Source organism: Rattus norvegicus, chromosome 20, assembly GCF_036323735.1.
Source record: "Rattus norvegicus strain BN/NHsdMcwi chromosome 20, GRCr8, whole genome shotgun sequence".
NCBI lineage: Eukaryota > Metazoa > Chordata > Mammalia > Rodentia > Muridae > Rattus > Rattus norvegicus.
In genome coordinates this window covers 29109146-29231041 of record NC_086038.1, presented here as the reverse complement: position 1 = coordinate 29231041, position 121896 = coordinate 29109146, and the positions used below count along the sequence as shown (strand labels likewise).

The following is a 121896-nucleotide window of genomic DNA, read 5'->3' as shown; positions in this document are numbered from 1 at the left end:
TCCAAGTTTGCTTTGGTCACAGTGTTTCACCACAGCAACAGTGACCCTTACGAAGACACATGTTAGGAAAAGCTGTCCTTTGGTAGGAGAACTTTCTATCTATAAGGAAGGAACTTTCTATCTTTGTGGAAGGTTGGCCCTCCATTCCAAGTGTGCCGGTCAGTTTTTGTGAACTTGGTACAAAACCAAACAGATCTGTAGAGGAACTCTTTTTTATTTTTTTAAGATTTATTTATTTATTCTATATAAGTACACTGTAGCTGTCTTCAGACACACCAGAAGAGGGCATCAGAACACATTACAGATGATTGTGAGCCACCATGTGGTTGCTGGGATTTGAAATCAGGACCTCTGGAGGAGTAGTCAGTGCTCTTTTTTTTTTTTTTTTTCGGAGCTGGGGACTGAACCCAGGGCCTTGTGCTTGCTAGGCAAGCGCTCTACCACTGAGCTAAATCCCCAACCCTGCAGTCAGTTGTCTTAACCACCGAGCTCCTGTAGAAGAACTCTTAGTTGAAAAATAACCACCATTAAATTGGCTCGTGGAGCATTTTCTTGATTAATGATTGATGTGGAGGGTCCAGTCCACTCTGGATGGTACCACCTCTGGGCAGATGGTTTTCAATTGTTTAAGAAATAAGGCTGGGCATCAGGTGAGGTGGCACACACCTTTAATCCCAGCACTTGTAGGAAGCAGAGGTAGATGGATCTCTGAGTTTGAGGCTAGCCTGGCCTACAGAGGGAGTTTCAGGATAGCCAGGATTACACAGAGAAACTCTCTCTCTCTCTCTCTCTCTCTCTCTCTCTCTCTCTCTCTCTCTCTTACACATACACACACACACACACACACACACACACACACACACACACACACTGAGCAAAACACCTACAGTAAGTCCTGTAAGCCTCAGTTTCTTTCTCAGTTTCTCTGGGGTCTTTCTTGCTTCCAGCTTCCCATCTTCAGTGGAGGTCTAAATTGAAATTAACCCTTTCCTTCCCAAGTCAGTTTTACTCAGGGTTTTATCACAACGAAGGACACAGGGAGACAAGGAGAACTGCTCAGGCTACCTACTTGTTTGCTGGCTTTTTCTGATCCCGAGGTAACCCTTGCCCACTCTGTGCCCTGTAGGGGATATACCCAGGGTCTGGAGCATGCTAACTTCTGGTCTCCCAGAGAGCTACATTCTAGTTCCCACTTGTTCCCCTTGCAGTTGAGGCTGATACTTAGGCTGTATTTTGAGATATATTCGTTTCTCTGAGCCTCATCCATGTGTGTATGTGTGTATGTGTATATAGGTATGTATGTGTGTGCGTGGATGTGTATTCATATATAGGAGTGTGTATGAAAGTGTGCATGTATGTAAGTGTGCGTGTATGTGTGTGTGTTGCACATTATTAAAGGGCTGTTGTTTTTCTTCTGTGTTTGATGCTTTGCCAACTAGGAACCATGATAGGTGGAGAAAATTCTAATTTTTTTCCTCCCCTCCACACTTATAAGAAGAAGACTGTTCAGCACCAGTAAGTCCCCAGCTGGCTCCTGGGACTGGCCCACACCAGCCTTGCTTGTGTCCATGGTTTCTCTGGTCTAGCCCAGGACATCAGCCAACTCCTGCCTTGCCCCTTTCTATTCCCCTACTGTCTCTACCTCCTCACCTCAGGTGATCTGTAAGGAAAGCCGGGTCTGTAGCTTATGGTTATCTTTCATATTAAAAACAAGTGTGTGTGTGTGTGTGTGTGTGTGTGTGTGTGTGCGTGCGCGCGCGCGCGCGCAGTTCTTTTGCCCACAAAAGCTACAGGAGGGCATAGAATCTTCTAGAGCAGGAGTTAAAAGCAGCTGAGCTACCCTACTAGGGTGCTGGGAACTGAACTCAGGTCCTTTGAAAGAACAGGACCCCACCCCCAACGCAGCCAGGGTCTCAAGGAGCCTGGGCTGACTTCAAACTCACTGTGTAGCTGAGGTGGGCCTGAACCCCAGATCTTCCCAAATGTGGGTGAACCCCAGATCTTCCCAAATGTGGGTGGTAGGTGAGCATCTCCATGCGCATGCCCCCTGCATGTCAATGGAGGAAGAGTCTTGCTCCAGGTAGCCCTCAGTGGTAAAGGCTTGGTTAGAAAGGATCCCTAGACTTCAGTCCTCTTGGGTGTTTCTTTAGGTCCCCCCCCCCCTTTTTTTTTCTCAAAAAGAAAAGAAAACAAAGCAGGTCTGCTCCTTAATCCCCATTCTGCTCTGTCCTCCCCTCCGGAGCACGGGAGCCATCTTCAGCTCTCTCCTAAACTTAGATCTCAGAGTCTCCCAAAAGTTTCTCTTCTGCAAGTTTAGCATCTGGATTGCCCCTCCACACACATCTGCTTTGAGTGAGAGAGTTAGCCTCGCTCACTGCCACCAAATAGCTTCAAGCTCTCTCTGAGTCTCTCCACCTAGGCTGGGACGCCAAGTTCATCTTGGCGATGCATCCTGCTATGGGAGTATTGAGGGGGGTCAGGGAGTGGTGGGGCATCCTAGGGAACGGGGCGGGGGACAGGAAATTCTCCCAGGTCTCAAGCGGTGGAACTAACAGGGAGTCAGGGCAGGACCTGGCCCAGAGCCTCACTCTGCACTTTGCAATTGGACGCCAGCAATTACTGCCGTACGCCAGGCGGAGGCGCGCGTGGGGGGCGGGGCCCGGCGAGCGGAGTCAGCAAACCCGGAAGCGCGGGGCGGGGCGGGGCGAGCTGAGAAGGGGAGGGCGGGGCTGGGAGGGCAAGGGCGGAGCCCCGCCTGGCTGAACTCTGGTCGAAGTGGCCCGGCGCTTGGGACCCGGTGAAGGTAGCAGCGGCAGCGACAGTAAGTGCGGGTGCTGCGGCCCCCATGCTTGGCTGGGTCTCCCCTTCCCGAGGCTGAGCCTGGCCTCCCTGCCACACACTCTCTGGTCCTGCGTGTGGGAACAGGTCAGCCCGAAGGATCCAGAAGGCTTTGCGGGTCTGGATCGGGTGCCACAGCTGCCTAGGCAGAGAGGACTTGTTTTAAGTACTGTCAGGCTCGCTCTTGGTCCCCAGCCTGTATCCTCAGGAGCCATTGAGGCATACGGGCTGGCCAGGCATGTTCTCAGTCTCAAGACTCCCACCCTTTCCAGCTCTGACTGGCCCTTACCCTAGGACCCCAGGCAGGGGTAGGGGCAGATTGGCTGGGGGAAGTTTTCGGCCTTCCCTCCTTTCTTTGTCTTTCTCTATTCATCCAAAGCCGCAGCTACCTTTTATAAAGAGTAATAAGGCTTCACTCAGTCCACTGCACCGCCCGTGACCTGGTTAGAGAAGATCCCTGGCAACTTCAGATGCTTGGTCAAGGCTGAATGGTCCTTGATGAGTAGACACGGTAGCTGAGAAGGACTTCGGCCCTGTGTGGATCTGGGTGACCCACGCTGAGCCGCTGAGCTGCTGAGCCCTGCACCCACCCTCAGAGCCTGAACTACATCTCCTTGCCAGTTCTCTGATGTTTCATGCCAGGCCTCTGTAGCTCATGGTTATTTTTCATATTAAAAACATAAGTGTATATGTGTGTGTGGGTATGTAGCTTTGCCCACAAAAACTACAGGAGGGCATAGGAGCTCCCAGAGCAGGAGTTAAAAGCAGTTGAGCTACCTGACTAGGTAGGGTGCTGGGAACTGAACTCAGGTCCTTTGAAAGAACAAGTGCTCTTCACTCATGAGACAGACCTCCAGATTATGTCTACATTTTTTAAAAAACAATAATTTTAAGCACGTTTGCATGGGGCCCTGTCTAGTTTGATGGTCCTCTTTGGTCTCCATGTGAATTAAGGCTACAGAAGGGTCTCCTCAGCCTGACAGGACACTGTAAAACCTCTAGCCTGCCTGTGCCAGGGCACAGCTGCAGTAGTCAGGGATCTATTCATTCAGCAGTGCTGATGAGAGTCAGTCCCCTTAGGACACCTCTGCTCATAACTTCTTGCTGCAGGAAGCCTTCAGGAGGGAGGGCTGCAGGGATTTAGAACCAGCACATAGAGTCATATTGCCAGATAATCTCTGGGGGGGGGGATGGGGCTGGGGAATCCCCAGGGGGGCATCCAGACAGCATGACTGTATCATTTCATGCCACTGTGACCTTGCCAAGTGGCTTCAACTTTCTGAGGCTCGGCTGTCAAGGCTCACACACTGGGTGTCGCTGGCATTCTGAAGTCCTGCAGTTGTTTCTTTGTGAGATGGGGGTCTAACTTAGTCCAGGTTAGCCCTAAAGCTTACTATGGAGCAGGGCTGACCTTGAATCCTGATCTTCTTGCCTCCACCCCCAGAGTGCTACTGCATTGCTGATGTACATGCACTTGTGTGCCATTATTCCTGGCTAACTTGATTGAACCGGTAACACACATTGTTCAAATTCAAAAGGCACACACAGACACACACACACACACACACACACACACACACACACACACACACACACACACAAGAATTAACAGTGATGCTCCCTCCCTGTCCCAGTCTCCCTACAAAGATACCCACAGTTGGGAAAACCTCCGTGTACCTTCTAAGGTATGCTTGTTCCCATCAAGGGTTCTGATTTCTATGTAAATGCGTTTAGCCCAGGCTTGCCCTTCTGCACTGCTTGTCCTTGTCCACACTTGCAGTGATGTTCACACTGCCCTGGGTATTGTCCTTGCATAATTGGAATGGCCTCTGAAGTCACTACGGTTCTCATAGCCTGTTCTTCTAGTTTGATTTTTGTCTTTCTTCCTGATCCCAAGACTGGAAGCTCTCCAGCCAGACTTTGGGGACAGGGTAGACCCAGCATGGATGAGGACAAGAGATGTCTTCTAGGCTACATCAGTCCCCAGCCTTGCTACCTGCTCACTCACCTGGCCTATCTGTATCTCTCTTTGCTCTCACAGTGGCCTTTGCCTCTGAGGACATTGCATACCACAGCTCAAATGCTGTCTACAGAGTCCCAAGCAACCGTCATGAAGCTGACCAGGAAGCCCTACTGGGAAAACCACTAGACTACCCAGCCCCAGGCCTGCAGAGGCCAGAGGACCGCTTCAATGGTGCCTATATCATCTTCTTCTGCCTGGGAATTGGCGGCCTACTACCCTGGAACTTTTTTGTCACTGCCAAAGAGTACTGGGCATTTAAACTCCGAAACTGCTCCAGCCCAGCCTCCGGGAAGGACCCAGAGGATGCAGACATCCTGGTAAGGGCTGTTTCCCTCACAAAGGGGAGGGGAGCAGGCAGTCCAGAGCCAGGCCATCCTTAGGGGTACTGGAGGGAGGCCATTTACAGGCTGAGAATCTGAGTGTTGATGCAGAGTATGTGCACGCAGTAGGAAGAACCTACTAGGTCCTAGACACTGCATTGTGTGGTACCCAGGCCTTGTCTCATATCTCCTTAGGCTGACGGGATGGAGATGGGCAGACCCAACCCTTACTTCAGATTTCCTGCGGTTGTCCATGGTAGGAGGGTGGACATGATGGTTCTCTACACCGTGTGGTGGTGCATGTAAGAACAGTTGTGAACTTAGAGAAAATTCCCAACAGCAGTAGCTAAGACAAGGGAAGGTCATTTTTCTGTCACATTCAACTTAGGACAGGTGGGTTGCTTTGATACATGGAGCTCTTGCAATCAAGGTCACCTCATGGTCCACAATGGCTGTGGAGGCTCCAGCCATTACATCTTTAGGAAGAGAGAAAGGTGTAAGAATAATTCCTAGAAGTTGTACCTTCTTTCTCTTTACATACTATTGGGCCAAATTCAATCATGTGACTATCAACTACAGAGAAGACTGGGAAAGGTAATCTTTTTTGTGTGTCCTAGTGCTTAAAACCAAGACTTTACACAGGTTAACATGCACTACACACACACACACACACACACACACACACACCTACATACACACACATACCACACACACACACACATAGAGACACACCTATACACAAACAGACATACCCATATACAGACACACATATACAGACACACACACCTACTTACAAACACACACACACCTACATGCATACACATATACCACACACAGAAACACACATATACAGACACACACACCTACATACACACACATACCACACACACACACACACACACACCTATACACAAACAGACATACCCATATACAGACACACACACCTACATACATACACACACATACCTACATACATACACACATACCACACACAGAAACACACATATACAGACACACACACACACACACACACACAACTATACACAAACAGACATACCCATATACAGACACACATATACAGACACACACATATACAGACAGACAGACAGACAGACAGACAGACAGACACACACACACACCCGTCTAATGTAGTCACTAAGCATAGTTTCGTAACATCCTTGCTATGTGGAGGCCAGATAGCTAGGGGAGACAGAGTGAACCAGTCTGTTTACTGTGGCTGGGGTCAGAGTCCCACAGGTCAGTCAGGGTGCGATCATTCTGAAGAACAGAAGATTATTTGGGCTCTTAGTTATGGCTCCAGGTTGAGGGGCTGTGTCTGGTGATAGCTCTCTTGTTAGTAGCATCTTTCAGGTGGCACAAGGCATCTTGTGATGAGGGAAGACGAAGATGAGTGCATGTGGGCCTGGTCCCCTCTGTCTTCTCATAAAGCCACCAGGATTCACTGGGGGTGGGGGTGGGGCTCTACCCCCCATGACTAACCACAATCCCCTCTAGACGTCATAGTTGGATTCAGTTTCCATCCTCTTAATTCATCCTGGTGGGGAGTGTATTTCTGTAAAGAAAAGTTTGGGGGACACTCGGTTCATATGCCAACTATAACCCAGGGGGTGCAGAGCCCGGGGGACACTCTCAGGTCACTGTGGTCTGGAGCAGGTGGGTCTGAAGGGTAAGCAGGAATCACCCCAGGAAGGAGGTACTGACTTCAGAGTCCTTGGTTTTCTTTCCCTGCTCTGAGGATACAGATCATCCACAGGTCACCATGGCAACCTTCCCTCCCTGATGGCCATGGCCGTGGTGTGGCTATCAGCCCAAAGGAAAGCCACACCATTATAGGGGCCAAGGTAAAGGCCTAGTATGGGAGGAGGGCTCTGTTAAGAGTGGTTCAGCGGTGGCCGGGGGACAGAGCTGGCTTGTAAGCACAGGAGGCTAACACTCTTGAGCTATGCTTCCCTCCTCCACGGGAACCTCAGGGACAAGAAGGGATGTGTTAGCAGACCCTAGCAGATCCTCCAGTAGCCCCAGAGGTGGGCTCACTTTGCTTTCTTTGGAAGCCCCCCTGAGTCCTTGACCAGCTGTCCAGAATGTGGTTTGGTTTTGTGTGGGGAAATTCACACGATGACTGATACCTGTGAACGTCACTCCAGGGTCTCACCTCACACGTGCCTGAATCATTCCCTTCCAGAACTCCCCAGGACACCTAGCCCAGGGATTCTGACCGATCTAGCTAAAATCTAGGGCCGTTGGTTTCACATGACCGAGCATGTCCCTCACCCGCCCTTATCGTTCTGACGAGTGGGAGGGGGCTGCTTCTGCACGCCTATAGATTCATAGGGAGCTCCAGGGACTGCAAAGGCTGTCACTGCATATGTGCACCTGAGGAGCCCTGGGAACAGACTACTGTGACTTAGAGTACCACTGCCCCCATGTGGGACTATGGGACCGGGGCCTGCCTGAGAACACGTTGGAGAAAGGCCCTGTTCCATCCGGATCCTGGAGTCAGGGTTTGCTTATTCACATGACAATGAGGGCCATTCTTACATGTCACGGGATAAGGCCCGGCACCACTCCCACCCCCCCCCCCGCCCCCGCCCCCCAGATATTGTGTAAGCAGCCTCTCTGGCAAGCTTTGGGACTGGTCCCATTCTTTTACTAAGGACTAAGGACACAAGCCATCCAGCTCTCTGCAGGCCTCTGGGACTGACAGCACTTCCTCCAGAACCTCTCTGGCTGTCTGTCCATCTGTCTGTCTCCCTGTCCGTCCATCTGCCTGTCTCCCCAGGCCAGGGTGCTTGCAGTCCTTCCCAGCTGCAAGCACTTAGCGTTCCAGGTCCTGCTAGGATACTTTATTGCCGCTCTTAAGCACTGGCAGGTGCAGGCATATAGTACCTGCCTGCTGCCCGCAGCTCCTGGCTCTTGGCATCAGAGATGAGAGACCTGTCACCCCTCGATTCATGGGCCAGGCTGGGGGAGCAGGCATGCTGCGGGCCTTTCTGCCTTCGACGGGGCTGTTTTTCTCTGCCTCCTCATCTGTGGCCCCCGTTGCTACCCATCTCCCCCCTGCTCTCTCCCCATCTTGCTGATGGCTCCGCTCTGCCCTGTGTCCTGAGGGCCACTAGAGAGGAGGGCAGACAGCCTGTTCCTCTTCAGCCTCCCTCCATCGTGTTGCTAGGATGGAGGAATCTGGCCTGATAGGAATGTTGGCAGCCTTCCCCCATGCGCTGTCGTCACCACTGTTGTCCTCACTTTCGGGCCCATCTCCCATCCCAGGCTCATTTCCTTCTGCCTACTGCAGGTCTGGAGATGGTTTAGAAAGCGCACTGCCTTCCCTACCCTCTTCTCTTTGTTCTTGAGAGAATGAGAACCTCAGATTAAGAAAATGGGGTGGGGGTTGGGGATTTAGCTCAGTGGTAGAGCGCTTGCAAGCGCAAGGCCCTGGGTTCAGTCCCCAGCTCCGAAAAAAAAGAAAAGAAAAAAAAAGAAAGACAATGGGGTGGAGGGTGGGGTTGGGGGAGTTTGGGGCATTCACCCTGGACCAAAACCATCAGAGCACCAGTAGACCAATTGCCATGAAAGGGTAGCTCGGACTGGGGGTGTCAGGGGGGTAATGCTGTGTGGGTTCTGGTCTCCTAGACTTACCAGACAATCCAAGGTGTCACAGACTTTTTCTTACAGCCCTGAAAGATCTGCGTGACCTCTTAAGGAGACAGAAAGCCAGAAGGTCTGAGAGGTTAAGCAACCTGCCCAGGATCACACAGCAAGTCAGGGCTGGAGAGAATAGCAGTGGGAAATCTGGGTGGGTGGATGATCACAGACTGGACTGGACACACCCTGAGAGTGCTGCATATGAGTCTGCTGCCTTCTCACTTGACTTTGAAGCCCAAGGGACCTGAGTGCCAGGCTGTCAGTGTCCTTTATTAGCATCCTAACTGCTGTGTCTGAGGCTGTGTGTCCGTGTCTGTCTGTGTGTGTGTGACTGTGTCTATGTGTCTGTCTCTGTGTGTGACTGTGTGTGTATCTGTGTGTGTGTCTATGTGTCTGTGTGTGTGTCTATGTGTATGTGTCTATGTGCTGTATGTATCTGTGTGTGTCCCTGTGTATGACTGTGTCTGTATGTGCATATGTGTCTATGTGTATGTGTGTCTGTATATATGTGTATCTCATTGTATGGGTCTGTGTGTGACTATATGTGTGTCTGTGTGTGTGTGTCTGACTGTATGTATTGTGTGTCTGAGTGTGTCTATGTATGTATGTGTGTCTGCGTGTGTATGTCTGTGCATCGTGTGTGTGTGTGTGTGTGTGTGTGTGTGTGTGGTCCTTCCTGCTGGGAGGACTCCTCTGCTGCTCTAGCCCCTGCTGCAGCCTAGATGGGCTCTCCTAGGCCAAGAACAGCAAAACCAGTCCCCCTCTGCCCCAGATGGGAGAGCAACAGTTCAATTCTGTGGGTGTTCCCTGAGAACCTCCAGGCCCTCTCTAGATCACAGGTTTACCTCTGTGTCCTCAGAACCCTGGTGCTTCTCCATCAGGGTCTCCCCAGGAAATGCAGGGTGCTGAGCTAAGCTTGGGTGAGCCTGGCCCAGCCTCCCTAGACATCAAGGGATATAGGATTCAGATGACCGGCAGGGTTTTCTTCTCACTGTGCTGTCAGCCCTCAGGAATTACACTGGGAAGCATCTGGTTGGTGTTAGACATATGGCAATATGCCACAAGGATGTCTGGCATGGGTTATCGTGTGGTCTAGGAGGAAAGTTTTTCCTGATCTAAGGGAGGGAAACAGATCTGGGGTCACTGTGGCCGGCCCGCCTTTCAGACAGGTTGGTATGGATGTTAAATGAGTCTTCTCCATAGGCAAGGCCAAATTTACCTGGTTCATCAGGTGGGGGCACAGGGGCTCCCATTCCAGTATTTACAGACCACTGGTCCTGCTCCAACTGCCTAGCTACAGGGCAGTACTGCCCAGGAGCTGCCCATATAATTAAGGGCAGACACTCCACTCCAGGGTTAAAAGGAACCAGGATGAACTGACTTCAAAAAAGAGGAACTGGAGGATGGGCTAGCAGAGGGCTTGTTGGAGATCTGCTGACTGAGCCCCCGAGGTGCTGCTTGTACCCACCCACGCTGTGACTTACCACCCATAATCCATAGAATACCCTGACGGATTAGTGTTTTGTCCCCAATTTCCAGATGGGAAAACTGAGGCTCCCAGGTTTGAGATACGAGCCCAAGGTCATTTGCTAGCAAGTGACAGAACTGAGCTTTAGACCAAGCTTGAGCCCCTGTCATAATCACTGTGTCCCTAACTACCCCTGTCCCACCACAGTGGAGTCACCAAGGAGTTGCTATAAACTACCCACCCACTGGGTTCTGACTCACACATGTCCAGCTTTGTAGCCTGGGAAAAAAATCAAGATCAAAATCAAATGGCACTTAGTGGGGCAAAAAGCCATTACCACTAAATAGGCTAGGCTATAGCGCCAGAGACTGCAGGGAGCCTCCCCAAAGAATTTCCAGTGTCTGAGAACCTGGCAGTGAATGGCAAACCTCTTTTTCCTGCTTGGAGAACTAGATCAATCTACCTGGGAGTCCAAGGAATGACCTCTGTATAGCAGAATGTCTAGGAGTCCTGACGGGACCCTTCCGTAGCAAGGGGACTGGGGCTGGGTAACAGGGGCTGGAAGCTTGAAGCTGGGGGAGGCTTGGCTAATATAAGTGCATTGAGCTTAGTTGATTCTTCAGTGTATCTGTGTTGTCTCCAAGCTACATGTCAGCCAGAGATGATCTTAACCCTGTCTCAGAGATGCTTACCATGAGTGGGACTGGAGAGTCTACTAAGTGTGGCTAGGAAGACGGTTGCATAGTCCTCTTCCTCTTTCCAGGGCTTAAAGACAGAACCAGTGAGGCCTATGGAGCCTCAGGATAAGTGCTGTCTAAGGGGAACAAAAAGCAAGATCATGGGAAACCCTGAGAAAAGAAGGGGTTCCCTGGTTTCTTGCTTTCTGTGAACCTCTGTGAGGCTTGGACAGGCCCAGGGACCTCCCCTTTGTGAAGAAGTGAGAAGAGTTTGGGATCCTTTGTATCATTGGTTCACTGTACCTGGGAGAAAGCAGAGCCTGCTTCCGTAGGGCAGCTGGGAGAACCCAGTCTGCTGTGTGACAAGGATGCAGCGTGCTCTGTGGCCCTAGGTCTCTGAGGCAGTGGCATGTACTCGGTGCTCTGAAACCATGAGGAAGAAGGTCTCACATTTTTACCACTTGAGTGTGTCCTGAGGCCTTTACCGAAGCAGGCCACACAGCAGCCTCTTCTGAGCCTTTTCAGGTTCTCTGAGTCAGCCACTAGTTCTGTGGTGTTCAGCAGGCATCCTGCACCGGGCAGAGCCTTCATAAGCATGGTCTCCTGGCCCTTTGCGACTGATGTGTAGCAGTTCTGCAGGGAATATCACCCAGACTGAGCAGACACAGGAAGTTACTCCCAGGAACACATACGTGTGACAACTGGGGCTAAGCCAAGGATACTGTATGTCATCGCTGCCTTTAACTCCCCTGCCCTCCGTGTCTGCATTTCTAAATGCATCCACTTCTTTTTGACTGTAATATTCACTTCACCCGGTGAAGTCAATTTATGCACCAAAGCTGCCTCTCTGGGACGTTCTGTCTATGTGTAAAAATGTAGCAACCCATTCAACCTAGTGTGGCGGGGTGGGCCCATGTGTAATCCCAGGTACTTAGGAGGCAGAGGCAAGTTCAAGGCCCGTCTGGGTAACTTAGTGAGACCCTGCCTTAAAAGAAAAAGCAAAAAGAGGACGGGGGAGTGAACCCAGTGATAGAATATTTGCCTAGCGTGTGAGCGGTCCTAGGTCTGATCCCCAGTACATTAAGCCATTGAACAAGTAAAGCTCTTCTGTGCATACTGGTGTGAGGGGCAGGGTATAGTGGTGTATGTTAGGCAGGATGGATATAGCTGCCCTTGGATTTGATCCTGGGCCAGTGTCCTTGGAGACTTTGGGGAATGGAGATGGCACTTAGACTGGGGGTATTTACTAAGTTAGCAGGAGCAGGACTATGTAGTTGGAGCTAATGGAGAGATAGCTCAGAGGTTAAAAACACTCGATACAGGGGTTGGGGATTTAGCTCAGTGGTAGAGCGCTTGCCTAGCAAGCACAAGGCCCTGGGTTTGGTCCCCAGCTCCGAAAAAAAAACCCAAAAAACAAAACAAAACAAAAAAAAAACACTCGATACTCTTACAGAGGACCCAAGTTCAATTCCCACATGGTGGGTCACAACCATCTGTAAGTCCAGTTCTGGAGAATCCAATGCCCTCTTCTGGCCTCTCTGGATACCAGGAATGAATGCATGTGGCTCTCTCTCTCTCTCTCTCTCTCTCTCTCTCTCTCTCTCTCTCTCTCTCAGCATAAATACTTAAAAAACTTTTTTTTTTGTTAAAGGCAAAAAGAGGCAGGTCAGAGGAAAGGGCCCCAGAAAATGGTACATTGGTAAGTGTCTTAGTTCTGTTTTTACTGGTGTGAACAGACACCATGACCAAGGCAACTCTTAAAAAGGACAACATTTAATTGGGACCGGCTTACGGGTTCTGAGGTTTAAACCCATATCATCATGGTGGGAGCATGGCAGCATCCAGGCAGGCGTGGTGAGGAAGGAGCTGAGAGTTCTACATCTTATCCAAAGGCAAACAGGAGGAGACTGGCTTCCAGCCAGCTAGGTCGAGGGTCTTAAATCCCATGCCCACGGTGACACACTTCCTCCAACAAAGCCACACCTCCTAATAGTGCCACTCTCTGAGCCAAGTGTATTCAAAGCACCACAGTAAGAAAGGCAGGTGGTAGAAAGAAAATGAAGATGGAGCTCTGGCCTGGACCCATCCCATTGCTTCCTAGACTGTCACAGACTGTGGCCTACAATGTAAGACGCCTCCTGCCTTTGCGAGGTGTGAGGACCGTGTGTCCTCTGCTCACAGAGGGGTTGGAGTATGTGAGGAACCTGCTGGTGGCTGCTCAGATGAATAGGGCTGCGGCCCACATCAGGGTCAGGTAGGGTACCTGGCGTCTATTTAACTCCTAGCCCTACCTGCAGTCTCGCCTCCCAAGGTGCAGATGTGGTCAGCTGTCAGGGGGAGCAGACCTGCAGGACTGTTCCCAGTATAGGGACACTAATGTCCTATAGATAGGCAGATTTCTTGACATGGATTTCTTCCCAAATGGAAGAGGGGTAGTCTGTGTGGTTGTGAACTTTTTAAAATTCCACTCCTAAACAGTGAAGTGTGAGTGCTACCCCTCACCCTTCACACACTCCAAAGTGAACTAAGGCGCCTTCCTGAGCCCAGCTGCTGCTCAAAAGGAGATAGCGGTGGTCAGTAGGCTGCAAGGGCTTAGCTATCGGCCACAGAGTGTGGATAGGTGGCCATCAGGCATAAGGGTCAGCTGCCCCACTCCATGCTGGCTACCCACTGCTGCCTGTGTGGATGGCTGCTGTAAGCCATTTGTAAAAACCCAGAACCAAAACCGAGCCATTTTTAAGTTCCCCTGTCTACCCTCTGTTACCAACCACAGTCCAGCCAGCATGTGGTTCCCGGTGTGTAACACCTGTGCTGCCCTCTCAGTCCAGCTCCTCCCCTTCATGAGGAGCTGTCAGTCACAGCTCTGGCTCCCACTGCAGCTCTCCCTCCCTCTTATCTCTTTCCCCTGTTCACCATCCCTGCCCGGCCTGTACTGTCAACCAGGTTCTCCATCCCTTCCTGTCCCCTCCTCTGTCTGTCTGCCTGTCTGTCTGTCTTCCATGTATATCTTTAGACTCTAGAGACAATCTCCCCAGCATGACAGCCTGGGCCCTGGCGGTGGATGTCTTTTTAAGATGGTTGATTGATTGTTGTCAGTAAACTGATAGCAAGGCTGACTAGAGGTTTTGCATAAACTCAAAGTAACTTCTTTGTTTTTAAAGATTTATTTACCTATTTATTTTATTTATATGAGTACACCATAATTGTCCTCAGACACACCAGAAGAGGGCATCGGATCCCATTACAGATGGTTGTGAGCCACCGTGTGGTTGCTGGGAATTGAACTCAGGACCTCTGGAAGAGCAGTCAGTGCTCTTCACCGCTGAGCCATCTCTCCAGGCCCAGAGTACCTTTCTTAAGGGCAGTCCTTGGCTGAGAAAGTTCTGTAGGGACATTGGAGGGCCTGAGTTTCCATTAGATTGTCAGTGGTTTGTGTGTGTGTGTGTGTGTTTGTGTGTGTGTGTGTATGTGTGTGCGCTTATCTATCTGTCCATCTGTATCTGGGTGTCTATGTGTGTGTGTGTCTGTGTGTGTGTTTTATCTATCTGTCCATCTCAATCTATGTGTGTATGTATGTGTATGTGTTTCTGTGTGTCTGTGTGTCTATGTGTCTGTGTGTGAGTGAGTATGTCTTGTGTGTATCTGTGTGAGTGTATGTGTCTGTATATGGGTGTGTGTGTCTGCTGTGTATGAGTGTGTGTCTGTGTGTGAGAGTGTATCTGTGTGAATATATGGATGTGTGTGTTTGTGTCTATGTGTGAGTGTGTCTGAGTGTGTCTGTGTGTGAGTGTGTATGTGTATGTATGAATGTGTGTATATCTATGAGTATGTGTGTGTCTATGTGTGTGTGAATGTATGTGTGTCTATCTATGAGTATGTGTGTGTGTCTGTGTGTGAGTGTGTGTGAATGAGTGTGCACATGTGTATGCACACCTGAATTTGGTCACAACCTGTAGCTTTGACCCCACATGAATATTATGAGAAGCTTGTTACCACAATGGAAACACTGTGTGTGTAGGAGGAAGCACCTGGTAGGGCTAGCATAGAGGCCCTGAACAGTGATGTCTCAGGCATGGCCCTTGTCCGTCACTGATACATGGGCCCCACCTCGGATCTATAGAAGCTGCCCTGTGCAGACATGATTAGATGGGTTATAAAGGTTTTCTAAGAAAGTCACCTTCCTATGTCCTCATGGCTTAGGAGGCAGAGAGACAAGCAGACTTGGACATTCCTGGTGACTGTAGTGTGTGTGTGTCTCCTTTTTCTCTGACCCTTTCTGCCTCCTGAGTGGTGGGATTTAAGGCCTGCACCACCACTACCTGGCTTATTTCTTTACTCTTAAAAGATGGACATGAAACTCTTCTCACTTCTGTGGCCCCCCACAGAAGGCTGGCTGTTTCTGCTGTAAGAGGAATAGAAAGAGGAACAGGACAGATGCTGGCTTGTCCTTCTGGGGCCTAGAGAAAGCTTGGCAGGGGCAGGGTGGGTGGGTAGAAAGAACAGTGCTGTTTTACTCCTCCTCCTGAAGTAGGAGGACCATGGTTTGGGAGAGCCAGTTGGTTTCTGTGTTTCACCCTTATTAGTGAATAAGAGTTTCATGCCCATCTTTAAGAGTAAAGAAATAAGCCAGGTAGTGGTGGTGCAGGCCTTAAATCCCAGCACTCGGGAGGCAGAGGCAGGTGGATCTCTGAGTTTGAGGCCAGCCTGGTCTACAGTATAAGTTCCAAGACAGCCAGGGCTACACAGAGAAACCTTGTTTTGAAAAACAAAAACAAGCAAACAAGCAAAAAAGGAGTGAAGAGAAGTGGGCCGGTGAGATGAGGACCTGAGGTCAGATTCCCAGCACCCACATAACAAAGCCCACACAAGCAGTTTGTGTGTGGAACCACAGCCTTGAGGGTTAGAGATGAGAGAATCCATGGTGCTTGCTGGCCAGTCTAGCCAAAGCTGTGAGCTACAGGTTCTGTGGGAGACCCTGACTCAAAAATAAAATGGACACCTCACACTGACCGCTGACCTTCACACTCACAAATACATACATGTACAAGAACACATACCATCCATGTGTGTATATATGCATAAAATGAGATGAGACCTGGCTGCATATAAAACCATCCTGTGAGGCCCAGAGATCAAATACTTGAGGCTTCCCAGGCCCCAGGAGACTCAGTAAGGCTACTGTCTTAGGGAGGGATGACAGGAGGGACTACATCTCTGTGTTTACAGAAGGATGAGGGCCACCCTTGGCCCTGGACTGTCTCTAGCTTGCCTATATTGGTGGTACAGGCCTGGGTACAAACCAGATTGTACAGGGTTGGGAGATATGTGTGGATACCAAAAGATGGAGCAGACATTTCTCTCAACCCCACAGCCTGTCAAGCTGGGAGGCTAAAGCCAAGGCTCCAGGGAAGAGCATTCCTAATATCTTGCAGCCTCTGGGGACTTTGGACCTTGGCATCCCTGGGTCTGCCTACTCTTCCCCGGACTTGTGTGCCCAGCCTCTCTTTTTAATGTGTGTCCCATGGCTTCGAAATGGAGCTCACCCCACCCTCCTCATTCTAGCCAGATACAAGACTTCCTTTCCAAATCAGGGCTCACCCCAGGGCTGTAAGACTAACTTAGGCTCAGAGCAGGGCTCCTGGACCCACGGCGGAAGCAGATGATGCCAAAAGTATGAGGTTAGAGATGACCTGGCTGTGTGGACCCTGGGGCCCAATGCAGGAACAGTCAGTCTCCCGGGGGCGGCCTGAAAGGGAAGGCAGACAGAGCTCCCTACAGGGAGAGAAGCACCAAGACTGACTTTCTAGGAGTCCTAAGGAAAAGGAAGTAAGGACCTGGTTGGGGGAAGGGCAGCGAGATCAGAGTACCTTTTTTTTTTTTTTTTTTAAGCTCCTGACCCACAGGAAGGAAGAACCAGCCAGCCCTGAAGGAAAGAGAAATTGCTGTCCAGTCAGGCAGTCTTGTGCAATGTGCGGCATAGGGAAGAGAGCCGGTGCTTCCTTCTGGCAGGGAGGTGAAAAAGGAGTGCTCCCTTAGGGTAGGGAGGGGAGGAGGGGTGCTCCTGACTCTATGCAGTCAGGGAAAGTATCATTAGCCCAAGATAGTAGCCCAAGATAGCCCAAGGAGCCAAGGGATCCAGGGCTGAGGGGACCATTTGATGGGGGTTCCCCATCCTTGGGACCTATGGTGCCTCAGTCTAGCTGGCTGAGTCTTCCCTATCCGATTCCAACTCAAGCTTGTTCTATCCCTTGGACCCCCCACCCCTAATCCCATTCCCCCACTTGGAAGTGGCACAGCCTCCAAGCTTCGCCATGCCCCAGGCCCATGTCCCCTACATGGGACCTCAGGCACACAGGCAGCCACTGTCTTCCCTCTGTTTACCTCTCACCTCGTTCAGACGGGGAGTGGACTGTACCAGCATCCTTAACTTCCCAGGCCATGGAATCAGGCAGCTGAAGGCAGGAGCCTGCATGGCCGGCTGTTCTCGGCTGCAGCCCGCTCACTGCTGCTAATTTCATGGCCCTGTGATCCAGGTAACGCTCTGCCGCCCTGAGCTACCGTCCCCGGGCTGGAATCACTTTCTTTACCCTGCAGGAGCCCAGCTGCCTCCTCCACTGCAGACTGGAGGTGGGGGCCACACAGAACTGTTCAGTGACAGTAGCTTCAGACTCCGAGGCTCGTGACTAATGTACTCTGCTTATATCAAAGCGCCCAAATGGCATTCTGAGGAGAGAATTTTACCCAAGGCCTGCCAGAGATAAACGGTCTCATTTCAGGGCCTCCCTGCCCAGAGAAACCTTCTTACCTGGACCCTGAGCCCAGAATCAGATTCTTCCAGAAGAGCAGCTTAGCACGGGGCCTCTCAGCGAGGTGGCTGGAGGAAGTTCTCTGCTGGAAAATGGCCTCACATCTGGCAGGCTGATTCAGCTAGGCTTTCGAATTTCATTTGAAGAGTGGTCCTCTGGTTCCTAGTTTTCACACCGGAGCACAGCAGATGAAAATGGGTTTCCTTATCACACTGCTAGTGAACACGTATGCCCTGCCTGGCCAGGAGTGGCCTGTTACACTCATGGGCCATTGAGAGGTTGCTGGAACCAGCTACCCCCTCAGCCAGATTCTGCCCATAGTCTAGGGTCTATCCATACCTGCCTGGGAGGTTTTAGGGGTACTGACACCATCGGGAAGAGGCTTGGAAATCTGCCCACCGCTGCCCACCATGCTACCTTCGGTCCGGCCTGGTTTTGTAGGGCCCGGTACAGAGCGCAGGGTCTCACATATGCCAGGCATGCACTCCACCACCAAGCCACACCCCAGCCCATCTGTCCTCTTGAAAGTGATCTCTGCTTAACCACTGGCCATGTCCATCCATCCCCTGGGGCCAATCAAGGCAAGAGCTTTCTTTTTAACTCTGTGTAGAGCTATTAGCTATTAGCCTGTGTAAATGCCCAGGGTATGAGGAAAGACAATGCCCACATTCCTGGTCACGGGGCAGACAGAGAGAAGAGGATCAAACCCCAACATTTGCTGCCTTGGGGCAGAAGAATATGACAGTCCCTACAGGAGAAAGCATGGCTTGCATAGATAGGCTACAAGATCCTCTTGAAAGGCTTGTCTTGTAAGGGTTCATGATTCGCCAAAGAATGACACCCGGACTTAAATAATACATAACCACAAAGAGTGTTTTTTTTTTTTTTTTTGGTTCTTTTTTTTTTTTTTTATTCTTTTTTTCGGAGCTGGGGACCGAACCCAGGGCCTTGCGCTTCCTAGGCAAGCGCTCTACCACTGAGCTAAATCCCCAACCCCCACAAAGAGTGTTTTATTCTGCAGAAGTTCAGCATGCTAGGGTCTCCCCATTACTAAGATAGAGAGACCACCAAGTGAGCTTACAGGCCTGACTTGAAGCACAGTAGGGAATTCTGGGTTAGGTGGCCTCTATGTTAATCTGTTGGGTCCATCTCTACACACATTCCATTACCAGGGTGTGGGGTCTGGAAACTTTTGGCTGAGGAAGTCTGGAAACTGCTGCTGACCCATTATCCTTGCCTCAGGCCATGTGGCGGGGCAGCTTCTGAGGGCAGGACTTGCCTGGATTTGCCCAGTTCTTGGAAGCTTCGTCTCCTGAACTTCCCATTTGAAGCCTGTCATGGAGTCAGCCTGACCTTCTCACTCTCACTACTGTGGCCATGATAGAGTATGGGCTTATGCAACATGTGGGGATTACAGAGTAAAATGGTAGGTGTCCCTCCAGACGTCCCATGTGGGAAGGGCCTGCCACCACGATCAGATGTGCACCCCTGAACTGTAGCCACCTTGTGTGGTTAAGGGTGAACCTCAGTGGACAACTCTGGATGTGAACCTCCTTGTCCTCCATCTTGTTTGAGCCACTGTCTTTGTGTTGTCCCTGAATACTCCAGGCTAGCTGGCCCATGAGAATTCCCCTCTGCCTCTCGTCTCCCCACCTGAGCCTTAGGATGACAGACATGTGCTTCAGATCCAGTTTTACCTGGGTCCTCAGTTTTACCATGTTTTTTTTTGTTTTGTTTTGTTTTGTTTTATCAGCTCCAAACAAGCTTGAGTTATCTGAGAAGAATCTCAGTTGAGAAAATGCCTCCATCAATTTGTCTGTAGGCAAGCTTGTGGGGACATTTTTCTTAGTGATTGACGGACATGGCAGGACCCAGCCCACTGGAGTCAGTGTGAGCCCTGGGTAGGGTCGGTGGTCCTGGAGGGTCTAAGAAAGCATCCTGAGTGAACCATGAGGAGGAGTATGCCAGTAAGTGGAATTCCTCTATGGCCTCTGTCAGTACTTTCCTCTGTGGTGGAGTATGGCCTGGGCAATGAAAGATGAATTAACCCTTTCCTCCCCCACGTGATGGTGATGGTGTTTCTCATGGTAACAGTAACCCTAACTAAGACGTGGGGATTTACCCACTGGGCCGCCTCCCTCATCCCAGCCTTGGGCATCTAATTTGTAAAAATGTGGCCTATCCCAGCCCTGCCTTGCGCTGACAGATTGCTTAAGGACAGAGGGTGGTGTGGGAGCTGCAGCATCCAGATGCTCTGCATGGCTTTTGTCCGCCCACTTTAGTCACCGTGGGTGCCAAGGTAGCCTTTGGTGTCATCTCCACAGTCTGCTACCCAGCCCTTCCTGAGCCAGGCAACCCAGGGAGATGATGGCGGGCGTGGGTCTCACTTCACCCTGGCTTTGGGCACTCAGAGTGGGACTGATGCCCCCTCTGACAGACATTAGCACCCTTGAAGCATGGCTGTCTGGAATTCTGGAATTCTGGAGTGTCCAGTGCCCCACTAAGGGCAGCAAGGCCTCAGGTTGGCTCCCAGAGGGAACATGGCAAGGTAGCATCACCTCACGCCGAGTCTCCTCTGCACATCGCCCTCTTAGTCTCTGGACACACTGCCCTCCCCCTAGTCATCCCAGCTGCCACCCAGACTGGTACTGGTCCTCCTGGAAGCCCCTGGCCACCCCTCCTTCTGTGTCCACCATACAGCATCTCTTGTGCCACAGCGATATGCTTCCCACGTCCCCCAAAGTCAGTCAGGCACGGAGGCACGTCTGCTCATGAGCATGTACGCTGTGCTGCGAGCACACGGAAGTGAGACAACAGCAAAGGAAGGAGTTAAAACAGAAGGTGCTGTTGGTGTGGACAGTGGCTGCCGAGCCATGACTGAGGGCCTGAGGTCCTACGAGGTTCAGATCTTGTGCCTGGGGCCCAACCTGCTAAGGTAGAAAAGCCTGCTTGGTGAGGTCCCTACCCTTCTACTCTGTCACTGTCTTCTGTCTGCTGTCCCACAAGGCCCACTTGGCCTTCTGGCCTTCAGGAGGCTGTGTAAAGAGCACCATCATGAAGCTCTACAGGGCTTGGGCATAGCCACCTCCTCGAGGGGTTTCTACCAGGAGTCAGAGTGAAGGACAAGGATGTAAAATTGGCACAGAGAATAAACACAGGCTTCAGGACCCTAGAGCAGCCACAGCTTAGCAACAAATATGGCTGGCTAACACCCAGCTCCATGGCTGTGTCCCCAGAAGCCGTGGGAACTGTACCACATTTCAGAACTGCAGGTAGGATGGGAAGGACAAGCAACTTAATCTTCAAGCATCTTTTCGTTTCCTCCCTCACATTGGCCAGAGTTAAATCTGGGGCATTGATTCAACCTCCTGCTCTGTGATGCTTTGCATATGCTTGGCCCAGGGAGTGGCACTATTAGAAGGTGTGGCCTTCTTGGAGGAAGTGTTATCACTGTGGGGGTGGGCTTGGAGACCCTCCTCCTAGCTGCCTGAGGAGCTTCCTGGCTTCCTTCCGGTAAAGATGTAGAACGATACTGGCATGCTCCTGCTTTGATGATAATGGACTGAACCTCCGAACCTGTAAGCCAGCACCAATTAAATGTGGTCCTTTATAAAACTTGCATTGGTCATGATGTCTGTTCACAGCAATAAAACCCTAACTAAGACATGGACCTTCTGGGAGAGGTCCTTTGCACGGCAGACAGTGTGCAGGTTTGATGGACCTGGGGAGCACATATTTATCAAGTGTCATTTACTAGAATTAGGGCATTTCCACAGAGAGGTGACAAGGTGAGGCTGGGGACCAGTGTTCCCAGCAAGCAGACCTTTGTTCCCCTGAAGGCAAGTACAGCCCCGAGGTCCAGGTTTGTCTCGGCAGGGTTCTTTCTGATGAGGCTAAACCACTGGAGTTCCAAGCTCCCTTGGGTTCCTGACAGAACCTAGTATCTGGTGGCTGGACACCCAACAGCTTCTGTTCTTACAGGAGACCAGCCTCAGCAACTTGGGGTCACCTGCAGGTCCTCAATATATGGGGTTCCCAGAAGGCTATCTGTCTCCTCAAAGTCAGCAGAGGAGAAGAATCTAGCCAGATCCCATCTGGTATTTAGGGACATTCAGTCATGCATGCCTGTCACATTTGCTTACCTCCCTTGGCTAGAAGCCCATACTTGAGGAATACAGGATTCCAGACCCAGAATGCCCCTGGTGGAGGTTATGGGGCCATCTTAAGTGTCTGCCAACAGGCTGGGCAACTTGGTGAGACTGTGTCTCAAAATAAAGAGACCTAGGGCTGTAGCTCAATAATAGAGTGCTTGCCTATAGGCACGGAGCCCTAGCTTAATTTCCTAATCTCTCTCTCTCTCTCTCTCTCTCTCTCTCTCTCACACACACACACACACACACACACACACACACACACAGAGTCACAGACTCATACTTATACATGCTCATACACACACACACACACAGTCACAGACTCATACATGCTCATACACACACATTCACATACACATTCACACCCTCACACACACATTCACATTCACACAACATCACTGACACATATGCTCACAGTCACATATGTACATGCACACACTCTCCCCCCTTTCTCCCTCTCCCACCCCCACACAGTACAAACACTATATTTGCATGGGAGGCACCGGGCCCACTTTATTTCACCGTCTGCAGTTCCAGAACCTGCTTATGGACTGATGGCCCGGCCTGAGTCCATTCCCCCCACTGGCTTGTCTATCCTAAAGTACAGAAATGGGCTTAGTCAACAGCAAGGAACTCGGAGTCTCCTGCAGTTGTCAGTGCAGAAAAAGCTTCCCAACTTTAAAAGGCGCAGTCTTCAGCTTGGCCGTATGCAAACCAGAACATCCAGTTACCTGGCAAATCCTTGTCCCTAAAACACCCAGGGACTCTGAACCTGCTTGGAAAAAGCAAACCGGGTTCTCCACCCCATGTGAGTGAAGTCACAGTTCCAGGTCTGGCCAGGGGATAGAGGGAGCCTGCCAAGGACAGAGGCGTTCCACTTCTCCTCTAGCCTTTGTCTCCCGCTCTCTCCTTTCCTCCTCGGCCTGCCTGGCCTCACATGGACTCAGCCAGTGTGTCAGGAGGTAATTGACTGACTGCCCAGCTCATGGCAGGCTCTGCTGAGCCCATCGGGGCAGGGACAATGAGGGGGCACCTGAGAGGCAGAAGGCTATTTCTAAGACTCACGGGTGATGAGCTACGATTATCATTTTAATTTCAAGGCTGTCACCTTACAGTTAGGTGTCCCTTCCAAAGAGCACAAAGCCCTCAGCAGCCTTCAAGGGACCTGAGAGGGTCTGTGCCACAGCCAGGAGCCCAGGCATTTATGCCTCTCTGTTCCCTGGCATCAGACCCTCTGTCCAGGCCTGACCACAGCCCCACTGCTCCGGTACCTCTCCTTACCCCCATGCACTGTCTCCAAATCAGGTCCCACCTCCTCCCTGGAACTCCGTGAATCTCTTCTCTCTTCTGGCCAGCCAAACAACAGCAACTGTAAAAACCTGGCAGGAAATTCTCACAGCTCTCTGGGTTTGGAGCTGTGAAAAAGCCTTCACACTCCTTCTGTTACTCCCAGTGGGATGTACCGTGTTCCTGGGATGGCACGTGTGCATGTGCGCAAGCACGTGTGTGTGTGTGTGTGTGTGTGTGTGTGTGTGTGTGTGTACATCTTGGACTCCTTCATCATAGACAGGATGAGAGTTTTACACACACATGTACTTCTTTGCACTTGGCTCCTGTGATCTCTTTTCTCAGTTGTGTGTTGTATTTCTTAAGCACTCCAGAGTGCAGTACTCTCATGCTGCCTTTTCTTTGCTTAGAGTTAAGTGGCTTAATCCATTTAAATCCCCCCTGTTTGTTACACAGCGAATGCTTAACGTGTGTAAGCCTTACTGCAGCTCAAAGCTCGTCTGGGGTTCATGACCAAAGCAAGATAGTCAGCCCTTGGCTGGCTTTCCTCTTCTCTCCCTCCTTCTTCCTCTCTTTCTTCCTCCATAGCACCCCTCCGGCTCCTCGCCCCTCTCTGTAGTGCTAGGGGATAGAAGCCTGGACCTCCTCACTGAAGGCCTCTGTGTTCCCCTCGCCCACAGTTAATTTGTTGTGGTTGACTTTAAAGATGCCTAGGCCCAGAGACAATGCCCATTCAATCAAGTCTCTCCTAATGAGCGGGCAGCTGTTGGGGTTTTCAGAGATTCCTCCAGTTTGTACTAGGCTAGTCTGTACCCCTGAGTCCCAGCCTGCTGTGGTGTGTGTGTGCGTGCGTGCGTGTGCGCACGCATTCATGTCTGTCTGTCTGTCTGTCCGTGAGCCCTCTCCAGCTCCCTGAGGATTGCCCTTTCTCCTGGCTCATCATGGAGGTATTTCCTCTTCTGGCTTTGACCTGCAGTAGCTGAGTCTCCTATAAACTGGGGTGTGGTCTAAATGGTCTGAGAGGGCCAGCGAGGGTGGGGTTTTCCTTTCAGTTATATATTGAGCTCCGTTCCCATTATCCAGTCTGTGGCTTGGGTAAGTGGAGCATCGGAGTCTGGGCCTCCCAGGAGCTGAGAACAATGTCAAAGCTGACCCTGTGATCCCAGCGCTCAGCACAGCTGTTCTTGGAGGCTGTTGGTTGAGTGAAGCATCAGGTTGGAGATGCGGGCGGGACCGCATGAAGTGGGGTGAACTTAGCCATGGCTCCTAGGTGTCTGGGGACAGGGAAAGCAACCCTCCCTTAGACCCTCACTACCCTTGAGTGACAAGCAGCCTCCTTCCTTGTCTGTTTCTAGAACTACTTTGAGAGCTACCTGGCGGTTGCTTCCACTGTGCCTTCCCTGCTGTTTCTGGTGGCTAACTTCCTGCTTGTCAACAGGTAGGTCAACCGCCTCCCTCCCCTGACCTTACCCCCCACCCCACCCCCACCTCCTCCATTCTCCCTCTATCCCCAGTCTACAGCAGGAGTTTCCTGCTTAAATAGTGATTCTCCAAATTGGAGGCAGGCAGTTCAGCCTTGTCACATTTACAGATTGGAGTGGGTGCTCCAGTCAGGGGTCACTGTTCATTTATAGCCACTTACAGTGACACCCAGGTAAGGGCCATCTCCCTTGGGCCTATAGGACCTTGGGCTCTTGTAGCCAGGGCTTGCTGTGTGGCCGCAAGGCCTGAGAAAGCTGTTCTTCTATATGCTCTGAGAGCAGCCAGTCACTAACAGCACCCACTGAACTGTCCCACCTGCAGGAAGCAGTCACCATTATAATATGTTGTCCCCTGCTCATAGTGGGAGCTTATAGGTAAAGATTGCAAAAGGCTTCTGGATAACACCATGGACGATGGAAATATTTGAGAGATAAGTAAGTTGGTATGATCTATAGACTCTGCTGCCTATCTCTTCCTGTCCAGTCTCAGTTCGACTTGACAATGGCAACAGAGACAGTATTTCACCTGCATTTTCCTGAAGCTGTCTTTAGGGAATAAGCATGGCCTTAGTGTGGTCCAAAATCTTGGACTTCCCTTGAGCACAGCTCATAGAAACCTCAGATCCCTGGTGACAAACTTACTGAGCTCTGGTCACTTAGTAGTAACTCCTGGATCTCCTGCTGAAAAGCATTCTAAGGCAGATCTGGCCCAGCAAGGGTGCTGCGGTCAATTAGTAATGTCTGCTCTGGGTACAGGAGGAAAGAGCAGAAAGCACCCTGTGTGTTAAGCCTGTGCATAGAGCAGTCTTTCTAAACAGGCAAAGTTGTATAGAAGATCTCAAAGCATAGTGGCTTATAGCAGTAACAGTAATTAGTTTCTTTTACTATCTGGGATTCTGGAGTCAGCCAGGCTCAGCTGGAGCAAGCTGATGCTGTAGACAGCACTGGGGCTGGAGATGCGCATCCTTTCCCACCTCCCTGCCTGTCTCATCATTGGCTTGTTCACATGGGGTCAGACACTGTTCCCATTGTGACTGAAGAGCAAATGTTCTGTGAGAGCTGGGGACGGGCCACATAGTGTCCCTTTCGTCATACTCAACTGATTAAGCTGTCATAAAGCCTCCTCTATTTCTAGGGGACAGGGACCCTGTCTCCCCATGGAGGGAGTGCCAAAGAACCTGTATCCCTCTAAAACCAAAGTGTAGTCTGAGAGAGAACTCAGCCTCACCTCCTGGCCCCTAGGGCTACCTACAATAGTCTCCTCCCAGATGCCTAGCCTTCAGACATCCACCCTTTGGGGTGAAAGTGATATGGGGAAATTTGGAGGTGTCTTTGAGTTCAACAGAGCCTTTCTGAGCTTAGGTGACCTTAGGTGGGGGTGAGGCAGGAAGAGGTTGCAGAAAACTCAAGGGCCACCTTTTAAGCCACCCAAGCCAGTGACTTTTGGGTTCTTGTGTTGCTAAAAAGATAGAATTCACACGCCACAGAGGATAGACTTTAGGAAGGAAGTTACAGATAAGTAGACAGGAGATTTGGGGAGGGGACAGAGCTCCTGTACAGCAGGAGGGTCTTAGGAAATGGGGTGCCACAGAGCTGCTCTTGTGGTGACCTATGGAGGACTTAGGGCAGAAGTGACAATGAGTGTGTGGGACGGAATGAGATGTCAGTGAAATTGGCTCACTGGTGATGTGTTCAAATTCCCCTGCTTCTTATAGGTCACGCCTTCCAGTATAGTTTCCAGGTGAGACTAAGAGATTCAAGGGACCAGGAGCCAGAACCTCTCCTAGCTCTCCTGGCAAGGACATTCTCAGAGCAGCTCTTCTGGGGTCCCCGCCCCACTTGGCCAGGGTCTCTCCCCTGCTCTTATGAGTAAGAGCTGACACAGGGGTTCCCTCAGCACTACCAGCTACTGAAAATAGAATAGAGTTCTGGACAGTGCCCAGAGAGAGGAGAGGAAGGGCTGCTAGAAGTCAAGATACAAGAGCACCTGCAGAGCCAGGCAGGCCTACCTCACCCACCTTGTGCCCTTCCAGGCCTCGTGACTGACTTCTCGACCCACTTGCTCGGTGGCACTGGGTACTTGCTGGGACAGTTCAATCACCTGTGGACAAGAATTCCTGTCACTCTAGATGGTCCACACCACCACCTGATGAGGTGGGGTAACATATACCTACCACCCCTCACTGCACCACCCTGTATGTGCAGTGACTTTGGGGAGGTGGAGTGATGTCCTATTTTTCCTGGTCACATGTACCACAGTGGTGCCACATTCCTGAAGCTGGCCCAGTTCTGGGGTCAGCCATAACAGTGAAGAGACCCTCTTGGGACCTTGGATTACATGGCCTCCAGTCACAAGAGTCAGCCAGTGGCCTTGCATAAAGGCAAACAGCAAACAGCCCACACACTCAGGTGACCACCGCAGGTCGCTTAGCTACTGAGGCCAAAGGGCAGGATTTATTTCTTTCTTTTTTTTTTTTTTTTTTTTTTTTTTTTTGGTTCTTTTTTTCGGAGCTGGGGACTGATCCAGGGCCTTGCGCTTCCTAGGTAAGCGCTCTACCACTGAGCTAAATCCCCAGCCCCGCAGGATTTATTTCTAAAGGGATCTCTTCAGACTGTCTATGCTGGAAACCTGGGCTACCTGTGGGCGCTTAGTTCCCGACTTGGTAGGCCCCTGAGCCAGGCTTCAGGCTACTAGGCACGGGGAGGGTGGTTAGGAGGGCTGGGCAGGGTAGTTTCACAGGTTCCATAGTAGACCATTGGCTATAGGCAGTGTTTGAGGGCCTTGGGGAAACAGCTCTCCAGCCTCGCTTGTCGCCAGCTGCCAAGGACAGTTTAGGGCAAAGCTGTTTTTTATTTAATGTGGAAGATTGAAATGTCTCCTGCCCTCCCTCCCTCCTGGAGCACCCTGGCTTCTCTGACTAGCTCATCCATAATCGCCAAGTGTTTTATTATGTTAAATCTGCAGCTTTATAAATACAGATGAACCAGATTTACATTTTGGAGTCTTGGGAAGAAATCAGTCCCCTGGGGTCCTGGACTCTCACTGGCTAAGGGAGTGGAGTGTGGATGGACCAGGCCCTCCCCCAGTATCATCAGGGCCCTGTGGCCTCTGAGCCTATTTCATAACCGAGAACACCAGGCAAGCCAGCATGTGCCCAGACCTCCCTAGAGCTTCCATTCCAAGCCACCCTTCCTGCAGGAGGGGGAAGTGTGCCCCCACCCCCACCCCCTACCGTGTCCACGAGACCGGCTGCCTACTTCACAGCACTGAGACTAGATCCCCTGAGGCTTCTGAGGACCTGGGGGCTCTGCTGGAAGGTGCTTACACAGGATGGAGGAGAGCCATCGGAAGGAGTCCTGGGCAGGTGAGGGACAGCTATGAGCAGTTCAGTGTTTGCTGTTTGCTCTTCTTGCTCCTCCCCCCCATTAAGAAGCCACCAATTCCTGCCAAAGCCCCAGGCACCACACAGAACCTTATTTGGTATTTGTCCCAAGGTGTCACCAAGCAACTGTTTTCAGCAGGATTTTCTATCACCTAGGCCTGCCTCTGAGGAGGAAAAGTAGCATTTGTCTGAGGTCACACAGCAAATCCATGACAAAACCAGGCTCTAACCCGCCCTTATCTTGTGGGTGGGTAAGTGGCTCCCTGTGCCATGAAGATGAGTCTCTGTGGGACAGGTAAGTGTGTAGTGTCACCTTGACCCTTGAGCCTGAGGCTTGGCTGCAAGCCTACAGAGTATATTGGGGTTCACTTACCATATTATGGCTCCAGGGGTCCAGCCACTCCACCTGGCACCTCCCGAAGCCCTAGCTTGCCTGAAGCAGAGTCTAAGGAGCAGCTCTCCGCCCCCCAGTGTGGGGTCCCAGTAGTCATGGAGGCTAGACATTTCCCAGAAGCCCCCAACAAGGAAGTTCAAGAACATGTGTTAAACTTGGGGTAAAAGTAAAAAGAGAAGAAAATAGCTAGGAAAGGAAGCCTTGTCACCCAGCCCCACAGAGAGCCACCAGAGCCCCCAGGAATCTAAGGGAGCCTTCCCCTTCCATCCCCACCCCCGAGAGGGAGCTAAGGTGGGTATCCACCAGTGTCATCAGTGGTTGGCTGTAGGCTGCTGTTGGGAAGTCAGTAGCCTGTTGAGTCCAAATTAACCCTGGGCCATGATGTCCCGAAATCATCTCTGGAGTTTCAGGCAGAGTTGTTCCCCCAGACTGGAACTCCCATGTCTCTGTCAGTGGCCACACAAATGGCATACAAGAAGTATTATTTGTTCTCTAATGGAAGGTTAAAGTCAGATTCATTCTCAGGCATAACTGAGTCTGGGGGTCTCCTTCCCATGGTGCTAGGGCTCCGTGCATCCTTATGGGGGGTGCATTCCATATTGTAGACCTTCCACACACAGCTGGCAAGGTGGCAGCCAGCCACTGGACACAGTCATGCAGATGCTCCTGCATGGTCCATGGCACCACCACAGGGAGGACTGACTGGGCCACATGGAGCCCGTAACATGCAGTGGCCAAGATCACCAGTGCTGTTCTTTGAAGCTGGACTGGTATGGGTGGCATAGCCCACCTCCTCCACCATGCTGGAAATGAAAGATCACTTTCCCTCCCAGAGAGGACATGCTAACAGACAAACCTGCAGACCCACCCCCTTCCCCCTCTGAAGATCAAGGCCTGGCTCCTGAGGTAGATGAGCCGCTCACATGCAGACTGGTGTTTTCCCTGTCTCCAGCTCCTCTAGGCAAGGCTCAGCCAGTCTTGTCTCCTAGGACACACATGCTCTCTTTATTGTGGCCCCTCGACTATGCTCTGAGATGTCACCAGCCCTCCTGCCAAAGTACCAGAGTACCTAGTACTGGGTGCACTGAACCCCACCACTCTGGCATTTACACCTCAAGCAGTTGTTGCCCGTTGCCTGTGTGTAAGACAAGCACTTGACCAGGACACAGGGTCACAGATGAGCTTGGACTAGGGCTAAGCTCACATAGGTTCTCGTCCCAGCCTCCAGGGATTCCCTGTGTGTCCTTCCCTCCCCTTACACAGGAGAGGCATTCCCATTCTCCCTCCAGCCCAGAACTCCCTCTCAGGACCCAGAAATGCCACCAGCCAGGGGGAGGAGCTCCTTGTAATGACCCTTGCTTCCCTCCATGCAAATCGATTCACACCTAGCTGTGTCTACAGAGCTGTGGTTCTTTTTCTACCTTTTAAGTTTGACTCTGTCATCGTTGTTTTAATCCAGAAAACATCTTTGTGTCTAATCTGGCTTTTCTCTCTGTCCCTACTTTCTCTCTAGTTAGTGGGAAATGGAATTGAACATCCAATCTGGCTTAAAGCTTATTCTAATCTGATGGTTCCCACAGCCTTGGGATGGTTCTTCTCTCTATTAGGGTAGAGGTCTGCACAGACACCTCTGATGGTTCCTATCCCCACCTTCCTCCCTGGTCCATGGGGTTTGGGGGAGGCAGCTGGAGTGCTTGGCTTGGGTGCAGGGTAGTATTTTAATGGAATGCATGGGGTCCTGGCACTGGACTGTCAGGGTGTGGTCTCAGCGGCTGCCATTCCAGTTAAGACCATCTAGGAGACTTCTGAGAGCTCCTGGCCTCATGGCTGAGCAATCTTGAGCCAGTTCCTTAACCTTTCCGAGCTCAGCTTCCTTACTGACGTGTTTATAAGAAGATAGAGGGGGATATGTTCTATGGAGGCGTGGTGAGGTATGGGGAAGGGGGTGCCTCAGAGAGCCCATGCTGAGGCATCCCCTCCCCCACTCCCCAGGGACCAGCCACATGATGGTATAGTATAGAATAGAGTTTATTCAGAGCATGGGGAGGGGAGTCAAGAGGGTAGTAGAGGCAGAAAGAGAGAGAGAGAGAGAGAGAGAGGGAGAGAGAGAGAAGTAGAGGCCAGCCATGAGCATGGAAGTGGGAGGGGGATGAGAAGGGGAGGAAGGAATGGGGGGGGAGGGAAGGCAAGAGCAAGAAGTGGGGGAGGGGCAAGCAGCTCCTTTTATAGTGAGTCAGGCATACTTGGCTGTTGCCAGGTTAGTGTGGGGCGGAGCTTAGACAGAATGCTAACACTTACAGGGACCAAGAGTACGCCTACCCCACAGAGCCCGATGGAAGGTGAGCGAGGTAGAGCGTAGAGAACAAGTGAAAGAAAATTGGGCACAAACCAAGCTCTGTGACATCAACGATGGTAACGCTCTTCCCTCCCCCACTGCCAAATTTGGATCGATCAGGAATTCAGTGATATAGCAGAGTGGGATCTTGTCTGGTGTCCTGGTCTTGAGCTTCCCAGATTGGGAACAAGCGACAATGTCTACTGGCCCTGCACTGGGCTCTGGTCTTTGTGCTACATAAAGCTCCCTGGAGCCGACCCCTTTCTCCCCCCCAACCCCACCCCGTGTGTAGATGGATACCCCCTTCTACCAAAGTGGAAAGCAGGCCCCCAAGTCTCCTTCCGAACGTCACAGGGTGTGCAGAATTCAAGGGCATGCCCCACATTGAGCTCTCCACCTTCTCTCTCTGCCTTACCAGCCTTACCCCTGTAGAGATCTGAGGGGAGTCTAACCACCTCCCACTGTTCTCCCCAGGATCCGGGTGCATGTCCGAGTTCTGGCCTCACTGTCCGTCTCCCTGGCCATCTTTGTGGTTATGGCCGTGCTGGTGAGGGTGGACACTTCTTCCTGGACCCGGGGCTTCTTCAGCATCGCCATGGCGTGCATGGCCATCATCAGCAGCTCCTCCACCATCTTCAATAGCAGCGTGTATGGCCTGACGGGCTCGTTCCCCATGAGGAATGCCCAGGCACTGATATCAGGTGAGAGCCCACTGCGGGAGGAAGCCACAGCGGTCTTCCCAGAAAAACAAATGTGTCCTGGTCCACTTCATTTCCCTAGCGTCACCAAGCAAACCATCCCAGACTAGGAAGCTGAGAGCTATTCTTTCTGCTCAGCTTGCAGCTTAGAGAGTAGATGGGGGGGTGGAGGTGGGGAAACTGTCCCACCGCTGCTCCACCCAGTGTACACAGGGGTGGCATTGAGGGTGAACCTCGCCATGATTACCTTGGCTATCTTGTGGCATAGGCCCAGGCTGTACACAGAGTAAGCATCAGAGGAGACCATGGCAGCCATGGAAGCTATGTGGGAACAACCTCCAAGGTCCTTAGCTTACCTAGACTTCAGATGGGTCTCTGTGGCTCCATGGAAGGTGTAGAAGTCTTGGCAGCAGAAGAACAGGTCAGTGGGGGGTAGGATCATAGCCATAGCGGAAGCACCCTGCGCCTTCAAAGCATCTCTCTGAAAACATCCTGACTTCCTTTCCTTCTTTCCCCCCTTGCCTCCTTCCTACTTGTCCTGTTTCCTCTCTGTCCCCCCACCACCACCACCACCCTTTTCCTCCCTCCCTCTTGTCTGTCTTTCTTTCCTTTCTAGTTTTGTAGAGGCTCTACCCTGTGCCAGGGACATCCTGTCAGAGCCAATAGTCTAGTGGCTAAGCTGCTGGTTCCCCAAGACCGTGCCATGCTGTGGCCTGACTTGGGGCATCTCTCTAGCTGAAGTCTGGAAGTGGATGCTAAGCCGGTTCCCGGGGACCTTGACTGTTTTTTCCCCTTACCCAGATCCCCACAAGGTAAACAGAACTGGGTCAGTTAGCATCTGTTTTATGTGAAGACCACTGTCCCCTAAAGCAAGACTGGAGGCTGCTTTTCTCTGTGTCCCCTTGTGTCCCTGGTGCTTTTAAACACCTACCTGAGAAGAATCACACAATGCACAGGACTGTGCCTGTTAGTTAATATGCCAGACAGGATGTGGCAGGGATGACAAGTACCTTGACAAGCGCATGTCCACCCCTCCCCGTTCCATACCAGTGCCAGACATCACTAATAGATCCCTATCTTTCCTCCTGAGCCTCTAATTCCCTCTCAAGCCAGCACTTGAGGCAATTACTCTCTGTGGATCACAGGCTAGATATGAGCTCCGTCTGCCATTTTTGATATAGGATTAGGCTTCTCCTCTATCCCAGAAAACCCTTGGGCCTAAAATAAAATAGAAATGAACTTGTCATTGGGTTTTCGGAATACAGTCAACGTGCTCCTGGCATGGCATCTAGAAAAGCAGGGCCGGGCCCAGAGGAATGGCCGTCAAACGCTAATCCCACTGTCACCACTGGCCTCAGAAAGAGGCTCTTATCCCCTCATCTTCCCACCCCTACCCCATCCCGTGGAGCTCTACAATACAGCTTCAGCCCTGCTGAATGCCTACAAGGGCACAGGCCCCACTAGTTCACCTGAAGATCTCTGGAGAAGAGTGTCTCCTGGGAATTTTTTCCTGAAAGTCTAGTTTTTCAAAAGTCTGGAATATATGGCACACCCCTATAACCCAGTATTTCACAGACTGAGACAGGAGGGCTGTGGGCATCTGAGCCACACAGTGAGACTCTACCTCAAAGAATAAAAAGAATAAGTGAAATTAAAACATATGTCAGCACTGAAGTGTGTGGCTGTCCCGGCACCAGGCCAGCAAGCACCCAGGGCCAACTGAACTGCCTCAGTTTTCCAGAGGTCCCAGCCCCCTTTGCTTTTGGTCCAGAGGAGCCCATCTGTGAATCCTGTGCATGTTGGCATCTGAGGAACAATTCATTTGTTTTGTGCTGGTGTTTTCTTTTTTTTTCTTCAAAGTCCTCGTTTGCATATTTTCCAAGCCCTCATTTGCATACATTTCCATAAGTGATAAGATAGAGAGAGTCATGAAGGATGAGCTCCCGGAGGCCCGGTTTGTGGCTGCCGATAATATTGTAGGTTCAAGTTGGAAGGGAGAAGGGATCAGTCGGCAGGGCTGTTAAGATCTCTTCCTCCTGGCAGTCACTGTTCGGCTCTCTGAGCTAACCCCACTTCTTCCAGAGCGCCCAGGTGGGGATTAAGGCTTCTCAGAAGTGGGCACCCCCCCCCCCCCCCCCCCCCCCGGCAAAGGGTTTACCCCTTTGCTTCTGCTTTGATGTGGAAAAGATGGGAATAGCTAAATAGCTAGTTGGGAACCTGAAGATTTAGTTGGCGTTTGGCTCCTGTCTGCGTCAGACTCTGTTTAACAAGCAATAATCCTTTTAATCCTTACAGCAGACCTAAGGGTGGGCACTCCCACTTACACAGGAGCAAGCCGAGGCACAGAGGGGTCAAGAGACTTGTCAGGGATCACACAGCAGGAGCCCCCAGGATCACTGTGCTAATTTGTGTTTTGCCTGTCCTCAAGCCCTGGCTTCCGGCCCCTCCCGGACTGAAGAACCTATTTGGGGGAAGTTGAAAGAATTGTCTACTGGCACCAAGGGCAGCAGTTCCTGCAGTATGGGAGAGGCAGTAAGGTGGACAGAAACACTTGCCCGCTGCCCAAAGCTCTGGACCTCAGGCGGCAGGGTCTCCCCTCCCCCTCATCCCCAAACTCTTGTCTAGCATCATATGTTGTGAGCACCAGGGTGTTTTCAGTGTTAGCAGGGAGAGGGTAGAGGTGAGGGGGGGGGGGGGGGTTGGATTCTGAGGCCATGTGCCCTCCTGAGCCTGTTGAGATGTCCTCATGGTGTCCTCTTGCTCTCTCCAGGAGGAGCCATGGGAGGGACAGTCAGTGCTGTGGCCTCCCTGGTGGACCTGGCAGCATCCAGTGACGTGCGAGACAGTGCGCTGGCCTTCTTCCTCACAGCAGCAGTCTTCCTTGGGCTCTGTGTGGGGCTCTACCTACTGCTGCCCCAACTGGAGTATGCCAGGTGAGGTCCCCTTGCCCTGCCCTCTACATCTGGTCATTTGATTGGATCATAGGTCCCTGCCCCTATCGGTTGACAGGACCCTAGAACTGTGAGTTTTAAGAGGGCTGAAGCAGGGAGGAGTTTTGTTCTGTAAATTGATCTTGGGTGGGAGGAGCTGGCTTTGACCACGCCTCTAAACCAGTATTACTAAAAGCTTGTGGTCAGGAAAGACCTCACAGTGGAAGTGGGATTGAGTAAGGAAATGGTTCCTAACACTGAACACGCCCCTGCCCAGGCCCCTGCCCCATGCCCAGGTCCCTGGTGCCGCCCCATGCCCTCCCCCTCCCCTGCCCCTTCTCCCTGACAGGAGGTGCTGCCTGGCTGATTTTGTCTATCTCATTCTCCTATTTCTCTTAAGGTCATAGTAACTAGTTACTATTTCTACATACAAGGTAGGAAACCAGGGGTCAGAGCACCTGGGGAGCCAGGTGGTAGCAGGGCCAGGATGGACAACACTCCAAACCTCTGCTTTCGCTCACTGCCTGTGGGACCCCTGGTCTGTCTCAAGCTCCACCCATGTCTTTTGTGCCTTTTACTCCTCTTTGAAAACTGAGGCTGGGGCTGAGGATGTAACTAGGTCTGTAGACTGCTTGTCTTGAGTGTATGAAACCCAGGATTCGATCCCCAATGCACACACAGCAGGCATGGTGGCAGAGACTTGTATCCAGCACTTTGGAGGTGGAGGATAAAGGATCAGGCCTCCCTCCTTGTGAGGCTTAACCTTGGGGCTAGTCCCAGAGGGGTATTGTGTCCCCGAAGGTCTTTTCTTGTTTTGTTCCTTTGTCGCTGAGTGGAATGACACCTCGAGAGTCCTCACAGTCTCCTGTTTCATCACACCCCAGCAGTGCCTCCCAAGGTGATATTGCGGTGTTTCTTAGTTCACTGGGCCTCTGGGGACCCTTCATGCTGCCCATGAAGCAACTATACCTTTGCTGATTAAACTTGAGAAATCTCGTTTGCAGAAACTTATGCATGGCTGGGGCTTGTGGAGGGCTAATCTCTGTACTGACTAAATCTCACTACAAGGGGGCTCCCAGTGCATCCTCAGAAGCTTCAGATGAGCCCAGAGTCACACAGATGGCTCTTACCACCGACTCTGCTGCTCTGAGCTATGGGCTCAGGGACACTGGCCTGGCTTCTGGACCTTCTTGATGGCTAGTCTTACGTCAACCTGACATGAGCTAGAGTTGTCTGAAAGGAGGGAACCTCAGTTAAGGAAATGCCTCCATTAGATCCAGTAGTAAAGCATTTTCCTAATTAGTGATTAATGGGGGAGGGCCCAGCCCATTGTGGGTGGTGCCAACCCTGAGTTGTTGTTCCTGGGTTCTATAAGAAAGCAGGCTGAGCAAGCCAGTGGGGAGCAAGCCATTAGGCAGCACCCTCCATGGCCTCTGCATCAGCTCCTGCCTCCAGGTTCCTACCCTGTTTGAGTGTTCCTGTCCCAACTTCCTTTGGTGATGAACAGCAATGTGGAAGTGTACGCTGAATAAACCCTTTCCTCCCCAAGTTGCTTTTTGGTCATGGTGTCTCATTGCAGCAATAGAAACCCTAAGACACCTCCTACCTCTATAAAACTGCTCTCTCACACAGGAGAAACTGAGGCCCAGAGAGGGGAAGTCTAACTTGGGGGTCTAAAAAGAAGGCAGAAGTGGGGCGGAAACCAGGCCCAAGTGTCAGCAACTACTGCCAGCTAACTAACCGCCCCCATGTATGGCAAGCCTTTTGTTTAACTCATGTTAATACGGTCTGCCTGAGCCTCCTGCCTTTCAGGCAGCTGAGGCCAGAGAGCTTGAGAGGATCAGGCAAGGTCACCCATCAAGGCAAAGTACCCTGAACAGAAGGTATAAAAAGATGGATGGTATTGGAGGTTGAGAGCGTGCAGGGCAGGGATCTTGCAGAAGCAACTAATCCTTGTCTGAGGGCCTTGCTGCCTAGGAACTCCCTTAGACAACCGAGCATGCTCAACGCTGCTGGAAGCTATCTCCAATGGAAGGAGATGCATAGTAAGACAGTGTGTGATGGCCCTTCTTGGTTGTCAACTTTATATACTGAAGACTAGCTGAGGCATCCAGCCTCATGAGTTGAGCAACTGCTGGATTTTCGGACTTTCTGGTGGTAGACATTGATCATCAGACTAACAGGACCACAGCCTATAAGCCATTGTGGTGGTTTGAATAAGAATGGCCCCCATAACTCATATATTTGAATGCTTAGTCAACAGGGAGTGGCACTGTTTAAGAAGGATTGGGGGCGTGGCCTTGTTGGAGTAGGTGTGACTTTGTTGGAGGAAGTGTGTTACTGGGCAGGGGTGGGATTGGGTGGGTAATGGGCTTTGAAGTTTCAAAAGCTTAAGCCATGCCCAGTGGCTTTCTCTTCCTGCTGCTTGTGGATGGGGATATAGAACTCTTAGCTCCTTCTCCAGCACCATCTTCACCTGCATGCAGTCATGTTTCCCAACAGCGAATAAACTGAACCACTGAAACTGTAAGCCGGCCCCAATTAACCACTTTCTTTTCTTAGAGTTGCTGTGGTCATGGTTTCTCTTCATAGCAATAGAATAGCTAAGACAGCCATTGTAATAAATCTTCTCTCATTTTAAAAATATTTTTTATTATTTACTTTTATGTGCATTGGTGTTTTGCCTGCACTTATTTCTATGTGAAAATATCTGATCTTGGAGAAACAGACAGTTGTGAGCAGCCATGTGGGTGCTGGGATTTGATGGAAGAGCAGTCAGTACTTTTAACTATCTCTCCAGCTCCTTAGAATTTTTATGTAGTTTTGCCTGCATGGGTATCTATGTGAGGGTGTTAGATCCCTGAGAAGTGAAGCTATAGACATCTGTGAGGCACTAGGTAGATGCTGGGACTTGAACTCTGGCCCTTTGGAAGGGCAGCAGAGCTCTTAACTGCTGAGTCATCTCTCTAGCTTTGTCCTTCTCTCTCTCTTTCTTTCTCTCTGTCTCTCTCATCTCTCTTTCTCTCTCTCTGGGGTGTGTGTGTGTGTGTGTGTGTGTGTGTGTGTGTGTGTGTGTACATATGGAAGTCAGAAGACAAACTAGAAACGTTGTTTCTCTCCATGCACAGTGTACCCAGGTATCCAACTCATGCTATCAGATAGGACATTAAGTACCTTTACCTGTTCAGACATCTCAAAAATGTAAAAGTGCAAGACTTTGAATCTACTGATCTTTCCTTGTGCTCCCCAGGCATACATGTAAATTACACACTGCCCTGGGACAGGCAGTATGGAAGGGCCAGGCAAACTGCATGTTATCTGTAGGGGGGACAGTTGAAGAGCATGCCACTGTGATACAGTGACAGAATAGAGGACCATAGAGCCATGTGAATGATGGGGTGGCCATAGTCAGTTTGTCCAGATTGCAATAGGCATGTGATTATGGATGCTGGGATGTATGACCTAGGCTGTTGTGTACATTATTTATAAAACATATCTAGGCATTAAGGATGAGGCCTTAAGATCTGTATAGCTGGATTCCATGTTTGTTTAAGAATCTCTCTCTCTCTCTCTCTCTCTCTCTCTCTCTCTCTCTGTTTGTTTCAGAATCTCTCTCTCTTTCTCTCTCTCTCTCTCTCTCTCTCTCTCTCTCCTCTCTCTCTCTCTCTCTCTCTCTGTGTGTGTGTGTGTGTGTGTGTGTGTGTGTGTGTGTGTAATTTCATAGGATTTTGTGGGGGAGAGGCATTGATTATTTGTTAAGACAGGGTCTCACTCTGTAGCCCAGGCTACCCTGGAGTGCACAATGTAGCTCAGGCTGGCCTCAACTCACTGTGTAGCTCAGGATGACTTTGAACTTGTGACTCTTCCGCCTAAGTGCCAGGATTACAGGTGAACTTCCATGTGTGTTTTCTGTGGTGCTGGGGATCAAACCCAGGGCCTCATGCATGCTAAGCCAGCTCCCTTCTGAGCCACATCTGCACATCCCTGTTACCCACCCCCTCACACCATTTTAGTTGTTTTTGATACAGGGTCTCACTGTGAAGCTCAAGGTTCTCCCAAACTCACCTCAATCCTCCTGCCTCAGCCTCCCTGGCACCAGGACCATTGACCTGAGCCACCACACTCTAGTTACATTTTACATTCCTGAATGTTTTTGCCTAAACCTCCCTTTTCCAAGACCAAAAACCAGGCTGGGGCCTCCACTTGCAGTCATTGGGGCTGGTTTCCTGTTTCATGTGTGGCCACCACCTTTGACCCAGGGACTCAAGTCCAGCCTGACTGACTACACCAGGACAAACACAGGCCATCTCTAACAACTCACCACTCCTCCATCATGCTGTGGGATCCTGGGCCAAGAGCTTCCCAGGGCTTGGGCTTTGCCTGTTGGGTCTCTGAGGGCTGCCCTGAGTGCCCACAGTGGTTAGGCAGATTCTGCCATCTCCCTTCTGCGTCCCTGGGGTTCATGTCCACAGGGACCCACTGACCATGTCACTGTCCCTCTGCAGGTACTACATGAGGCCGGTTGTCCCAATCCACGTGTTTTCTAGTGAAGACAGCCCACCCCGGGATGCTCCCAGCACCTCCTCCGTGGCCCCTGCATCCAGAGCAGTGCACACGCCACCCCTCGGACCCATCCTGAAGAAGACAGCTGGCCTGGGGTTCTGCGCCGTTTTCCTCTACTTCATCACCGCCCTTATCTTCCCCGCTATCTCCACCAACATCCAGCCCATGCACAAGGGCACCGGCTCTCCATGGACCTCCAAGTTCTATGTGCCCCTCACCGTCTTCCTCCTTTTCAACTTTGCTGACCTCTGCGGCCGACAGGTCACAGCCTGGATCCAGGTGCCAGGTCCTAGGAGCAAGCTGCTCCCCATACTGGCAGTCTCTCGCGTCTGCCTCGTGCCTCTCTTCCTGCTCTGTAACTACCAGCCACGCTCACACCTGACTCTGGTGCTTTTCCAGTCTGACATCTACCCTATACTCTTCACCTGCCTCTTGGGGCTCAGTAATGGCTACCTCAGCACGCTGGTGCTCATGTATGGGCCCAAGATTGTGCCCCGGGAGCTGGCTGAGGCCACCAGTGTGGTGATGCTGTTCTACATGTCACTGGGTTTGATGCTGGGCTCAGCCTGTGCGGCCTTGCTTGAGCACTTTATCTAGGAGGGGTGGCAAGGATGTGGGTTCTGTGTGAGTGAGTGTGGTTTGGGTCCCTGGGACCTGGACAGGGTGAGCCGAGGTCTCATGGCGTTAAGCAAGGGGTTGGTGTTTTGCTTGATGTACAGCAGAGCCCACTCAGACTGTCTTTCTCTCAGACACATCCTTGCACATCTTGTTCAAGGAGACATTCCAGACACAGCCCAGCATGGTGGCTCACACCTGTAATCCCAGCATTCAAGAGGCTGGAGCTAGAGGACTGCTGTGAGTTCAAGGCCAGCCTGGCTCCATAGTAAAACCCTTTCTCAAAAAAAAAAAAAAAAAAAAAAAAGTAAGCTAAAAACAAAACCCCGGAGACATTCCAAACACTTCAAGCGAACACTCCAGAGCCGATGGCAGGACAAGGTTGTAGCCGGGATCTAGTCCAGTTGGGAGGATGCTTGTTTAGCATTCATGAAGCTCCAGCTCCCACACCCAGTTCGGCATAAACTGGACATATCAGTGAAAGCCCGTAATCCTAGCTCTTGAAATCCTAGCTCTTGAAAGGTGGAAGCAGGGGTGGGGGGAAGATCAGAGATTCAAGGTCATCCTCAGCTACATAAGGACTTGAGGCCAACCTGGACTACAGGAGATGCTGTCTCAAAAGAAAAAAAGAGGCACAGTTGTAGAGAGTGGGGTGTGTTCCCTTCACAGCTCATAGTCACCTGTGTTGAACTTGTGTTGTCACAAGGCCAGAGCCCAGCCTCACTCTTTCCGACTGAAGCGAGGTGGGCAAGAATCTTCAGAGGTCCCTATTCTGAAAGAGGCTCCTGGATCTGAGGTCCCCTCTGCAATGGCCAGTACTCAGACCTGGGGGCCCAAGCACATTGCTGATTCCTGAGCTCTGTGCATGAGAGTGGGTGTCCCACAAGGCAGGCCTCCTAAGCCTTCTTCCCTGAGGCCTGGGCTCCTGAAGGCTCCCTTTGTTAGGGACTGGGCCTGGAAAGCCCAGTCTCCAAATGAGGTCCATATGTCCCAGTGGCCTACCTGCAGCCTATTTAGGGTAGGGGGAAGTCTTTTAAACAGTCAGGTTTACAGCTCTTTGGGGCCCTTGGTTCAAGGGTATAATAAATACTGGGATTCTCAATGTGAGCTTTGTTGGTGTCTCCATCAATTGAGGTCTTGGCAGGAAGCAGTGTGCCAAGACTGGATGATTTGAAGGGATGACTTTGGGGCATGCTGTAACAAAATGCCTGACTAAAAACAGTTTTTAAGGAAAGAAAGGTTTCTTCTGGGCTCACAGTTTAAGAGGAGACAGTCCCCTGTCTTCAAAGTAGAAAGGCACAGCAGTGGATGTGGAAGCGGCTGATCACACTGTGTACACGTCTAGGACCTCAGTCCATGGGACGTTGCTGCACTGCCTCCGTTCAGGGCAGGTCTCCCCCAGTTACACTTGTCTGGAAACATCCCAGCAGACAAGCGTGTTTCCAGGGTGATCCTCAAGCCAGTCCCAGAGACAACGGAGATTCGCCATCACACTGTTCAGGAGCTGGCAAACGTGAGGTCCTTCCAGGCTTAGCCTGGAGAGAGACCGCAGCAAGCTCTTCTAGACTCCACACACGTGACAGGCTTGGGGCAAGTCGGGGGCAGATTCAGACAGCTGTGATGTGAGGAGAGGGGCAGAGACTTCCTCCTGTCCAACATACGTCACAGGATTATATAGATACCAGTGAGGGTGGGTAGGAAGATGGCCTGCCCAGCAGGGCTGTCACCTCCACTGTTACAGTGGCTCAGCAGAAACCGGGCTGCTTTGTTCTGGCTCATCTCCCAACAGTTGTAGCTCTGGCAGTTTCAGAAGAGGACCTCCAGACCCTCACCCCACCCAGGAGACCATGTCCCCTCACGTTGATGTGCAGGACATGGATACCAAGTTCTGGTTTCATAGGTGGCAAGGGCTCCTGAGAGGCTGTTCCGGGAGGGAGGGCTGGCTCCCAGATCAGAGAACTTTACCAGACCAAATGTCCTTTCTCGTGATTCCTGTAGACCGAGGAGAGCTCATCCCCAAGACTTGACTACCCTCTGAGCTGAAAGCTGGCAGAGGAGCCTACGCTGGGGGGCCCTGCAGATGCCGATTAAGTGGGAAGCAGTGTAATCCTCCCAGTGGCATCAGCTTACACTCCCTACCGTGGTCTGATTCACACTCCCACTCAGCTGAGGGGTGGGAGAAGACGCCCTTGAGAGGTTTTCTAAACTTGAACTTAGTTAAAAAAAAAAGAAAAGGAAAAAAAAAAACCCATCTCCACCCTCAGTGTAATGTTGTGGATGGTCTCTGGTGTGGGTCCAGGGGGTTGACCCACCCTAGTCTTGGGTATGCTAGAAGTGGGCCATGTGTCTGGTTAAATAGAAGCAGAGGTGTGTGTGTGTGTGTGTGTGTGTGTGTGTGTGTGTGTGTGTGTGTGTTAGTGCAAGTGTGTATGGGGTGGGGGTGGGGGAAATAGGCTGCTCTCACGTGCTCTGGTGGAGGGGTTGGCTCTTAGGGACCAGAGTTCATCTGAATGAACTGGAAGAAGGCAGAAGCTGTGCTTTGGTAGCATCTAGACATAGGGATGAGTCCGTGAAGTGGCTGCTTGGCCGGCAAGGTTATCTCCTTTTGACTCACCTAAGTGGGCATATTACCAAAGAGTCATCCCTCTCGGGGGAGCGGGGTGGGGAGGAGTGCAGTGCCATGCAGGGGCAGATACAGGACAGGCAGGTTGTGAGCAGCCCATGGGTTTAGCTGCCCTGCTGCTCCCGGTCCTGAGTTTTCTGACCACAGTGACTTGTGGTGTGTAATTCTTCTATGTAGATTCCTGCTTGAGCTGTGGACGAGCTTCAGTGGGCTCAGTGAGCTTTTCTGACTTTCCCAGGGTCACTCAGCTACTAAATAACATAGATGGGAACTAAACCCAGTACGTCCAAGACTCACAAGCCGTCACCCAGCTAGCCTCCTTTCTTGCTCTCCGGAAGTCTGACGTTTTCAACATGGCTCTGGTTTTATGTTGTTGAGAGAGGCTTTACCATGGAGCTCAGCTTGGCTTCTAACTCAAGATTCTCTGCCTCAGCCTCCCAAGCACTAGGCTTAACTGCCGGTTCCTCTGTACCTGGCTTTTTCTCCTTGGTTCTTTATATATATCACTTGTTTCCATTTTCTGCCATCTAGATGTATTGCTCAGAACCCTGGTCTGGTGCTGGTCCTGTTGAACTGAGAGGTAAGCTGAGTTAGACCCCTGCTAACTCGGACCCACTTCAATCCCGCCCCAGCACAGAGCACACACATCCTCTTCTCCCTGGGCAAAGGCTCTGGGATTGCTAAGGCCCTGGTTCCCCTGCACCCATGTGCCCTTCCTCTCCCATAGCATTGACTACCATGACTGTCACTCCAGCATGGGACATGGGACAGAGTGTGGGTGTCAAGAAGTCTCACTCCCACTGGAGTGCAAGCCAGCCTTCCTGTATCTTGATCCCTTGTCTCAAAAGCAAGGATAACAGTCCAGTGATTGTGACAGTGTGCCATGTCTACTTCCCACCTACACAGAGGGGACATCACAGCACACACTGTAACACTGCCTGCAGGCACCGTAGGCAGGTACACAGCTCTCCGTTCCCACTCCAGCCTCAGCTACGTGGTAGATTAAAAAAAAAATCTAACCTTGACCTCAGATTGTGACCACAACTTAGGTTGCCCTGAGCTTAACTCCAAACAATGGTGGCAAAGATAGCAAACTTGTTTGTTTGTTTGTTTGTTTGTTTTCTCCACTTCTTGCTGCTTAATCAGCTTGTTGAAATGGCCGGCAGCCTCCCAGTGTGAGGCCATACCCTGTCCAGTACTTAGTACTCACCCTTGCCCCGATCCAGACCTTGATAGCAGCTGTCTATGCCAATACTCCCATTCTGGGTCTGCCTCCCAGGCCCGCCCAGCCCAGAGTCAGGAAAGCTGGGGATGGAAAGGAAAGACTCAGCAGCTGCGTTGCTACTCACTCTGACTCTTAGACAAGCCTCCTTCCCCACTCAGTTTACCTAAGCTAGAGAAAGGGTTGCCCCCACCACAGATAAATATAAAACAAACCGAACAAAGGAAAGCCCAGGTGTCATCCTTAGGACAAGAGCTTGAGCCACCATCCAGCCCACCGGTGCAGACGTGCAGCCTCTCCTGTTCCTGGTTATGCGACGGTGGGCCAGTTTAGTGTCCTCCACCCGTTTCTCGGTTTGCCAATGTGATTGTAGCATAGCTCCTTGCACAGCCATTTTGAGATGATGGTCATGCACGGAACGTATCAGAATAGCCCCTGGTACACTAGACTGAGTGCGCCTCCACTCCTGTCCGGAGACCCTAACCCATATTCAATGGCATTAGGAGCTCAGGGCTCTCAAAGGGGACCTCACAATAACCGTCAGGTCCTCATGAGTGGGGTTAGTGACCTTACGAAAAAAGTCCAAGAGAGCTCCCATCCTTCCCAGTGAGAACTAAGTATGAAGATGGCCATCAGTGAAGTGGAGAGCAGGCGCCAGGATTAAACATCTGCAGTCTTGGTGTGGGACGGACTTCTGGTCTCGAGCTGTAAGGCGTATCTTTCTATTGTTCAGAAGCCACTAAGCCCACGACCTGTTTTTGCTATCATTTTTATATATAAGTATGGAGAGACAGAAACTGGCACTGGAAAACAGTATACTTTTATTTCGGGATCTGGGTTGCTGGGACGTAGCACAGTGGGCACAGTGCTTGCCTTGCAAGCACAAGGACCCGGGTTCAATAACCTAGTCCCACCCCCACCCCCACCCCCACCCCCGCGTGCCTTTGTAATTCCAGCATGGAGGCAGAAACAAGCAAGTCCCTAGGGTTCACAGCCAACCAGACTAACTCTGTGTAAGTCCCAGACCGGTGAGGGACTCTGTCCCTCACAAAGGACAGGGAATAGCACCTGAGAAAGTTGTGGAGGTCGCCCTCTGGTCCTTGTGTGCACATGCACACAGTACACAGACACACGAACACGCACATACACACGTATACACAAGAACTGGGCTAGGGGCAAAGGGAGTTTTGTGGGACATGTAGAAAAGTACTATATTGCCACAAACACGCCTTTAAAAGTGATTCTGGTGAGGGTTTGTGGGGAACTATGTTCTAAGAAGCCTGAATATTAGAGAATTTCTATATGATATCAATATAGTGATAGATACGGCAAAGGCCTCTGGTCGAAACCCGTAGCTGAGGTGGGAGCACCCTGCTGAACAGCGAGGATTTTAGGTTACGAAGGCTACAAGGCCCAGGGAAGAGAATACATTGGTTTGTCTGGGCAGCAGTGGCACATGCCTTTAATCCCAGCCCTTGGGAGGGAGAAGCAGGCAGATCTCTGTGAGTTCCAGGCCAGTTCCGTCTACAGAGTGAGTTCCAGGACAGCCAAGGCTACACAGAGAAACCCTGTCTCAAACAAAACAAAACAAACAAAACCCGTAGTGGCTTGTATGACAATGTCCCCCATAGGTCCAGATTCTTGGTCCCCATTTGGTGCCACTGTTTGGGAATGCTTAGGATTCTGCCCTTGCTGCAGAAAGTGTGTTGCTGGGTAGAACATTCTAGAGCTCTGGGCGTCACATGTTCTTCCTGCCTCATTCTAAGACCCATATCCAGGTCTTAATCTGGAGTTCTCGGGTGGGATGAGGAATTCACGGGATCTCTGTGGTCGTGGGCTGCAGTGTGTTTGCCTCCCTTGGGGCTAGGAGTCAGAGCTGTGACTAAATCATTAGAGTCAGAAACAGAGAATGATGTCCACGCTCCAACTTGGGCTCCAACCCCAGTGACCTATGCTGGATGGGGCTCTGCTCAAGAATGGCTTCTAAAATGGCTCAGCAGTTAAGAGCACTGGCTGTTCTTCCAGAGGTCCCAGGTTCAACTCCCAACACCCACATGGCAGCTCACAATGGTCTGGAATTTCAGATCCAGGGGATCTGACACCCTTACACAGACACACATGCAGGCAAAACACCAATGCACATGAAACGAAATAAAAACCTTACTTAAAAACAAAAGACTTTCTGAACCTGACTCCTTCTAGTTGGCCTCTGTAGCTCTGGTTCCTTGTGGGCCTGTCTCTGTGACTTCTTGTGAAGATTGAACGAACCCATATAGTCCCAGATGGTCACCCTGGCTAGAGGGTCACTTCTCCTCCAAAGGAGAGAAGGGCAAAGGACAAAGGAGACAAGATGGTGACCCAGGTCTAGAGCCTTGTCTGGCAGGTGACATCATGGGAGAGCGAGTCTGCTGTCTGCTCTCAGAGATTGGAGGGTGCCCTATAGGGAAGCCAGAGGGTGAAGCAAATCTACCCAGAGTTTCATTTCTGGTCATACACTAAGCATCAGTCACATCCCACACAATTTAGGAAGTGGCCCTGGCACAAGGCGGAAGCTATGAATCTGAAAGGGCCTCATAGGTGCCCCTGTGGCATCCTCCCATGGCCGGTTTAAAGTCACCTGCTTGATCTGATGTCTGAGGAACAGAGGAACTGTCAATCATTAAATCACACCCAGAGGAAGCATTAGCATGGACACCCCAGAAAAACCAAAGTGGAGACTGAGGCTTGCAGCTGTATGCAGCAGAGTCAGCTGAGGGTGAAGTCCTTCGGGACCAGTCCTGGCCGTTGCTAAACCGGCAGGTCTCATTAGAGCCTTCAGAAACTCTTGCTAGGTTGCAGAGGGCTTAATCCACCCCTACCCCCACTGCCCCATTTCAAAGCCCAGGTGGGACAGCAAGTTCCCAGATGTCACCAATGCTGCCTGTAGGAGGACCACCACGCTCTGAAAGATGGATGAGTGCTGTCAGGAGCTTGCCCCCGGCCGGAGAGGGAGTGAAGACTTCATCTGCTCCTGTTCTGACTGAGGGCTCGCCTGGAAGGCCCTGGAAGGAGTCGGTGCATGGCAGGCTCAGTCAGCCTTCTGCAGACACAGTCGTGGACTTGGGGGTGCCATATCCTGACTCTCCATGTGCTCTGATGCATGGCTTCCCTCCTCCTGCACTGCCTCTTTCCACCTGTTCTCCTCTCACCTGAGGCCTGAGGGAGGACGGGGTGGGGCGGAGGTTGAAGAAGGGTGAGGACTGAGGGGTGAGTCTAGATACAGAGCTGTGATCTCACTTCTGGCGGGCATTGTTGGAACCCAGGTGGGGTGCAGGGCCACCTCCTGCAGTGAGGGGGTCACACCTCCTACCTGCTCTTTATGGGAGTTCATTAGCTGCTGAGGTAAGGCGCTCTCTCTCTCTCTCTCTCTCTCTCTCTCTCTCTCTCTCTCTCTCTCTCTCTCTCTCTCTCTCTCCCTCTCCTGAGTCTTGCTGAGATTCAAAGAGGGAAACGAGCCACTGCCACTCAGCAAACACTCTTTGAAACAGAAACTGAGCCTTCTGCATTTTCTAATAATGCCCCGTGAGCTAAAAATGCAGAAGTCTGGCCTCACTTCTTCAAAAGTCCCCTTTTTGAAAAGAGATATATGGAGCTAGCCTTCTGCTTACCAAGCTCCCAGGGATGGAATGGGAAGGGTCATATTAGGCCAGTTGATGCCAGATTCATGCTGAGTGACTGGCCTCTGGGCAGTTGTGAGGAGGTGGCAAAACTCCCAACTCGTCCAGTTTTTTGTTTGTTTGTTTGTTTGTTTGTTTGTTTGTTGTTGTTGTTGTTGTATCAGGTAAAGGTCAGCCACTTCAATTCTGAAAATGTGGGGGAGAAGGGAGAATAGGGGCTGGCTTAGAACTGGGGGACTCTAGATGAGTCACTGACCTCTCTGAAGCCCAGGATCTTGAATTATTAGTCTTGCGTACGTCAAAATTCTGATCAGGTTGGGACAGAAACCTGACGAGTTTGTAAGGCTTTCCCTGGTCTATGTTGGGTGGCTCCCCTCCACCATCACTCTCGCTGGATTTGGACTCAACTAGGATGCACACCTCTAGGCATGTCTGTAGGGGAGGGGAAAACCCATTCTGGATGTGGGCGGCACCATCCCTTAAGCTGGGGACTGGAGAAAAAGGAGAAAGAGCTGGGCACCAGCAGTCACCTGTTTCCTGACTGCAGATGCAGTGTGACCAGCTACTTCACACTCCAGCTTGCCACCCTTTCCTCACCAGGATGGACTGTCTTTCATCAAGCCGAAAGTCCACCTCGATACTTCCTTAATTTGCCCCCCCCCTTGTCAAGCATTTGATAAGAGACATGACAAAACAAAACTAGCACAAGCTCTCAGAGCCTTTTACAAGTCTTGTCCCCTGGACAGAGTTATAGGACCAAAGGGACCTGATAGCCTAGAGCCTGCAACATGCTTGGACATGTTCTAGGGACCTGGGACACCTAAATCCCTTGCCAAAGTTGTAAACCTGTGATGAGGTACTGTGCAGGCCTTGCCCAACACTTATGTCCCTACAGGCAGGCTGTGCAGGGCTCTCCCGAGCAGGGGGAGGCCTGGGGATGGGTGTAGTAGGTTAGAGCATCCATGGGTATACCTAGGAGATCCTTCTAGATGCATCACTGAGCAAAACTCTGAGAAGCCAGAGAATGTTCAAATAAAAACGTTCTAGCTGTGTGTCAGGGTGGGAGGAGTTACAAGTGGGGCCCAGGGCTCCAGGGCTTCTTGTTTGCATTCTGCAAATCTTTTATTAACTAGAAGTTTAAACTCTTCTCCCTTGGAGGCAGGCACAGTTCTTGTTTCTTCTTGGCCATTTTCCTCTCCACTGTCTTTCTAGACACTCCTAGTTGGGCCTTCCTAGAGAGCATAACCAGGGTTCGCAGAGATTAGCAGAGACCTCACAGCTCCTCTCTTACTTGAATACTTCTTTTCCTTTAGCTCAGAGGTTCTCAATAACACTGCAACCCTTTGATACAGTTCTTCATGTTGCGGTGATCCTTCATAACTCTAATTTTGCTATTGTTATGAATCAAAATGTAAATATCTGATTGCAACCCCAGAAGGGGAGACCCACAGGTTGAGAAACATTACTCTAGGGCAATATAAAATCCACCATGGGCAGGGACCATAGATCTCCCTTGGCAGTGACTGGCTGCTATTTTGTCTTTCAGGCCTATCTGTGTTAACTCAGAGAGTGAGGATGGAGTTCTATTGTGTCACTTCATGAGACTGTGACATTGACAGAAGCCATAGGTGCCATCCTGGTGTCATGTGTGTAGTAGGAAGCCTGCAGTGGTACTACTTGGTCCCTCCCCACCCACATCTCCACCATGAGAGGGTTTGGTGCTCAGTTGGTGATGGGGACAGTCAGAAATCGCACAAAGTGGGGTCCTTCCTAAGTAGAACCCAGAGAACCTAAGTAGAGCTCATGGTGCCACAACCCACATCTTACCACAAGTGTAAACCCTTTCCCAAAACACTCTCTCTCTTTGGACAACCCTCTGGAAAGGCAGACTCTGCTCTGGAAGTTGTCCAGATGGGAACAGTGGCTCCCACTGTCTTCCCAGAGATGTATTGGAGTCCAGTGAACAGCTCTTGGAGCCTGCCGTATACTAGTTTACTTGTTGAGGAAGGATCTTGTTCTAGGCCAGGCTGGCCTGGAATTCCTAGAAATCGTCCTGCCTCAACCTCCTAAGTACTGAGACAATAGACATGAGGTACAACATTCAGCCAGTGCCCATCAAATTCCACCACCGACCATCTCAGCTGTACCACGGCTCTGATGCAGAGTAAGGTGGGGTGAGGTTCAGTGAGAGGGTGCATCCCATAGTTCCATGGGCCTAAGAATCACCAGAGCTGCTGGCACTCGGACATGGGAACTGGAATCTTCTGCTTAGTAGTTCTCTGCATGGAGTCAGTGCCTGGTTGTACCCAAGTGACTGCAGGCAGAGGCTTAAACCCAGAACGGAGTAATGACTGGCTCCAGTGTCTGAGTCCTAATTACCTGCAGAAGAAACGTTCTGCTTCCTGCTCTAGTTCTTCAGCCCCTCCTTCAAACATTATGTTCTTCCTCCATTTCTCTGAGGCAGAGTGAGTCTTTCATTGGCCCTGGGGATCGATGATTCTGTTAGCTAATCCCTGGGATCTGCACAAACACCATACTGGCTTTTTGTTTGTTTGATTTGGTTTGTTTTTTCTAGGTAAGGTTTCTTTGTGTAGCCCTGACTATCCTAGAACTTGCTTTATATACCAGGCTGGCCTCGAACTCCCAGAAATCTGCCTGTTTCTGCCTCTCAAATGCTGGGATTAAAGGTGAGCACAGCTCAAGTCCTCATGCTTGTCCAACAAGCAATCACTAATTGACCTATCTCTCTTTTTAAGGGAGTAAGCCCAGGTTCAAGATCTTGCCCACTGGAATGGAATGAGTGTTACTCATCTTTCTAAGGTTTCTTGCTCTCTGTTTATGACATGTAATATTGATCCTCTGTTAATGAAACACAGGGATTTTAAGATTTGTTTTATCAGGGGAGGTGTGTGATCCACCGCTGCATGCGTGTATGGATCAGAAGATAGCTTAGGTGAGTCAGTTTTCTCTTCCCACCATTTAGGCCCTGGGGATCAAACGTAGGTCTTGAGGCTCGGTGGCAAGCTCCCACTGAGCTTTCTCAACAGCCCATGTACACGGGTTGGTTTTTGGTGGTGGTAGTGTTTGTTTTGTTTTTATAAAGAGTAAATGTAGCTGGAGAGATGGCTCAGTGGTTAAGAGCACTACCTGTTCTTCCAGAGGTCCTGAGTTCAATTTCCCAGCAACCACATGGTGTCTCACGACCATCTGTAATGGGATCTGATGCCCTCTTCTGGTGTGTCTGAAGAGAGCGACAGTGAACTCACATACATAAAATAATAAAAAGTAAATGTAAGTAAAACAATGGAGTAGAAACATTCACTTATAAATGCAAGTAGTCATTTTCTATTTATTAAGGTTTACCTACAGGGTAAATTTTGTTATAGCATTTGCATGCATGTTAGATGGGGCAGATACCACTCATAGGAGACCCAGGCAGGAGTGTCCAAACCTGGCATCCAGCCATTCAGGAAGAGCATAGTGCTGTTTTTCCTGGTCACTTTAGAGTACCAAGTTAGATAGGTTCTCCATTTTGAATTCCTCCCTCCACCACCCGCTGAAAAGGGATATCAGGGCTACCCCTGGGTTCGTCAGAACTCTGCCTGAGCTGCTGCTGCTGCTGCTGCTGCTGCTGCTGCTGCTGCTGCTGCTGCTGCTGCCCAACAGGTAGGTCCTATCTCCAGGATGCCAACATCCTGCCCTTCAGGGCAGGGAAGAGATAGAAAGAGTCCCTTTGACTGTCATGAGGGTGCCCGGTTCTACACTTTGCCACAAGTTGACCCTGACGGCCTAGGTGAACAGAGGGCTTGGCAGCCATCACCTTCCCTCTGTGACACTATGCCTGCAACGGTTTGTTTGATGCTGTGCGAAGGTTTGATTTTGGTTTCTGTGGCTGTTTCTGCCGAATGGAGGACAGAACCTGGTGTATGTTGGCCAAACACTCTACCACTGAGCTACGTCCCCTGAATCTGTTTTCAATTTTACTTTATTTTTAATTTTTTTAAAGAAGGGATTTATTTATTTTGTGTATGTGAGAACACGGTTGGTGTCCTCAGACACAGCAGAAGAGGGCATCAGATCCCACTGCAGACGGCTGTGAGCCACCATGGGGTTGCTGGGAATTGAACTCAGGACCTCTGGAAGAGCAGTCAGTGCTCTTAACCACTGAGCCGTCTCTGCAGCCCCTCTATATTTTATTTTTATTTACTTTTTTGGGGTTATATTGTGTGGAACAGAGTCTCACATTATGACCCAGGCTGGCATCAGACCTAAGGGCAATCAATTTTCTTACCTCAGTTCTCTGGGTGCTGGGATCACACTTAGGTTGTGGGTTTTGTTGTTGTTTGTTTTAACATTTTAATGATTCTTTGCGAATTTCACATCAGGCACCAGAGTCCCACTCATCTCCCAGTCTCCTCATATCTGCCCTTTGCCACCTCCCCCCTAAAATCAGAAAGAGAGAGAGAGAGAGAGAGAGAGAGAGAGAGAGAGAGAGAGAGAGAGAGAGAACATCTTGTCCTGGAAGCTGCAGTGTGTCACCGTGTGTCCCACAGCGTACCCCTCTGCCCACACATCTTCACTTGCAAATGTTCATCTCAATGAGTCATTGGTCTGGTTCGAGATCTTTGGCTTCTGTAACACCATCAATATTGGATCCTCATCGGGGCTCCTCCTGGTTATCCTGGTGTTGCCCTGTGTCATGGAGAGCCTGCAGCTTTGGACGAGCAGTACTGGCCATTTCATGCATCCCAACCCTTTGCAGATGATACAGATTTGGGGGCAGGACAATTCAGAGCCCTGGATTTGGTCAGCCTGCCCGCTCTCCCGCATCAGCACCACCAGGGGGAGCTCTCTGGCACTGCTCTGGCTAGGCCACCCAATGCCGACATCAGCAGGGAGGCAGGGTCAGCTCTCCTCTCATGCCCCCAGGGTTCAGCTTACCTGCACCCAGGCTTCCAGAGCCAACTACACTGTGATGCCAGTCAAACTGCAAGGCCCATTCTCCCAAATGCTGCCGCCTGTGAGGAGCTGGGCCAGCTTTCCTACTCTCACACCCTTGGGGCTGGCTCGCCCGTGCCTTTGCCATCAGGCAGGGTTCAGGGCCTGCTTGCCCGAGTGCTACAGCCAGTGAGGGAGCAGGGATAGCCCTCCTGCTCTCATGACCCCTTAAGTCTACTGCAGGTGGTGAGGCACACACACTACCCCATGCCAACCAGCGGAGGGGCCAGCTCTCCTGTACTCTCTAGGGGAGAGGGGCTCACCTGCGCCCCTTGACTAAGAGGAGGTAGGAGTTGGGGTGGGGCATCATCTCTGTGTCCGTGCTACCCAAAGGCAGGCAAGTGGCAAGGTCAACCTTCTCACATTCATGCCCTCCCTCGGGCCAACTCACGCACATCCCTACCACCAGGGCCAGCTCCATCTTGCTGTCTGGGTGAGGTGCAGGTCCCGCTCTCCCGAGTGCGGCTGCCAGTGAGGGATGGACCAGGTCTCTGGAGCACTGCATCTAGTGAGAGTGGGGCCAGTAATGCACAATCCCTGGACATCCACATGGTCCCTGGTAGCGGTCCTGACCAGAGACATCCCCATGTTCTCTAGTGGTAATATGAACTTCGGACATTGACATCTACCCCTGTTATGCCAGACTCAGACATGGCCCTCATAGGCGTCTGGGACTGGGGCCGGATCATGGACTCAGTTGGTGGGGCTGGCCACTTACACTAGGCTACTCCGCTCCGACCCTCGAGTCTCTAGTGCAGTCTCTCTTCATAAAGTTCAAGCTGCTCTCTTTCTCTTTCTCCAGCACAAACATGCGCATTCTGGTGGTTCCTGTTACAGGCTGGTCATGTGACTTGCGGGCCCCTGGGTGACGTCCTCCATCGGCGTTACATCAGGTGTGGTAGCAGGCGGGTGTCTATGGCTTACCTGAGCCACAGGTCTCTGTTTGTCTTCCTCCTCCCGAGCAGCACTGCATGGATTGGACTGGATTGGATTTTTTTTTTTTTTTTTGAGTCCTAGGCATAAGACAGCTTTGCCCACCAAGCCAGGCATCAAGGCAGGATGAACAAAGGACTGTCATCTGCTCTGCCCCCGACTAATACAGGGTGGTTCTTTGCCCATTGCCAAGAGTTTCTGTGTATGTGAGGTGGGAGGTTGTGTGTTTTTATTTTAAACTTTTACCGGAGAAATAATGAAGCATTTACAAAAGAAAAATATGGTAATATGCCAAGTTTCATGTACCTGTGACCCAGTTTCAGCCATGCTCTGTTGTGTGTCTAGCCCTTGAACCTCCAGCCCTTGCTATAGAGGCTGCCTCTGTTTCCTTCCATAAATAATTCGCAATGTATGCCCTGTAAGAAGAATAAGGCCTCATAAAGTGTAAGCTAACATACATGCATACACGCTATGAATAGATTTGTCCAAACCCACAGGACACAAACCACCCGGAGTGCTGGAGCTGTCAGCCATGGACCGTGTATCATCATAGCATCATCAGCTGTGGCAAATGTCACTCCGATAGCAGACACTGATAGGTGGGCACTGCGTGGGCATGGGTCAGGGGTGGGTGGTGGGAGAGATTGGAAAGTCAGGACTTTCAATTTTGCCGTAACTCTGAAATGACTCGAGGATTTGTCCTTAAAAAATTGGAAAGCTCACGATACTGTCAGAAAACTTAAAAAAGAGCAACACTTTCATGATCTACGCTTAGGACGCCTATCTCCCCGCTACGCTGGGAGTGTCTCTAGAGTTTTCTGTGTTGCTCTTGGCTATATCTGGACTTAGCGGAGTGTCTGAGAACCAGTATGTCCACAGGAGTTCCAGGCTAGGAAGGTGAATGAATGAATGCATGAATGAATGAATGAATGAATGAGTGGATGAGGAGCTGAAGACCCACGCTGCTCTCTGTGACCACTGGCCTGTCATCTCTTGGCTCAACCGCTGCTCCCAGGTCCCCAGAATCTCTCATTCTGAGATGAGCAGGACCGGTCCCCTCTTCTGCCCACCTGCATCTTAAACTCACAGCGAGTGGCTAATCCTCTCCCATGGCTGCAGCCAGCTCCCCCTGCGAGGCTAATTCCACCTTCCTATTTAATCATCATACTTAGCACACTCAATGAGGGCTTTTCATCTCCGAGCCCCACGCAGGCATTAGCTGATTACTGTAATCTGTTTGACTCCCAAGGCATCCGCCAGGAAGGCGGGGAAAAGGACCTGGAGCCTCCTTTCCCTTTCGGAAGCTCAGTTTCCTCTCCTGTAAACTTGGGGTGCGATGGCTAATGGGCATATGGGGCGGTGGGGTTGAAGTCCCACGGAATCTGAAAAGGGCCAGGCATCGTTCCCTAGCAACCAACAAGACCACAGCTGGGTTTGAATCCAGCTTCCTCCACTTCAGTTTCTCTGAGCCTTGATGTTTCTATAAAAAAGGAAGACAGTGCCCATGTCTGAGGTTGCTGAAAGGGCGGTGGACACACCATATGCTTGTGATGCGCACACTCCGTGCAGGGTTCCAGAGAAGCTGTTCTTAGCGGAAGTTCCTTCTTTCCACCTTTGTTCCCCCCACCCACGTGTTAGAAAGGAGAGACACCAATTGTGTCCCTCTCGTTAGCCTGAGCAGCTAGCCCTGCCTTCCTGTCCCCAGTGTACCAGTAAGGACGGGCATTAGGCACCAGACTGGATGGGGAGGCATTGATTTCTGTATATTTGTGGGTTTGTTTTTTTTTCAGTCAGATCTCATGTAGCCCAGGCTGGCTTCAAAGTCACAATGTAGCCAAGGCTGTCCTTGATCTTGTGACTCTTCTGCCTTCACTCACCAGGGACTACAGGTAAGACAGCATCTCAGGTTTATGTGGTGCTGAGGATAAACCTTGGGGCTTTGTATGTGGTAGGAAAGCACCACATTCCAGGCCCACTATTGATGGAAGACTTTCCGGAGCTCTCTCTTACAGTGGAGAGAGAGGCCATAGGTTATACCCACATTTCACAGATGATAAAACTGAGGATCATGCAGAGAAATGAACACCTGTAAAGACCAAAGCCAGGGCTGTCTCCATGCTGGTCTGCATGTCCCTGGCAGGGAGGAGTGATGGGCCCCTGCCTCAGCTGACCCTCTAATGCTCCTGAGAGTCTGAAGTTGCTGCTTCCTCTCATTGGGCCTGGGGTGAGCTGGGGCACAGGGCATCTGTTTCCAGTCCCCCAGAATATCAACTGGGGGTGGTTACCACCAGCTGCTGGGGTGACACACTGCAGATCTGAGGAGATCTGTGCTTACTGTGCCCACAAGGCATCAGTGTGAGGGAAGAGGGGACTTTAGGAGGGGTAGGAGCCTTCCTCTAAACACTGCCTGGGCCTCACTGGGAGTATTGTCTAACTGACCAGAGCTCCTGGCTGGTACGGAGTTCACAGCCACAGTATGAGCCGCAGGGGCGTCTGGAACATTCTTAGAGCACTCCCAGGAGCTAAGCTCTTCTTTGGCTGATGGAAGAAGAGTAAGTAACTGGTTCGCCAACCCATTTTCCAGATGAACTGAGGCACACTGAGCTTAATTAACTTTAATTGCCATGGCTGCAGTTTAAAGCCAGACTTATCTGTCCTCTCTGCTACCCAGTGTAACAAGAGGAGTAGTTGAGGCCCAGAGAAGGGCAGCGACTTTCCCAGTGTCACACAGCATTCACAGCTAGTGGCTGGGTAGAGAGCCTAAGAGTCCAGACAGCCAGTCCTCAAATGAGCCACCCCAATTCCTAAGCCATGGGCGATTTTCCGTTCATATTTAGAGACAGGGCTAGGGACAGGCGGGGTGTGTTTGAAATCAGGGGACCTGGCGAGTTGGGAAGAAAGTGGGGGACAGGTGATGTTGGGGACATCAGAAGGGTGTGTTTTGGGTTCAGGTTTCTATGGGATTTCTTGCCACGTCTCCACTCAGCCTGGAGGGGGAGTGCTGTGCTGCGGTCCGCCTCCAGGTGGCGCCCTGCACTGCAGATCTGGACTTCCCCAGAGGAAGCCTTTGGGAATCTTCTGATGTGTCCTTGGTAACCCTCATGGGGTGGCAGCATCTTCGACGTTTTCCCGATGCCCCTGGAAGGAGAGCAGCTTCCCCTCTCTCTTCCAAAGCTACTTGGCTTTGGCAGCAAAGGGCTGGTGTGCTCTAGGGAGATTCTCTAGGGGAATTTAGGGCCACTAGTTACTCCTTGGTCCTTGGCCATGGCTAGCTTATACAATTAAGATCCTCCCCCTTCCCCCCACAGTTAGGGATTGAGCCCAGGGCCTACCAGCAGGCTGTAACTTCAACCCTTTTTGTTGTTTTGAGATGAGTCTCACTAAGTTGCCTAGGGCTACTTGGTGTCTTCCTGCCCCAGCCCTTGAGTGGCTGAGATTGTAAGACTGTACCACCAGGCTTTTGGTCCGCAGTCCTTTCCTTGCCTGGAGAGGGCGGGCGTTTTATTTCTAGCACGTAGGGAGACTTTGCTGGGATGCCCATAGAGCTCTTGGTCCACAGCAGATACTTCCAAGCCAGCAGCGGTCAGGGTGATCCCCATGGCAGTGGCTGGCTATTATGTCGTGTCTGCCTGGGTGCTGACTCTTCCTGTCTTTGTCCCCTCCTAACAGTGGCCCTTGTGTCCTCACTTACCCACCAGCCAGCCTCCCCTGCTCACCCCCACGGACCTCATATTGGCTCACAGAGGAGCTGTATGGGGATGACTCCTAACCTCACCACCTAGCCTCAAACTCCTACCAACCACTTCCCAGTACCCAGCTCATGCTCCACGGCGCCTGAGACCCACCCTCCTGTGGTGCTGGTTGATGCTGGAGCAGCCGTGGCCAGGTAAGTGGGAGACAGAAGAGGTGTGTGCGCTGGGCATTCTAAATAAAGCAATTGTGAGCCTCCCCTCTTGCTTCTACGTGACCGTAGGTTTCTAACTCCAAAACGAAGACACCCTAGGTCATTTACTCTTGGGAGCTGTCTTATGACCACTGGACCCCCTATGGAAGTAAAGAGCAAACATCTGGGGCTACAGAGGCCTCCACTTCATCTATCGTACCTGTAGCTCAGTTAGTCGCCAGTGGCCCTTAGTGATCTCATCAGTGAAATGGGGACAATACTCTAACCTTCTTTGAGGAGATACTGACAGTATAAAATGATTTGAGATCTCCTCTAAGCAGGAAAGATCCCCCAAACCTTCCACTCCATGCTTTTTGAGGATGCAGAGGCTTGGGTGGGTCTGTGACTTGCTCAGCGTCCTTCCGACGGAGCGTGGCAGAGTCAGACTGAATTCTGTTCCCTGAGCCACATTTGGCGCTGCACAGGCATACCTCACTCTCGGTAACTGCTTCCTGTTCTTTGCAATCCGGACAAAGTGGAAGTGGTTCTTCTCCCGGGTGGTGGGTGGGTGCAGCATGGCCCAGAGGAGGCCCAGATGTCTGCGGGAAGGTGTACTTTTTTGTTTTGTTTTGTTTTTTTTGTTAAAGATTTGTCGTTGAACTAACTCCGGCTCTCTTTTACATTTTACTTTGAGATAGGATGTTGCTAAATTACAAGTCTTGAACTCACTGGCAGCCCAAGCTGACTCTTGGACTGTGTTCCTCCTGCCTTAGTTTTCAAATAGCTGGGATTACAGGTGTGTGCTACCACACCCAGCCTGCCATTCTCTCTTCTTTTTTTTTAAGATTTATTCATTTATTATATATAAGTACACTGTAGCTGTCTTCAGATACACCAGAAGAGGGAATCAGATCTCATTACAGATGGTTGTGAGCCACCATGTGGTTGCTGGGAATTGAACTCATGATCTCTGGAAGAGCAGTCGGGTGCTCTTAACCACTGAGCCATCTCTCCAGCCCCTGCCATTCTCTTATAAAGGGCATTGGGTTTTTCCCTGTGAGCATCGAGGCTAGCGTGAGACTCTGCTCCCGACGAGAGCAGGCCTTGCCCACTGTCCCTCAGTCCCCGCCAGCTCTGCCTTCTCCCTGTCCTGTTGTTCACACCCCGGCCAGCTCCACAACTGTGACTTGCATCGCCACACAGGACCTGGCAGATTGATGTTTTATCATAGCTGTCCTCTCCTGGAACACATGCAGATGTAACGAGGGGACAGATTCTCTGTGTGACAACGGAGACAAAGCCACAAAACACAGAGCAAGTTCTAGAGTGATATGTGTGGTCTGACTGTATGTATTAATGGCCATTCTTTATCATGGGCACATGCTTGTGTGTGTGTGTGTATGTGTGTGTTTATGAGTGTATGTGAGTATGAGTGTGTGTATATGATTATGCGTGAGTATATGAGTGTGTGTGTATGAGTGTGTATGAGTGTGTGTGAGTGTATATGATTATGCATGAGCTGTATGAGTGTGTGCGTATGTGTGTGTATGTGTGTGAATGTGTATGAGTGTGAGTATTATGACTGTGCATGAGTGTATGAGTGTGTATATGTGTGTATATATGAGAGTGTGTGAGTGTATATGAGTGTGTGAGTGTGTGTGTGAGTGTATATGAGTGTGTATGAGTATGTGTGAGTCTAAGTGTGTGAGTGAGTATGAGTGTGTGAGTAGGAGTGTGTGTATGTGAGTGTGTGTGAGTGTATATGATTATGCATGAGTTGTAGGAGTGTAAGCGTGTGCGTGTGAGTGTTTAAGCATGATGCTGCTCCCCCTCTTCTGGTTACTTAGCAAGCCTTTGAATTACTGTCCCATCAGGGAGGGCAGGAGACAAGAGAGTCCTTGAGCTACTGGGGCGATCATATAGTACCTTCTTAGCAATGTCTTAGACAATGCAGAACTTTAAAACACCCCAAAGCTTGCATGCTCTTCCTGACTCACATCCCATGGTCACATGACCCTAAGTTCTTGATGTTAAACATTCGTTTTCTTGTCTTTCACATCCAACATCCTTTGTGTTTACCGGAATCTCTGTCTGCGCTGCTCCCATCTCCTTCCCTAACATTCTCGCCTCCATCTGGGACCATTTTCCTTCCGCCTGAAGCGGCCCCATTATATTCACTTTCAAGTCTGAGCCATTCGTATGGTCCAAAAGTCAAAAGGACAGACGTGTGTCATGATCGATGCCTCCCTCCCATCCCTGCTCCCAGCTAAACACTGAAATTTCCATATGCACATAGAAGACTCTCTGGGAAGGAACACGCTCATCTGACAAGAGTGGTTTGTGTATGTGCTCTCAAGTGTTGTGTGGGGACATTTCCCTCTCTCCTGAGTATAAAGAGACAAGGAGCCAGGCCTCGCAGCTCTCTTCTGACCCACAGCACCTGCCTCTGTCCACAGTGAACAGGCCTCTCCGTGTTATACCCCATGGGGACCAGAAAATGCAAAGTTCCCCAGTCCCAAGGCAGCTGGTGGCTATGGCTACAGTTTCAGGAGCACTGGCTACGTATGCTGAACCCCACTTTAGAGCCCCAGCTCCCTGCACCCTCACATGGGCTCAGCTGCCGTCACACACCATTTCACAGGTGGACAGACTGAGGCAAAAAGAGTTAAGTGGGGAAAGAGCTATGGTTGTCAACTTGGAGTGATCTAAAATCAGCACGGAAACACATCTCCATGTCTGTGGAGGTGTTTCTAGGTGAAGTGAATTGAGGTGGGAACTCCACTGTAAACACACCGTCTCACAGGCTGGGGTCCTGGGCAGGAGGAAAAGGAGGCACAGAGCTTAGCACCAGCATTAACCCCTCTGCTTCCTGACTGCAAGGCAACAGTGCCCTTCACCTCCTGTTCCCGCTTTCGTGCTTTCCTTACTACGAAGGACTCTACCTTCAACCTGTGAGCCGACATAAACCCTTCCGGTTTAGAAGTTTGCCATGACGATGAAAGAAGTCACTGAACTCTGAGCTATACAGGTGTCAGCCCCACTTTATAGAGGCAAAGCACACAAGGGTTAGGCTGTATATGCAAAGTCAGAATCAGAGGCCAGCACCAAGAGCTCACATCCGTGGCTCTGAGGGTCGGAATCCATCCTTCTCACTCACCCCAGGGGCTTTCCCACCGAGGAGCTTTCAGGAGTGGGGAAGCAGCTCGGGATGTTGGACATGAAGTTCTGTTCCTATGGCAACACTTCCATCCTACCTTCAGGAGTGTCTGAAGGCCAATGAGGGGAGAGCCTCTGCCCATAGGGGAAGAGCCTGAAGTCAGACAGACTCAGTGCTATATAATCCAGACTGTGATTCAGTAGCCTTGGGCAAGTTGGCGGTCCATCCTCCGACTGTTTCCCCATCTATTAGTATCTCTATGTGGTAAGGACTGGGAGCTGCTCTCATTCCTAGCAACATTGCTGTTACTTGCTGTGTGGCTTGGTATAGAATCTGTCCCTCTCTGGGCCTCAGGTTCTCCACCTGTGAGTATATCCTTGAGTTTGAGATGGGGTTCATGGCCTTGAGTAGGATCTTTCATTCTGATGCCCTGTCAGTAATTAGCTGGCCAGAGTTCAGACCTCCTCCATCCACCCTAGCCTCTCCCCATTGCACGGAGGTGGCTGCTGCCCTGGGCTGGCAGAACTAGACACGTCGTCATCTGTGATGATACCTCAGAGTGAGTCTGGCCTGTATTCTTGGTGTTGATGTCTCTCCCAGCATGGAATGCTGGACTAGGCACAGGCAGACGAGGTATGCTCTAGGGTACAGGGATGGGAATAAGGGTTCCAGCTACTCCTGGCAGAGGCACGGGTCTGGGTTTCCAGGCCCTCTAAGAAGAATCCTATGGGAGGCAGCCAAGATAGAGCTGGGGCCCCCAGATCCACTTCCTTCCTATGAGTGCCCCAGGGCACTTGGTGCCAATCCTAGCCACCGAGCGCCATTCCATGCCCATGAATAATTCATGGCCTCGTGTGCCAATCTGTGCCAGCTTTAATTAGCTTCTAACTTTTTGTCATTCATTTTCCTATGAACACCTTATAAATAAATGATGGGCCGGAGAACAGGAGTGGGGCAGAATGTAGGGGAAAGAGCCCATATCCAAGGCTTTGTAGGGGATGGGGAGCCTCTGGGGCTAGGCCCAGGGAAGCCCACATCTCAGGGGCCTCCTGGAGGGGGGGGCGGCGAGATGCAGCTGGGTGCCCCGCCCTCTGTGGCACCCTCCCAAACCTCCTGCTTTGAGAGCTGAGTTGCTACAGCTGCGCCCGGCTCTGTGGGCCCACAAAGCTAGTACAGGCACACACGTGTCAGTTTTATGGTGGCAGGGGCCCCGGGAGAGGGACACAGTCTGGGGACAAACAGGAAGCAGCAAATGGGGGCTTGCCAGCTGAGGGATGACAGTGAGGTGGGGTCAGTGTCTATGCTGAGGTAGAGAGGAAAGAGGTGACAGAAGAGGGTTGGCTGCGGGTGCTCACAATAATGGCAGTGGTCCCAAGCTGAGGAGAGGCCGTTGGGGGTTATATTTACAGAGTGTTGTCAAGTAGACTTTTGCTTTTTACCTGAATGACAATCTAGGGTGGTGGCCAGGACTCCTGTGCCTACTGTTCAGGAAACTAAGGCTCAGGCAAGGTGGCTAAAGCCCAGGCCAACGGGAGTTGTCTCTCCTACTTGTCTCTCTTGTCCAGTGGCAGCTGTGTAGTGGGAAAGGTCTTTGAAGACCACCATGCCAAGGTCCAGTCCATCCAGACTCAATTGACTAGACATTTGAAACAACAGATCTCGGCCCTCCTTTCTTCTCTTCCTCTTCCCAGTGTCTCTTATTTCCACCCCCCCCCCACTTCCCCCTCTTTTTCTTTCCCTCTCATCCTCACAGCATCCCTCTTCTCTTCCAGCCCCGCCCCCCTTAGCTCCGCCTCTCCAGTTTCATTCCCTCCTCCTCCCTTCCAGCCCCGCCCCTAGCTCCACCTCTTCAGTCTCATTCCTTCCTCCTCCCTTTCTGCCTTCCCCAGCTTGTTCCCATTCCCATTCATCCCTCTCTGCCTCCCCACCCCCCACTTCCCTTCCTTAAGTCATGCCAGCATCCCGAAGGAGTGCCCGCAAGCCCACTGGGTTCTTGTTGTGTCCGAGAGGCAAACACACCGAAATAGGCCGGGGATGGAGCTCCGTAGCAGTGCATGGATGTAGGATGTAGGGGCCTTGTTTTTGATCCCTGATAAAAAGAAAACACGTCTGGTTGGGATGTGTCCCTTTCTCCAGGAAGCCAGCCAGAGCCACCTGGAGCTGAGCTCATTCCCTCTTCCCTTCTCTGGCCCAGAGTCTGGCTGGAAGCTGCCGCAGATGAGAGAGTTGGTTACAGACGATGCCTGGGCAAGGGGTCCAGGTGTGAGCAACCAGCATGACCATGCCTTTATTTTTCTCCACTTGAGTTTAAGACAGAGAGGCCAGGTCACTGAGGCCACATTCGTCATGATCACTAGAAGAACACCGTCTGGGTCACACTGGGCAGGGTACTTGTGCTGAGTACTCCTCCCCAGCTCTGAGTCTCCCACAAACAGCTGGTGCTGCGGAACTTCAAAATGCCCACTGTACCCCAAGGCTGTCCGCACTTCCCCGGGGAACAGTCCACATGCTTACTTCAGGCTTTGCACACGATGTTCCTGCTTCAGCCTCCCGAGTGCTCGGATTATAGGGGCCACCACATCTAGCGAGATTCAGCTTTTCTCTTTTCCCACATCCTTACCTCTAGCTCGAGGTTTATAGTGCTTCTTAGTACCATTGAGCTTACCTCCTCAGCCCTTTGAATTCCCAGATCTTCCACTGTGGGACTGTTACATACTGAAGACTGCAGGCTGACCACACCCTGACTTTCCTGGCATAGGGTGAGCACCAGATGGCTGCTTGGGCAATCAAGGTAGGTACTGAAGAGGTCCTATGAGCAGAAGCAGGGTGCCCAGCTTCTGAAAAGGTGATGGCTTCCTGGAGCCCCATCCTGTTTCATTCCCATGTAAATTGCCCACTGTTTGGGAAGTCACCATTGAAAAAGATCCCACAAGGGGCTTGGGGTATAGCTCAGTGACAGAGCACCCACCTAGCGCATGCCTGGCCCTAAATTCAATCCCCAATGCCATAAACAGGATGGCAACTAACTAGAGAGCTCTAGTTGTGGAGGCCTGGAGAACAAGTTCATTTTATGAATGAAGAACTTGAGGCCACTGAGGTCCATTGTCCCACCTCAAAGCATCCAGCTAATCAGACATTGGAGGCCAGGTCCCCTGACTCCTGACTTACCTAGAGCTGGGACTCCAGGACACCCAAGAGCATTGTTTCAGCTTAGCTGCCCAGTGGCCTGCCTGGCTCAACTCTGTCAGTACACTGCCCCTCATGCCTGCTGTGGTACATTATGAGGGGGTTGTGGGGGGTTCCCCTGTTCTCCTCCCCATAGAGGCTGCCTCTTAAAAGCCCCCTCAGAAGCCAGCACCAGTCCCTGTTGACCATGCACCCCCTCCCCCTGGCTTGAGCTCAGAGACATCTCTGTCAACGGCCTCTGGCAGCCTTGAGATGTGTGTGAGTGTGCATACATTGGTGTGCACATACATGTGTTTTGTTCTCAGACACCTGAGCATCTCCAGACACAGAGCTTGCTCCCCCCGATCCCCCGAGGATCTAGAGAGTCAGGGGTTTGGATTTGCCAGCCATGCAGCATGTAGCACGAAGGGAGTCCCAAAACACAGAGGTTTGTCTGCAATGTCCTTGGTTGTGTTAATAAAACTTTATTTACAAAGTAAGGTGATGGAACAGATTGGGCTGGTAAGCAGCCCAATCAGCGTTTGACAGTTATTGTAATTCATGTTGATGTGTCTTTGTGCAGGTTTGTGCACATGCATCCTGGTACCCATGGATGTCAGAGGAGGGCATTTGATCTCCTGGAGCTGGAGTCACGGGATGTCATGGTGTGGGTGGCGGATGCTGGGAACAGAACACTGGCTGCTCATCTGAAAGAGCAGCAGCAAGTGTTCGTAAACCACTCAGCCCTGGTAAACATTGTCAGTAACCAGTTCTGTCCCTGCTGCCCAGCCTAGTGTCCCTTTTCCCAGCTAGATCAGATCCCGGCTCCCCACCCCTGTCCCCGGAATCGGCTTTGGAGTATTACTCTTAGGATAAAGACTAACCCCTGACTGGGGATGCAGCCTAGTGGCAGGTCATGTGCCTAGCATGTCCAAGGGCTTGATTGGATCCACAGCACCTCAGAACAAGATCTCAGATGGAGGCTGTCATGCCCAGCAAACACCCTCTACCCTCACCACGTGTGGTTCCTCACTGGCCTTTCTATATACACCGTGTCTTTCCCACCACAGAAACCAGCACATGCTGTTCCACATACCTAGCCCTCCGCCTTTTACATCGCCATGTTGTCTGGCTTTCTTCTCTTTCCCGGGTGCCATTGACCGGCAAAGCCTGAGGCCTTGCCTCTGTGTTCCTGCAACCCTGCAGGCTTGTCTAGCAAGCGCCTGGGGCTGCTTCCTGGCGCTTTCTCCTTGGCTCTTTGAGAGAGTCGTGGAGGTGTCTATTCTGGCTGTGATTTTACCTGTTTATAGGCTTCCCTGAATGGGTTCCTCTTTAGAGGCTTCCCCTGAGGCACAAAGCCTATTTCAGGAGCCAGCACATGGTAGCCAATAGGAATGAATGAATGAATGAATGAATGAATGAACGAACGAACGAACGAATAGTAAACGATTGGAGCTCTAGATTCACAGTTACTCTTGTGCAACTGTCTTCATTCCCTGGCAAGTCACTGGACTCCCTGAAGAAACCTGGGCTAACCCTAGGAATCAGCAGAAAGCTGTGTTGACGGTGAGTTGAGCCTAAACCCTGGCTCCAGGCAGCTAGTGTCAATAAGCTGGACTGCCGAGTCCAGTTAGCTGGGGAAGTAAAGTCGCCTGGTGTCCCCTGTCGATCCTGTTACCCAACAGCTTCGAAGGCTGTCTGCTAGGCTTGCAAGAAGGTGGAGGAATCTTCCTTCAATCAGGGTTGCTACAAAGGGGTATCCCATGGGTGTAGGCGCCTGGAGACTTCCAGGGTGTCTCTGACTCAGGGCCACTAGTTTCTAGAATCAGAGGCAGTGTGGGTTGCAGAGTCGGAAGGACGCAGGTGGGCCCACAGACTTGAGGCAAGTGAAGGCAAATGGTGGTAGCGGTAGCCAGTAAGTAGCACCGAAGACCGGAGGAACCTTTCAGCGACTCCGGGAGCAGAAAGGGGGCGCTTAAAGACAACAGATGGCGCGGCCTCACCTAGGCGGTGCGCCTTCCCGAGAGCGTCGCAGCCTCAGGCCTCGGCTCTGAGCAGGCGGGAGGCTGTGGTTGGGTCCCAGCCCTTTGCTAGATCAGGCATGGCTCGGGCACGCTCCCAAGGCTCGTTTTTTTTTTTTTTTTTTTTTTTTTGCGGTCTCCCTCCAGCCGCTTGGGGGGATTCTGCCATAGCAGCCAATGCCATGGCATCTGCGGCCGGCGCGGGCACCTTCTCATCTGGGCGCCCTGCTGGGGTCAGGGACGCTGTCTCGTTTGCGACGGGGCTCGGGGTCCGGGGCTCAGGGTGAGGCGCGCGGGCGCGGGCGGGCGGAGCTCGGGCGCGGCGAGGGGAGCGCGGCGCGTCAGGAGGCGGGGACTGGCGCGGGGCCGCGCGGGGCGGAGGAGCGAGGGAAAGTTGATCGCGGACTTGTGCGGCGGCTGCGGCTCGGAGCAAGACACGATGCACGGCCAGGGAACACGTCCCACAGCAGCCGAGCGCTGAGCTGCGCAACAGAGAGCGGGCCCCGGGGATGGAGCACGCTAGTCCGGACTCCCCGTGTGCCCCACACGGGGCAAGCCTTTTCTGATCTGGCTGCGCGTCTGAAGTTGCAGCCAGCGAGCAGCTCGCGGGGATCGGGCCGCCCGAGTGGCTCCCAGAGAGACCTTCGCGCCGGCGACGAGAAGCGGCGGTGGCCAAGACTGGAGTAGGTGGCCCGTGGGGGCAGAGTCGGTTGCGAGCAGATCCCGAGGCGCGGCGCAACGCTGCTCCACCTGCGCACACGGTACCGGGAGCCCCGCGCCGCCCTTCTCTCCCCGATCCCCTTGCCTTCTCCCAAGCTTATCGCCCGCTGCGTGCCACCAAAGTTAGAGCCGAGGGGCCGCGACCTCAGCTGGCAAAGCCACTTGTTCCCGGAGCGATCGTCGCGCAGCGAGCGCCCGGGTCTCCCCTCTGTCCCGCGTCCCGTTTCAGCCCGCGGCTGGACGCGCGGCAACTTTAATTCCCGGGAACTCCAGTTCCTTGTGTGTGTTGGCCTTCGCAAGACGCGCGCCACCCGGCGCCCCGTTTCGGGACCGCGACATTCGCAGGCTTCGCTCTTCGCGTAGCCGAGAGGGTCTGAGTCTAGCTAGGGTGAGAGAAGGTGTTGGGAACCATCCTGTCCCCTCTGAGGTCAGGGTCCCTATTTGGAACAGGGAGGTGGGGTGTGGCACCTCCACCGCAGGGTGGGCAGCGGCGCTGGTAGAACCTGAAGTCACGTAGTTCTCCCTCCTCACCTTCCCAGGCCCACAGACGACCCTAGGGACTTCTGCCACCTTCCCAGTAGTGGCAGCTCTGGGTAGAAGCGTCCCTAGCAGCGTTGGGAGCCGCGTGCCTCTCGCGCTTCGCTTTCCGTGCCCCGCCGCTGGCCGGCCTTCGGTAATGTCTACTCATCCCCAAAGCCAGCCCTGAGAACACTACCCCTGTTGTCCTCGCAGGTCAGGCTGGGTTGGGTGCAGATCCCGCGCATTCTAGGGTGGTGGCCAGCCATCCGCTGGGCCTTCATTCCTTCTTGCCAGGAGCGAGCACAGAGAACCACTGCCTCCGATAGGCAAGCGGAGATCCTATGCCCTTGGCCACTGCGACCCCGCACTCCCTCCCACCCCTCCTCGGCCCTGGCATGGTCACACCTTGGTTAGAAATTAGCTTTGTAGGAGTAGTAACACGCCCACGCGCCTCGGAAAGCGGACACGCCCATTCTGCACACTTGGTCCTCTCATCCAGAACAGACCTTGGCCCTTATCCCCTCATCCAGCCCCTTAGCAAACGCCTGCTGCCCCAATCTGGGTTTTGAAATAACCTGATGGGGTGTGAGGATTATTTGTGGGCCTGCATGAGCCAGATTCTTGCCCTGAGAAGAATCATGCTGTGAGTGGGGGTGGGCTTGTGGAGCATGGTTGGGGCCAGGTGCGAGGTGGTGATGAGTCAGCCCACTGTGGCAGAAGCTGCTGGAAGGAACGAACGCTTGGCTCCTGGTGCAGGGGTAGGCGCAATGCGGCCAGCACCTATGGGGGTGATAGGACCAGATGTCACTGCCAAAGAGGGGTGGGCAAGGGGCACCTTGGCCATAGGGACAGAGGCTTGTCTGGTGGAGAGCACGAGGTGTCTGCACAGGCACTACTAAGCCACTGGTGTGAACAGAGGTTTTACCCAGGCGCTGGAGGTGAGCATTTGAGGGTGGTATCCTGGCCCTAGCTGCAACCCCATAGTCACGTCCTTCCCCGCTTTTCCCCAGCTCTGTCAGTTGGGCCCCTCACAGCTGCTCAATAAATGGCCACAGAGAGTTGAGGTTCTCTCTCCGTTAGCTTCTCTTCCCCACAAGCCACCTTGCCTCTCATTCCACTGGATGCGCTTCATTTCTTCCAATTCAGTATTACAAAGGCTACTTTGCCAAAGTGTATGCAGATTCAAAACGCCTCACCTAGGAGGTGAAGGCCTAGGGGAATCTTGGAACCCAAGGGTGGCCTGTGGTGCAGAATCTGCATTGGGAGTGTGTGTGTGTGTGGGGGGGGGCCCTTTCGAAATGCAGATCCTCCACACCCCAGCCCGACCTCCAACAGATCAAGGCCTTGTATCCCCTAAGATTCCCCTTAGTTGGCAGGCCGCTAAGTTTGTGCTGTGGTACACAGAACCTTCCAGGACATGGGAATAAAATGTGGGTGAAGGGTTGGGCAGCTCCTGAGGCTGTGCCTTTCGATGCCACAAGAGTGTCTGTGTTTGGCCAGCTTTGAACAGGTGTAGAGGGCAGTCTGGCTTTCTGTGTAGCGTAATATATTGTTATGTTTTCTGTGACCAGGAGGAGGTGGGCAGATTTCTGGAAACTGAACGCAAGGGCTCCACCTCCAAGGTTCTGGGATGGGTGGATGCTGTCCTTAGGCAGGCGGATCTGAGCGACTGTCTCCAGTCTCAACTGGCCCACTGGGAAAGCTTCGCAGTGCATGGCCAGAGAGAAGGGGCTGCTTTAGAGCCTGCTGCGGGAAGCATAGGGAGGGAAGGATGCAGACTCTGGGTCCAGCAGCCTTTGACATCCCACTTCTACTGCCCCAGGGGGAGTCCCTAGCACCAAGCTGGGAGGCTGGGGGTAGGCGTAGCAGCGGACGCTTTTGAGCCTGTGACCTCAAAGCTGGCCGAAGCTGGGGTCAAAGGCCAGGCCAGGACAATGGTGTCTCAGGTGAAAGTCACCATATGCATCCCAGCCCGTCTTTGCCACACTGGTCTCTGTCAGGATGACTGCAGCTCTGCTATTGGGTAGGGAGGCTGGGAAGTCACCATCTGGCACGGTCATAGGCCTCACAGAGCAGGAGGATTCCTGGTGATGCGGTGCTGGGGAGTCCTCATCCATCTCCAGAGATTCCACGTTCTTGTGTGTAAAGGTAGTTTTATAAATGAACTCAGTTGCTTTCGAACCTTCGAACTGGTTTATTTCCTATTCCATTATAGGTGTTTTTAAGCCTTTTTTTCTTTTGGAAACAAAAAACCCTCTTGTAATCTGGGTTCCTCTTGGTGCTAGGTCAACCCTATTTGTCCTTTAGAAGCTGAGCAAGGTCAAGGTGGACCTCAGGGGATGGAACAATTCAGGAATGGGAACATTTGGTCTCCAGTAACTGAGGCCCTGCTTCAGCAGGTTACATGGGTGATTCCGACACTGTAGGGGCCTCCTACTTGGGAAGCCTTCCTGGCTTGGTGTGGTGGCTGCCTCTCCAGGCCTCCTCCTCCTCCTCCTCCTCCTCCTCCTCCTCCTCCTCCTCCTCCTCCTCCTCCTCCTCCTCCTCCATTTGTCTCCGTTCTCCCTCCCCCACCTCTCTTTCCTCTGTTTCTTCATCCTTCCCTCCTCTCTTGCCATCTTTCCCTGGGGCTTCCCACTGGTCTCCATGACTCTTGGTGACAGTCTAGGCTTTGTCTTCCCTCTGTGCCCTGCTGCCTCCCATGGTTACCGCTCAGGTGCTGAATGGCCAGTGGTGTGGTAGGCAGACACTGTGCACTGGCTTAACTGACTGTCCGTAAGCCTTCTCTCGCCTTTAGGGTTTGCTGTGCCCACAGCTGGATTTGACTGTTCATGTTAGCTATTTTTGGGATGGGTGACTAGTGTTCTCCATCTACAGGGTCTGGGCCCATGCTTTTCATGCTGAGATCACCAGTTCTCATGCTTCAAAGGTCTATGACGCAGGTAAGAGCAGTGTGGGAGGCTGGGCTTGGTGTTACAGATGCCTGCAATCCCAGTTCTTGTGAGGCTGAGGCATGAAGATTGCAAGTTTGAGGCCAGAGTGGGCTGCGGGCATAGAGAATTCCTGTTTCAAGCAAAGCAAAACAAACAAACAAAACCAGGAGGCTGGCGGGATGGCTCTGAGGATTAAAGGTGCTTGCTGTCAACTGTGCTGGAACCCACAAGGTGGAAGGAGAGACCCACACATGAAAGGTGCTGTCTGCGTGCACAAGTGTGAACACACACGCACACTAAATAAATGTATAAACATTTAAGAATACGCTTAAAAAACAAATAAAGCAAAAACAAATATGAGACAATAGGGAGAGATGGGGTCTAAGAGCACGGGGATCTTCAAAAGAGAGCAGCTAGCTGAGGATGGAGCCCACTAGGTAGAGTGCCTGCCTAGCGTGCAGGAGACTCTCGGTTTGATCCCTAGCACTGTAGAAAGTGTGGTGGTGCCTACCCGTAAGCCCAGCCCTCAGGAGGTAAAGGCAAGAGAATCAGGAGTTCAAGTTTGTCCTCCACTATGTAGCAGTTTAAAGTCAGCTGGGCTACAGGATACTTTGTCTCAAAAGAAAACGAGAAAAGAACTTCCAGACAAGAGACAACTGTATAAGGGCATCAGAGTAACGGCTTACCAGGAACATCATGACCCCAGATGCACCTTAGGAACCGGCAATTTCTAGAACTTGGCCAGAAAGTCTGCAGCAGTGATGAAGAGTGTGTGTGTGCGTGTGTGTGCGTGTGCACAAAAAGGAAAATTCAGAGACTGTGAGAATGTTGGTGGACCGTCTTCATTTGTGTTTGCTATGTGAACAGCTTTATGGGAGTCCCACTGGACAGAAAATTATGCGTACTTCTGCCCCAATACCCTCCCCCTCCCCCTCCCCCCGCCCCCAGTGTCAGCAGAGAGACTGGCGTATTTAAGAAGTAGCCACTGGGAGCCAGCTTCTAGGCTTTCACTATGGAATCTGATCTGGCTCAACCCTGTGGAGCGGGGTGGGCACTGCTGCTCCTCCTCACATGCTGCCTTATGGGTGGGCCTCAGGGTTTTGCTCCTGGACTCTGTCTTGCTCACTTGATAAGAGCTATGTGGTCTTGGGCTGTACTGCTCAGCTGGCTCGTATTTGTGTGTATTCGGAACCTCGCTCAAGTGTGGGCTGGGAAGGCAATGAGAATACTGTACCACCTGCGTGAGTTTTAGAGAGTAAGCAGAGACAACCCTGTGTCCCTGGGGTCTGAAGGGCCTGGGATGGCACTCAACTTGCTCAGGCCTTGGCTTTCTCATCTGTAAAATGGGAATAATTGCCAGCTGTCTGTAGACTTGCCGTGAGAATCAACACAGTGCAAACTATGAGAAGCCTGGCCTCTGCTGTACATGGGAAAATCAGGGTTTTTTTTTTTTTTTTTTTTAAGGCTCTTTGATGTGACTTGACCTTGGGTGAGACACCGTCATAGAGGTGAGCTGGCCCTTGACTTCTATAGCTTGATGACCTGAGGAGCTCATGAATTGAGTTGTGCCTGTGGATGTGTGTGTGTGTGTGTGTGTGTGTGTGTGTGTGTGTGTGTGTGTGTGTAGGTTTTTACTTGGACTTACCCTCCTAAAATTAGATCCGGCAGTTTCACAATACAGTCTAGACCTTTGGCCATCTGATTAGGACTGGTAACATTGTGTCTATGTGAGTAGCTGAGGATAATGGGTAGAAACTGAGAGTTGTCCCTGACCCCAGTCCCCACCTAGGCTGCTCTGAAACTATGTAGCCCAGGCTGGCCTTGAGCATCTAATCCTCCTAGTGGGTTGTTCATCACAGATCCCAAAGCTTCGCACACACCATTTTGGGAGACTGGGGGTATCTCAGTCTTTACCCCTTGCTGCTACTCCCCCCTGTTCCCTAGCTCCCGGGGCTGACTGTTAACCCGACTTCCTTCCTCCTTAAAGGCCATCTTCCATTTGGAGAGGACCTGAGATGCCATTTGCGACAAGGGCCTGCACATGCACCACCTTGATTGTCTGTTTCTGAAAGAACACTGTGATTTGGGAGCTAATGAAAGATAGACAGAGCTAGAGCGAGAGCTAGAGCAGGAGGGGGGGGGGGGAGAGAGAGAGAGAGAGAGAGAGAGAGAGAGAGACACAGAAGGAGGGAGGAGGGGAGGAGAGGGGAGGGGAGAAACAAAGGCGGGGGTGGGGTGGGTGGGTAAGCTGGGACCTGGCTCGACCTGTATTGCCAGGGATGTGGGCTTTGCCTTGCCTCTCAGAAGGCCCTGTCTTTCCCTGGGCATGGCCCAAGTCTAATGGCATTTTTTAGCTTATCTACTTTTTTCTCTTCTTTGCCTGCGGTGTGTGTGTGTGTGTGTGTGTGTGTGTGTGTGTGTGTGTGTGTGTGTATCCATCCAGCCCCAGGCCTGCCTATGTCTTCATCTGGACCCCCCCCCCCAGGGTGCCCCGATCCTGGGAACTTGGGCCTCCCCAATTTACAGTGCTCAGGAGAACTCTGAGACCATTTTCAGAGAGTCCAGTGCAAGACTCTGAGACCCCTGTGCCCTGCTGTGGAGTCTGGGCTGTGTCTTAGTGACAGACGCAGTTGGGGAGTGTATCTAGAAGGCCGCTTCCAGACTGTCCTCTGGGGTTCTGCAGGTCCCCACACCCATGGTTGGGAGGCACCCACTCAGCCCTCTCATTCCAAGCACGTACCAGCCCTTATCACATAAGAGGTCCTAACTGAGCACCCACAGCATCCTTGCCTGACAGAAAAGTAGCCCAGGACACTCTCAGGTACCACTGTCTACTAACCGCTCTGATAACAAAATTGAAAGAGGATGTGCCTCAGTGGATAGAGTGTAGGGCTCTACGCCCAGAGCCACATCAGCCAGGCATGGTGGCTCCCACCTGCAATCTCAGCACCAGGGAGGGAGAGGCAGGGAGATCCCAAGTTCAAGAACATCTTCAGCTTCTCAAAGCCAGTCTGAGATACTTAAGATCCTCCCTCTCTCTGTCTCTGTCTCTGTCTCTGTCTCTGTCTCTGTCTCTGTCTCTGTCTCTCTCTCTCACACACACACACACCAAAACCAAACCAAACCAACCAACCAAACAAACCAAAATCCCTGGCAATTTTGCTAGCCACACAATCCCCAGATGCTACCCTTTCAACATATAATCGCCGTGTCAACCTTGTGATACTCTCTTTTCATGGGACGTCTGCGAATGGCATTGACAGCACATCTCGCATGGAAGCTTGGGTGCTAGCTTTCTAGTGGCATCCTGTCCCTGGGACTCTTCAGCAAGCCAAGAAAGCAGCACTCGTCCGTGGCCTCTGGGTTTTAGTTCCTGCCCTGACTTCCCTTAAGGGTGGACTACAGGCTGCAAAATGGAATAAACCGCTCCTCCCCAAGTTGCTTTTGATCGTGGTGTTCGTCACCGCAGTAGAGAGCAAGCTAAGACGAGTTTCCCAAGCAGGGTATTGCTTGGAGCATTGGGGTCGGGGGACCTGTACCCTCAGGCAGAGGTATGGTATGTCATGGCTTGAGTACTGAGGTGACTTGGGGAGTGGGGACTTAGCAGAACAAAGGGCCCTCTCTCCTTTTTTTCCTGGACCTGGGGCTGGAGTAAGACTTGGGGTTCTAGAGAAGCCATTGTGTGCAGATGCACAGGACCTGGTAAAAGGCAACTCTCCCTGTCTGTGCTTCTTGTATGTTCAGCACTGGCCTAAGGGGATGGCCTTCAGGGGATCCAGGATGCTGGGCAGGTGTAGGGCATCTCACAAGCTCACCTTGCCCAAAAGGAGCACCACTGCTGCCCTGGCCTCTGTTGCCAAGCAGCTGGCAGAGCATCTCTTAGGCGCTGGGACTCTTACATTCTTCCAGAGGATCAAAACCAAAACCAAAACCAAAGTTTTACAAAAATAATAAAGCTTCCCCATTGCAAGTGTTGCCACATAGTTAAAGTATTCTAAACACCACAGGGCCATTTATTCACTTGGGAGATGTTTAATGAGTCCAGGCTGGGTGGCATCTGCAGTCCTAGCCCCTTGTGTTTCTGTGGTTCCTACTCTAGGGGAACAAATATCAAAGGCCTATGAGTGGCCAGTTTGTGACCTGTGACATGGACTTCTAGGGTGTTTGAGCTGGTGCTAATGAGAAGAAACATTTATTAGGCACTTACTGTGTGCCAGGCCTAAAACTTAGCCTCGCTTGCACCTTTTAACAACCCCAGGGCAGAAGACCTACGGTGCTATCTATTTTCCACGATGGGAGAAGGGATGCACAGAGAGGTTGTGCACTTTGTCCAGAGTCACACAGCTAGCAGGTACAGAGGCAGATTTGAACCAAGGCTCTGAAACTTTTTAGTCATTCACACTATTGAGGGCAGAGTGAAGGCCCTATCCAAGTAGGTGGGAGCAGATAAGAACAGAGAAAAGACCCGTCCTGGGGCCACAGAGGGCTGCACAGGGGGTGTCTGGATCACCCCTCTTTCCTGCCATCAAGCTGAGATGGGATATTTAAATGTCTAGTATCTGCTGAAAATTTAAGCGAGCCAAGAGGGGCGGTGGCTCAGACAGTCTGAGGGATGAGTCAGGTGGCCGTCTCTGCCTCTCAGAGGCCACAGGCAGGGTCACCTCCTCGTGTCACCCCAGAGCTATCTGTTTATTGAGGGTTTGAGCAGGAGCTCCTGGGGGTCAGTATCCTCACTCCAACCTGGTCCCCGCTGTGGGGCAGGCTGGCTGGGGGCTCCCTCAGTACTCAAGGCTATGCTGGTTCGTCCACAGATGTCCCCAGGCCGGTCAGGGTGCTGCAGAAGCCTGGTGGGTGGCTTGATGGTGTGGGCACATGCATAGTGACTTGGAGCCAGTGGTGGTAAGGTGAGCATGCCCCTCTCCCCCAGACATGCTGAGATATTAGTGTCGGGCCTGCTGCTGAACCCCTGGAACTTACATCTTAGGACCCCCACTTCTCATCTGTTAAGCTGGAAGAAACCAAACCAAACCCTAAAGCCTGCAAGCGGCTAACCCTCTTGATCTGGAGACCAAGACTCTCACAAGACACACAGCAGGGCATGACAGAACCAATGGTGACTTGTGCAACCCCTGCTAGGTCGATCTGTCATTTTTATTGATTCCACCAATTCAGTGACGTGAGCAATAATGCAATCAGCTGTCACAGCACGGCCACCTCCCAACCCAAAGAACAGTGTCTTCCCAATGGCTGCGACCCTTTATGTCCTCAGTCGTTTTGACAACCATTTTCCCCAAAAGGAATCTGTGGCAGCCAATATTTATTTATTAAGCACCACGTGTTTGAAGGAAACTACATGCACACTCAAAACAGGGACGGGCCAGACGTGCTGGTTTACACCTATAATCACAGCACAGAATAGCAAGTTCAGGGCCAGCCAGGGTTATAGGAAAGGGTCTGTTTCAAAAACAAACAAACAAACAAACAAACAAACAAACAACAAAAGTGACAGAAATAGACACACTACTGTCCAGGCCTTGGAACTTATTTGGAATCCTGTTTTGGGGACAGCTCTCTCTGCTTCTCTCTTTGCATGTACGTAGGACATAGTTCTTTTTTAGCGTCCTGTGTCTGACTCAGCTAAAAGTGCCCACTTTTGCCCTTCTCCCTTGGCCCCAAAGCTACCACCTCACCTGAAGTGTCCAGGAAGCTGTTATAGGAAGGGAGGGCAGGGTGTGAGGTGTGAAGGCCCGGTGCTACAAGCTAGACCAGCATGGCTGACCTGCCAAGCCAGGTCTGCATTGCCTGAGGGCTATTGGAAACTGGAGCTTGGCCGGAAGAAGGGAGCCCATGAATAATACAGCGGGAGGGAAGGTTGTTATCTAGGTGACCTGGTTGCACCTGCGTGCTTCACAGCTTCCAGGGGAGCCACCATACAGGGCCAGGGTGTCAGAGGCAAGGCAGAGATCTTGGGGAAGGCAGGACAACCCCTATTCCAAGAGTGTTAGCTTTTCCAAATTCTTCTTCTCTGGCATTGGCCCTGTGCTTGCCTGTATACCAAAGCGTGTGTGTGTGTGTGTGTGTGTGTGTGTGTGTGTGTGTGTGTGTGCACCTTGGTCTAGGTTTTCTTTTGCTGAAATGGCCTGGGTGGAGAGCATTAGACTCTCAGGCAGTGCCTGGGGTTGGACCAGGTGCTCTGGAATCCATTTTGCTTCTGTTATCAGTTCTGTCAGTAGCAGGGCCTGAACCTGGGGAAGCTCTGATACCCTCATCCCCAGATTGAGCAAGGGACCTCTCTCCACACCTCCATAGCATCTCAACCTACATCGCTAGGTTTAGGACAAAGCCCCATCGACTAGGGCCTGCCTTATGGCCTCTTATCTGGGAACCAGGCCTTTAAGGGATGGGACAGCTCCAGTGTTTTGCTTGGGGGAGACAGCCACTGCGTGGCTTGGGTGAGTATGAACAGGCATCGTGTACCCGGTTTTATCTGCATGCCCTTCTAAACAAGGTGATTGTGTCGATTTAGAAGCCAGCCTCCCTAAATTTGGTCCTTGCTTATCCACTGTGAGCTACCAGGCAAGCTTGCTAAGTGCTAATACCAGCACCCAATTCAGAGAATTACTGGGAGGATAAAATTATGTCAAAATAAAAGATGCTTAGAAAGAGTGCATGCCCCACAGAGAGCATTGAACACGTGCTACTTTTATTATCACGATACTGGGCTCTATGGTGTCACACGTTTGCCTGCTGCCTCGGGCTCCTGGGTTCTCTTACCCATGAGAAAGTCTTCACGCATTGTTCTGAAGAGGGAGGCCTCTTCCTTTTGCCCAAACCAAGGAAAGCTCAATAATTCATTTGGTGAGTGGCCAGAGGGAAGACAGGGCATGTCTGTGATTGAGTATCGGCGTTGGTACCAAGCAAACCAGGACTTGCTCAGCTTCTTAACTGATGTGTACTGTGCAGAAAAGCGGTGCTCTGAGCTCCACAAAGCAACCAATTCCTCATCAGCACCACTCAGACCGAAAATCCCCATCCCTGAAGGTCATTTCCCCACCATCCCTCCAAGGCCACACCCATTCTGACTCCTAATGCCACGTTTATTCTGACTTCGTCTTGATGGTGCTGGATTTGGACCCAGGGCAAGCTCTCCCACATAGCCACTGCCCACTGTGTCTTCAAACTTAGGTAAGCACGCAGCGTGCTGGCTCTGGTGTGCTAATGCACTCTGCTTGCCGGTGACATTGCTTTTGCTTGTCTCAGCCTACTTCTGTTTCTCTGCAATATGACCTCAGTATAATTGGACCATTCCAGTGCGGATGCCCAACGATTTGAAACTGAGTTATCACACACACGAAAAGAATCCGTGTGAGTGTGCGTGTGTGCATGTGTGTGTGTGCATGTGTGTGTATGTGTGTGTGTGTGCATGTGTGCATGTGTGTGTGTGCGTGTATACACATGCACACGTGTGTCTTCTGGCACAGACACGTGCATGTGCAGTTCTTAGTGCGTCACTGTCCTGGACCTGATGCAAACTCATGCCTTGGCTTTGACAGCTCTCTAGACACCGACTTGTACCTGAGACTCTGGTTCCTTCAGTTTCATTTCCCTTTAAGACTTTTTTAGTTTTGGCTCTGTGCGCTTCCATATAACTATTAGAAGCAGCTTTTGAACATTCCCCAAAAGCCCCGCTGAGATTCTGATTGCAACTGCATCGAGGAAAATCGACGTCTTTGCAATATTGAGTTTTCCAATCCATTAACAAGATGCACCTCGCCATTTAGCCATGTCTTAATACATTTCTTTCAGGAATGCATCTAGGAGTCTGTAGCATTTTCTTTTATAAGGCTTATTTCTATGTGTTCTCTGTCTTTAAGTAAAATTATAAGTGATATTTTCTCATATTCAACCACCTATATGCCATAGAAGAATGACTGATTACAAAATATTGGCCCATATCTTAAAAACGATGTCAATTTTCTTTACTAATTCTAACAAGTTTATCTACAGACTTTAAAAAACCATTTAGGACACACGACCGTGTTTTCTGCAGAAATAAGATTTTTATATCATGCTTTTGGAGGCTTTTCTTGTCTTATTGCGATGGCAAAGGCTTTCAGCCTTAGACTGGATGGCAGTGGTAGAGAGACTTTTTTCAATTCACATCCAACACCAAGGACAAAGCCGTAACTGTTTGCTACTGTGGTGTTTACTGTGGCTTTTTGGTTGATGCCAGTTAATATAAAATTAAGATTTTCTTCTAATTCCCTCTCCCCAGTTATGGTAAAATGCATATAACATAAAAGCTGCCACTTAGCTCTCAGCTAAGTTAAGAGCACTTGCTGCTCTTGCAGAGGACCTGAGTTTGGTTCCCAGATCAGTCAGGAGGTCACGACGCCTGTATCTTCAGTTCCAGGGGATCTGACTCCTGCTGCCAGACGCCTTGGGTACTGTATTTATGTGTGTATACACATACACAGACTCACATAATTAAAAACAAAATCTTGGAAATATTGTGACCTAAATAGTGTTAAGGGTTACAGCTCAGCGGTGGTGAGTACATTTGTGGCTGGGGAGCTCTGTGGTTCTCATCTCCACAACTGTCTCACTGTGCCAAACAGAAGCTCCGCTCCTATTCCCAACTAAGTCCCCATTTCTTCCCTCTTCTACTCCTGGTAACATCCACCTTACTTCTTGTTGCCATGAACTGGATTACTACTGCGTCTTGTGTGTTTGGTTTTCTTCACTGACTCGAGGTTTCTAAGTTCTGAACACAATTCCTCCTTATGGTCGAATAACATTCTAGTGAGGACTCACTGTGTTGTTTCCTGTTCAGTCATGGCTGGGTGTTTAGATGGTCTCCGACCTCTGCAAACGCTGCTGTGAGCATTGGTGTGTGCATATTATTTGGGTCCCCGATCTCAGTATACACGTAGGAGTGGAATTACAAATACTTTGGCAATTCTGTTGGGCTTTTTGAGGTCCCAGCATCCGTTTCCCACAGAAGTTGGACCCTTTCTTACCTCCCTCCCTCAAGCAATGCTCCTTAATAATCTTATCAACATTCACTCTGCAGTTTTTGGTGGGAGGCATATTCCACTGATGCTGCCCTGGGCTTTGATTGGCATCCCCTCATTGTGAACCATGTTGTGCCTCCCTTTGTGGGAACTGACCGTTGGTGCTTTCCGTCCAGTTTTGAGTTGAGTCATTTGCTGTAGAATCTTTTTGAATTCAGGCACTTAATCTCTTAGCAGATAGATGAGTTAAGAACATTTCCTTGTTTTGAGAGTTCCCTTTCCCTCTGTGGAGAGGTTCCTTTGATGCATAGAGATTTTTAGTCCAATAAAGTCTAAATATCTTTCTTTCTGGGCAGTGGTGGCACATGCCTTTAATCACAGTGTTTGGGAGGCAGAGGCAGGGAGATCTCTGAGTTTGAGGCCAACCTGGTCTACAGAGCAAATTTCCAGGACAGTCAGGGCTACACAGGGAAGTTTTGTTTCAAAAAAAATATCTTTCTTGCTCTATCATTGTCTGGGCTTTAGTGTCATAGCCAAGAAGTTGCTACTGTATCCAATGTCATGAGGATTTCTCACGCGTCCTTTCAGGAAGTTTAGAGATTTGGTTCTTTCGATGCCTACTCTTGGCTGGCAACTTAATTACATCTGGAGTTGACTAAAACCCAACCAGCTGGGTATACCTGTGAGAAATTATCTTCTTAACTAAATATTTTGAAGTGGGAAGGCCCACTTCTTTTTTTTTCAGATTTGATGTGAGATTTATTATTGAACATGATTTGATAGGGTATAGGAGAGCACTGTGGAAGCCTTCAGGAATGCAGGGCTCTCCACTTGTCCAGAGGACCACGACTGGGGATATATTTGACACCGCAGCCATCAGGAATGAGCCGGGAAGGCCCACTTCTAATCTAGATTTTTTTTTTTTGAGGTGGGAAGATACACCTTTCATCCAGATATTTTGAGGTAGGAAGATCCATCTTTAATCTGGGCCACACCTTCTGGTGGCAGCCTATACAAAGGACATAGAAGGAATGAGCACTGGCTCTCTGCCTGCTTGCTTTTGCCTTTGATGGCGGGTCCATTCCTTCACTGGCATGAGAACTTACTTTGGCAAATACTGAAGACCAGCTGAGACACCCAGCCTCATGGACTGAACAGCTACTGGAACTTGGACCTTTTGTTGGTAGACAGCCATTATTGGGTCACAGGCTGTAAGCCAGACAGCAGTCAGTCAGTTTGTCCATCCATCTGTCCGTCCATCCATCTATCTATCTATCTCCATTCTGTTCCTCTCAAGTACCCTAATAAGTTTGTTTCTGTTCCATTTTGGGTTCAGTTTTGCACGCAGGGTAAGGTAGGAGTTAGCTTGACTCTTCTGCGTGTGGTCAGTTTTCCCTGTCCCATCAGTCCTTTCTCCTCTCTTGGTACCTTTCATAAAACCAACTCCCCCTGTGTGATGGTTTGATTTGGGACTACATTCTATTCCATTAGTCCGTGTGTGTCTTTCCTTCTGTCAGTACCATATGCTTTGATTACCGTAGTTTTATAGTCCATTTTAAAGTTGGGAAGGATGGTTTTAACTATATTTAGGGGATGCTTTGAGATTTTGCCTAAAATCTTGTGGTGGATTTTTCAACTTCTGCGAATGGTGCCACTGGGATTTTTCTTTGCAGTACGGTCTCACTATGTAGCCAAAGCTCACCTTGCATGGTCCTCCTGCCTCAGCCTCCTGTCTATGGGGATTACAGATATAGGCTACCATGTCCACTCCCCATTGGGGTTTTGACAGCACCACATACAATCTGAGGATTGTTTTAGGGAATATTGACAGGATCCAGACAGCACTGAGCTCTTGGGATGAGCGTGGGATAGCTTTATACTTTTTATCCTCTTAGGTTAGTCTCTTCCCGAAGGTGTTTTTACAGCTGTTGGTGTCCATATTTGTCCAAGTTAGACTTCTAAGTGTCTCCTCCTTTTTGGTGCTACCGTGAATGGGATTGCCTTTTCTACTTATTATTGTCTCTCTTAGAAATGCAGCTAATTTCTCATATGCTGTTTTGTATCCTGCAACTCCACTGAATGTGTTTCTTCCTTCTGCCAGACTTTCATAAGCTCGTAGGTCACTCTGCTCAGCTCCTGTCCCGTGTATGCTATCGTCTCTTTAATTCTTTGCTTCGAATTTGGATTTTTTAAAAAATTCTCTCTGTTGCCCAGTTGCATCACCTAGAGCTTTGAAAACAATGACCTGTTTCGTATTTATGTGTGTGTGTATGTTTACATATGCCAAGCGGAGGCCTTAGAAGGTTTCAGGTCCTCTGGAGCTGGATCCAGACGGCTGTGGGCTGCCTAGTGTGAGCACTGAGAACTGAACTCCGCGTCTTCTGCAAGAGCAAAGGGAGCCCTTTCTCCTGCCTCTTAACAGGACCCTTTAATGGGTCTGTAGAATGGCAGTGTCAATAGCAGGCACCTTTACTTTGTTCCCACAGTCAGGCAAACTTCAGTCCTTCACTCTTCCCCCCCCCCCCCCCCGGAGCTGGGGACTGAACCAGGGCCTTGCGCTTGCTAGGCAAGCGCTCTACCACTGAGCTAAATCCCCAACCCTAGTCCTTCACTCTTGAATACAACATTAGTTAAAGGTATCTTCCATGTGTGGCATCTTCTGTTTCTTTTGCTAAGAATTTTTCCTTTGCTTTGTGTTTGAGACAGGGTCTCACTGGCTGGTTTAGAACTCAGAATGTAGACCAGAATGGTCTCGAACTCACAGAAATTCATCTGCCTCTGCCTCCTGTGTTCTGGGATTAGAGATGTGCACCACCACACCTGGCTTGTAGAGCATTCTATCAACCTTATTGTTGTGTATATTGACACGCTAATATACAATTTCTTCTTTCCGCTGGCAATGCAGAGAATTATAATGTTGGATACTCAGAAGTTAGCATATCTTTCATTCCTGGAATAAATGCAGACACACATACACACATGCGTGTACACAGAGACACCCAACACACAGACACACATACATACTTGCACACACATCCACATAGACATTTAATATAGACACACATACATACTTGCATACACACATACGGAGACATCTAATATACAGACAAACATACATATGTGCACACACGCACATATGCAAATTCACACATGTATGCATCTTGTGCACACATGTATGCACACGTGTGCATGCACATACACACACTTTTCTTTTTGCAGCTTCTACCACCCAACAGCTGAAACAGTTTTGTTCTTCATGACTGCAGTTCGCTGGGTTGGGTTTGATTTTATTCCCACATGTGCTCCTGGACTTCCCTTTTGTGTGATCTGACTTTCCTTATCAGATCATAGTCAAATTCTACTGTTTTTTGATCCATCGGGAACTGTTCCTGTCTTTTCCTGTTTTCCTGGGGACTCTGGGAAGGTTTGTGCTCTGTGTTCTCCTTATCTGCTGAGTGGTTCAGCTGTGGGCTCAGGCTTCTTGATGGGAAGGTTATAAACTGTAGTTTCCGATTCTTAGAGTCCTGGGGCTATGTTAGTGTTTTGTGTGTCATTTTTAGTAAATTGTATTTTGTGAGGGCTTTATCATTTGCCGCTTTTCAAGTCGGTTGACAACAAAAATACCTCCTTGGCTTCCAATTTAACTTTACTTATTTATTCAGTGTAAATACATGTGTATGTGAGTGTGTGTGGGTGTCTGTCCGTGCATGCCTCTGTGTTGCTGAAGAGGTCAAAGGGCAGCTTTTTCCCTTTACCTTGCGGATCCAGGAAATCAACTCTTGTTCATTTTTATATGTCGCTTTTTATTTATTTATCCATCTATTATTTATTTATTTTATGTGTATGAGTGTTTTGCGTGTCTGTATGTCTAGGTACTGTGTGCATGCCTGGTGTCTACAGAGGCCATAAGAGTTCCTGGAACTGTAGTTAGAGATGGTTGTTAAGCCTCTGTGTGGTACTGGGAATTGAACCCAAGACTCTTAACTGGGAGACATCTTTCTAGCCCCATGTGTCACTATATTTAAGGTAGAGATTCTGGAATTAGAATGTGATTGTTTTGCAATTCAATCTGTCTTTGTCTTTTGAGTATTTGTTCCATTTGCATTTAAGATACTTACACACACACACACACACACACACACACACACACACACACACACAAACAATCAGGTGTTCTCAACAATCTTGGAAGTTGTTTTCCGTATAGTGTTTATTTTTCTGAGGCTGGATTAGTTCACTTAATACAGAAACTTTCTAATTCAGTCAATTTCCCCCCCAAATGCTGTGACCTTGGTGTTCTTTATGACTGATAAAATTCCGTTTCTATGCATGAGTTTCTCTTATCCCTCTGTGTGTGGATGGACAGCTGGACTGGTTCCATTTTCTTGCTGTTGTGGATGGTAGATAAGCAAGGGTACCCATGTCTCTGCCGTGGGAATCAGTTTCTGCTGATGTGTACCAAGCAGTGGTGTAGACTTTATTTCACCTCAGCTTGGTATCTTTGATCAGTATCTAAGAGTTTTGGCTAGCATGTCCTCCGTATTTTGCTTTTGGCTCATTCTCTTCTTTCTTTGAACTTAGGTCACCATGCCCCATATATGTCTTAAGCTATTTTCAAAAATCAACTTTTCACCTGTGCATTTCTATGTGCGCTTCATTCTGGTTATTTCCTGCTCACCTATTTCCAATTTACTCATCTTCTCTTTGGCTCTATCTAATTCACTGTAAGCTATCTATCCAGACTTTAATTTTAAATTATATTATTCATTTTTGGATTTTTCTTTTAGATAGGAGCCTGTCTTATTCATAGATGAGGCTGGCCTTGAACTCATAGATATCTACCTGCCTCTGTCTCTGGAGCACTGGGATTAAAGGCGTTCACCACTATGCCTGGCTTTCAGCTGGGAATTTATTGTGTAGTTTTTCACTCTCTAGTAAGCTTATCCATCTTTTTGGCCAGTTGTTTTTGCAGATATACTGCACTTCCTAAGTTGTAGGCTTATATTTTTAAACTCTTGGTTCTGCAACTTATCGCTGTCTCCTGTTTCCCTTTGGCTTGAATGTAATGCGGTTGATGACTTTGTGACTGTCAAGTCCTTCTGCATGACAATATGGAGTATCGGGGGTTGTATATCCTTGCAGAGAGGACTCAGGGTATCACCTGACAGACAGTAGGGTCTACTCTAGTCCAGGTGTAAGTGACTCAAGGCCGGGTCTAGGTCTTCAGTGCTGGACTTACACCTTAGGAGCAGCAATCTCCGATCACTCAACGGGAAGTCTGGAGTCCTAGTTATAGCCAGTCCTTCTCAGAGTTCCCATACTCCAGTTTCTGTCTCGTCAGTTAGGGGAGTCAACTGGAACTCCATCCTACCGCACAGCTTCTCCTGCCTATGGTCTAGGAAGCGGCAGACACTCAGTGGGAAAGCTAACAGGAGGCGGAGTCCTTTCTTCCTGTCTCCTCATATCCCTCGGGGTTCTGGATCTTTATGAGTGGCTGCCCTGTTAAGGCCATGATCAGATTACCACGCCCCCCTCCCCCGGGCTCAGGTGGCCAAGCCTGTGCTGGTTTCTCCACTCTGTCTCTCTAAGGCCCTAAGTGGAGTAGAGACTCTTGGGCAGCCTTCCCTGGAACCTCCTTTTTCCTGCATCTGGGCCCTCCTGCCCCACACCTCACTGCCCTGATAGCACACCAGACCTTTGAGAAGATTTTTAAAAGAAATCTCTTTTCTATTCTCATGAAGGATCATCAGTCTGTCCCAGGGTGTTGACCCATAGCCAGAAGCAGGACCTCGCTGGGGTTTGCATCCCAGTCTGCTTACTGCTGGACTGTGCACATGGCCTCTCCTCTCCAAGTCTGGTCTCCTGATCTGTGGGTGGGTGTGGCCAGAATTATACCCTCCTTGTCAGGTGATCATGACAATGCTGCCATGTTGAGTATGTATTCAAGAAAGGACAGTTGCCACCAATGTTACTATCCCTACCATCCCTACCTATCTTTTCTACCACCACCATCACCATCTTCACCACTACCACCACCACCACCATCATCATCACCATCACCACCATCATCACCATCACAATTGTCACCAACATTTGCCTTTCTGGCTATAGAATAACTAAGAGTTGTTCAGGGTTTGGGGCGCTCTGGGGAAGCCTGTTAGGCTCTGGGCTCTTGTGTCCCCACCTTCTCCCTTGCCCAGCAGACACACTCACCTGTCTCATGCTCACTCCCACTATTCTCTTGGTCGCTTCCTTCTCTGAGAGGTCCCAGGGCTGCTTCTGCTTCCAGAGTGTGCATGCTGGATGACGTGGTGACCCGAAGAGAAGAGGCATCTCTGGAGGCTTCTTGCTGCACCTCTTGCTGTCACTCATGCCTGTACCCTTCCCAAGCAGGGCCACCCAGGGAATGGCTCTAGGACACCTTCCCAGCCATTTAATGTGGCTATTAGTGTTTGAGGAATATAAAGTGGACCAAGAAACGGCCATGATAAATCTGTGGGCAGACATTCGTCCCTGCAGAGAGCCCTAGTCTAGTCTCTCTAGCAAGGCGGGGCTCTTACTGTTGGAGCAGATTTTGCAGTTTAGGTGTATCCCGTTTCCTTTCGCACAGCTCACGTGTACAACTGTCACCTCCAAACATACCAGTTGTGAGTTGTGTGTCCTTAAGTTTGTCCCCACCCACCCTGCACCTGGGAGAAAATTCACACACGAACAGCTCTTGAAGGGACCCCAGATTCAGTGAACGGTTGTACCTCAAATACCTCAATTGCCACTGGTGGTGGAGGTCCCTCCCGCCCACCAGGCTACAAAAAGCCCTTCCCACCTACCAGGCCACAGGAAATCACTTCCACCCACAGGCCACAGGAAGCCCTTCCCACTCTCCAGGCCATAGAAATTCCCTCTTGCCCACCAGGCCACAGGAAGTCCCTCCCACTCACTCACCAAGCCACAGGAAGTTTCTCCTTCCCACCAGGCGGCAAGAAGTCCCTCCCACTCATCAATTCACAAGAAGTCCCTCCCACCCACTCACCAAAACACAGGAAGTCCCTCCTGTCCACCAGGCCACCGGAAGTCCCTCCCACTCATCAAGCCACAGGACCCGTATTCCTCTGGTCGTCAATCCATCTGCTTGTGACTGGGACTCAGAAAGTTTGTTAAATGATTAAGTGACCTGTTCCAAGAGGTGGGAGTTAATAGTGTGACTGTGGAGATCCTCAAGAAGTGCCTAGAAGACAGAGTAGGATTGATTAAGAGAGGAGATTGGTCATTGGTGGGGCATCCCTTTTGAGACAGCTAATTACCTATTTTAAATTTTATTTATTTAAAATTAATTAGTTAATTTATTTACAAATTACCTATTTTATTGTTCAAGCTTATTGTGTGTGCTTCACACCCTTCCATGTGGGTGGGTGCCCATGCATGTGGAAGCTCAATGTGTGCATGTTGTATGTGATTTATGTGTGTGTGTATGGTGTGGATATGTTCACATGCATGTGTGTGATGAGTATGTATATGTGTATGAAGGTGTGTGTACGTGGCATGTGTGTGTGTGATATGCATGTGGGTGCATGTGTATGCACATGTGCATGTGTGTATGTGCGTGTGTGTGTGGCGTGTATGTGTGTGTATGTGTTTGTGTCTGTGTGCATGTCCGTGTGCATATGCACAGCACTCCTGTAGATCCTAGCAGGTCGCTAGTGTTCCCCTTCTTATTCTAATGAGGCGTTGTCTCTGCCTGTACCTGGAACTTCTGTTTCACCAGAGACGGTCAGCCAGCCTGCCCCAGAAATCCCGCATCTGTGTCCCCACATAGTGCTAGGGATGAAGGTGTGCTAGGGCTGCGCCTTTTTATCCCGTGGGTGCTGGGGTCAAACCCAGGTCTCCATGTACTGCTCTTACCCTCTCCACCTTCTGTTCTGGGACAGGGTCTCTCTGTGGATTTGGTTGCTAGGTGGCCAGCGAGCTCTGGGATCCACTATTCAGCAAGCTTCTATGACAGATGCTGGGATTTGAACTTGGGTTCTCATCCCTGTGCGGGAGACACCTTACCAACTGAGCAATCTCCTCACCTCTTAAATTTATTTTGGAATACTGAGTGGGGCACATATAAAACTCAAAAGTCCTCAAAAGGTTTCTAGAGAGACCAGCCCTAGCTTCTCAGGTTCTTTCCACTAGCACGTGTGTGCATGCAAATGTGTGTGCACTCACACTCAAATGATGACATGATGATGATATTGATATGGATGATGATGATGATGGTGATAGTGATGATGATCAGAGTGATGGTTATGGATCTGGTGATGATCACGGTGATGATGATAATGATCATAGTGATGGTGGCGACGGCCATAGTGATGATGGTGGTGGATAGTGATGATGATGGTGATATCACAATGATGGTGATGATGGTGGTGATGATGATGATCATAGTGATGATGATGATCATAGTGATGGTGATGATGGTCATAGTGATGTCACTGATGGTGATGATATCACAATGATGGTGATGATCATAGTGATGGTGATGATATCACAATGATGGTGATGATCATAGTAATGGTGATGATATCACAATGATGGTGATGATGGTGGTGATGATGATGATCATAGTGATGATGATGATGATCATAGTGATGGTGATGATGGTCATAGTGATGTCACTGATGGTGATGATATCACAATGATGGTGATGATCATAGTAATGGTGATGATATCACAATGATGGTGCTGATCATAGTGATGGTGATGATATCACAATGATGGTGATGATGGTGGTGATGATGATGATCATAGTGATGATGATGATGATCATAGTGATGATGATGGTCATAGTGATGATGATGATGGTCATAGTGATGTCACTGATGGTGATGATATCACAATGATGGTGATGATCATAGTAGTGCTGATGATGGTGATGGTGATTGTGATGGTGGCAGTAATGGCCACAATCAGGACAGTGACAATGGTGACGATCATGCTGATCACGTGATGATGGCGAATGACAATAGTGATGTTGACAACGTTAGTGACAATGGTAAAGATGACAGGAAGAGGTCCAATGATGTTCACAGTAATGATGACGAGAATGATGACAATGGCCGTGATGGTTGACCACTTCTAGTGATCGATGTGAGCTTGCTCACGTGAGGCCTCATTTGGTCCCCCAACAACCCTCAGCTATTTCTGAGACGAGGGAAACTGAGGCACAGAACAATACAGCTCACACACCTGAGCAAGAAGGATGTGTACCCTGTGGGTCTGCCGTTTATATCTCAGGACTTTTTGCTCTCTGTAGTTCCTGGTAGAACACCAGGCTAGCCAGGGTGGGGCTGACCCTCATCCTGGGAGACATTCAAAGAGATGATCGCCAAGGTTCTCCCAGACTGCTCTGTTCCCGTCTATGGCTTCTGCTTCTCCCTACCTGGGGGCCATCTTTTCTTCTCTCTGTAGGAGCTTCTGGGTCCTCATCCATTCCTGCTGACCCCCAGGCAGGAGGCCTGCCAGCCTCCCTCCTCACAGGGACAGCAGTGAGCACACAGTGGGCACTGCTTTGCCACATAGTAGGTCTATCCAACCATGAACAGTCTTTGGTGTCCCTGCCTGGTCCCTGCCCCACTGCCTCTTCATATTCGTGTCTTCCTACCTCCATTCTCCCTACTCCCCAAGCCCAACTGGAGGAGCACCTCTAAGCCAGGGGACGTGGGTGGGGGGCACATGGGAAAAGGCCGAGTAAAATTCCTCACTGGGAACAAATCTCATTTTCCAGAAAGTCTTGACAAAATGAGGCATTAAATTACAATATTTTGGAGAGCGTCGTAATTCTATTGCAGACAGCCCTTCATCATGGCATCTGAAAGCTGGGAAAATACAAAACTCATTAGATTAAAATAAACCACCTACTGCTCAGGAGAAAGGCGTATTTATCAATATCAATTTACTTATGATTACGCTAGCCTGCAATTTGTTATTTTTAGGAATTATGATTTGTGTATTGCTTATACACATGTGAATTTCTTTTTAAATTGAGTATTTAAAAAAAAAGATATCCTTGTCCTTAGCAAAGGTTAGAAGGTGATTTCAGGGTGGCAGGGAGAGAGTCATAAATATAAAGAAAGAGAGAGGAGGTGGCAGAACATGGTGAGCTGCGTGGTCCCCTCAGGACCTTCAGCCACATCTTGTATACCTCTCTGGACAGGAGGCTCACTATCTACTAGGAATATATACCATCCTTTGGATGTATGAGCTAATTAAGATGACTTTCCTTTGAATGACTCAAAGGGTGCTTTTAAAATTGGCTGTTGCACACAACTCCTGGCATGCTCTGCCCACACTGGCTGATTCTCAGGCTCAAACCCATCCTGGCAGAGCTCAGTCTTTGCACCTGTGAAATGGGTTTGCCATCTGTTCACCCCACTGTGTCCTGGGGTAGCCGTATGAGAAGTGCACGTGTAAGAGATGTGTTGTTTTACATTCTTATTGCCATGACATACACATAACATAAACCTGGCCATTTTGGGTCATTTAAAGTGTATTTTGATGTGGCGCCATTGGACATGATGTGGCGCCAAAGGTACCATGACCAGCTACCTTTTGGACTTGTCGAACTGTAACCGTGCTCTATTTGGTGCTCCCCAGCATCTGGTGCCATCCTTAAACTTTCTATGAACTTGATTGGCCCAAGTAGCTCACATGAGAGGGGTCCTAAGGTCTCCCTCATTCTCCTTAGTTAATGTCTTAAACTCCCCCTGCTTTAGTGTGGGTCAGATTTCCCTACAGTTTTGATCATGGTCCTCGCCCTTCCTAATGCTGTGACCCTTTAATACAGTTCCTCAAGTTGTGGTGACCCCTAACTACAGAATTATTTGGTTGCTACTGCATAAGTGTAATTTTGCTACTGTTATGAATCCTAATGTAAATATCTAATATGCAGGACATCTGATATGCGACCCCTTTGGGGTGACCCAAAAGTTGAGAACTGCTGCTTTAGATTTAAAAATATTTGTACATGCAGCAAAGCACTCAGACATTAAATAAGTTAATGTTGGGACTGGAGGGATGGCTTAGTAGGTTAAGAACACTGTGCTTCCAGAGGACCTGGGTTCAATTCCCAGCACCCAAATGGCAGCTCACATCTGTCCATAACTCCAAGATCTGACACCCTCACACAGACATACACGCAGGCAAAAAACCAGTACAAATAGAATAAAAATAAATAAAATTTTAAAAATATTATGTGATGCATGATACATATGTGTGCATGTGTGCATGTCTGTGTGTGTGTGCATCTGTGCGTGTGTGTGTTTCTGTGTGTGTATGTATGCATGCGCGCACGAGCGCCAGTGCACCTCAGCACATGTGTGGAGGTCAGAGGACAACTTTGTGAAGTTGATTTCCCCCTTCTACCTTTACATGATGCACTGGCTGCTTTTGTGTGTCAACTTGACACAAGTTGAGGTTATCACAGAGAAAGGAGCCTCCCATGAGGAAATGCCTCCATGAGACCCAGCTGTAAGGCATTTTCTCAATTAGTGATCAAGGGTGGGAGGGCCATTGTGGGTGATGCCGTCCCTGGGCTGGTGGTCTTCGGTTCTATAAGAGAGCAGGCTGAGCAAGCCAGGGGAAGCAAGCCAGTAGGTAACATCCCTCCATGGCCTCTGCATCAGCTCCTGCTTCCTGACCAGCTTGAGTTCCAGTCCTGACTTCCTTTGGTGATGAACAGCAATGTGGAAGTGTAAGCTGAATAAACCCTTTCCTCCCCAGCTTGCTTCTTGGTCCTGACGTTTGTGCAGGAGTCGAGGCCCTGACCAAGACACTTGGGCTCCAGGGATGGAACTCTGGATGCAAGGTGTGTTCAGTAAGCACCCCTAGCATCTAGTTGGCCCCGATTTCCCTACCTTTAGGGGTGACGGTTCCCCCACTGTGTGAATGTGCTGGATTTCTCTTATCTATGTGGTCATGAGAAGTTGGTATTTGGTAGGTCCAACCTTTTGTCAATTGAGGTAATGCAGTTCTGAAAACTGATGTAAAAATGTCCTTCTATGTTTGGGACCAAGAGTCTGACCAGCCACAGTGAGAAACAGAGCCTGCTGAGTCGAAGACAGGAGTCTGATGATCCAAGGGAAGGAGGAGCATACGTCTAACTAGATGTGTGGAAGCTGGTCACTGACTGCATGGATGGAGGTACATTTTCTTAGATTAGAAAGGCCTCCGAGAAGAGATGAGATTGCTATGCTGTGTCTTCGAATGGGAGCCAGTGCTCATGGGCAGATGGCTCATGGGAGGAGGCAGATGCCGCTTGCAGGGCATGGAGGGTCTGCTGGCACAATGGCCCTGGGTCGCTCACTCATCCCGTGCTGGGACAGATGCTCATAATGATGTCAGAAGAAGGAGGGATGCTGAGGACCCCCTTCCAGAAGGATCCAGGATGGTGCCACGTGGCCCCAGGGCCGTGCCTGGAGAGTAGGCCTGGCCAGGCGAGGTGAAGCAATTGGTGCTCCGAGGAGAGGAGCCCAACCCAGCCACACCGGTGTCTGGCATGGGAGGTGTCAGCAAGGCGCCATGCTTGGCCAGACTCTGCAGCCTGCTAACCTTGCCTGAAGCATGGGAGAGGAAGAGGTTGAATCGGACTCCTCTGTTCTTGCTCTTATAACTTGATGATGGTGGTCAGAAGCCTCTGGTGTCTTTCTAGAATGGGCAGAAAGAGCAATGGCCTTGTGGTGTCCTGACTAGGGGAACATGGCAGTGGTTCTCAACCTGTGGGCCACTACCCTTTGGCTGGTGGGGGGAGGGAGAGTCTTAGGAGGTGGAGGATTTGAACAACCCTTCCACAGGTCACGTATCAGATATCCTGCATAGTAGATGTTTACATTACAATTCATAAAAGTAGCAATGTTACAGTTGTGAAGAAGCAATGAAACTAATTTTATGGCATGAGGAATTGTATTAAAGGGTCGCAGCCTCAGGAAGGTGAAGAATCACAGCCTTAGAGTGTATTGGAGAGCAGCTGCGTGATAATACAGCTCCTAAGTCCTAATCATGTGTGTGTGTGTGTGTGTGTGTGTGTGTGTGTGTGTGTGTGTGTGTGGATTTGGGAGTGAGAATCTACCATGGTTTTCTTTATCAAAATGAAATGTTCAAAAACAACCTATGGGGCTGTCATCAGAGCCCTGGTTCAGTTACATTGCTCCCTGTGCTGGCTAGTTTTATGTCAACTTCACATGAGCTAGAGTTATTTGAAAGGAGGGACCCTCAATCAATAAAATGCCTCCATAAGATTCAGCTATAAGGCATTTTCTTAATTAGTGATTGATGGGACAGGGCAAAGCCCATGGTGGTGCCATCCTTGATGGTGATCCTGAGTTCTATAAGAAAGCAGGCTGTGCAACCCAGGGGGAACAAGCCAGTAAGCAGCACCCCTCCATGGCTTCTGCATCAGCTCCTCCCTCTTGGTTCCTGTCCTGTTTGAGTGCCTGCCCTGACTTCCCTCAGTAATGGACTGTTGCCTGGAAATGTAAACTGAAAAAACCCTGTCCTTCCCAAGTTGCTTTGGTCATGGTGTCTCGTCACAGCAATAGTAACCCTAACCAGGGCACATCCTTCCACTAAGATACCCTCAACTATTGAACGGCATGGGGTAGGCAGCCTCCATGGAAACTGTACCTATCATGTCAGCTATTCTGAAGGCTGAGGTGGGAAGACTTATAGAGTCTTGGAGTTCAAAGCCAGCCTGAACATTAAAGCAAGACCCCTTCTCTAAATCTCCCTTCCACCCACCCATCCACCTACTTACCCATCCATCCATCCATCCATCCATCCATCCATCCATCCATCCATCCACCTACTTACCCATCCATCCATCCATCCATCCATCCATCCATCCATCCATCCATCCATCCATCCATCCATCCATCCATCCACCTGTCCATCCATCCATCTGTCCATCAATCTTTCCATCCACCTATCAATCTATCCATCTGTCCATCCATCTTTCCATCCACCTATCAATCTATCCATCTGTCCATCCATCTTTCCATTCACCTATCAATCTATCCATCTGTCCATCCATCTTTCCATCCACCTATCAATCTATCCATCTGTCCATCCATCTTTCCATCCATCCATCCGTCTATCCATTTATCCAGCCATCCACCTGTCTGTCCATCCATCTGTCCATCCATCTATCTACCATCACCATGTATCCATCTGTTCATCCATCCATCCATTCACCCATTTATCCATGCATCCATCCGGGAGCAGAATGTGGGCACTATGGTTTTATTTATTTGTTTTGACCAAGTGTGTAGGTATACATGTATGTAACATGTAACACCAGAGATCAAAGTCAGGTGCCATTTCTCAGATCTTGTCCACTTTGGGTTTTTGTTGTTGTTTATTTGTTTTTGAGACAAGCTCTTATTGGCCTAGAGTTCACCAATTTTACTAGATGGCTGGCCAGTGAGACCCAGAGATCCTTGTGTATTTTCTTTGCCCATGCTGAAATTACAAGTGCATGTCACCACGACTGGCCTTTTGAAAAGAGGTTCTGATAGTTGAATTTATGACCCCATGCTTGCATGGTTAATACTTTACCAAGTTATCTCCCTAGTCCCTAGGTGTTTAAAAAATGTTGTTGTGTTGCTATGGCATGCACATGAAGTTCAAAGGACAGCTTTAGGAGTGGGTTCTTTGCTCCCAACATGGGCTCTGGGGATGAACTCAGGTTGTCCATTGTTTTCACCTTCTGAGCTCACACGTCTCCTCTTTAGTTTGGTAAGAGAGGGAGCACATCTGGTCTTAGTAGTTCATGCCTTTAATCCCAGTACTCAGGAGGCAGACCTCTGAGTTTGAGGCCAGGCTGGTTAACAGATCCAGTTCCAGGACAGCCAAGATTACACAGGGAAACCCTGTGTTAGAAAACCGAAAGGGTGGAGGAGGGATGTGTATGCAGGTGATACTTCAGGGAGCACTGGAGCAGGAGGACGGCGCTAGTAGGAGTGTTAGCTTCTTGTTCCTCTTCTCTTATTCACCATGCCTGTAGAGTGCTTGCAAGAAGGATACAATGTATGTTTTGCTGGATGTCTTTACAATGAGTTTTGACAAAACGTAGGTAGAGGGTGCAAAGTCTTGATTGGAAGATGCTGGACCACTGTTACACCCTCTCTTGGGGTCTCGGGTCATTCACCCCTGCTGGCTCCCAAGCTTCTCCAATGTCACTTGATAAGAGTTTTGGGAAAGGTTCAAGGTCAGAATGGACGTGTCCCTCCTTTCTGTCCCATTGGCCTAGACACTGTGGCCTTAGAAATGTGGTCACTGGTGACAAGTATTGGCTTGTCCATGAATGGCTTTATGGGTGTCATTGGCAGGCACCACACATGCACAAGCCTCTCCGTGTGTGGTGACGTGACTGACCCCTACATTGAGTTTGATTGTGGCAGCATGTTGCCATTCATAGCTGAGTGCATCTGATTTTATGGGGATTCATAACAGTTCCGAAGAAATCGTGGCACCCTGCTGTGAAAATCTCTCCTTTCTGGGGAAGCAAACCGCTGCTCAGATGTCCCCCTCTGACCTTTTCCTCCCCCTCTTCTTCGAGCCTTTCCCCCTGCTTGCTGGGGTAAGGGAACACTGCCTCTTGCCAAAAAGTGGTCCTTCACTTTTTGTGGTGGGGGTTGGGGGGTGGTGAATGGGAGCTGCAGGTGGTAGTCACCCTGCTGAGGAATCAGGAATCATCAAAAGATGGGGGTGTGGTCAATTGTCTCTCAGAGAGGAGCCTCTAGTCTGGGAAGTCCGGCTGCTGTGGGCTTTCTCTGGTATTTAGAGTGGTCTGTGGGTGTGTGGAAAGATCCCTTCAGATTAGCAGGAATGTGGTTTCCTCCAGCCTGGACAGTGGAGTGGGGTGGGATGGGGAAGCCTTTGGGGTCAGGCTGGGGGCCCCACCTGGATAGTATGCATTTTGTGGGCAATCTTGAAAGTCACAGAGAGCCTAGCCTCTGTATGGATGTGTGTAGACACATAAGTGGCACATAAGCATGCATGTTGGTGGGCGTGTGTGTGTGTGTGTGTGTGTGTGTGTGTGTGTACACGCATGTATGCATGTATGTGGTATGTGACCAATGCCTGGACACATGCTTTTTCCTGTTAGCCTTCAGCTGGGGCCATGCTGCAGACCTGGGTCTTGTCTCTAAGCCCTGGTGTGGGCTGTCCTGGACTCAGGGATACCCCACTGTGGGAGCATGGCATGTCCTCCAGACTACTTCACCACTAAGCAGGAGGGCAGTGTGGCTCAGCTTTCCAAGATGGAGAGACAGGACTGCTGTGGCTCCCTGAAACATTTGCAGTTGGCAGCTTCCTCCTCCTCCTCCCCCCTCCTCCTCCTTCCCCCCTCCTCTTCTTCTTTTTTCTTTTTTCTTTTTTTTTTTTTTTTTGGTTCTTTTTTTTTTCGGAGCTGGGGACCGAACCCAGGGCCTTGCGCTTCCTAGGTAAGCACTCTAACCACTGAGCTAAATCCCCAGCCCCTTCTTTTTTCTTTTTGGTCGCTGTGACAAACAAATAGAACTGAAACAACTTTTAAAAGGAAGGGCAGATTTGAGCCCAGGGTCTCAGAGGTTTTGGTGTGTGATTCCTTAGCACCCATGCGCCTAGAAGAACATCCCAGCAGAGGGACAGAGCCTGTTCTTTGCTTCTTAGTGGCGAGCAAGAAAAACGTTACAGGAGAAGTCTAGATTGAGATACAAGCCCTTAGGGGAGACTCCGCCCTCCCACCCCACTCACGTGACCATCTTCCCTCTAAGCCCTGCCCCCTCCTTTTTACTATTTTACTCCATCTTCGGAGTCCATGGAAGGATGAATGCACGGATCAGGTCACAGTTTGCCGCATTGGAGTCGCCTCCACACATCTCCGTCCGGGCCTCAGGGCTCCCAGCCAGTTACCTGCTCAGCCCTGTAATGGCCATCAACAGCCGGGCGCAACTGAGCAGGCCCGTTCTGCATGCTGGCTGGTCCTTGCTCCTGGTGGCTTTGCTGCCGCCTCGCTCGCCTTGGGTCTCTACCTTCCCAGTGCTCGGGCCAGAGTTGCAGTGCCTCTTCCTGGAGGAGGCGCGTCATCTCCAGGAGGAAGCCCTCCCTGCTCTTGCCGGGCGGGACAGGCCCATAATGTGCCATAGGTCACACCTGTTCCCTGCTGGGCGCTCGAATTAGCTCTGGTCTATATCATGAATTCCCTCCACCTCACCTCAGTCGGCTTCCGTCCCACCCTGTGCCTACATCCATCTTCCACTTAGCAGTTGAGGTGCTGTTTCAGAACCCAGGCCACTCGGCCGTCAGGGCTCAAGGTGTCCATGATGGCTCTGTTACCTCCTGTCCACTCCTACACTGTTCTTTGTTGTATGCTCTAATCAGCCATGCTAACCCTTCTGCTTCCTCAGCCATGCTAAGCACATTTCAGCACAGGCCACTGCCTGGACCTTTTCCCTTCAGTTGTTCGCATGGCTCATTATCCTACCTTCTCGACTGTTCATGTCAGAGTGTTCTCACCCCAGTGACCCCCAGAGTATTCTCAGGACCCCTGGAGTGTTCTCACTCCAGTGACCCCTGGAGTGTTCTGATCCCAGTGACCCTCAGAGTCTTCTCACCCCAGTGACTCCCCAGGGTGTTTCCTTGCCCTGTTCTTTTTTGTCTCCTGCTTCTCCCTGCTCCTAACACAGCCCCCTCACCCCGCAACTCTGAGCTGATCCCTCCCATGGAGCATCAGGTCCCCCCAGGCAGGGTCTGGCCCCCGCTCTTTCCTGTATCCTGGAGTACGCAGTGGTCAGGTCAGGGCAGGCATGCACAGTGTCCCCTCTGTTAGCCCCTCTTCCTGTTCTCCCTGATGGCCCAGCCTCCAGCCTTTAGGATGCTAGAATCAAAATCTGATATACTGGCCTGTCAAGTGGACGTAGAATCTTGCCTACTACCCTTCACTTCCCCCGGGGCATGTCTGAGCTCACGACATCTGAGGTCCGAGACTTTGGAATGGAGTTTAACTCCAGATCCGACCACTTACTAGCTGGGTGACCTTAGGCCTGGTGTTTAACTTTTCTGAGCCTAGCATGTAGAAGGCCTGCCACACCATGCACATTGAATAAACATGAGCATCGTGGATCTTGGGAATCATCTGTGTAGCTCTCATGGGTACCTTGGGATCCTCTAAGTGGGTGGCCCTCGGCAGTACCAGAATGTAGCACTCATTTGACCCCTAGCTCATGTCTACAGCCATGCTCTGGTGCCCGTTCATCCATAGAGTTTGGTGTAAGATTGGCAGGAGTGTCTTAGGGCCTGACTACGTGTCTCCTTGGCAATGGGGTTATTGGAGAAGTTCCTGGAAGATTTCCTCTGTATGTGAAGGATCGCTAAGCCAGGTACCTGAAGGATCTGGGGGTAGCTGCCTGTGACCCTGCATGTAAATGGTTCTGGCAACTCGAAGGCCTAGGCAGGAAGCCCAGCATGAAGGGTATGCGTGTGTTCTGGCCTAGTGTGGAGAGGTGATGGGGTGCCCTGACCACATCTCCAGGGTAGGAACTTGCAGCCTGTGGTAGAGGCAGGCTGTGTGAAAAGGGGGAAGGCCTGGAGGTTGGGGAGCAGCAGCTGTTCAGAGCATTGTGAGGTTGGACTTTCCTGGGGTAGGGAAGAGGGGAGGGGGTTGCTGCCACTCATTGCTGCAGGCAAAGGCAGCGTCCATCAAAACAGCCGTGTGCAAACCAGGCCCCACTCTGCACACTGCCTGTGGCTGTGATGGTCTTGGGCCATTGTACTGGCTGGTTTTGTGTGTCAACTTGACACAAGCCAGAGTTATCACAGAGAAAGGAGCCTCCGTTGGGAAAAGGCCTCCATGAGACCCAGCTGTAAGGTGCTTTCTCAATTAGTGATCAAGGGATGAGGACCCAGCCTGTTGTGGGTGATGCTGTCCCTGGGCTGGTGGTCCCGGGTTCAATAAGAGGGCAAGCTGAGCAAGCCAGGGGAACAAGCCAGTAAGTAACATCCCTCCATGGCCTCTGCATCAGCTCCTGCTTCCTGACCTGCTTGAGTTCCAGTCCTGACTTCCTTTGGTGATGAACAGCAATGTGGAAGTGTAAGCTGAATTAACCCTTTCCTCCTCAACTTGCTTCTTGGTCATGATGTTTGTGCAGGAATAGAACCTTTGACTAAGACAGCCATCTCATCTGTAGAATATAAATTACCAAAGGGATGGGGCCAAAGGAGAATGAGATCTGGGCTTCAGGGACCATCAAAGACCAGTATGAACCAGTTCTAGCCAGGCCATTTGCTTTTACCCTTTGGATGCTATAAAGTTAAAGTGTGGGCCATGGTCTCACACTAGGGACAAAGACTGAGAATGTAAGTCTTCAGAGGGAGGGTTGTGTTTGGTCTCCCTGACTGACAGCTGGGACACTGAGCCAGTTTGATGGGATGAGAAGAGAAGGCTATGGACAGACACCTTCCTGGGGGAGATTGGATCCTAGAACGCTGCAGTGGCCTTGAGTGGGCCCTGTGGGGTGGGGCATGGGTCATGCAGGCCTGTGAACTGTGTCAGGTGCTCCCACTGGGCAAAAGCTCCTCCTTGCTAATCACGGGTGCTCCTGCAGGGAGGGGCCACCTTCTCATATGGAAGAAGACCAGTTTGGGGTTGTAATGAATGCATTGCTGTAAACTCAGTCCTCTGGAGGTAGAGGTAGGCTTGTGGGTTCAAGGTCAACCTTGGCTATAAAGCAAGACGACCTAGAAAGAACAGCACAGAGCAGGCCTGGGAAGATAGCCCAGAGGGTAAACTGTGAGGACCTGGGTTCGCATCCCTGGTATCCTTGTAGTAGCTGGGTGTGGCAGCATGGATCTGTAGGCTGGGTGCTGGAGGTGCCGTGGGGAAAGACAACTGCCCAGCCAGCCTATCCCAACTGGGTGCTCCAGGCTCAGTGAGAGACCTTGCCTCAAACAATACGGTGGAGAACACCAGTTGTAGGATTCTAGCTTCCATAGGCCAGGCATGTGTGAGCACATCTATGTATACTTCCCCCAACCCCCAACACACACACACACATACAAAGACATAATACGTGTAACGAAAGGGAGTCGTAGAGGATGGTGGGGTGGCATACCAGCCGAATGCTTCACCCCATAGTGACTTTTCCTAGTGACAATCTCATCACCTGTAAACGAAGACAATAATACTTGTTTTTGAGATACTCAAGAAGACTGACTAAAGAGACACTAGTAAAAAGCCCTAGCTGGCGAAATTGTCTCAGGACGACCCAGTTCTTTTCTTCCTTCCTCCCTCTTTGTGTGCACTACAAACTTCCCGAGGCTCCCAGCAGCACGGTGCGAATTCCCCAGCCATTTCCGGGTGATGTTCCTAACAGATGTTTAATTCTCCTAACATCTGGTCTGGGAAGGCAGATTCTTTTTCTTCCTAAAGACAGTCACTCACCTCGAGGTGTCAGCTCAGCGCCCAATTGCCCTGTGCCTCGGTTTCTCCAGCTGTAAATCAGGGATAATGTACGCGAGGCTGGCTGGCTTCTTTTCGGGACCCGGCGGATAATTCGAGGTAACAGATGGGAAGTGGTTGGAACATTTAGAAAGTGCTCAACCTCACCGGTAGTTAGGGATATGCAAATGCAAGAAGTCAGGAGGACAGGCCATTTGTCACAAGTCCGATTGGCGGCCATTTACAAAGAGGGATCCCTTGCACCTGGGATCCTGCTGCACACCTCCGGAGGGACTGAGAGTTGCTGCCACTCTTCCCAAAAGACAGACATACATGCTTGGGGGTTGTGTTTCATTGACCTGGCAATGCTCTGGCTGGAGGACCACAGCCCTGACACAGGCCCACAGAGGGGAAAAAAACCCCACAGTAGCCTCGCCTGTGGGGTAAGAATTCAGATGCGTGTCAGAGAGGACAGCTCTCTCTATTGTAGGAAATCAGAGGGGAGAGCTCTCTCTATTGTAGGAAATCCCTGCTCGCTTAACTATTTTTAGCACCTAAAGAAAAGGAGACAGTCACATAGGCCTGGAGGGTCATCTATGAATGTCACGGGGGAGGGGAGCGGCGACTTTTACATTTTAATTAAAATATTTTTCAGAGCTGGATATGAAGCCCAGGTCTTCATATGCTAGCGAGGTGCTCTACCACTGAGCCACATCTAGCTCTTCAGTGACGACTCTAGGCAGGTTCTACCGCTGAGTCACATCCCTTCCCCCTTACTGGCAAGGGCTGTACCACTGCGCTATAAACCCTTGCCCCGGACTGCTGGAGTCTGGGTAGACATTGTACCTCTGATCCACACCCCAGCCCTTTACAATCAGATTCTAGGCAAGCTCTCTTCCATACCCCTGGCTTGCAAGTTGCCACAGAGATCGGTAGTAGTCACAGAGATTCAAGGCAATACAGAGTGGGAACACAGTGAGAAATGGGGGTGGGAGGGTGCCAGGCCAGCATCCACTCTTGTTCGATGGTTCATGTTTGGCTTACAAAGTGCTTCTTAAGGATTGAATTACATCTACCAATATTTAGGTGTTCGATTCATATAAAAACCCAACGTCCAGACTTTTTACTAAATCGGAAGCTCTGTCCAGCCTGGACTCAGAGGCCCTAAGGTAGGCTGTTAACATGAAACTCACAGAGAAGGAAAGGCTGAGGAATGGAGGAGAAACCATCGCAGCTCGAAAACACTTCCTTCTCCACATAGCCATTTACTTAGGTGATTAGTGTGTTTTAACTGTACACGAGAGGAGAAACAAATCTGTCTGTGGACTGTCGTGCGTCGTTGGTTTGGTACATTTGTGGGAATCACCTCACTGTCTGCTCAGGACATGGGCTGAGTGAGAGAAGCCGTCCCTTCCAGACTGAGTTGGTGAACTGGCTGCCAACATTGGCAGATGTGGAAGTCTCTCCACAAAGTCCCACCCAGGGCCCGCCATCATTCCTCCTCTAGGTCATGGATGGCGGAGGTGAGCCATCTACTGTGTCCCAGTGTTGACTGCACATACTGGTGGGAATCCCTGAGGGAGGTGTTGTGTGGCTGACGGCTGTCTTCAGAGCCAGGGATGGGGGCGGCTTCTGAACAAGACACCCCGTGGGCACTTACTGAAGGGTGACGGGTGCCTACCATGGCCCCATTCCCAGACTCAGTTTGTGGAGAGCTGGATGTAGGCTTCAGGGAGGTCTGTGTTCTGAGCCCCTGCTGTGGAGGGACCATGCTGTGATGGGTGGGAAGGAGTGACTGTCCTTCAGCCTCCTTCAGGGACAGGGCCTTCCTCACTGACTTCACATCTTTCTAGAGCCCAGCTCCGGGCTTCCACACAAGTGTGTTGCGGTTTCTCTGTGAGCCTCTTTGGACGCCATGGCCTGAGTTTTTCTCTCACCCTCCTGGGTTGGAAGATAGTCCTCTGGGCCTGAGAAAGTGGAAGGCTGTTCCTTGCGGGCTGGGCGGTTTGGTGAACTTGTTAGGCTCCGTCTTCCGGGTTGATGCCGTACTTGACCTCTTTCCCAAGCTGACTGTGCTATGCTCGCTGCTCTGCGGGATGTGGGTTCTGGAGGCAGCGGCGGCAGTCTGCCCTCTCAAACACTGAACCTTAAATGTGTCCCCAATAAGCCCTCTGTGTGCCCTGAACTCTGTGTGTGTCTACCACATCAGTCCTGGCAGAGCCCGAGTCCTCCAAGACCCCTGCAATCCATCCAGACCCAGACAAGGCTGAGAGTGGTGGCCCAGACCCTCTCCTAACGGGAGCTGCTCTCTCTTCCCCTTCCCAGGCTGTGCTCTCCTGGGGCTGCTGAGGTGGGATTCTGGCAGGGGTTCCAGGAGTTTATATCTCATCTGCTTCTCCTTGTTTGTGTTCCCAGGAGCCATGAGGCACCCCCCTGTCACTTGGTGTGCCATGCTCTGGCTTCTCATGCTGGTGTCCGGATCCTGGGGTAAGTGCCATTTCTCTTTGATTATTTATACCAGCCAGTGCTTGGGAGGCCAGGCTTCAGGATACTCAGGCCAGCAGCCTGACTTCACACTCTAGGCCCCCAGAGAGTGAATGAGGACAAATTTCCCTCCGTTACCTCCTACCGCTTGTACAGGACTGAAAATACTGGCTGTCCCCAAGGCCCAGGCCCATGGGGCCATGGAGGAGTCTTGAGAAATTCTTAGGTTCCATGATCTGTAGCCGTGAACTGTCTTGGACTGAGGGGAGTGGCCACAGCTCTGTTCCACCATGTTTTGAGTACCTACTGTGTGATGCTATGTGTATAGTATGCTACCTCTAGGGAGTGAAAGCATCAACTCCCATGCCAGGGGCTTCATCCAGCAGGGAAGAATATGCAAGGTAACAGGACGCAGGGCAGGATGTACTCACAGGGACATCCCTGGCTCTAGAGAAGTCAGTCGGGCTCCGGGTGGGAGCCATCTAGCCAGGTGGGAAAGCTGTTTTGTCTTGTCTTTGAGAACCAATGTCGTTTGTCGTTTTAGAGGAGCTGGTGTGTGGGAATGGGGTGGGGGTGGGGAGTATCTGGACATGGGTGGGATGTGGGACGCATGATGGGAATGCCTGTGGATACCCAGAGCACAGGTATGTGATAGCCCAGAACTGTCCTTCTTGTAAGAATCTTCCCCCTCCCCCAGTGCTATGGTTGCCCACCAAGAAGGCCTGGGCACCTTGCCTTTGCCACTTGGGTATCAGATAGAAAGGAACATGGAGGCTGCACTAAAGGAAGGCCAGGACTGTAGGCATGCCATGCAGGGTCCCCCAGGAGCCGGGGTGTCCTCAGAGAACAGCTATAGGCACCACGTGCCTGGCGACGCAGGCAAGCACATTCCCAGAGGGGACCCTCTTTCTGCTCCTTCACTCCAGGGAGCCTTGGGGCTCTGGAAGACACTGCTGCCTTGCACTAGCACCTGTTGGAGTTTTGCTAGCATCGCGCTGTGAAGGCAGCCTCCTCTCCTGTCCCCTTCCCTACTGGAATGTCCCCAGCAATAGGGAGCTCAGTCCTATTCAAGCAGCTTGGGACACAGCTATAGGCTCTCAGAGATAGAGCAGACACAGTTTTAGAACCTTTCACAGAGGAGAGGTGGGGGCCCAGGGTTATTCAATCTGAGGGTTTTTTTTTTTTTTTAAATATCACACAACTACCTCTGGTCTGCTCTATGCAGGTCTCTGAGCTCGTTAGATGGCTTGTTAGAAGTGAGGACCCTGTCTCTGTCTCTTGTAGAACTCTGAGCTTAGACACTCACTCATGCCCTTTCCTGCCTCGTTACAACAGCTGTCTGTCCATTAAAAGCCACAGGTATAACGAACTGTTCAACGAGTTCTTCCCAGCTTGCTCAGGGGGATGGCTGCCTCCCTTGAGCTCTCAAAGACTGTTCAGGTATTCTGCACGGCACACTACACTCAGCCTGTAGGCTCCCTTGGGCAGGCTTCCGAGCGTCCCTGGACGGTGTTTTCTTTGTCTACAGTTCAGGAGCAACACAGCTCCATCCCATGAATCAATGTGAACACCAAGCCTGACTGGTACATCGGGTGCCGGATGAACGCTTGCTTGATGCTCGCCCTTTCGCTACCAGCGTTTACCTTTCTTTCTTGGGTTGGAGCAGAATGGGGCACAGAAAACAGAGGAGCCTATCAAGTCTCCCAAGGCCATCCAGCAAATTCCATGGCAAAGCGTAGGTGATCTGCCCTTGTGCTGCCTTGCTTTGCCGACTGCATCTGCGTTTGCTAAGTAGCCAGAGCGGCTCCTTTAGCACGGTGTGTGGGTGGTGCCTGACCTTGGGGGCTGAAGGGCGCGTGACTTCCCATTTCTGCTGCCATTCATCTTGTGATGTTAGCTCTTCTCTGGTTTCCAGACTAGGTCACATGGCCCTCCCCTGTTGAGGACCCTACTCCCCAGAAGGAGCTGTTACTCCATCCCAGGGAGGCAGAAGTGAGATAGGCCCTCAACGGTTGTTCCATTCCCTCAATCTGTCATTTCTGGGCCATAGCCTCCCGTCCCCTCCCCCAACCTGTTTCCCATAGACTCCATGGGCTCCCTGCTCTGTGACTGGACAGAGGCAAGACTTCTCTGACCCCCTTCCGGCCCGGTGTCCTGGGTGATGCGTTTGAGGAACCTCAGGCATAGAGGAGGCCTGACTCTTCTGCAGACACTAATGTTCCTGGCGGCCAGTGGCAGTTCCTACAGCAGTGACCCTTTGCAGCTAGACGGGCCTTTTTTTTTCCAGCCAGAGACTTCGAAGTGATGCCTGGAACATCTCTCTGTGCTCCCTGTGCTCTCAGTGCTCCTTCCTTATTCTGGGATAGGGCTAGAGGACTCTGGTATTCTCTGGGTACAGAAATCGGTGTTGAAAGTGCCCCCCTCATCACTCAGAAGTCTGGGAAGGCAGCCATCTTGGATCCAGACTGACAAATTCAAATTCAGTTCTGCCCCTGATGCGGTGTCTACCCAGTCCATGATTCTGAATAAAGCCATGCCTGACTTTGCGGCCACATGAGCCGAGGGAACGGTCCCACCTACCCATGAGGACAGCTTGCCTTTTGGGTCAGCGCCCTGCATGCTCTATGCCTCCTGCCTCTGCTTGACTTTGTGACTCCTGCAGTGTGTATGGTCCATCTGTGTTGGGCCCACCATTCAGATGCTCCTTTTACGGCCTTGCCCTCTGCCTTCTGCACACTGCCCTAGTATAGAGATTAGAATAAAAAAACTTGCCTGTAGCAGCTTGGTTTATTTCTAAATTTTCGTTCCTAGGACTTACTGGTACCCAGGGATGGGAATGCCACTCAGGCAGCCTAGCAGAGACTCAGGACCTGAGTCACTTGCACATATCACTGAGCAAGCAGGAACTGTGCTGTCACAACGGGTTTCCAGGGCTGTTGGCCTTGGAATCCTGGGGACTAGAAGGGATTAGCAGAGCAGGGGAGGGCAGAGGGCAGTCAGACGAGTTCTCTTAAAAGCCATTTTTCAAGGCTGTGTCTTCCAGGGACAAAATCACTGTGGTGGGAGCTTGGAGGCCTCCACCATCGTATAACATGAGTGGCGTGATCTTATGCCAACTCGACACAAACTAGTTATCTGGAAGGAGGAAACTCGGTTGAGAAAATGCCTCCATAAGATCCAAGTATAAGGCGTTTTCTTAATGATTGATGGGAGAGGGACCAGCCCATTGTGGGGGGTGCCCACCCTGAGCTGGTGGTCCTGGGTTCTACAAGAATGAAGGCTGAACAAGCCATGGGGAGCAAGCCAGTAAGCAGCACCCTCCATGGCCTCTGCATCAGCTCCTGCCTCCAGGTCCCTGTCCTGCTTGAGTTCCTGTCCTGACTTCCCTCATTGATGAACAGTGCTATGGAAGTGTAAGCCAAAACAAACCCTTTCCTCCCCAGGTTGTTTTGGTCATGGTATTTCATCACAGCAGTAGTGACCCTGTCTAAGACAGAGGGTGGGGGTGGGGGAACAGTAGGTGAGTTGTAGAAGGAAAGTCAATCCTGGCTTTAAGGTCCAAAGTCATGTTCTCTGTCCCAACCGGGGGCTACTCGCTTACCTTGGTCCTCAGCACTTTTAGCACCTCTCCCCTCTCCCCACTTCCCCCTGCCAGCTGATGTCCTGACCCCTCAGAAATGGGCAGGGAGTCCAGGTGTCTCTTCACAGTAAAATCCTAAGACAGAAGTTGGTACCAGGGACTGGGGTATTGCTGTGATAGGCCTGATCATGCTTTTGTTTGGAAGAATATGGATTTTGGACTTTGGATTTGGAAGGCAGTGGAATGCTTTAATGGGGCTCAGTGGGGGTGTCCTGGTAGGGATATAGAAGACTTTGTTGTTGAGGGTGATTTGAACTGTGGGGTCCTGGCTCCAGAGGTTTCAGTGGAGAAGAACTTCAGTATGTGGCCTGGAGACTGTTTTGTGGTATTTTGATGAAGAATATGACTGGTTTTTGCCCTAGTCTGAAGAGCCTATCTGAGGCTGAGATAAAGAGATTTGTATTAATTGCATCGACAAAGGGAGTCCCAAAAAGGCCCAGCAGAGACTTCGCTCTCTGGTTAAGTCTCATGAAGAGCATTTTGAACAAGCATAGCAAGCTTAGAAAGGAAAAATATAAACTGTATTGTTTCAGGATTAAAGGGGCACCAGGAAGTGAAATGGAGCTGAACTGTGTGTTCAAAGACGATAAATTGATTTAAGGAGTGGTGACCTTGGGGCAAGATCCCGCCTACCTCAGTCCAGACTTGGTGGCACACAGCTTTAGTTACGGGAGACAGAGGCAAGCAGATCTCTTGAGTTCAAGGCCAGCCTGCAACAGAGCAAGTTCCAAGTAGAGAAAAGCTTAAATCCAGGCATGGCGTTACAAGCCCTTAATCCCAGTATTTGGGAGACACATCAATGGAGATCTCTGAGTTCAAGGTTAATCTGCGGGGCAAGTTTCGGAAAGCCACGCTGGGCAATGTGAAGGCAAACAGAAAGCTGTTGGCCATGTCGTAGAACAAGGGGCTATGTTCTAGCTCCAGCGAGCAGCACAACTCTGGCAGCTTCCACCGCATGCCTCTGGCTTTATACTCAAGAGAAGAAGGAGGAAACTGGGACAATTGATGCTGGTCAGGTGGAGCTAAAAAATTAGCAGTGACTAAGAAGAGACCAGCATCACTGAAGTGAAATCTTCTGGGAAATGTTTTCTGAGAGCACAAAGAAGCTGCGTTCCAGAGATAGCCAAGGTTGTATCACAGGCTGCAGCTGGACTTGGTAATGTGTAAGAGTCACCAAGGTGGTACTGATTTTGAAGGCAAAAGGGGGTCATGGAGAGCAACTGAGGCTGGGCACTGTGAGAGGCCATTGGTGAAGGTGCAGCCTCAGTTGCAATTGACAGCCCAGGACTGAAGGGGTCATGCAAAGGAGTTGAGGTAATATGAAGAGAGCCCGCGAGAGGCTATTGAGAGCCTAGTTGCAGCAGAAGACCCCAGTGTATTTGAGATGCCAGTACCATGGGATGATCACCAAAAGAAGCAGCAGCAGTGGAGGTTAACCAAGGCCTAGAGTGCTACAGAGGCCAGAGCTGGAGAAGTGATGCCAGCAATTTGGAGGAGCCCAGAAGATCATGTGTGAATCCCAGGCATTGGAACAAGAAGCTGTGAAGTTGAAGTGGACTTGGAGACCCCAAGATGTTAAAGGTGACAGAGCTGTGGGATACCTGCTAACAGGAAGTAGAACCAGCCCAGGAGAAAGAAGTTTGTTGCAGTCAACTAAGATGAAAAAAGAGTTGGAGATCTGAAGACCGCTTTGCCATCAGACATGGAGATGCAGAGTTTGGAGTTTGCCCAGCTGGTTTCCTGTCTTGCTTTGGGGACTACAGCTAAGTGATTGGATGAATCTCAAAAAAGACCTTGAACTTTGGACTTTTAACATTGTTCAGACTGCTATAGAGTAAGGGGGCTTTGGAACCTGAACTAAATGTATTTTCTAGTATGCTGTGGCCTGTGTGTTTGAACAAGCCTATGGGGGCCAGGGAGTGGAATGGGGTGGCTTATATATGCTTGGCCCAGGGAGTGGCACTATTAGGAGGTGTGGCCTTGTTGGAGTGGGTGTGTGACTGTTGGCATGGGCTTTAAGACCCTCATCTAGCTGATTAGAAGCTAGTCTTCCACTAGCAGCCTTTGGATGAAGATGTAGAACTCTCAGCTCTGCCTGCACCGTGCCTGCCTGGATGCTCCTAATTTGATGATACTGGACTGAACCTTTGAACCTGTAAGCCAGCCCCAATTAAATGTTGTCCTTTATAAGAGTCGCGTTGGTCATGGTGTCTGTTCACAGCAGTAAAACCCTAACTAAGACACTGCCTAAGCAGAAAGAAGAGATTTCATACTCCTTTATGTCCCCAGTTCGCTCCCGGACTCCAGCTCCTTACCCTTTGGGAACCTGGCATGAGTTTAAGGGGGGCCAGATCAATAGAAAAGAGACGGGGGAAGCTATCCCCACCCCTCCCAGTGCCACCACAGCCCATTGGTGTGAGCTTGAGATTTGCAGGAGCCATATTAGAAAAGTAAAAAGAAGCAGTGAAATTCATTTTAATAGTATATTTCACTTTATCTAAGGTATTCCAGATGATATTTCAATGTGGCATCAATGTTAAAGATTAGTGAAAATGGTATCCGCAGAGTTTGGGGGGGAGGGTCAAAGCATTAAAATTCTGGTGTGCATTTCATGCTCAGAGCCTGTCTCCATGAACTGGTGCTCAGCAGGTACCTGTGGCCTGGCTGACTGTCTTGGGGCGTTGGTGTGTGCAGTACATGTTCAGTGCCGTGCAACCCACTCAGGGTCACCCTGTAGGACACATAGAGCTGGCAGAGGCCAGCAGGCTGATACCTTGACCTCTGTCTTGCAGGCCAGGTGAACCGACTACCTTTTTTCACCAATCACTTCTTTGACACGTACCTGCTCATCAGCGAAGACACTCCTGTGGGTGAGTTGGTCCCTGGACTGGGGGAGTGTGGGCGGCATGGGGGCGATGTGTGGGCGGCATGGGGGCGATGTGTGGGCGGCATGGGGGCGATGTGTGGGCGGCATGGGGGCGATGTGTGGGCGGCATGGGGGCGATGTGTGGGCGGCATGGGGGCGATGTGTGGGCGGCATGGGGTGATGTACGTTTTGTAAGTGGGAAGCCTCTTGGAGGTTGAGACCTTCAGCCTGCCCTGGAGTCTCCTTATGGAATTCATCTGCCTTTTGTTTGGATGCTTGTAGGAGCAGGACGCTCACTACCCCTCATAGCAGCTGTAGAATGCCTCGTTTCTCTTCTGCTCCAAGTCTTTGTGGAGATTTGAAGGTGGCGTCCCGTGTCTTTGTACTTTCTCAGTGACGCCATAACTCCTGTAATGAGCTCACTGAGGTTTGTCATTAGATGCAGGTGACTTTGAGTATCCATTGCTTCTCCGATGCATTTACCTCATCACAGCCGCACTACCCCGTTGTGGCTGGCTTCATGGCCCGGCTCTAATAACCATAGCTGGAGGTCTGTGCTTACATCTCTGAGGTCCCGGCTCAGCTCCAGGAACCACAATCCAGCGAATGAGCTTGGATTATGGGCACCCATCTGTAGTCGTGCCAATGGCGACCAGAGGCTCTGAATGTGTGTGTATGTGTGTGCGAGCTCGTGCACGCGTGGGGAGGGGGGCACACATGTGGGAGCGATTGTGCTTTATCTGTGAGTCCCCTGAGGGTCCTGCAGAGTTACTTGCTCTCCTCAGAGGTAGGTGGGGAAGGTTGTAGTCTTTGGATCTGCCACATGTTGTATTATTTTGAGGGTTTAATCCATGTGGCATGTCCCTCATGCAGTTCTGGAATGGGACTGTGTCTCAGTCACTGTGATGAGACACCATGACCAAAGCAACCCGGGGAGGAAACCATTTATTTGACTTACACTTCCACATGATAGATGTTCATTTAAGGAAGTCAGGACAGGAACTCAAGCAGGACAGGAACCTGGAGGCAGGAGCTGATGCAGAGGCCAGGGAGGAATACTGTTCACTGGCTTGCTCCCCATGGCTAGCTTAGCCTGCTTTCTTATAGAACCCAGAACCACCAGCTGAAGGTTGGTACCACCCACAATGGGCTGGTACCACCCCATCAATCGCTAATTGAGAAAATACCTTACAGCCAGATCTCATGGAGGGAGGCATTTTCTCAATTGAGGCTCCTTTTCCCAGATGCCTTTAGCTTGTGTCAAGTTGACATAAAACTATCCAGTGCAGGCTGGTATGAGCAAGGCAGTGTAGACCCTAGAACCTGTGTATAGTCTCGGCACGTTCAAACTTTGACATTGCCAAAGTGACCTCATCATCCACAAAGTTCATGCCTCCAGAACCTCTAGAAGCACGTGACTGAGTCATGCAAACAAAAGCAAAAGCAAGCTGTGAGGGAGGCTTTACGGTTTTGTGTTGCGTTACATCCACAACTTTTCTTGGTTGCATGTGGCCACATGGGGACCATACTTGCAGATTGGACCCACGCCTGGCAGCAAATGCATGAGTGGCCCACCATGTGAATCACCCTTAGGACTTCTGCTCCCTTCCATTCCTGTTATTCCTCCTTGTGTCAGAGATACCTGAACGGTCACCTCTGTGCCATCCCTGAATGCAGTGGCCATAGAGAGGTGTCAGGTGGATGGATGAAGAAATCGGAACCCAGGTAGACAGGGTCTGAGTGAATGTCTGGTGTATCCCAGGGTGATGGGAGGGAGTGGGACAGAAGTAGGAGGAGAGGTCCCTCTTTTGCCATATCGTTTCTGCAGCTAGCTTTTGAACCTGCTCATGACACCCCATATGGAGCAGTCCTCTGAGGTAGAGGGTATGCAGAGGCAGTGGTGTGACCAGCTACTAACTGGCTGGTGTTGGCTGGAAGGGGCAATGGGCCTCCTAAGGGAACAGGCCTGGCTGCGTCCTGCCTGTCACTCTCCAGACCCTGGCATGCCCAGGGGCCTGCTGTGTGAGAAAAGTAACAGTGGGCACAACATGGCCAGCTCTAGTTGTGAGGGGTCTGAGGCTGGAGGTCCAGCAGGAAGCACCCAGCAGGCCCAGTTTCTGTTACCTTTGGCTGCAGCCCTGGTTTGTTCTCTGCAAATGCCAGCATCGATCAGCTCCTGGGAGCCACTCCCAAGCACCGAAGCCCCTCCAAGGGTCCACTTGGCGGCCACAGCCCAGATGGCTGTCTAGTGCTGTGGGGTTGATCTTGGCTCCATCCAGGGAGCTGAGGGACACCTCTGCCTCTTTCTCTAGGGAAGGGGTCCAGCAACTTTCTGGCTTTCCCCTTTCTTTTGAAGAACAATCCAGACAGCAGGGCTTGATGTCATAAGCCAAGCTGTCCCTTACTGTGTGACCTTGGACACAGAGCCACAATGCTCTGGTTCTCTGTTTCTTATCTTGTCAGGGAGAAGAGTTTACAAAAGTGGACCTAATAGGCTGTGTGACTTGGACAGCCTGGCCGTGCTTGTTTCTAGGTCCTCTGAGGATGCTCATCTGGGGTCTCTTGTGGAGTTTTGGTACTCATATGGCCCTGTGTTGTTCACAGGGGACATGTGGCCTTCCTGTGTATGTGGCAGGGATGTGTGCAGGGGCCTGGTCCTTGCCTTCTTTGTGGAAGGGGAAGCATCCCAGGGGCTTGACTTGGAGGACTGACCACCCCTACCTACCTCCTCTCTCAATATGTATGCCAGTCTGAATATTGGCGATGGGGAATTTACTAGAAACACCACAACTCCAAAGTTTCCAGAACTGGAATACATCCCTGAGGGTAAGACTGTAGACGGCCCAGTGGTGGGTCAGTGGCTTACAACACACCACCAGGAGAAGCTGGTTCTGGTATGTCAGACAATGCCAGAGCCCAAGCCAGTCCGTTCACCCACTGCCAGAGCTCAGGATAGCTGGACTGGCGTTTCCTAGGCTACGCTGTGTGGTTTTGGCTTGGACCCCTGGCGATGGGGCTATGATGCCACAACACTCCTCCACGGGAGAATTTAGGAATGAAATTTCTCTTCTGATATTGGTATGAAGCCTGCCTCCCTAGACCCTTAGCACACTTGTCTAATTCTGTCTGCTGGAGCCTTTAAGAAACCAGGATAACGGGATGTAAGTGACATGGGTAGAATTTGTTCTTGTAACAGCCACAGTTACTGAGTCTCAAGGCAGTGCCCTGAGTGTTTCTATGTATCGATTCATTAGAAACAAACCAAAAAGCAAGAACCCTCTCCCTTCAGGGTATCAGAGGTGGGGTTTGGCAAAGGGCTCTTTGTTCCTTTAGTGTCTGGGAAGGCAAGCTCCAGGGTCAGAGACAGACCTGCTACCTGCTGGCATTTTTATTCTTTGGCCTTAATTTTCAGTGGCATGTGGTGGGGGACTGGGATGGGAGGGCAGAGTGTGGGGGAAACATGCTATTGCTATTTCTGCCGTTCTGGGCTCCCGTTCCTCTGCTTGATTGTCTTTCGAAGACCATCTCCTGGCCAGAGAAGACAGGAGTCAAATGACATCATTAAGGCCTTCCTCTGGCTTGTCCACACAGCCCCATTTTCCAAGGCAAGGCCAGTCTCTGCGTGTGCCCTGCTGTAGACGTGAACATCAGTTTCAGGTCACAGGGCCTGGTTCAGAGGGCCTGGGGGCAAGGCAGATCTATGGCTCCCGGTCTGCTTAGGCTGGTGAGCATCACACAGACGCAGACTGAGTGTGGGCCATGAACAGCCATCAGTACCTGTGGCACGAGATGGCTGCTGAGTCCAGCTTGCCTTAAAAGTCTATGACGTGGGCGGAGCTGAGTCCGGTAGCACAGGCTCGGCACCCCAGTACTTGGGAGGCTAAGGCAGGAGGATCGTGAACTCGAGGCCAGCCCGGGCTATCTATCAGGACCCTTGCTCGAAGAACAAGATAAATCAAGAGCACCAATACCCTCAATGTGGCTGAAATTTTAGCGATCTTTTGTCCTTGCGATCCTGTCCCCTCCTCACGAGCTCCTTTCTTTCATCTTACCTGGTCCCTGGGCACCAATTCCACCTCTCCCTATTGGGCAGCCGGGGACTCAGCTCCTGTGTTACTTTGCAAATCCATTTTCCCATGGTTTGCTGTCTAGTCTTGGTCGCCTTCCTGGGTCCCTCCTGGCAGAGTGGCAGGCGTTTTCTCCTGTGCCTGGTCACCCTCTTGGTGACAGGTAATGTCGTTCATTTCTTAGATTATGGATGTTTCCAGGTTGACAGGGCTAACTCCATGACCTTGGTCCCCAGCCTTGTGCCCCACATTTGCCGGGAAAGCCCGGAATCTTCTAGCCAGTGGGAGAATCTCCCAAGGCTGAGGACTGGCTCCCTCTCAGTGACACAGTGAGTGTCAGGAAGGCTGTGCTGGTGAGGTGGAGGTGGTAGTTCAGAGAGTGGGCCCAGGAGAGCTCGCCCCCAGATGGCACAGACGCTGAGCGTGCCTGTGCGTTTGAATGGCCCGACCCACGACAAGCAAGGAGGGCGATTTTATCATTCCAGATGCCTGCTGGAGCTGTGTGTAGCATATTTGTTAAAAATCCCTCTGGGACATAGAACATGGCTATTCCGGAGAGGGACCCAGCAGGGCTTGGAAAGAGCCAACCTACCCAGCTCCTGGTAGGGTCCAGAGGGAATGCAGGCGTATGTATTGGCTTTGGAGCTCAGGTCCTGGAGTCAGTGATGTCTCCATCCTATAAATGCCCTCAGCCCTCAGCTGCCCAAGGAAGGAGTAAAACTGTCTGCCACAGCCCGCTTCCCCTCTCCCCACAGACACCAGCTCTTCAGCCATATCCAACTGCTCAGAACCCAGAACAGCATGATCTGCCCTGTTTCCTGAGCTTTGATAGACACCAGTCCCTTGGCTCAAGTGCAGGTTCCATTTCCCGCCTGGCAAGTTCCTGCTTAAAGTCCGGGCCCCCAGCCCTAGAGGCCCCAGCCTGCCCTCTCTTGCTCTTGTGAGCTTTGTTATTGACTCTGCTCGGCACCCAGAGACCCGTGTCCCAGCTCGTCGTGTGCGGCTCCCCACAGGGCTATTAATTCTTTACATATTAAGTTTATTAATAGCAGCATTGAGATTAATGATCATTTTGGTGTTTTGGTGTGGTATGAGATTGTGGAGCGGTGGCATTAGCTGTGGCTTATTGACTTCTGGCCTCCCGCAGACTCTTGTTAAGCACTTTAGATTCGGGGGGCCCCCATGGATCCACCATGAGCCCCCTCGATGGATGGGCTGTTATCTCTGCTTTGCAGCTGCCTTTCCCCAAGCGCAGGGCCCAGCTCAGAGTGGGCTGGGGGATGCCTGTGCGTGGGAGAACGGATGAGTGAGTGAATGAACGGCCATTGAGCATCTCGCCAGCTCGCGTCCCTCGTCCCATCCTTTCATTTGTCACCTGGGTGGATTCACAGGGAGCCGACTTCCCCAGGCAGACCCTCAGCACCCCCAAAGTGTCTTGAGTCACAGCAAAGGTGATAATGCTCACGCTAATCACCTGCACGAGCAAATTAGTCTTGTCAGGAGCCATTAAGGTGGGAGCTCGGGAGGCATTAGGATGGAGGGGACCCAGGCGGCGCCCGGCTCTGCTGCCAGTTGGCACTGATTAATTTTTCTGCAAACTCCATCAATGCCCAGCTGTTTTGTCTGGACCCGGGGAAAGCAATTTTCAGGTGGGCAGACCCTGCTGCATCGTTCTTACACACGGAGGAGCTCAGGTCTGCTCGCCACTCTTGACGTCTCCCAGGGAGTGGTGGGAGAGGAGGGGGATGATGGGACAGCAGGAGGGAGTGGAGGGGCCAGGCTGTGAGCTGGGCTGTGGAGAATGAGGCTGCATCTTCCTGTTGGACGTTCTGAGACAGGAATGGGCCTCTGAGAGTAGGCTCAACCCCAGTAGTGGGAAGGGGCTCTTTCTCCTTACTGGGCCTCCTCCCTGAGGCTCTCTCAGGAGAGGGAGGGCAGTCACAGGGAGACCATTATTTCTTTTTCCAGCCCCAGGCAGTTTCTGAGGACTGACACGGGCCTTAGTGAGGGCTGCAAATTCTCTCAGTGAGGGCCGCTGAGCAAGCTCTTGGAGCTGCAGGGGTAGAGGGCATGGCTGTGAGGGGCTGCTGGGAGTCCTGGCAGTTTAGGAGGCCTTTGATGCCAGCCTGCCTACTGACTGTTAACAACAGTCAAGTGACTAGGGTAGGCAAGGTGGAGGGAGAGGCTAGCGTTCTTGCTGGAACAAGGTTAAATGTCACGTATGTTGCGGGAGTAAGAGCCTGGATTCTTCAAGTTCACTCCCATCCCACCTGAGGGATCTCCGAGGGCCTGTGATGAACCCAGGAGCCTCCTGAAAGAGAGTTCTGTAATCATTGCTTCAGTCCAAACAGTCCCACTTTTCAGATGGAAAAACTGGGGCCTGGATGTTATTGTATATGAGGAACTTTGTGGACAGGAAGCTGCCACAATTGTCTATGCCTCAGGAAGTCACCACATCTCACAAGATTGGCAGCAACCACAGGACTTGGTCTGGACAGATGCTGGACAATCTGTCCATCCAGGCTCAGCTGTCATAGTGAATTACCTCACCATTCATGGTCCAGGCAGCCCCGTGATGTTGGCCAAGCCAATATATCTACGGGGACATAGAGCCAAAAGGACAGTGGGGACCAGGGACAGCACCATAGAGAGACATGAAATTTTTATTTTACTTGGTTTGTTTTTTTTAAACTTACTTATTTGGGTGTTTGTATTGACATAAGAAACTCAGGCCAGTCTTGAACTCACAGCTGCTTGGATTTCCAGAACGCTGGGCTTACAGATCTCAGCCATCATGTCTGACTTCAGAGGACACTTTGTATCACTGGTGTGGTCTTGGGACAGGCTGAGGTTCTGTCATTATCACCAGGAGATCATTGTCCCAGGAATGGGAACAGCTTTAAATGTATCGATTGATTGATTGATTGATTGATTGATTGATTGCTGGCTGGGAACTCACTGTGTATGCCAGGCTGGCCTTGAACTCACAGAGCTCCGCCTGCCTCTGTCTCCCCACTGGTGGATTAAAGGCGTGTATCACTGTGCTTGGCTACTTTCTTTATCTTAGCCTTTTATTTTGTCCTTATATTGCACATAGAAGAAAGTTGCTAGAGAAGTTCAGAGAGCCCCCATCATCTAGTTTCTCCTGCCATCAACATCTTGCACAGATATGATACAATTATGGAAACTAGGAGCATAACATCGCTATGATGCTGTTAAGATAAAGAATGCTTACATTCCACCAGCTCGCCCAGAAACATTCCCTTTCACTGCAGGCAATGTGATGTCTCTTAAACTTGTGCTTTAACTTTGGTTAATATTTGGGCAAATTGAATCTTATTCCGGAGCCTTGGATATCTGTACACACACACACACACACACACACACACACACACACAAACATATACACACACATACACACATGTATACACACACATACACATAAACACACACACAGACACACACACAAACATATGCACACACATACACATACATACACACATATACACACATGTATACACACAGAGACACATAAACACACACACATACACACATATACACACTCACAGACACACACACATAAACACACACATACACATACACACACACATTCACAACACACATACACACACACACAAAGACATCTGTCCGGTCAACAGACTTTTCCTTGGGTATTCTATTTGTTGGGTGCTGTTCCAAGCTCTGGGATTTGCAACACACACACACACACATACCTATCTCAAAGGAGTGAGCTAGCCCGGGGAATAGACAGGAATGGAGAGCAAATATCTGGTCTACACATGTTAATATTAAGGGAGAACAATGGTTTTTGATGCAGGCCAGTGGCACTACCAGCCTGTACTATGTGTCTATTCTTACCCCAGCCCCAGAGGCCATGCAGAACTCCCAGCAAAGGTGCCCCACTGTCATCTACAAGGTTCGTGCTCAAGAATAGCACAATTGGGTTACAAAAAAGTAAAAAAAAAATCACAAAGATAGATCTTATAATGGTTTTAGTATGTTTGTGGTTTCATATTGGGCTGTGCTCGTAGCTGTCCATGAACCATAGATTGATAGGGCCTGCCCTTTCTAAGGCACCCTGGAGGGAAGTTTGGAAGCCATTGTCTTGGTCAAACAGTCACATTTCAACAGTGGAGAAAAAAGCCTGAGAGGACCAAGCTGCCCCAGGTCCCTGGGAGTCGCTGGGGGTCCAGGTTGCAGTCTTCTTTGCCGATTCAGAGAGAATAGGCCCCTGGAGTAGCAATGTCCTGGGCTGAAGAATCAGCTTCTTAGGACTTGTAGTTTGCAGAAAGGGCTTCAGACCCCTTGCTGCACTGCCTTGGGGATGAGTGCCTGAGCAGAGGCAGTTGGAGGTTACCCATGGGCTCTTGTGGTGAGCAGTAAGAGAGGAAGGAGGTTACATCCTATTTGTGCAAGTGACCAGATCTTGAAACCTAGGAGTCTCCAGGTCTTGGGGTCTTTTGATTCCTTGGAGGATGTTCCTCTTCCTTCTGGGAGGTATGAGTTCATGGTAGACCCTAAGGGAATGTCTGACACGCCTGTTGGCTTTCTTTTTCCCAAGATCAGCACAGACCTTCAACAGAGGCATGGGACAAGATCACTGGCCTCACAGGGACTTCAAGGGTGAAGCTACTCCTAGTGGACACAATGGCTGTGCACTGCCCTCTGCTAAATGGGGAGGGGGAGAGGAGAGGTAATAGGGAGGGAGAGGGGGAGGGAAGGGGATAGGGAAGGGGATAGGGAAGGGGAGGGAGAGAGATAGTAGGGAGGGGGCAGGAGTGCTGGATGAAGCTGTAATAACACTGATGAGAACAGTGATGGCCACCTGTCATGTGGACAGGCTGTGAACGACACACACCAAACACCTGTGCCAGGCTGTGCTGGGGAGGGGGGCAAGGGACACAGATCACAGATGACTGGGGAAATGGCAGCTATCTCTTATTACACAGGGCTTTGTCTAGAAATATACTGCTCCATCGGCTTTGTATAGCAAGCCTAGAACGCCGGCCTCATCTGTTTCGCAGGCGAAGAGGCAGAGGCTTAGAGAAGTTAACGTCCACAAGGTTGCGTGGCTTCTGCAGGGTGGAGTTGGAGTTGACGCTGGTATGGCCAGACCCCCCAGGCCTGTGCACTCAAATCGAAGCTCTTAGACTCTGCATGTGGGCTTAGCTTTGTGGGTCCTAGTTTAGAGCACAGAAGTCCCTCACCCCATCAGTGTCCGGCTCACATCATGAGCTTTGGAGTGACGGTGATGCCCTGAGAAGAGAGGAATGTATTCAGGGGCTCGGACTCAGAGAGGGCATCTCAGGAGGGGTGGCAGTGAGGGCTTGTGGCAAATATTATTTGGGTGTTTCTACCCCACCTCAGATCATTTGGTTCCCATACAAAAGACAAAACCTTTATATTCGTAATAAGCCTTAAAGCCCCAGGTCTGGTCAGTTGACTTCCTTGCATCCGTTTGTCCTTTCTGGACAGCACAGAGGAGGCCGAGCATTGAGGGACCTCCATTTGGAGATGGCTTCATTGCTGTCAGCTATTTATTTAGGGGTTTCCACCCCACCCTAGATCATTTAGTTCCCAAATAAAAGACCCCAAACCTTTATGTTGACAATAAGCCTTGAAGCACCAGAGCTGGGCAGATATCAGCCCTCTATGCTATTTTGTCCACTTCCCTGTCAGTGACCCTGAGACATCACTTGCCATGTTCCACCTGGGCCACTCCTACTCCAGCTGGCCAGCCATCATGGCCGTGCGCTCACGATCCACCCACCCCGTGGAGCCTTCTTCCTTCCTCTCTCTATCTTAGAATCTGGGACTTGAAATCTCCATTTGGGTTAAAAGGACAGGGTTGCCAGAGCCAGGTCAGCTGAAGCCACAGGAGGGGTGCTGCAGAAGCTGGGCAGACGGGCTGGTCACCAGCAGGGCCAGTTGGGTGCTGGATAGGAGAATTGGGCCATTGTGACTGTTTAGTTCTTGGGTCTCATAGCTAGGTGGCTTACATGATGTCACCAAGAGTGACAGGACCCCGTGCTATTGTGTTTCCCCCTCAGCTAACAGCAGGTGTCAGGGTCTTTCTTTTCGGCTGCCCAGCAGGATTGGTAGGGTCCTTTCTGAGCCTGTCATCCAGGAGTGAGTCACTTACTGAGTGGCTGAGTAAGTGTAGGGCTACTCCCCCAGGGAGAGCCTTGCACAGACCCCGGACTCTGGCTCTGTCCATGAGCTGTGTGAACTTAGGAACTTCCGCTTCCTGGGCCATCAGGGCTTCGGACCCCCGGGAGATGTATGTCCTTGTTAGTGATGCTCCTCAGAGCCAGCCACACTTCTGCATAGTGGCCCAGGGGGAGTAGTTCGTTAGGCTCCTGGCCTTGGGTCTCTCTTTGGGTCTGAGGGCTGGACACAAGCCTGGCTCTCAGGGTGAGAATGAGCTGAGCTTGCAGAGGGCCGGGAACACTCAGGCTCCAGGGAGCTGCCCGAGTATAATTTACAGGAGCTGAAACCGTCCAGCTGGCTGCTGAGACCAGGCTGGCAGAGCCGACTTTGAACTTGTCATCACTGTTCTCATCCCTACGATGCTTTATGAGCCTCCGGGGACATGTGCCCGACAGTCAGCCCTTGACCAGGGACAGGCCAGTGTCCAGGAAAGCTGTCTCCAAAGGTCTTTACCCAATGCCTTTGCTCTCTTCTCCTTCTGGACCTGAGCGCTGTATACTGAGTTCCAGAAGTGGAGATACGGGACCTGGATTAGAATCCCAGCTCTACTTCTTATTAGCTGTGTGACCACAAACAAGGCTCTTACCCTCTCTGAGCCTTATTTTCCCTATCTGGAAATGGGAAGGATCACACTTTCTTGGACAGGTTCACAGTGGAACTTTGGAAATACAGTTGTTACTGGAGTGGGTGCTGTTGTAACTGAGAGATTTGTTGTAACCAGAGCCCCCTCCCCCACAGTGCCTCTTCAGCAAAGATGGACTGCGCCAGCCGTAATTTAACTTCTCTCTAACTCAGTTTACTCTCTTAGAAAGTGTGGGTCCTGATGCCGCTGTGTCTCCTATTAGATACTGGAAGGTGTTGGCACACGGGAAGGACATGGATGGAATAATTATACCCATTGATACCGCCTTCCTTGTCGGTCGGTTCTTGCCCAAATGAGTCACAACTGTGGGTAGGAATGTTCGCTTGAGGCCAAAGCCCTTGGGTTTGGCTTCGGGCATGATTCTTCCAAGGGAGGTTTCTGGTTAAGAGAGGCCTGGGGCTCCTGGCAAGGCCTGCCAACTCCTGTCTGTCACAGTGAGGGGCCTCCCCCAGCAGCAAGACTCACCCCCAGACTCAGCCCTCCTCACCTTTGAGCCCTGCCTCCCCATTTGCTCTCTCCCAGCTCCCAGCTCCCCTGTGTCCCTCTTCACACAACATCTGTGTAGGCCCACAGACAGAGAGGCCCATCCTGGAATCTGCCCTGATGATCTTGGTGATGGCCCAGTCCTTGTTACCTGCCCCTCCCTAGGGACAGATGTCACCACCCTTCTCCCTCCTAGCCCTGTCTAAGCTCTGTGCTAAGAGCCTTTGCCAGGCATTGCTCACTCTGTCCTCACAGCACTCTGTGGAAGACGTGGTGACAAACCCACATTATAGATGAGGAAATGGCTTAGAGCTTTCTATGGTCTTCGGTAAAGGTTAGAGTGGGCATAGAGGACGCCTGAGTCCCCTTGGAGCAAGGTACTCACCCTGCCCCAGCTGTGGTCTCTTCCTCACCTACCTTCATACCACAGTAGACAGAAGTGACAAAGGTCTCAAGTCTTTGCTCTTGGTGGATAAGAGGCCTGCCTCGTGTCACTGTCCTGCCTGGGGTTCCTTCTCTGGGCTATTGAGCAGCTGGACCATGTACAGGGAGTGGAGTCAATCTCCTTGACAAGTGACTTCGCTCTTGAATGGATGATTCAAGATGTGTGCGTGGGTGCTGATGTTGGATGAGATGGGGGCGGGTGTTCCGTATCGGGTCTACTCTGCTATGCCTCTGTGAGCTCTTGGGAGACACTGTGCTGTGGATAACTCAGGTCTAGCAGACGGGGAATATCTGTCTCCTGTGGTCTCTGGTCATGAGAACCAATGAGACCTACTGACCCTGTGTGTATGCTCCAGGGCCGGCAAGTTGCTGCTAGCCCCTGTAAGTGTGACAGCTGCTCTACCCTGCTACTTCCAGTTCCTACTTCCCATCTGTGCTGTCCCAAATGTAAGGCAGGGAAGCAATGGCTTCTGGCCACTGGCTGTCATGGATTGATCAGGCCAGAGCCTGCAGGTATATTTGTGATTTCTGATACTGTCCACTCTGGGCAGACAGCCGGACCTCATTGCTAAGGACGCCACCTCTGCAGGTTGGTGAATTCCCTGTATGATCAGAGATTCTGACGTGCAGAGAAATGCAGGAGACTGTTGGGGAGGTGACATCACACGAGGGCAGGGGAGCAAAGCCAGCTCAACCATGGTCTCCAACCAGCCACCGCTCCTGAACCCACTGCATTCTAGGGGACTGTCCAGGTGTAGTCTGGGAAGAGAGAAAGTTGTGACCTCGTTGAGGGCAGGAGCTGTAGCAGCAAATGCTAACTAAGCATGCATGGCTTCCTTCAATGCCCAGAATCCCTGTCAACAGGACGGGCATAGCCCTTAGTGGGGCTGGTCCTGTGAGCAATGACGTCAAAAGTCTGTACAAATACAAGAGCACAGGAATTCAGCCTGCCACAGACTTTTGCTTCCAAGGATGAGGTGTGTGGAATGGCCCGACGACGTAGGAATGTGGCACAGGTGGTAGAGCTTCTCGGGGCGTGACTCCAGAGACAGAGCAGAGACCCTAGGGGGACGGTAGTGGGGTTGAAGCGGCTTCCCATCATGCGTGGCAGTCCAGGTCCCTTCCTTTCCCGAGTCTCATCACAGGACAGAAAGTGATCTGGGACTGAAACCACCCTCGCTGTGGCTTTTCCAAAATGGCTGACCCCCATCCTTCGGTTCTGAGAGAGCCCACAAGGAGTACCTGCCAGCTTCAGGTAGGGGAACTGTCAGTCTCACCCCAGAATGAGGGCTCAAGTCTCAAGTACTTGTTTCTTTCCTGCTGTGTGTCCTTTTGATGGCTGCCTCAGTTTCCCTATCTTATAATTTAGGCATAGCAGGCCTCTGTCACTGTATGCCTTGCTTGTTCCCAGTAGGTCTGACACTAGAGGTATAAGACCCCCCTCTTTCCACCTATAGAGATTGTCAGTCCTGATCTATAACCCCTAGCCTTTTACTTAGAAGCTCAGGGTGAGGAGTGGTCAGAGAACCGGTGTTCTTAGTACATTCTTAGCTAATGCTGCTGCTGTGTGGAGGGGGTGCTGACCCCACCTGGGACTGCTGTGTTAACCACACTCCTCCCCTGAGTGTCAGAGTCCTGCCTTGTCCGGCCTGGATGATTCAACCCCAGACAACAGCTGCCCTTAGAGCAATGGTTCTCAACCTGTGGGTTGCGACCCCCTTGGGGTTCCAACAACCGTTTCATAGAGATCGCCTGAGACCATCAGAAGACACAGCTCTTTACAGTTTATAACCGTAGGAAAATTACTGTTACAGAGTAGCAACAAAACTAATTTTATGGTTGGGGTTCACCACAGCATGAGGAACTGTTGGGAACCACTGCCTTGGAGCATGGTGTGGGATCCCTGGGGCCTACCTGCCTGTCTTGTAGTCTTGCAGGCCTTAGTGGGACATAGGCTATGCTCACTTTACCTCAGCTGGAGTCCCTCCCAGGTACCGGACAGGTCAGTGAAAAAGGATGCTGGGGAGATGACTCTACTTAGGGCAAGCACCACCACCCCAGCCCCGCCTCCTGTGTTTACAGAGTGGTCACGCCACAGTCTGTAATG

The 121896-nt window shown here is 50.8% G+C and overlaps 2 protein-coding genes across 17 annotated transcripts in view; both read left to right on the top strand.

Moving 5' to 3' along the window:
- The first annotated feature begins 2742 nt into the window (after positions 1-2742).
- On the top strand, positions 2743-39956 carry Slc29a3 (solute carrier family 29 member 3). 2 transcript variants are annotated; one of them, NM_181639.3, is made up of 6 exons: positions 2743-2821; positions 4880-5178; positions 24589-24671; positions 31301-31527; positions 34295-34457; positions 38960-39939. In NM_181639.3, coding segments are annotated over exons 1-6 (1428 nt in total). In that variant the 5' UTR covers positions 2743-2820; the 3' UTR covers positions 39615-39939. The 2 variants fall into 2 exon arrangements, with proteins under 2 accessions (NP_853670.2, XP_038954707.1); XM_039098779.2 differs by lacking the exons at positions 2743-2821; positions 4880-5178; positions 24589-24671; positions 31301-31527 and adding an exon at positions 33657-34160 and having other exon boundaries at positions 38960-39956.
- A 25461-nt stretch (positions 39957-65417) lies between these two features.
- Positions 65418-121896, top strand: part of Cdh23 (cadherin-related 23) — a 382501-nt gene continuing 326022 nt past the window's right edge. For 13 of the 15 annotated variants that reach the window (XM_063278917.1, XM_063278916.1, XM_063278914.1 and 10 more), the window contains exons 1-3: positions 65418-66051; positions 101347-101418; positions 107848-107925. In XM_063278917.1, coding sequence (XP_063134987.1) covers positions 101352-101418; positions 107848-107925 — 145 coding nt within the window. In that variant the 5' untranslated portion in view covers positions 65418-66051; positions 101347-101351. Of the gene's footprint in view, positions 66052-69406; positions 69472-101346; positions 101419-107847; positions 107926-121896 lie in introns of all 15 variants that reach the window. The other 2 variants (XM_063278915.1, NM_053644.2) reach the window with 2 other exon arrangements.

Coding starts and splice junctions, on each gene's coding strand:
- Slc29a3 (NM_181639.3), top strand. Junction 31,528..34,294: donor TGCCCAGGCACTGATATCAG/GTGAGAGCCCAC, acceptor TGCTCTCTCCAG/GAGGAGCCATGGGAGGGACA. Junction 34,458..38,959: donor CCCCAACTGGAGTATGCCAG/GTGAGGTCCCCT, acceptor GTCCCTCTGCAG/GTACTACATGAGGCCGGTTG.